At 36.7% G+C, this 144,179-nt stretch overlaps 1 protein-coding gene and 1 pseudogene across 1 annotated transcript; one reads left to right on the plus strand and one right to left on the minus strand.

The window, feature by feature from the left end:
• Nucleotides 1–40,938: 40,938 nt before the first annotated feature.
• Nucleotides 40,939–113,929, minus strand: DTHD1 (death domain containing 1). The gene is made up of 10 exons (XM_012525747.4): nucleotides 113,489–113,929; nucleotides 110,595–111,207; nucleotides 106,373–106,703; nucleotides 102,524–102,703; nucleotides 100,471–100,718; nucleotides 78,626–78,790; nucleotides 76,735–77,024; nucleotides 69,686–69,930; nucleotides 46,074–46,131; nucleotides 40,939–41,777 (listed from the first exon to the last, which is right to left on the minus strand). The coding sequence occupies exons 1-10, from the start codon at nucleotides 113,757–113,759 to the stop codon at nucleotides 41,458–41,460; spliced, it is 2,721 nt and encodes a 906-aa protein (XP_012381201.3). The 5' UTR covers nucleotides 113,760–113,929; the 3' UTR covers nucleotides 40,939–41,457.
• Nucleotides 113,930–137,174: 23,245 nt separating this feature from the next.
• On the plus strand, nucleotides 137,175–139,486 carry LOC131279809 (BTB/POZ domain-containing protein KCTD3 pseudogene; annotated as a pseudogene).
• Nucleotides 139,487–144,179: the final 4,693 nt, after the last annotated feature.

Genomic DNA, 144,179 nt, shown 5'->3' on the forward strand with positions numbered 1-144,179 from the left:
TGGCCCTGCCAAGAAAGAGCCAGTTAGCCCGAATCCTTCACCAGAACTTGGTATACTAAGGAGGGTCAGTCTAAAATTCTTTATGAATAAAGTTTATAGATTTTTTTTTAGCCACATAAAAACTCTAAATCAAGCCAATAGTTTTTCTCATTAAAGTATTTTTTGAGAATGATGATGCCTCAAATAAAAACTGAAAAACTTTTCTTTATACATAATGTTCAATGAAGAATTTAAAACAGGATTTTGATTAGTCTATGCATACCAGATAACCAAAGTAATACATTTGTTGAAAATAAGTTGTCTTTGAATTGAAATTGCTATTTGAGAAAGGAATAGACAATCAATAATAGACTTGGATAACTTTTGATAAAGGAATAATTCCAAAATGGCCACTGTCTGTTCTGGTCTTCTAATTCTAAATGCTTATTGAGATCCTCCATATTCTAATATAAATCATTTGTTAAGCAAACTCCACATTACCTTGAAATGAATTCAGAAGAGAGGAAGAAACATACTGTGTCTGGAGTATAATAAACCCAGGGAGTTGTGCTCCTTAGTGCTGATTCCAGGAACTTTCACTCCTGTGAACAGAAGCTCTCTCCTTTGTTTCTCCTCCTTTGGGCCATTGCTCTGATGTTTTCCTGAGGCTAAGTTGAGGCTTATCACCTCAACCAATGCTTTTTTTCTAATTGCCCATGTGACAGGTAGCTTGACTCTTCCTAAAAAGTCTATTAAATTTAATGTCAAATTAGGGAGAAAGAGAGAGGTCCTCATTTCAGGTTCTTGTGTTCATATCTTCTTACAGTTTTCTCAAGTATGTTTTAAGCAGGTTCAAAACTCAGACTTGAAAATGTTCTTTTATTATCATCTTAAGAAGTTGAACTTAGGTTTGAGAATTGGCACAATAGGGTGATAAAGCTACAGTTCCAAAAAGAGCTGAATAACTTCAGTCAGTGTAGTATAAAAGATAATTTTATAGAATGTGTGATTGCTGAAAACAATTTCAGCTTACCTCAAAATTGAGTCTCTTTCTCCGAGTTAAGTGCCTGGCCAGCTGTCATGAATTACATATTCCCTTAGGTATGTTTTTTCTTCTTCTTAAGGTTGCAAGTTAAAAAGTGAAAATAAGATGTTCTGTCTATCTAAAGACTGCCATGATTAATCTATAAATGCATCTGTCAAATCTGTCAAGTGCTGTATTTGCTCAAAGCTTACTATAGAATGTTCACTTGTTAATAAAATATACTTACGACAGCACTTCAGGAATATAACAGGGAAAATTAATCACATTTTAGTGGGCTCCATCGTCTTTCACTATCCTTAAACTGCTGTGAATTTTCGTCTTGACTTGAAAGGAAGGACAGCGAAATACACTATAAAGAGAAATTTTGTTCTTTTTCCTATTCTATAATTTGTGAGCATGATCATATTTTGCTTCACCTTTACAGTCATGAATGCATTAGCTGGCAGATACAACTGAAAACCAAAAAATAATGCATTGTTTCTTATAATTCATCTTTGTTAATAAATTACAGGAAGCAAAAATAATTAATTAGGGAAAATATTTTATTTGGGTGGTTGCAATAAACAAGGGACTATAATTCTTGTACATAATTTTTGATCTTTGCTAAGTCTCTTTAAGCAGTCTAACATAAGACAAAATTATTTTAAGGTATTTTCTTTGCTATAAGAATTGTTTTAAAGATATTCTCATTATCAGAGTAGTTGTAGAGATATTTCAAAGTATGACATATTTTTTAAAATCTAAGAAGTAATTGTGTGAATTCTATTCTAGAGGGGAAGGAGGTTCTCAAGGGAAGTTGTATGACTTTTATATTTCTGTGCCAAATGTAAGTTGTGAAATTCTGCTGTTTATAGGGGGAACAACAATTGGCCCCCTTGGCCCTAAATAAAAGAACTGATATTTTAGGTCGACTAGTTTATTGTAAATTAATCCATTCTAATTTTTAAAAATTTGTTTGAATCTTTTTCTTGTTAAATTTTGGGTGAATAAAAACTATAAGTTCTTTGCTTACTCATTAAAAAAAAGAAAATTACAAGTGTTGAGAGGATGTGGAGGAACAGGAACACTCATGCTTTGCTGGTGAGAATGTCAAATGGTATAGCCTCTGTGGAAGAGAGTTTGGTGGTTCCTCAGAAAGCTAAGTATAGAACTACCATATTGACCAACAATCCCTCTACCAGGTATATACCCCAAAGAATTGAAAACAGATACTCAAACAGATATTTGTATACCCATGTTAATAGCAGCATTATTTTTTAAAATATATTCTTATTTATTTTTAAAAGATACACAGATCACACATTCTTTATTTACTTTTAAAAGGTACATAGATCACATAAAATGATACATTAAAAAATATATGAGCTGCCATATGCCCCACTCCCTACACCTCCCACTTTTCCCACATCAACAGCTTCTTTCATTAGTGTGATACATTCATTGCATTTGATGAATACATTTTAGAGCACTGCTACACAACACAGATTATAGTTTACATTGTAGTTTACACTCTCTCCCAGTCTACTCAGTGGGTTATGGCAGGATGTATAATGTTCTGCATTTGTCCCTGCAATATTATTTGGGACAATTCCAAGTTCCTAAAATGTCCCCATATCACACCTCCTCTTCCCTCTCCCTGCCTTCAGCAACTCCTGGGGCCACTGTCTCCACATCAATGATATAATTTCTTCCATTGCTAGAGTCATAATAATTCTATAATAGAATACCAGTAAGTCCACTCTAGTCCATATTTTATTCTTCCATCTTGAGGACACTGGGATGGCAATGCCCACTCCACCTCTCAATTGAGTGGGGACTTTGATCTCACATGGCTGGTGGATGGGACTTTCATGCCTGCAGTTTTAGATTCTCTCAGTTCTTTAGTGTGATGGCTATCCATCTTCACCTCCCTGCCAACTGACCTGGGTAAGTCCAACAAACTGTAGAGTAGGTGTTGCAACACCCCTGAGGCTCAGGGACCAGCTGGCACATGGACAGTCCAGAGATTCAAGTCTCCTGAGCAAACACCAACCCCAGCAACAAACAGGTTAAATAAAAGGGACAGAAGAGGTGTATGTAGAGAAGTCACATCTGAGTCCAACTTCATCACACTCAGGAGCACAAATTCCAAAGCAGGGCCCACTGGCATCAAACTCCAGAGCCATCTGCCATGGCTCCATAGTCCTCAGGAGCACCAGTACCTAGGGTTGCATCTACTTTGGCTGTCTCTGAAATCCTGCATGACCCCTTTGATGACCTCCTGACTCATTTTGAAATCTTAGCTATATAAATTCACTTTACCATTTTCCCATTTTATTCAAGGTCATTTCTGGTTGCATCACCATTTGGTGCTTGGTAGTAATCCCTCAGCACCATGGAGGCTTATCCCTGGAGACATGCTGAAGGGAAGGTAATGCATTTATATGCCAGGTTTGGCTTAGAGAGTGGCCAAATTTGAGCAACATGGAGGTTCTCAGAAGGTAATTCTTAGGTACCCTGCAACACTAGGCCAAGTTGAAATTTCAAGTGCAACAGGCTCATAAGCATAGGCATCAGTATCAAGGGTCCATCATTGGACCATCCTTCTTTACTGGTCATTGCCCTTGCACTTGGGGGATTGTTGCTGTTCCATTGGGGAATGTGGCAGAGCTCCCCAGGATGGGAACCCAGGACTCCCTCAGTTGTCATGTGAATCTCTACCCATTGTGTCAATGCTCAATGAATATCCAAACATATCTACATACTCTATATGCATACCCTGGAGAACTTCCTCCTACCCATGCATCCCCCATCAATGATACTGCCATAGTTGAACCCCTCCGTGATCAAAAACTTTTTAAAAAATGATGCCTAATGCTCTCTATACCTTTGGACACCTATTTTGGCTGCCTTCTTCCCTCTTGGATCACTATGCAACATAGTCAAGAACCTGGACAAAATCCAGTAACATATTTGGCAAACCTTACCAGGAGCTTATTGGCTGCCCTTCCTGAGACTCCTCTACAATGGACTCTACATAAACTTCAATGCAGACACCTGATATACTGGAAGAGATATCAACAAAAGACTGCTTTAGGACCTAGACAGGAAGGTTGTTATCAAGTCCTGTTGACCACTTCTATGGCAGTACAGGGAATTGACCCCTAGGCCCAACTGTCACAACTAAAATATGATACAAGCCCTAGAGAGGTTACTCCCATTTTGGATCTCAAGCTAAAATTGACACGAGGAGTCCACAAGCAGATGGCAATTGATGTAGACAGCTTCTGCCCAAGATGTCAGAACAAGTAGATAACATATAAGATCACAAATCAAGACATACCTGAATTTCCTTATCTTATTCTGTCTCTTCCTTTTCATCACTCATCTAAACATTCTCTTACTTATCCTTGAGACAGTTTAAAGTTTTCTGTGGACCATGTTCTTAAAGCAAAGCCCTTCCTGTGGGTGTGGGACCTTTTGGATTGGAATCAGTTGGGGGCCTTTGATTAGATCATTTCGGTGAGGCATGTGCCAGGGTGGGACTTGGTCCTCTTGCTGGAGTCCTTTATAAATGGAGGACTGAAAACAGAGACACAATAACCCCGAGAGGCTGGAAGTGAAGTCCTGGAGGCCAAAGACTAGAATTTGCAGAACAGAGAGGCTCAGAAATAGATCCCCAAGAGGCTCAAAGAGAGGAGGCCTGAAGGAGAGGGGAGAGATGAAGCATATGCCTGATCATCCACAGCTGAGCTTGGGGTGAAAGCCTGGAGGAGAAGGTAGAGACCCACACAAACAGATGTCTCCTTGTGCCTTGTCATGTGGAAGAAGTCCAGGATTGCCAGCAGCCAACCTTTGGGGAGACAGCATCTTGACTGATGCCTTAATTTGGACATTTTCGTGGCCACAGAACTGTAAGAATTTAGCCTAATAAATTCTCACTATAAAGCCAACATTTCTGGTACATTGCTCCCAGCAGCCTTTAGCAAACTAGATGTGGTAGGGAGTGGGGAGTGGGTTATATGGGAACCTCTTATGTGTTTGTATTTTTATGTTTTTTAATGTAACATTCCTTGTGATCTATTAATTAAAAAAAATTTTTTTTATTTTTTTTAAACTAAAACAGAAATTGGTATCAGGAGTTTGGGCTGTTGCTGCTATGCAAATACCAAAAATTTTGGAATGGTTTTATAAATGGGTAAGGGGTAGATTTTGGAGGACTTGTGATATACTTTAGGATAGAAGAGACTGAGATTGCTTTGAAGAGACTGTTAGTAAAAATACAGATGGTAAAATTACTTCTGATGAGGTCTTAGAATTGGTGAAATGTGTCATTGCAAACTGGAAAGAAGACAACTGCTTTAAAGTGGCAGAGAACTTGGTAAAATTGACTACCGGGGTTAGATGGAAGGCAAAGTTGAAAAGTGATGAGCTTGGATTTTTAGCTGAGGAGATTTCAAAACTAGAGGTAGGAAGTGTAGCCTGGCCTCCCCTCGCAGCTTATAGCAAAATGCTAGAAAAGGGATAAGCTGAGAACTGAACTCCTGGGCAAAAAGAAACCAGGAATTGATGGTTTGGGAAATTCCGAGCTTCTGGAAAACAAGTCTACAGAGAATAGAGTCCCATGTGAAGATTTAACTGAAAATGGAATCAGCCAGTTTTCTCCATGTAAGTCAAGATTGGAAATGCAGTTATCCAGGAAGGATTTGTGGAAAGTCTTACAGTCTGATGGCTTCGACCCCTATTTCCTGTATGAGAAACCAACAGGTTTTTTGTGAGATCTGTATGAACAGAACCACTGCCAGCCTGGACTAATGGGGCCAGAAAAGGGAGAGATTGAAGGAACAATGACTTCAAGGGAAGAATTGTGGAAGCTGAGGTCTGGAATTAAGACAACTACTCAGGCCAAGAGAGAGACCCTACCCATATATGCAGAAAGGGTAACTTTGCCTCAGCACTTGGAGAAAGAGGGTCTTCTCAGGAAGAGGGCAGCTGCCCCAGGCTTCAGAGAGGGTGGGGCACATTCCCCAGAGATTGGAGAGAATTTGGCCAACATCCTACTGTGCTAAGGGGGTTGAGCCTGTGCCCCAGAGACTGGGGACAGTGCAGTCATCACCCCAGTGTTCTGGAGGGTAAGGCCTGGAGCTAAGCTGCTTGAAGAAGGTGGAGCTGAAAAGATGGCTACTGGCAAGCCCTTGGAAGGGGTGGAACTCCCACTCCATGAGGCCTCAAGGAGAAGAAACCATGGTTCTGTAGGTTACTTTCAGACTTTGACATCTAATGGTGTGTGCCCTGAAGGTTTTCAGAAATTTTGGGAACTGTGACCTGATTTTCTTCCAGTTTTTCCCTATGACAATGGGAATGTTTATTCTATGACTGTCCCTTCTTGGTATATTGGAAGCAGATAACTTTTTTTGTAAGTTTCAAAGGTCTACAGCTAGAGAGGAATTTTGCCCCAAGACAGACTGCAGGCCTATAACTGATTTTGATGAGATTTTGTGCTTAATATTGTTACTGGAATGATGTAAGGTTTTTAAAATATTGTGCTGGAATGAAGGTATTTTGCATATGGAAAGAGCCTATATTTTGGGGGGCCTAGAAGGTAGAATATGCTGGTTTGAGTGTTTGTGGGCCCCAGAAAATCCTGTTCCTAAAGTGAACCCATTCTTGTGTCTGTAAACATATTGTACATGGGCCTTGTTGGTTAGATTCAGTTAAGGGCCTTTGATTAAATTGTGGGACCGAGGGTGGGTCTTAATCCTCTTCCTGGAATCCTTTTTAAATGGAGGACTAAAGAGCTGCAGACACAGAAAAAGTGCTGAAGAGACAGAGAAATCCCAAGAGCTGAAAGAGAGGCCCCAAGACTGGAATCAGCAGAACACAGGCACAGAAAGAAGCCCCCGAGAGGCTGAGGGAAAAGGCCCACGGAAAGCACGAAGACACAGGGCCTGGAGAGCTGAGTTCAGGGAGAGCGTGAGCCTGGAGGGGAAGGCAGAGACCAGCAGAGCCGCCATTGTGCCTCATCACATGGGAAGAGTGAGACAGCATCTCTGAAGAAGCCTTGATTTGGACATTTTCACAGCCTCAGAACAGTAAGCTTTTAAACTAATAAATTCCCTTTGTAAAAGCCAACCCATTTCTGTTATATGGTTCCCAGCAGCTTTTAGCAAACTAAAATACCATGTTACTTATTGGAGAACACAAGTCTTTGTGGTCTGATTTCCAGACCTGTTTTATCCAAACTTTAAGCAAACTTTTAGTCTGAGCCTCAAATTCTAGTGCTGCTCAAACAAAATGCAGTTTATAAAACTCAGATTGGAGAAGAACTTCTTATTGACCTCCTGACAGCAAGAACTAACAGAGAATACAAAGGGCTCTGCACCTAAGTACCTTTTCACCTAATCCTCTCGCTGCCTCCAGGGACCACTGGTGTTAGGGGAAGGGATTCCGGTTCTCATTTCTTTATATTTTTTTTTAGGATTATTTCTTTGTCTCCCCACACCCCACTCTTGTTGTTTGTGCTTCCTGTGTCTGTTGTATGCTTGTCTTCTTTTTGGAGGCACCAAAACCGAACCCAGGACCTCCCATGTGGGAGGGAGACACCTAATCGCTTGAGTCACCTCTGCTCCCTGCTTTGCTGTGTCCCTCATTGTGTTTTCTTCCTTGTGTCTCTTTGTTGTGTAATCTTGTTGCATCAGCTTGCTGCACCAGCCTGTCACATCAGCTTGCTGTCTTGCTTGTCTTCTTTAAGAATCACTGTGGACCAAACTGGGACATCCCGTGTGGTAGGCAGGAGCTCAATCCCTTGAGCTACATCCACTTCCCCAGTTCCCATTTATGACACTAAAACTGTTCAAATGAAATGTTAGACAAGATATTTTTTTAAAAAATTGAAGCCTAATATACTGTCAAATTCAATTAATAGGAAAATGAAATTAGTAATGATATATTTAAACATTAGAAAGAAAATACATAGTAATTTAGAAAAACTGAAAGTAAAAAAATGGGGTATTAAAAAATGAAAAATTTATTTAAAAAATGTTTTTTGATGTTTTGCCTTTCATCACTGTAATAGGTGTTGTCCTGTATGTACAGTGGTGAGGCAATCTCTTTCATTTCTTCCTCAGTGTCTTACCTCTTTTTTTGTTCATTATGTTTTCAAAGAAGTTTTAGGTCGCAGTAAAATCACATGTAGAATATAGGGGATGGAGACTCCCATATACCAAACATCTTCCCCCTTTCCCCCTTCCCAAATAATGATCTTTTTAAATGTGGATGTTACATCTGCTACAACTGATGTACAAATATTGAAACAAAGCTACTAACCATGTCAGTAGTTTACATTATGATTTACATTTTAGATTGTACACTTTTATAAACTTTTGGTGAGGTTTAACATGGCCCGTATCCATCATTGCATGATCATGCAGAACACTTTCATTGTCCCCCCAATTACCCCCTCTTCCATCTATTCTATTCCTCTTTCCCCTCCCCTCGGGGCCCACATTGACAACCAAGCTTCACTGCTTGAAGGACAAGATTCATAGATACTTGCAACATGATAAGGGCATGACATACTAGTCTGTCCTCCCCCATTGGGAGTCACTCATGCTCTCAAGAGACACCCTCCCCTGTGCTTGAGAACATCGGGCCTCCACAGAATGGGAGTACAACACCTTCCTGCTCATTGTATGGGTCTCCATCCACTGATATAATATACTGTGACATAATGAGTACTCACCCACTCCCTAGAAGCTTGCCCCATGTGCACCATGTGCCAGATGCCCTCCATCCAACACCCGAAACCAGTAACCCTTTCTTACTTTATTATTTAAAGAGTTTTCTCAACATTATAGTTTCAATCACATACCTGCCAATCTCCTGTGTTCACCTGCTCCCTCCTCTACCATCCCCCCAACTCCATGGACCATTTGGCCCATCCTCCCAACCCTAGCCGCCATCAAGTCTGCACAGCCCAACCCAATAGTATCCCTATACCCCTGTCACATTCCTTCAATGCATAACTACTTACCTCCACCTTATCATAGATTTTGCCCATGTGGGTATTGGCTCACAACCTTCCTTTAGCCCCCTATTTCCTATAAGCCTGTCTTCCAGACTCTAGTTCTCTGAGGCAGCTTGGTTTGCTTAATTCATATCAGAGAGGTCATGTAGCATTTATCCTTCAATGCCTGGCTTGCTTCACTCAACATAAGGTCCTCAAGATTCATCCATGTTATTCCATGTGTTAGTACTATATTCCTTCTTAAAAGTGAATAATATTCCATTGTATGTGTATTAGTCAGCCAAAGGGGTGCTGATGCAAAATACCAGAAATAGGTTGGTTTTATAGAGAATTTTTATTTGGGTTGGGGGTTACAGGCACCAGGCCATAAAGCATAAATTACTTCCCTCACAGAATTCTATTTCCACATGTTGGAGCAAGATGACTGCCGACGCTGCGAAGGTTCAGGATTCCCGGGTTCCTCCCTTCCAGGGTCTTGCTTCTCTCTGGGTTTAAGGCTCCTTTCTTCCCAGGACTCAGGGTTCCTCTCTTCCTGGGGCTGGCTTCTTTTCCCTCTGTGAGCTTACTTCCTAGGGCACCAGGTTAAGGCTTCAGCATCAAACTGCAACATCAAAACTCCAAAATCAAAAACTCTCACATCAAAAACTCCAACTCTGTCCTTTGCCATGCCTTTTATCTGTGAGTCCCCACCCCTTGGTAGGGACTAATGACATGGCCCAATCAAAGCCTTAACCGTAATTCAATCATGCTCAGTAATAGACCAGATTACAAACATAATCCAATATCTGTTTTTGGAATTCATAACTATATCAAACTGCTACAGTATGTATATAACATATTTTGTTTTTCCATTCATCTGTTGATGGGCATTTGGGTTGATTCCAACTTTTGGCAATAGTGAATAATGATGCTATGAACATTGGTGTGCATATGTATCAGTTCATGCCCTTGTTTTCCGTTCTTCTGGGTGTATACCCAGCAGTGGAATTGCTGGGTCATATGGCAAATCTATAGCTAGTTTGTTGAGGAACTGCCAAACTGTCCTCCACAATGGCTGGAACATTCTACATTCCACCTTCAGTGGATGAGTGTTCCCATTCCTGCACATCCTCCCCAACAATTATAGTCCTCTGTTTTTTTAATAGCTGTCAGTCTAATGGGTGTAAGATGGTTTATCACTGTAGTCTTGATTTGCATTTCCCTAATAGTTAGTGATGTTGAGCATCTTTTCATGTGCTTTTTAGCCATTTGTATTTCTTCTTTGGAGAAGTGTCTTTTCAAATCTCTTGCCCATTTTTTTAAATGGGTTGTTTCTCTTTTTATTTTCGAGATATAGGATTTCTTTATATATGCTGGATATTAGGCTCTTATCTGATATATGGTTACCAAATATTTTCTCCCATGGGCAGGCTGTCTTTTCACTTTCTTGACAAACTCCATTGAGGTGCAAAAAGGTTTTAATTTTGAGGAGATCCCATTTACCTATTTTTTTCTTTCTCTCATAACAGCATTATTGACAACTGCTGAATGATGGAAGCAACCCAGGTGTACATCAACCAGTGAATGACTAAACAAAATGTGGATTATACATACAATGGAATAGCTGTAAAAAGGAATGAAGTCCTTATACATGTGATAACATGGATGAAACTTGAAGACACTATGCTGAGTGATATAAGCCAGAAACATATTCTCATGGTTATGCACTAATTAGAATAAGCAAGTTCATAGAGCTAGGATCTAGAATATAGATTAACATAGACTCGCCTGGGGGTAGGGAATGGGGAGTTAATGTTTAGTCTGTACAGAATTTCTATTTACTTGTGAATCAATCCAGGTTCAATCAGTGAAGTTTTCCTCAGAATGTTTTGGAATAAGGACTTTATTGTAGAAAGGAGACATTTCAGAATTGTGGGAAAATAATATCCAGTAGAACTGGATCAAAGATAGAGTCACAAACCTGTCAATCAGAGAATTCATGCACTTCCAGTCACAGATGTGGAACCCCAAAAGGGGATTTTGTGGAAAGGCTTATGAGAGGCTATTTCTTCTGAGTAGCTATTGCCTTATGGATCCACAGCTGAGTGTCTGGGGTGGGCCTGAGGTTGCTTGTTGGTCAGCTGGTCCAGGAGTCTAGAGAAATAATTGAATACAGAGCAAGCACCTCTGTGAATGTTTGTCACCATGTATGATAGGGAAAGTCCATCAGAGTATAATGGATGCTTCTTTATTTCTGCCTTCCAAACTCACACAAGTTCCTTAAGTTCCTTTGAACACCTTGTGCTGGAAAATATGTCTCATATCTAATCGAGGTAAGCACCATGTCATAAGTATAGTCTGTCCTTGTAAATATCAGACTAAACATGAGATATGTCTGTTCATGATATCTTAATAAAGCTATGTGGAGGGCTTTATTAGAACACTCCTTCAGCCATTTGAATTGCAGATTATACCATTTATTAGCCATGTAAGCACACCTAGATGATGGTGTTTCAGTGAGGATGCTACAAATTGGGTTTTCACAAAGATGTTGCTTCATAAGTACTTTCATAAAAAATACAAGAAAGAAAATAAGAGGCTTTGATGCTACTGCTATGTTTATGCATATGTCTAGGTGAAAAAAAAATGGACCTAGAATCATCAAATATATTATATCAAGTGACCAAAATCTACTATGGGGTGGAAATACCTACCTAAGGACAGTACCAAGAAGACAAAGCTAATTGTCAACCTGTGTTGAGTGGTAGAAGGGCCAAGGAATATACAGAACACAAAGGAGTAAAGTAGAAAACAGCACAAGTAGTAGTGGAGACTATTATTAGACTGCCAGGGTTGTCAGACAGGCCAGGGTCTGAGATTCTGCTCCCTTGCTTGCTGCTGATGAATGGTTTAATCCCACTAAGCCTCCCTCTTATCACTGTATAATTTCATAATACTGGCTAAAAGTATTACTCAGGGATCTCCAGAAGGACAGAACGACAGGACATGTGTGTGCATGTGCGTGTGTGTGTGTGTGTGTATAGAAATATTATGAGATTTCTTCTAGGAATCAGCTTATGCCACACTGGGGATTGGCAAGTCTGAATTCCATAGGGCAGACCACAAGTTGGAAACTTGATAAAGGTGATGAATTCCCCAGGAGAAACTGGCTGGCTGACTGCTGAAATCTTCAGTTCTGCCTTTAAGGCCTTCAAGTCATTGGATGAGGAGACGTCCCTCATTACTGAAGGCAGTCTCCTCTGTTGATTTTAGAGTTAATCAGCAATAGATGCAATCAACTGACCATGATTTAAATCTATCTATGAAATACCCTCACAATAACAATCAGACCTAGGTGCCATAATTTAGCCAAGTTGACACATATTAACCCAATCATATCCCAAGTGTTGTGATGAGGAATAATAATTTATCTGGCACACAATAAGTACTCTATAAATTAATTCCACAAAGGCAGATATTTTTATCTGTGTTGTTCATTACTCTATCCTCAGCCCCTAGCTTAGCAAGCATTAGAAAATAATTAATTAATTAGCAGCAGCTGCTTTTATTTCTGTACATGTTATTGCTGCTAGTGTAAGTTCCTGAGGTGTACAATCTTTGTGAGAAGAGATATTGTGGCATGTTAATCATTTTATCCTTAACACACCTAAGCATGTACTGCCCTCAAAATTTTGGGGGGACTAAAAGTTAGTTTTAAAATTTCTAATATATTGGGATGTCTACATTCTGAGTCTATCCATAAAAACTAGTCTTTTCTAGCAATCTCATTGCTCAACAATATTTCTTTCCCACAAAACTCTTCACATGAATGCCCTCTAACAGGCTTGTTGGGATTGCTTTTGATTTTTCCTCCTGGGCTCAGGTACTGTATATTTTGCTGAACAAAATGCCCTTGTTTCCCAGCACTCAGAATCTACTTCATAACGCTCAAAATTATGTCATGCTTTCTCTTTTCTCTCTGTTAGCTGCTAGGAGGTAGAAAATGCCATTGTTGTTTCATGTAGCACTTGAAGTGTTTTGCATATGAAGTGGGGATGAAAACACATCATTTTAAAGGCTACAGCCATTTCTAATTATAGATTGAACACCAACATCATCCCTTTATTCTTATAGTGGCCTCTTTGGTGCCTCTTTTAGTCATGCAGATACAGGCTGTGAAGAAAAGAAAAGGCGCATGCTTCAGACCAAACTGCTGAAAATTCTTTTTAATCATTTAATTATATCAAGGCTTTATCTATTTTGGGGTTAATCTTTGCACAGATTATTATGTCGTTAAGGTACTTTGGCTTCTTCTAGCTGAGGGCAGGTAGTGAGGGTGAATGAAGAACTTCCTATTCAAACTTTGCTCCAACACAGGGGCTTCCTTGTTCTGCCTGGAACTAGCTATGTGGATGTGTAGAGGAAGAATGGTCCAGGCATTGGGAAGACAAGTACAAATCCCCTGAAGTAGAAACACAACATGCTGGAATGTTGGGCTTGCTCAGTGAGTTTCTCAGTGGGGCTTACAATAAGATGCCATCAATATAGTGGGTAACATGTACTTCTGGGGGTAACTGGACTTGTTGCAAGTATAGTCCAAACCACTGGTGGCAAATTTAGGGAGTTAAGGTATCTCTGAAGGACCAGAATAAATGAATTTATCCATAATATCGGAGGCTTGACCACATGAATGTAAATTCATCTTGGTCCCTAACCCATAGAGAGATGGAGAAAAAGGTGATGGCCAGGTCATTAACAGCATAGCAGTCCCCTGTGTGGGCTGCCACCACCTCAGTGATATCAAGTACAGCTGAAGGTGGCACCTCAGCATTTAATCTGGGGCAATCTACACGTATTCCTTGGAATTATTGCAGGTTTGGTTCCGGATCACCTCAATGAGTCACAAATTTTTTGGTTATGTTTACACTATAGTGTAGTCAATTAAGTATGCAATAGCATTATATCTAAAAATAATTAACTAAAAAAAACCTTATTGCTAAAAAATGCTAAGCATCACCTGAGCCTTCAGTGAGTTGTAATCTTTTTGCTGGTGGAGGCTCTTGCCTCAATGTTGATCAGGGTGTTGGTTGCTGAAGGTTGGATGACCAGAAATTTCTTAAATTAAGACAAAATGAAGTTGGCCTTATGATTGACTCTTCCTTTCACTTGAATATTTAGAGAACATTGTAGGGTTATCAGATGGCCTAATTTAATATTATTGTGTCTCAGCGAACAGGGAGGCCAAAGGAATGGGTAGGTAAAGCAGGCAGAACACACACAACATACATCAAGTTTGCCGTCTTACATGGGCACAGTGCATGTTGTCCCAAAACAATTAAAATAGAACAGTAAAGATCACTGGTCACCATAACAGTTAAAATAATAATGATAAAGTTTGAAATATTATAAGAATTGTGACACAGAGACACTAAGTGGGCACATGCTGTTGGAAAAATGACACCAATAGATGTGCTCAATGTAGAGTGGCCACAAATCTTCAACTTGTAAAAAACATAGTGTCTGTGAAGCACAATAAAGCAAAGCACAATAGAACAAGTATGCCTGTATTGTCAGTCTCCAGGTTCCTGAGGCCTTTTTTCCAAGCCAGATTGGGCTGTTAAACTGTAACAGGGTGGTTTTTGACACCCTTGCTTGCAGCAAGTCCTAAACCAATGAAGAAATGTTCTTTTCCTTGCTTGCAAGATGGTACTGCTTTTGTTGAGCAACCCAGCAGGGCTCCAGCAACTCAATGGTGGGTGGGAGTGGACATGCCCCACAGTGATGGCTCAAATTTCTCATCATGAGAGGGTTACCCCATCAGGTGATGGTTATGGTCCATGCAGCAGGCAACCAAAATATGAGTTCCTACCATGTGCTCAGCGATGGGAACCACAATCACTGGCTCCTGCCGGGTCCCTAGCTTACTGCCACTTGGGCACCTATATCTAAGAGTGCCATGAAGGTCTGGATCCCTCCCTTTTCCCTTCTGTCCAAATGGGAGTAAGGGCCACTAATTTCTGGAAGGAACCCAAAGACCTTAGCCTCACCCCTAATCAGTTTTTAAAAGGGAGTAACATCGGGTTACAGGCTAGGGGGGGATCATGCTCCTTATTTGACATGTCCACTTACAGTATGAATTATCTTCCTCCCAATCCTGGTAAGGGCACAAGGAGGTCCTACCATTGTTGCTTCCCTTCTCCCAGGTCTGTGTTCAAGGACTCTGAGTGTGGCCATGAGGGATTCTAAAGCTTTCCAGTTCTGTGAGCCCTCTTCCTCCTGTTATTTCAGAGCTCGTATCAGAGCCAATAACCCCTAGTTTATTGGGCCCCATTCTGCCCAATCGTGTCCGGGTTCTTCTGTAGGAATCCCACCAATTTCTGCTCTGTCCCTTGCTTTAGTAACCAAAGCCAGCATTGCCCAACAGGTATGCCCTGCCCACTCTTTAGTTTTCCTCTGGTTGCTTTTTGTGTTCCCAGTAACCTAGACTAAAAGCAGTATGGATTTGTCTATATTTCTATCCTGTTGGTTATCATGTTTATTTTAGACAAAAATGCATTGTAGCAGAAGATCAGTAGCTAATTTTCCAAGCCTGCACCAGGAGGCACTAGGCACCTGAGTCAACAGTGGCCCCCTATTGAAGAGACACACCAATCAAGCTGTCTGACCTTCCTACGGCTTTTTTCCATACCTATCATTTAATTTCCATATTTTGCTTTCAGAAAAAAGACCTCATTTCAACAATTTAGTTTTCAGCAAGGCCATCAGTAGTTCAGCATTGATTGAAAATAGGTCTGACCTGGAGCCAGTAAATAGCCTGGACCAGGTGGAGCTCCCTGCCTTGGGTTACAGAATCTCCTCTCCAGTGGTTTGAGACCCTTATGGTGAGTGGTGGGGCAGCATTTAGGCATCCAGGAGCCCTGGAATGTATTTTCTACTCTTCTCAGACCCCACCTCCTTCATCTCTGCCCTTATCCACTACATCAAAGCACCTCTGTTAATGGGAGACTGTTTATATCCCACTTGTCCTTATGTGGCCATAAAGAAGCCAACACATCAGTCAGCTCATTGCCTTCTGGAGAGCTGGCTTCATCCCAGGATAACTGAAATGAAGGCACCTCTACTATTTCAAGATTTTTTAAAAAATTCAGTTATCCTGCCTATTATGCAAAAGTGCTGGTCAGGAAAGAGATGTCAACTCATTCCAACAGGTGATGGGGTTGTCAACAGAAGCACAATTTACACTCCACTGGATGGAGCAACAGTTTTACTCCCATAGAGAAGTGACACAGTGAAGTTAACTTCATTAGTGGGTGTCAGTTCCCCAGAGGGTCTCAATCCGTGCCTGAAGCAGGGAGATGTTCTATGCCCATCTCCCCTTTCTTGTGTTTGCATGCAATAGTGGAGGTACCCAACTCCCTCCCAGCCAGAGACAGTTACACCATCTGGGCATGAGCTGGGTATCATAAAACATGCCCACCAGAATCAGTCTGTCTCCAGTGAATATTTACATAACTTCAAAACAATAGGGGAAAAAATGCACCAGCAGTCCCCTTATCTACTAAGGGGGCTATTTTATCCCGCCAGGCTACACAACTGGTCCTGAGGACAGGATTCGTTTGTGGGTCCCAGGGAAAGGCATCACACTTGGCTTCTTTTCCCCTCAAATGTATTAAATTTCAAATTAATATTATTGAATTTGATATTTCTTCTCAGTTAAAACAGTGGAGATAGTTCTTGGCGTTATAAAACTATGAGAATTTTTCTTTGGATTTCAAGCACTGTTCTACTTGATAACAAGCAGAGAAACACATGCATAGGACTTTGCATGACATCTGCTGGTTGAATGTGTACACCAACTAAAAGCTTGGATTTTTGTTTCCTTTTATTTGTTTTACTGAAATATTACTTCTCAATGGCAAACCATACAAAGATAATGCCCACAGAGCCAGAAGGCTTCCTTTTCCCCCTAAAGTGTCCCACAGATCAATTCTTTAAGCCACAGAACTTCATTTTACACAAATAAACACACAAAATTTTCAGGATAGGATTAAAACAGTCTGACTGGATAACCCAAATCTCTCATCTCCTGTATCTGATTAATTTCTTGAGTGCTATGATTTTTCTCTGAAACATATTAACTTGGCAAACCAGCAAATTGAACTGGCTTGGAAATTAGTAAATAACTGGAAGCAATAGTGAATTCTAGAAACACAGAGAGGTCTGCGGTAGCATTGGTACCAAGTGAAGATAGGTAGTGATTTGAGGGTCATGAGGAAACCCTCATCAGCCAAAATATTTTTGCCCATTTTCTTAAATTTTCTATTAAGAGCTTATGTTTTTAGTTTAAGATATAGTCTCTTATTAACATGCAAATAATATGTCACCAATTTGCAACTTAATTTGAATTTGAGTGTGTGTGTGTGCTGTTTACACTCCATTTACCTCCTACCTGGACCCATTCTCTGACTTTCTCTGTACCCCGGGTGTTGACTCCAGTAGACCACATCATCCAGGCTTTCTATCTGGCAGATGGCAGGCAGAGTGAGATAATACGCTGAATTCCTCACTCATCCCCTGCTCTGGTGTTGAGCCTTTGGCAGGAGCGTTCTCTCTCCATGAGTATTGCTCCTGTCTAGGAATTCTTCCTTCAGGATTAAGGAACTTTCAATTATTAGTTTCTGAATGTCCACCTCCCCACCCTTTTTGTTCCCATAGCTTTAACCATACCTTTTTGAGTAGTCCTTTCAATAAAGGTTCTTTATTTGAACCATCTATTTATTTACCATGACATTGAATGATTTCTTTCTAAAAGAGACCTAGTGTATATGAAGGGGAAAAAAGAAAAAAAAGCATAGGGATAATATGAGAACGGAGAAGGACAATGAAATCCTAGAACTCTATAAGGCTAGACTCCATTTGATGACACCTAGGTATATGAGATTAATACTCTGTGACTGGGGGCAATTTTTGTGTTTGATCCATTAGATTGTAAGGTCAATGAGAACATGGTAGTTGTTTCCTGGTCTTCCCCTCCCCCACCCACTTTGTCACTTGATAACCAGATCTAGGCCTGCGTATATAGTAGATTCTGAGTATTTACTAAATTTAAGGAGCCCCTGGATAATTGCTTGAAAGCAAAAATTAATGGATGATTACACCATGTCCAAATCCTCAAGAGAGAGGAACAAACAAACATAAGGCTGGAATGTAACTATGAACTGAAGTAGAGGTATTGCTATTCTAATAATAGAAGAGTTTTTAAGACTGATATCAGGACAGTGGTCACCAGAAGTTCTGAGGGGAGGGAGAGGGAAGAATAGGGATAACATGGGACATTTTGAGATATTGGAATCGTTTTACATAATATTGCCATGACAGAAACAAGCCATTATACATTTTGTCAAAACCTATAAAATTGTGTGGTGCAAAGTGTAAAACATCATGTAAACTATAGACCATGGTTAATAACAATGCTTCAATATGTGTTCATCATCATAACAAATGTACCACACTAATGGAAGATGTTGTTAGTGGGGAAAAGTGTGGGAGGGGAAAGGGTGGCACATATGGGGATCCCCAATATTTTCAGTGTAACATTTATGAATTCTAAAACTCCTTTAAAAAATTAATGGATGATTAAATGAGTGGATGATTAACCATTGGCCAATTTTCTACTTGCTGTAAATGGCATACATATCCTTGGATGTTCATAGTATCCTCCTCTGTGTTTCCAGAGACACAGGAATATGCACTAGCTAAGGTGACTTAAAGAAAAATAGAGGAGCCTGAAGAAATGTGATGGAGAAAGATATGTGTGATTATGGGAGGATTTAGCCTAAATAAATTGTACAGTGGCAAAGAAAGAAATTAAACTTCCTGGTTATTGCAAAAATAAAAAAACATATTTATAAGTTGATTACAACAACCATTTTTACAAGGACAATTGAATTTCAATTCTGTTTTTTGGTTAAGTTACTTACTCTCCATGTTTCCATTGCTTCATCTATTCAACATAACGGTTAAGTGCAATGATGTGCTCAGAATGGCTATCCAGGGAAAAACACAATCCAATTTATATTGTTGTATATTTCTGTGGTATAAATACATTGTATTAGTTTTCTATTGTGCCACAAAAAAAAAATTACCCAAATTTAGCAACTTAAACAATACAAACTCATTATTTTAATGTTCTGTAGGTTAAAAGACAGACACTGGATTCGCAAGGTAAAATCAAGGTGTTGACTGAACTGCATTCCCTTCTGGAGGCTATAGAGGAAGATCCATTTCCTTGACCATTTGGGTTGTTAGCAGAACTTACTTCCATGTGGTTGTAGGACTGAGGTCTCCATTTCCATGCTGTTTGTCAGCTGGAGACTGTCCTTAGCACCTACAGGGCTCTCTTCCATCCTTGCACATGTCCCCTCTATATGTCAGAATCAGTGATGTAGCATAGAGCCCTTCTTAGGCTGCCATATCTCTGACATTGTTTCTGTTGTCAGTTCTTTTTCTGACCTCAGGTATGAGAAGTTCTCCACTTTTAAGGGCTCATGTAATTGGAGTGAGCTCACCTGGATATCTCAAAGTCTTTAATCATAATCCTATGTAGAAAGTCTCTTTTGCCATGCAAGGTTACAGTGTAAAATTCACACAGTACAGTATATATTACAATTTACAGCAAAGTCCAAGTTAAAACATCTTGTGTATTACACAAGAGGTTGAAGGAATTACCCTTTATTCCTCTTTGACCGAATAAAGAGTCCCCAAAGATTTTTCTCAACTTTACTATCCAAATAATTTTATATTTTGGGGAGCCACAGCAAAGCTTCCATTTAAGACACATTCATTTATTAAATTCTCCAATGTGTGTTTATTGTAAAGATCCTGAAATTAGTCATTGAAAAAGCCAAATAGAATAAAAGATGTATGAGACCCAGATGGAATTCTTTAAGGGTTTGCTTGTTCCAGTCTGTTCTGAAATGTATGTGATCTAGATCTAGAGAGTAGATCCTGGGCTTACTAAGGTCATGAGATTCTTCTGACTTTGATTCTCTGCCTACCCCATATAAAGGATTTAGAAATATGTGGAAGAGTGGTTCATGATCCCCAAATATTTATGATTTAGGTGGGAAAAATGAGAAAAATGCACATCTAGAAAAGTTAAGTAATAACAAATGAATAATCTAGTAACAATCTAAATATTTAATAATACAAAATATGTCTAACATCATCTAAATAAATAATCTAAAAAATCACAAAGCAGCATATGGTTAAGCAGCCAAAGAGGTGATGGAGACAAGGAGTGCACGAGTTCAGAAGAGATCACTGGGAATTGACCATGAAGGAAAGATAAATGCTAACTCAAATTTCTTTTGTTGTCTTCTCAAATAGAAAAGATATCCAAAATATTTAATCTATCCACTGATTCTATCATTCAAATCTATTCAAAAGAATACATTCCCTATTTGCCAAGTGAGCCTCAGGCTGCAAACTGATGAGTGGATAAGTACTTTCCCTTTGATGCTTGCAAACTGTACATAACAGGTTTGGATCTGCATCTGTTACTGTTGCTCATGATGCAAATGTCACTACAGGTTTACTCCTGACTTTCCAGCTGCCAAGGAAAGTATCTTTGCAGAGTCTGGGGAGAGATGGATGTGTTTTCAATCATCTCTCTAGTGTTCACTTGTCAGATTAGTGAACAAAACAGACACATCATTTTAACTAAGGAATAAAAAGAAAAAGAAAAAGAAGATTGATCTAGTGGATGTCCTTCTCCAAAGTAGAGACCACAATCTGTTGTTCTTACTTACTTGCTTTCAGCATTGATAAAGGTGCTTCCTATCAGATAGAAATCATCATTCAATTGTAGTGCCCTTTATAAAGTCAGCCATGAACTCCCTGTATTTTAACTTTCAATTTACAGGAGAAGCCTATTCCAACGTGACATATTTTTTTTTACAAAAGTGATGCCATTTGGTTTTCTTTGTTGTTATTCTGATTTTTTTCCTTCGAATCCTGGGCAGACACTAATTGCACATCTGACCTATTTATAAAAACTGAAGCCAAGGCAGAGCAATGTTCTTGTTAAATACCTTTAGGAAATTTGAGACCTTATAACTTGTCTAGCATAATACCATGTTGTTCCATGTCTCCATGCACAGAATTATCAGGCCTTCTAGCAGGCAAGCCCTTCCACCTTGTCTGTCTGACAAATTCATTGTGCTTGATTCATGTTAATTCTATGTACATGATCTCCTTGATGAGAAAAGGATCACTCCCCTCATTTCTACCCAACAGTATACCGTTCACACATCTCCATCCTAGTACCTAAGGTTTTGAACATTACATTAAAAATCTCCCATTCTAGAGTGTGATCTTCATGACAAAAGTAGGATTTAATTATCTCCCTATGCCTAATAATATTAGATGCTCATTAAAATGTCTGTTGATTATTGCGATGTATGAATGGGAGACTGAAGAAGAGATGGAGGGGGGGACCTGTGTATACCAAACCAAGTAGCCCTCAAAATGGTGACCTGTATAGAGGAGCAATCTTGCTTTTTTCCCTTAGCCCTGAAGATGCAAAGATAAACAAAAGTACTCTCCAGTTCTCAAGGAGATTACAATCTAGCTAAAATATGTGATGAAGAGACTGCTCATGCAGATTGTTCTTCACAGCAGCACCTCCTCAGCAGCAGCACCCCAGCCAGGAACAAGCAGCGTGGCAGGTGAGGTGAGATGTGTAGGGTAGTTGATGGTCTCTTCTCCCACTGGGTCTCAGTTGAGACAGACCATATTTAAATTGGCAAATATTGTAAGCCAAAGTGATTAAGGCTTTCTCAGAAATTAGGCCTGGGATCATTTCCAGGCTAACTGGGAAGCACTTTTAAAATCTGAGGCATTGTCATTCAGCCTCCCCTCTTCAAGTAAAAAAAACATGTCTTTATCCTAGGCTATCAAATGGAACTTTTTACCCCTTTATCCATTTGAATTTATTATCTTTTCCTCATTAGTAATGACAATGATGGTAATATTTTTCTACTCACATTTTCATTTAAATGCACGCTCACAAGTAGAAAATTTTAAGAACTTTTTTTGTTTTTTTTAAAATTATTATTTATTTATTTCTCCCCCACTCCTTCATTGTTTGCACTAGCTCTGTCTGTTCATTGTGGGCTCATCTTCTTTTGGAGGTTCTGGAACTGAACCCAGGACCTCCCATGTGAGAAGTAAGTGCCTAATCACTTGAGCCACCTCTGCTCCCTGCTTTGTTGTATCTCTCATTGTGGTTTCGTCCTTATATCTCTTTGCTGCATCATCTGTTGCATCAGCTCACTGTGTTAGCCCATTGTGTCATCTTTCTGTCTTGCTTGTCTTCTTTAGGAGGCACTGGAAACTGAACCCGGGACCTCCTATATGATAGGCAAGAGCTCAATTGCTTGAGCCACATTCACATCCCAAGAATCTTTTCTATGGCAAGAATTGAGAGAGGACAGGAAAGTCTAACATCCACCCCACCATCTGCCATCTACTAAAATGTCTGAATTCGAACATAGAAATTTTTGCATTTTACTATTTGTTTTTCAGACTTTCTGAGGAAATCATGAAAGTGATAACAGTTATTACTATCAAATAATTTTAAAATTGAGTTTATCAGATATATGACACATAAGCCATCATCTTTACTCCTATTTACCCTTAAATTGGTCACAGGACTCATTGCCTTAGAATCCTCACTAAAAATTTCTAGGCAGCCATTGCCAAGGTGTTGGAATTGGACTGAAAAATGAAACATATTTGCTCTCCCAGCTCTAGACAGATTTACTGATAGATGGCAAAAATAAAGCCGTCCTTCTATATTTATCTCAATATGAGGCAATTAAAGTGGTCACAGAAAAAATTCCTGTGACAATTTTGTAATTAACAATGATCAAAATGTTTAGAGTAATTCAAAGGAAAAAGATAGCAATAATCTGGACTTCTAAATACTTGAAAGAAATCAGTGGCATAGAATTTAAAGAAACACACAAAGAAGAATTCATTTTCATACTACTAGATTTTGTGAGTAATTACTCCACATATATTCTGAATTTTCTGCTATGCAGAACCCCAAGAAAACTGAAGAAGAGAGTATGCTCTGACCTCACAAAGTTTCCAATCAGAGGGAGCATTATGGAGATATGTTGAGATATAAATTGAATAGATATAGAGACCCAGGAGATTTTAAGAATATTCACCAATAAATTGGCAAGTAGCATGGCATAGTATGGTCACTTAACTGTTTTAATGGAGTGTTCCCCAAACTTACATTTTTCCCATAACACCCCCACAATTATTTTTACCATTTCTGCATATTACCTATACAATTACTTAAATGAGAGTTAAGATAAACTTGTTTTTAAATAAATATTTTTATTTCAGAATAGATTTAAATTTACAGAAAAATTTTAAAAATAGTATGGAGAGTTCCTATATACCTTGCACTCAGTTTCCCCTATTACTAATATCTTACTTTACTACAGTGCATGTTTTGCAACTAATGAAAAATATTGATTAATTATTATTAATTAACAGCTATACGTTATTTAAAATTACTTAATTTTTGCTCAATACCCTTTATCTGTTTCAGGATTTTATCCAGATACCACATTACATTTAATCATTATGTCTCCTTATTTCCTCTTTTATGTGACAATTTATCAGAATTTCCTTGTTTTTGATGACCATAAGAGTTTGGGGAGTACATACCAGATAATTTGTAGAATCTCTCTCAATTGGAATTTGTATGATGTTTTTCTCATGATTAGATTGGGGATAACACAGAGACAAAGTGTTATTCTCATCACATCATATCAAGAGTTGCATACTATCAACTTCACCTCTCTGTTGATATTAACTTGTTTATTTTTCACTTTAGTCTTATTGAATCAGAATTCAGATCACAGCTTTGATGAGCTGTTTTTATTTTTCTAATGCATCTTTCATTCTTCTTTTATTTCTTTGTTTCTGTTTGGCTGATTTCTGTTGACCTGTTTTCAAGTTCCCTGATTCTTTCCTCAGCTGTGTCAAGTCCACAGATGTGACCATGAAAAGCATTCTTCATCTCTGTTACTATAACTTTATTTCTAGAATTTTCACTTAGCTTCTCCATAAAGTTTCAATCTCGAGTAAAATTCTCCATCTGTTGATTCATATTATCCAACTTTTCCACTAGCGCCTATAACATATTAACCAGATACTTAAAATTCCCTGTCTGATAATTCTGAGCACTTGGGCCACATCTAGTACAGTTTTAGGTTCTGTTTTGTCTGTTGATTTTGTTTTATGGTTTGTTTTTTTTTATTGTTTCTTTGTGTGTTTTATAATTTTTGCTGAAAGTTTAACATATTATTTAGGACAGTAGAGACTGAAGTAAATAGTATTTATGTCTAGAATTGGATATATCCCTTCTTCTGCTAGACTTTTAGTGTGTGGGATAAGGAGGAAGACTTGAGTCAAGAGTTTAGCTGGATTTTGTTTTGTCCTTGTAATTGTACATCAGTGCATTACTGACTTACATTTCTTCTACAGTTACCTTGTATTCAAGGTGGGGGCTTGATTGTTGGAGGGGTTTTATTGTTTCTGTTTTACCCTCAAATTTAGTCCTTCCCTGTGCTTATGCTCTTAAGAAAGCATCTCTCTATGAGTTTTCACCTCACCCCAAGCAAAAGACTGATGTTGCTTATTAAGTATTTGCTAACCTATTGGTAGTACTCTGATTCAACCTAAATCTTAGGCAGACACTGTATTGCTGTACCTCTAGTCTTTCTCAGTAATTCTTCCCCTTCCTCAAGGGCAGTGGATCTCATATGGTCTGGACCCAGGAGGTTTCCTGTCTCTGCGAAGATGTAGAAGGTATTTTCCTTTACCATTTTCCAAGCCATAGTGAGTCTTCATCTGTGATCTGGGAGATGGGTATCAGGGTTTGCTGTCTTTCCCTCAGTAACAAAGTTTTATTTTCCCAAAAGGAGAAGCAACCAGGCTGGCTTTCTGCTTTTCCTGCAGTAGTGGCCACTTCTTTCCTCCAGTCCTGGATTATGATGTAGGTTTCTCTGTTTCCCCCAATCATTCTTGTGAATGCCCAGTGGCGAACAAGGGAGAAGAGACTTTGTGTCTTCAGCTCTCATGGGGTCTATCCTCACACTTAGATGCACTTCATTTTTAACATTTTTTCATTAAAAATTTTAGCTGAATTCTTCTTACTCACTTGCATGGAGACCCCCTTTTCTGCCTGTGCATCAGGTGGGTTAGTGCTTGTGGCCTGTGTCTCCTTGAAGGTACTTTTCATTCCTTAGATTTCAGGTTTGTTGGTTTCCCTGTGACCACATCTTTCTGAGTCCTTAAATAAAATTTATATGATTTGTAGCTTTTCCTACTTTTTCAGGTTGACAGGGTGTAAGCAACAATTTCCCCAGCTTTCTACACCCAAAGCAGAAGCTGCAAGTCCCTGTACATTTTTGAATGAATGTATAATTTTTAAAATATTAATCTATATCCATCTGGAATCATCTATTTTACCACCAGCATTATAAGTATCAGACTTTCATAAGTACTACTATACTAGAGGAAGAATGTATTGGATATTGAAATACCTGGGTTACACCCTTCCTTTTAACTAATTAGGTGCATAGACTATGAAAAGTTTACACATTCTGGACTTTAGTCTTCTCACCTGCAAAATGAAACCATCACAATGATCCCTAAAATTCTTTCCAGCTCTAACATCTGTTATATTTCATATTTTTGGTATGCAAATGTATATTTTCACTTATTTTTAATTGTGTGTACATCCTTGACTGAAAAAAAGGATTGGAATTTAGAGCCTAGAGAAACAAATTTCCCCAAACTTCCTGGCAACAAGTTAAATATTTGTGAAATTTCAGTAATGTGCTACTTTAGGAAGTAAAGAGGTTAAATAGCCCACAAAGAGAATCTATGCCTTATAGGCTACATTCATTAATTTCAACAATTATTCAACTTATTGGCAGAAAGTAGATTCTGATACAACTTTGACTCTACAAGTTGAAAAAAAATTCCCTAAATAATTCCCATAGAATTGTGCCCTGTATTTCCAAGAGGAAGTTGAGTTTTTAATAATTCACAGCATATCAAATATGCAGAATCTGAATGTTTTCATTAATCATAAGTTCACTTTATTATTCATGTGTTTACTCTAAAGAGAAAATCTAAATAAATACTGCACTTATGTACATGCACCACAAAGCCCTGTTAATGTCAGTCTTCTCAAGATTTCAATCTGTTTTAAGACAGAAATAAAAATTACTTCTTGAATTTTTAACTCCAGTAGAAAAACACAAGATTTGATGTAACTTGTAATAATGAAAGTTATGTGCTAGCATATTTATGCCTTGATTGTTGTCACACTGGTTATCTACAGAAGCAAGATTGATTTCTTTTTTTGAAGTACCAGGGCCAGGGCCTGAATCCGGAACCACATATGTGAGAAGCCAACAGTTAACCACTGAGCTATACCAGTTCCTTTGAGTTGGTTTTCTCATATGTTTGTTTGTTGTTTGTTTTGTTTTTAACAGGTACTGGGGATCAAACCTTGTATGTGGGAAAGAGGCAGTCAACCACTTAAGCCTATCCCACAAGACTGATTTTTAACCCTACATTTAGTCTCTTCTTATTCTCTAACTTTGATAAATATTTATGTAGATATTGTACAAATGTCAAATGTTACATGTTAGAAATATTTTTAATTATGTATATAAAATGCAGGCTTTAAATTGACCATAACCTTAATCTATCATACCAAACATAACTGTGGAAGGTCAATAGCCTTGATTGATTTACAATGTGTTTCTTAGATAAAATGTTTAGCACATATCCCTCAGTTTCCAACCTTCAGATGACCTCAAACCTCTATCTACTTTTCCTTTGTAGTATAATGTCAAACCCAGGAATTTCTTATGTAATTAATTTTTTGTACTTTAACACATTGCAAGCAAATTTGTTGAGTGCACATTTGCACAAAACTGCAAGTATGATAATATGAGTCTTGTCCAACTATAAGTAAGCATTTTTTGCTTTAAGATGTTTACGTCCTTAGGAAAACAACTAAAGAAAGTACACAACTCTACAAGGATGAGTGTCAATACCAATGATAAAACAAGAAGCATTATAGTTTAAAATATTGTAGCATATATTTTTCAAATGCTTTAGAGCAATGATTCTGAGACCTAGCTAGTTAATTGTTACCTGAAGAATGTACTGAATTGGAAACTCTACTTTTGGGCCTAAGAATCTGAATCTTTAAAAAACTCCCAGTGATTTTGAGCTACATTAGGTAGCCACTGCTTTAGAATGTAAACAAAGAGAAGAATATTTTGTCTACCTGTTTGTTTGTTTTTTCCCCTGGTAAAATAACTATAATTGTTTGGAAAAAAATGCTTTAATTGATTTTTAGTTGTACAAAGGAAGGTAAGCCTCTTAAGCAAGACTGGGACATTGATAGTACCAGAGTTCTAAGGGAGAAGAGAAAATGCTCCGCATTAGCATGGATGGGCATGTTGATTGCTTGGTTCTTTGCCTCTGTTAAATGTCCCAAGTAACCCAGTCCTAAGCCAATAGCACCTGGTGTTCACCTGGCCATAGGAATGTGTTCAGGATAATCCAATTACTGTCAGGTAAATGTTCTTAATCAATGTGGTACAGCAGTGCTCCAAAATGTATTCACCAAATACAATGAATGTGCCGTGATGATGAAAGAGGTTGTTGATATGGGAGGAGTGGGGTGAGGGGTGTGGGGGGTAAATGGGAACCTCTTATATTTTTTGAATGTAACATTTTAAAAAAAGAGAGAGAGAAAAAAAAATGAAATCATGAAGCATATGACAACATGAATGAACCCAGAGGACATTATGTTGAGTGAAGCAAGCCAGACACAAAAAAAACAATACTGTATGATTGCACTATTATGAACTAAATATATTATGCAAATTCATGGACTTAATAATTAGAATATAGGTCACCAGAAAATAGAAGGCAGGTAGAGAATGGTAAGCTGCGGATTAATCTGTGCAGAATTGGTTAAATGGTTGTTTGTAAATCTCTGAAAAGAAATGGAAATGGTGATGCATCATGGTGTTTGTAACTAACAAAACTATCATATGGGTATGAGAGTGGTTGAAAGGGAAAGCCTAAGGACATTTATATGAATAGAAGGAAAGCTAAAACATTTAACATGGGACTGTATAACACAGTAAAGCTTCAAGTAAAATATGAATGTGGGTGATGTTGCAATATATGTATGTTTTTACAAAATAAAAAAGGCAAATAAACTAGAGAGAAGGAAACAGAAAAGCAACTATGTTCCATAGGGGAAGCACAAAGAGATTGAGAGATGATGAGTTTTGTTTGTTTGGTTGGTTGGCTTTTGTTTTTTTAAGTGTTATTATTATAACTGGAAAAAATGAAAATGCTCTAAAAATGACTGAAGTTATAAATGCACAGCTATGTGATCATACTGAATGCCATTGATTGCACACTTTGGATAGACTTATGCTTTATTAACATGCATCAATAAAATTGATTTGTTAAAAAAAAAAGGCCAATGATCATTTAGCCTTTATGCTACATAAATGAGAGCAGAGAAAAATATAAGTGAGGAGAGGTCAATATTATATACACTGTAGGAATTGTGTGTATAGCAATAAAAGATAATAGTAATGAAGGGGTTCTTACTGTTCTCATGAGAAAAGCTTTTGAATAATCTTCAGAGTCTCACATAAAGGAAAGAATTATTAATTCTTGTTCAACTGCTATAGAGAATTGCACAGCCATGACAAGTTTTACAAAACGGAAATGTCTAAATTAAATGACTCTTAGTCCTGAAAAATATTTCACGTTCAAAGTTATATACTTATTGGGTGGAGCACAACTGCCACAAACTTTCACCATATCAGCAAATAAGTCATTAGTGTATTGGAAGAAGTTAATAAAATTTATAGGCTAACTTTGTAAAAGAAAGGACTTGGAAGGTCATAGAATCATAGAAAAAACTAGCATAAGCTCTAGGGCTTAGAAGTAAGCTAAGAAATCCTATAGTATAATGCTCTCTCATCACCTTTTGTTTTTTTTCTCTCTCTTTTTTTTCCTCTTTATTGATTTAACATATTTTTAAACAATAATGTCATACTTTCCCTTACATTCTTAACCAAATAATTCTGAACTTCATTAATAACTTGAAGCTATTAGTCTGAAGAGAATGTATTAGTTTCTATCACTGTGTAACAAATTCCTGAATACATTTTGGCTTAAAACAATACCTATTTATAAACTCGTAGTTCCATGCATCAGGCATCTGGCACATTTTGGCCAGGTCCTTTGCTCAGGAACTTGAAAGGCTGAAATTCAGATGTTGGCCAGCTGTGTCCTCATCTGGAGGCAAAAGTCGGGAACGATTCAACTCAATTGTTGGCAGAATTCAAGTTGTCTTGTCTTTCCTCCCAGCTGTCAGCAGCGACCTCTCTGTTTTTCTGGAGGCTGCTCTCAGATCCTTGTCACTTGGTCTCCTTTGTTTTAGGAACAGAGAATCTCTTACCTGCAAACTCTTTCATACTTGAAATCTCTCTGAAATCTCCTTCAGAGACCAAAGAAAGGGCTCATGTAACAATACAAAAATAGAAAAAGAATAAGGTCTCATGTGATTAGGTCATGACCTACATGAATAATATTTCAATTTAATGTCGATTTTAATGTCTATTAATTTCAGGAATCAAATCCATCACATCCATAGTCTTTGGGATTATAAAGGGCATATATACCAAGGAGGTGGGAAATGTTGGGGGGGTCTCCCATAATTCTGCCTATCACACAATGGAATGGAGAGAACTTATATTTTGGAATCTGAAAGGGAGGGATTTAAAATCCTAGATTCACCAACAGGTATATAATAAGTATTTAATAATATTTGTTGAATGAAATATGAATGAGTGAAGATAAGTAAACAAAAGAACAAGGAAATGGGTAAATGAGTGAATATTTTAAAACTTGTGTCATCATGTATAAAAGATGTATAATACATAAAAACTTCTTGGCACATAATCGGCTCTCAATAATTTGGTATCTATTATTAACCTTTTATTTTTCCCTACAGTGGCATAATATCTGGCTTACCATCCCTGTAATGTCTTTGCTACTAACATCAACTATGATTCTAACTTTGCCTTTTATTGCCCTTCTCATCAACTTTTCTTCTATTTGCCTTGCTTCTAGAGCTCAGTATTCTACTCTTTTATTCTCAGTGTTGAAGTTTGATAGCACCGAAAGCCACTCATTTTGTTTCTTTTCTTATGCTTGGTAAATTAATTGCAGCAATCAGGATTAATAGTGGATTAAAAAAACAAAAATATATTTTTCATTCCTACTGTGATATTATATGTTCCATAGTGGTTTGAAGCTGTAGATACCCCAGAAAAATATGTTCTTAAATCTAATCCATTCCTATGGATGTGAACTCACTGCAAGTATGGCCTTTGAATGAGGTTGTTTCAGGTAACATATGACCCACCTCATTCAGGATGGGTATTAATCTATTACTGGAGTCCTTTATAAATGGAATGACTACAGAGAAAGTGAGAAAGTCACAGAAGCAAGAAGCTGAAAGCATCAAAACCCAGAAAATAAGGGAGAGACCAGCAGACGCCACCATGTGCTTTGCCATGAGACAGAAGAGCCAAGGATTGCCAGGAGCCAGTCTACGGGCAGAAAGTATCACTTTGTTCTGGACATTTTCTCAGTCTTGAAACTGTAGAGTAATACATTCCTACTGTTTCAGCCAACCCACTTCATAGTATTTTCTGGAGCAGCCTAGGAAACTAAACCACTATGTGTCATGCTATGCGTCATAGCATGTGGCTCCAGGGCACAGACTGAGGCATGGGTGGTCTCAGGGAAGAGACCAAGAGACCAAGAGATGGTCAGTTCAAAAGTAGCACTCATATTTCACTGAGTGCTAAATCATATAACCAGGCATGACGTCAGTGGGGCAGGAAAACATAATTCCCATGCCAAAAGAAAGAGCAAATATATTAGAATAACCAAAGACATTTTTAAATAATCTTTATTTATAAAGCAGATTTAAGTTTGCATAAAAGTTGCACAGAAAGTATAGAGAGATCCCATATACTCCCTCCACACACACACAGCTTCCCCTATCACTAACATCAGCATTAGTGTGGTACATTTTTTACAACTGATGAACCTTTATTAGTAACTAAAGTCCAGAGCTTACTTTAGGGTTCGCTCTCTGTGTATTGTTTTAATTTCCTGAGTACTGAATAAGATGTCATGCCTCCTCTATAGGGACACTCCCCTAGAAAATTCGGGGAGGTCACTGCAAAAAACTTTTGGCCCTAGACTCAGAGCAAAACAGCAAATTCCGGTTTCTTTATGCTTAAGAGTTCAGTGTTTACCTTATTCTTTTTCTCTTGCATTTTATTTTAAACTGCAAGGAGAAACCAGGATGGACCTTCCACACATAGCTTGAAATCTGCTAATTATCCAAATTCATCACTACAAGTTCCAATTTCAATCTGACGTCAGAACACAATTTTGCCAGGTTCTCTGCCACTTTATAACAATGATTGCCTTTTTTCCAATTTCCAATAATACATTCATCATTCCTTTCTAAGTCCTCATCAGAAGTACCTTTAACAGTCATATTTCTACCAAGAGTCTATTCAAAGCAATTCAGGCTTTCTCTGTCAAGCACATCACAATTGTTCTGGTCTCTACCTGTTACCCAGTTCCAAAGTGATTTCCACATTTTTGGGCATTTTTTTTGTAGCAGCACCCAACTTTCTGATATCAAAAACTATTTGAGTTTCCTAGCTGCTGAAACAAATATATAAGGGGCTGTCTTAAGAACAGAAATTCATTGGCTCATAGTTTAAGAGGCTAGAAAGCTTGCTTCTTCTCAGGATTAATATCTTCTAGCTAGCTAGCAATCTTTGTGGTTCCTTGGGTTTTCTCTCACGTGGCAATGGTTTCTGTTGACTTCCAGTTTCTGGCCGCTCCCCATGGCTTCTCTCTCCACCTGACTTTTACTTTGCTTATAAAGGACTCCAGTAATTGGATTAAAGCCTAACCTGGTTCAGTTGGGCCACACCTTAACTGACATAAGATCTTATAGAGTTCTTATTTACAATAAGTCCACACCCACCAAAATCTGGTCCAAGACCAAGAGCCTGTCCAAACTGGTGTACACAATTCAATCTGCTGTATGTCCACATGTATACAGTTCTATGGCTTTTGACACATGTGTATTGTATGTATCCACAATTATGGTATCATACAGAGTAGTTTCAGTGTCCTAAAAATTCCCTGTGCACCACCTATCCATCCCTCTCTCCCTCTCCCTGCACTTCTGCAACTACTGATCTTTCCACTGTCTCTATAGTTTTGCCTTTTCCACAATGTCATATAGTTGAAATTATATAGTATGTAGCCTTTACAGTCTGGCTTCTATTAATTAGGATATATTTAAGGTTTTTCCATGTCTTTTTGTGGCTTGGTAGCCATTTTTTTAATTGCTGGATAACATTCCATTGTATGGATGTGCCACACATTTGTTCATACGTTCACTTATAGAAGGACATCTTGGTTGATTCCAATTTTTGGCAATCATGAATAAAGATGCTACAGACATTCATTTGTAGGTTTTTGTATTAGCATAGTTTTCAACTCCTCTGGGTAAATACCTAGGAATGTAATAACTGGATCATAAGGTAAGCCTGTGTTTAGCTTTGTTACAAATTGCTGAACTGTCTTCCAGAGTGACTGTACCAATTTGCATTCCCAGAAACAATGAATGACAGTACATGTTGCTCTTTATCCTCTCTATCAGTTGGTTTTATTGGTGTTTTGGATTCTAGCCATTTTAATAGGTGGGTAGTGGTATTTCACTGTTTTAATTTGCAATTTCCTAATACTGTATGATGTTGGGCCCCTTTTCATATGCTTATTTGCTATCTTTATATCTTCTTTGGTGAAGTGTCTGCTCAGCTCTTTTGTCCATATTTAATTTGGTAGTTTGTTTTCTTGTCATTGAGTTTTAAGAGTTCTTTATATATTTTGGATACAATCCCTTGTCAGATATGTGTTTTGTAAATAATTTCTCCCAATCTGTGACTTATCTTTTCATTTTCCTAACATTGTCCTTCACAGAGCAGACACTTCACCAAAAAACAGAGTATCTACAATGGCAAGAAAACAGTTCCTTCCAAAACTGCCCCATAATATCTAAGCCCCTTGTCAGTCTGAGGCAGAGAGGGCATCACCATTCAAAAAATCCTCAAGTGTGAGGAATGAAAAAATATAAATGGGAATGCAATCATGGACAAAGTAAACTTATTAATATTCTAGTAATGAAAGAACATGTAACATCGTTATAAAGATAGTGGTTACCAGAGGTTCTGAGGGGATGAGGAAGGAATAATAGGTGGAATATAGGGCATTTTTAGAGTATTGGAATTAAGTATAAACCACAATGTAAACCATAGATCTTGGTTAGTAGAAATGTTTCAATATTTATTCATCAGTTATAACAAATGTACCATACAATTGTAAGATGTGGGAAGGGAGGGGGATAGGGCATATAAGGAATTCTTATACTTTTGATGTAACTTTTCTGTAATCTAAAACCTTTTTAATAATAAACTTTATTAAATTAAGATAAAAAGGTAATTCTTTCGAAATTGTCAGTCAATAGCATTTATTGGAAAGTAAAATGAGTCAAACATATGTTTATCCAACAGTACTATTTATAGTTCAAATATTCCTATTTTATTTCTACATTTTCAAAAAATTATACTTTATCATTTTAATTGCCTTGATTAAGGAAAATCTTAGAAGATACAATGTAACATAAAGACCTCTATAAATGAGACAATTTCTAAACACTATATATTTGTTTCTTCATTTCAAAATGAAAGTAGGTAATTCAAAATACTTGAGAAGGTAGCACAAAATGATGTACCATTACATTAACCTATATTACCAAGTGTCAAATTATGCTTTCCACCCAAAAATGACATCATGAAATTTTTTTTTTAAGTATCATGCAAACAGTTCTTTAACCATGTGAAGAAAAGGTCTGTTAGGTCCTGTGTTGATTCCTTAATTTTAGCTGAGACACAGAGGCCCCCTTGTGGTGGAATCTGGGACCTGCAGTGACTATTTCTGAAGAATCTCAGTCTGGCATAGAGCCTTTCCGATGAAGCAAGACCTGGGTCACTTTCAACCTTTGAGGCCCTTAGCATATGTCAAAATGACCAAAAAATATTTCTAAAAAGGGTAAAATATATTACATTGTGTTTAAATGGTTTTATGTCATAAATTAATTTTTAGCACACAAAATTCAGGGCAATGCAATTTTACATTATAAAATGATAGAGAAGATAAAAATATTAATTCATGATTTATGACCAAGTGTGTAGTCTATTAAAGGAAACAGATTTTAAAATACAAAATAAGCAGCTTCAGAGTCAGATAGTTCACCTTTGTGGTTGTGATACGGCCCACTCATTCAGAAAGATTACTAAAACTTGAAGTTTGCGTAATGTGAGATAACGTCCTCTGGAATGAGGCCTGGGTTGTTTTTCCTCCCCTACTGTCCCACTTTCCTCCTTTGGCTCCTCTTCCCCCACTCACTCAGTTTTAAGAACAGATAAATTGTGTCAAAAGATGACTACAGGTTAAGAGAAAAAGTCTTTTTATTCGTCGGAACAGAGTTTACTTCTCCTTTTCTCCTGTGTTACTCTTGGTTCTGTACTGACCACGAAAAAGTAAAATTGATAGAGTGCTTTGGAAAGGCAAGGAATATAGTAGGCAACATCCTCAAACTTTGCTGAGGTTTGCATAAACATTCCTTGAGGTGTTTACTAATGAAACAGGTTCCTTGGGTCTACAGCCAAAGGTGCTGATTTAGAGGACTGAATTGTGGTCCCATGAAACCACCAATTTAACAGCCATTCCAGGTTTTCCATGATAGGAACCCTGATTGCGAATTAGAAGCAACTGGGGAGTTTTTTAAACATTTTGTTCCACAGACCTCAACCCGGACTCGTCCAATCAGAATCCCTGGATGTGGGTCTAGTCATCTGTAAACTAATTCCCCCACTGGTCCTAATGTTCAGTCAATTTGAGAACCACTGGATGGGAGCACAGGGGTCACATAAGACCATCAGGGTCACACCTGTCATTGACAAAGTTTATTGACTCATTGCAATGACAAAGCCTGCACCCTAGAGGAATCAGAGTTATCTCAGGACACAAAGGAAGATGCAGCCGTTTTAGGAATTAAGACTTGGGTGAAGTTTCCTGCCTTGATAGGTTCAAACCAAGGCATAGCTGTGTTTAAAGGGATCAGCATTAGGTCTGCCTGCTAAGGGAACCCAGAGTCCTGTTTCCCTGGAAATATTAATGTTAAGATAGATGTGCAAACCTGTATCTAGAAAACTTTTATCTGAAGCTCTGCACCTGGGTCATAAATCGAGATGGCTTTTCTGTATCAAAGTGACTTAGATCCTCCAGGCAAGAAAGTAATATTTCATTCTTACTGACATGATTCAGAAAGCAAAGTTTCTGATAGTTTATGATTTTAGAGAACAAAGTTTCTCAGAGTGTAAGAAAGCCACAGTCACTCAAAGAAGGGGCTACTTTCCAGCTGTCCTTGGGAGAAATTTTGATTACTGATGAACTCTGCAGCTGGCTTGTCTGTGTCTGTTATGCCAGCCTGATGAATGGCAGGGAAGATTTTTATGGCTCAAAGTAATTTTTACCTTCTCAGGCATGACATCTGTACCCAAAGAGTTGCTTCCAGATGAAAGATAAAACAAGAAAAGAGGTCATTGATAGCATGTCAGCGCATAGATGTTATTCATACACTAATTTAACAGATACTTAGTGAGGGCCTACTCACTATGTGCTGGGCCCTGTGCTGGGTACTGGAAATTCAGTGGTGAACAAACTTAGTCCCTGCCTTCAAGGAACTTGCAAACTGGGGAAAACATGATTAGTAGGTGCTTAAAACAGATCATGGAAGTGCCACAACTGGATTTAAAAATAGGGTTCCATGTACAACTAACTCAATCTTGGATATTCAGGAGCCCCATTAGAAACCCATTTCCTAAGAGTTACGGAAGATGGTGGAAGGTATCAGAGGTGGAAGTGTAAGAACAAGAGTTTTGGAAACAAATGATCCAGGTTCTAACCCAGGCTGTGTCAATGACTGTATGTCATTGTAACAAATGACTGTATGTCATTGCAATTTTCTCATCTGCAAAGTAAAGACAACAAAACAGACTAAGATTTATTGTGTGCCAGGCAGACTTCTAAGTAATAAACAAGCATCAACAGAGCAAAGGGAACAAATATCCTTGCCCTTTTGGAGTATTCACTAAAGTGGAGGTTTACAAAAAATAAATAATAACCTGAATTAAATGTTATCTAGTATGTTAGGTGCGAAGTTCAGAATGAGGAAATGCGGAGGGCCAGTGCAGGAGGCTAGAGCAAGGAGACAAGATGAGGATTAAAGAATGTAATGTCTGTCAACATGTCTGGAGGGGGCACACAGACACTCCAATAAGTTTAGATCACAGAAGAGATTCCTGGATAAACTATGGTGCAGCCCTAACTTCCACATTTGATCTCAGTATTTTCCTCTTCTTCTGACCTACTACTAATTTGACTTCAGAGAGCCTGAATTAGTAGCTTAGATAAACTCAATCTGCAGCACAGCTTTGTATTATAACTCAGAGGGGACACTCACTGAGAATATTTCTGGCAAATCATCAGGCGGCATGGCATCAGTTAGCATTTCTGGCAGACATTGTAGCAGTTGAAGAGTTTAAAGCAAGGCCCTCTTTTGCTTTTAACACCTTAAATTTCCCCTAGTTAATTCTTTCCTCTTATTTTATTCCCTGATTTAAGCCAAAAATTGATTAAAACATGGTTCTCAACACCCTCCTCCATACCTCCCACTCTTCTAACTAGAACTATATGGAAGGGATTTTGCTTGTCACATTCAATAGGGACAAGAGGCACTTTGTGCATTTGATAGGCAGAGGTCAGGGATGACAAATGGCCTCCAACGCATGAGCCAGTTCAGGCTAATAAAATGTGTATATATATATATACACTCAAAATGCCAATAGCACCACATTGGGAAACATCAGGTTAGGAACATAGAAATTTGCTCATAAAATTTAGCTATTTTGGAAATTGGACTATGATGTCTCAAAGTCTAGCTTATTTTTTTTATATATCTATTTTACACTAAAAATAGTTCAAAATATACAGTGTGTTACTCTATTTGTGTGGATTTAATCTACATTCTAGGTATAGATAATTGCTCTAGTTATGAATTCTGACTCCAGTTATAGTCAGTATTTAATCAAGATCATAGGTTTTGATCATTCAAATAAGAAATGTAAGAATGTTTTAATTTGTGAAATTTGAGCCTTAAATAATTAGCAAAATGATGTTAGGAATGTGTCTTCATTGGCGAAAATGGTATTATTAAGATATGTAGATTGGCTCTAAAATGATAAGAGCATTCCTTCTCCTTTATGGTATAAAATGGTTATGTCAGTAATGATTCCCAAGGCTCACTTAACTGGATGTTCTTATGTTGCTTCCACAACTTTGAAGGGCTCCTGATTTGCTTTAATAGCTAAGCTGTGTCAAAATAGCATTTGAATTGAATTATGTCACCCAAAAAGATATGTCAAAATCCTTATATCTTGAACCTCAGAATGTTGCCTTTTTTGGAAATAGGATTATTGCAGATGCAATTAGTTAATTTAATATGAAGTTATCCTGGAGTAGGGTTGGCTCTTAATCCAATATGATTTGTGTTCTTATAAGAAGAGGAGAAGAGACACAGAGGAAACATGGGAATGTGAAGACAGAGGCAGAGATTGGAGTTTTGCTGCCACAAGCCAACAAATAGCAAGAATTGCCAGTATCTACCAGAAGCTAGAAAGAAGCAAGGAACAATCTTAGAGTCTTCAGGAGAGTATGGCCCTGCTGCCTCTTGATTTCAGACTTGTAATCTCCTAGACTGTGATAGGAAAAAAAAAATCTGTTGTATTAAACCACCCAGTTTGACATCTTGGAATTTTTCCACATGTCTGCTATACTACTCCTTTGATACTTTTTAAATGACAATATCAATGGAATATATCATTCAATAGTTGAATAACACTGTAAAAGATTTAAGCCAGCATACTTTTTTCTCAGCAGAATAACTGAAGATTCTCCAGGCTTACCTAAGATGTAGAATTTCATCTTAGGTACTCCAAGTTAATTCACTTTTACATGTACTTAAAAATAGTAAGAAACTTAATAACCTGATGATTAGAATATAAAATAGCAATTTGGTAATGTGTATCAAGAGCCTTAAAAATTTTTATAGCAAGTAGTCCCATTTCTAGGAAATTAACCTAATGAAATAATAATAATCTAACAAATAGTCAAATGGTCATTTTGATACTATTTTATGAAAAGAGGAAAGCTATATATATATATACACATATATATATAAGTTAAATTAATTATAGTACCCAGTCTTTCCATTTTTAGGAATATACCCAGCAGAAATGATTACATATGTTCACCAAAGGACATACACAAAGTGTTCATAACAGCACTGTTCATGACTGTCTAAACTGGAATCTACTCTAATGCCCATCTACAGTGGCATAGTTGTATCATGTGTAGTACATGCCCACAATGGAATATTATACATTAAGAAGAATGAACAAACCATTGCTCCAGACAACAACATGGATGAATTTCAACAACATAGAGTTAAGCAAAAGGAAAGTCAGATATGAAAATACATATGCTGCAGCATTCCATTTTGAAAATATAAAAATATATATAACTAAAATTGATTACAGGACAGTCATGAACTGGGATATTACGAAGCAATTAATATATTTAAAGACATTAGAAAATGTGCATAATTTAAATAAAAGCAGGTAAGATTCAAACCTGTTCATATAGTATCGGACATTCTGGAAAACTATTATGTATACATTGTTATGAGCATAGGGATGTGCATGTGTCATGGTCTCAATAAGAACAATATGATATACTCAAACTAGGGTAATTAGAGTAGGCTTGATCCTAAAAATGGTGGGCAGAGAGTAGGGAATCCAAGAGACATAGAGCACTTATTACACACTACGAGCAATGGAGCTGTTTCCACCCCTGGACCTGAAGAGACAAGAAAAGAAGCAGTTACCAAAACCGAGGAGAATGTTCCCTGAAGGAGGCCTCCCTGAGGGGAGCAGCAGCCTTAGTGAGGACACAGCCTGGCCACAGTGAAGTCACAGGGAGGAAGAGAGGGGAAGAGGCTAACTCACTCTTCTCCTTCCCCTCCATTCTCCTGCCAAGACTCCCCATTAGCCAAACCCAACTAGAAGCCAGAGGCATCACCAGTGTGGTCCATATAAGCCCTCCAAAAAGTAAAGGTGCATAAAGCAGAACACGGATGTAAGGGGGTTAGATGGCAAGTTTCCAATGCAAGAGACACAAATCACACATTGGACTGATTCCTTTGTTTTCCTTTGTGAAAGGGGGTGCTGAGGGGCATTCAATTTTTTCTTCATATAACTTTATATTGTTTTACTGTTACAATAATATATGCTTTTTCTTAATTATGAGAAAAAATTTGAGTTACAGTGTGTGTGTCTGTGAGAGTGTGTTCACGGTGTGTAGGTGGATATGAGACTGTGTTTGTATGTGAAAGGAGTGTGTATGCATGTTTGAGGGTGTGTCTGTGAGAGGTGTGTGGAAAGGGGTTTGTGTGCTTTTAAATGTGTGTTTGTATGACTGAGGGTATGTTTTTGAGGGGAGTAAAGAAATGGAGAGTGTACATGAGGAGATGCGTGTGAATGAGTGAGGAGATAAGTGAGGAGAGAATGTGTATGTTAGTGTGTGTGGGTGTGTGAGCATGTGAGTGTTTATATCCACCTATATATAGGGAAATAGAAACATTTCCTTCTAGGAAAAGAAAAAGCGGGAGAAAATGTTCATAGCAGTAATCTCTAGTGACAGAATATGAGGTAGATTTCATATTCTTTACATTTTTGTTCTTTTGAAGTCAGATAAAGCACATTCTAGCCTGCTTTCTCCATTCCAAGAATACATAAAAAATATTGTTTCTTTTTGACAACTTTTTAAAAATCTTAACTAATCTAATATTTCTCAATTGGAATGTGTTTGGAATTTGGAATCCTGGTTTTTTTATATATATAAACAAATGTATACCTAAATTCTTGGTTAACTTGTAGAAGGAAATCTTGTCTTTAAATTGTAGAAACGTCTAAATGTTTAATTTTTCATGTAGTTTCACTAATTCTCAAGTGTTCAATAACTGAAACTAATTGCTACTTATGTTTTCCAGGCAAGGCTCTGATGGTTTTGCATAAATGAATTGGTAAAACTAATGCACTGTCCTATTTATATCAAACTGCTTTAGGGACATAAGTGCTTTAGGTTTTCCAAAGACTCAGAGCATATACATTAAGACATTTATAGGGATTATCAATGGATAGCAAAGTTATAGGTAATTTTTATCTTTTCTTTTAGTTTTTTTTTAGGTCTTTTACAATTTTTTAAAATAATGAGCATATTGGGTTCATACAATAAGATTTCTGGTTAACTGATTTAGATGCAGGTTTTGTTCTTAAGTAAAATAGGCCCCTGGATTCTTTCACTGGCATTTCATTTTCTCTGCACCCCTGCATTTCACTAATAATAATGTGCTATTTTCCCTATCCCAAACTAAATTTGTATAAAATAAAGGTTAGTGGCAGCAAATAGCTGAAATGTTAAATTTTTAATTTTTTCAAACTTTTCTGTTTTCTTAAAGTGACTTGCTATTGTAAACATCAGGTCTCTGCAGTTCAGTTTTTCTAGAATTGTTACCTGTGGGCTCTGCAGTCTCTACATAATATGAATTAGTTGTTGGACTCATGGGTTACTCACTGAATTGTGTTTTGATAATAACCAAAAAAAGTGATTCTGTTCATATATATTTTTTCTTTCCATTTAGTAAGCAATATCAGCTATTAAAATGAAAACAGGGCAAACTCTATTACAAATGCTATTTAGTTTAGCTGAACTCTTAGACAGTCGTACTTACAAAACACCCACCACTGAACCAGGAAGGAGCACTGAAACCCAGGAATGCCTTTTATTCCCGATCAATGCTGCTCCATTTGTCTCCACTGATTTCTTAATAACGCATCTATCAAATAGATTCACTTAAAATAACATTATTTGGATTGCTAGTAAAATGTTGACAGAAAAGTTTTAAAAACCAACCATGAATGACCATATTTCTAGGACAGAAGAAAGGGCAACCCAGTTTCTACTCTTCTGTATCAAACCATTGCTGTGGTTCAGTGAATATTTTATTTTCCCACTTGAATTTGAGCTCTTCTGAAAGATCACCCCTGCCAATCTTACGAAGATGACGAGCCAGAAGGCGAAGTTTATCGGTGCAAGTTGGGAGCGATTTCTTCCAGAAGCAAAGAAGCTCATGTATCTGTTCTGTTAAATTGTCAGGGTTCTTCAGCTTGACGAGCTGAATGGTGCTGTGGCGTAGAGGGAGGGATGAACACAGAGATGTGCTGTTTTCCTCTGAGAGCTCCTCTGCCAGCCAGTAGAGCAAGTTATCCCAAAGGGCTTCTGTCAGACACACGTTGGACACTTAGTGCTGGGACCATTTCTTGGGGGAAAATGTGATTATCTAGCTCACCACACCTGTTTATAGGAATTCTAGGTGGTCTCTGGCTTGGGTGTTGAGCAGTAGAAAGATTTAGGACAACCCAGGGCACAACCTTTGAATCCCCACCATTGTTAGGGTCATCACTTGAGGGTCCCTTAATATTGCAGGGGTTTAGAAATGCTTCTCAAATGTTAGCATGCCTGAGAATGGCTGGAGGGTTCCAAAGAGCCTGCCTGAATAGGACTAGCGTGGGTTCAAAACTCGGCATTTCCCACTGGGTGGACTGGGGGAGAGTGGGGACTACAATGTGGACCACCATCCATGTGGGGCAGCAGTGCTCCAGAATGGATTCGTGAGGTGCAGTGAATGTGCCACGATAATGGAAGAGGTTGTTGATGTGGGAGGGGTGCAGTGGGTGGGGTGGGGGGTACATGGGGACCTCATATTTTTTTTAATGTAACATTTAAAAGAAAATAAAGAAGAAAAAAAGACCAGAAAAAAAAAAAACAAAAACAACTTGGCATTTCTGACAAGCTTCCTGATGATAATTCTGGGGCCCCCAAATACACTTCTGGTAGTATCATTAGAGGCTATTTTTAGGTTCAAAAAGATATTTCACTTAATTACTACTAATTGGATGCATTACTTATACCAGCAGCTAAATCCTCACTCTCCTGCTATACACACACATCCGCCCATCCCTCCCCCCCCCCACATACAGGTTCATACTCAAATTCACCAAGATCTGCCTTCTAAAAAACAGCTCTGTGGAAGGTCCTTCGCACCAACATTTCCCTTGAGTTTCTGGATCATTTAGACCCACAAATAACGTCTCCAAATGCATCCGGTATCTCAGCATTCCCTTCCTTTATCTTCTGCCTCCTCCCTACTTCTTAAACACATAACTCCATCTTCCTGTTGTTTTTGTTGTTAGAGTATTAGTGTTTTTGTTGTGTGAATTAGATACATCACTCTCAGTACAACTCCTCTTATCTGTACCATTCCTCTCTCCCCTTATCAGCCCTATTCCACATCACACTTAGCCCACTTTTATCCTTACTTCTACATTCCACGACCATGATCTGATGTGAGCAAAAAAAGTCTACATTCATCAACTAATACTTTCATCTACTTAGTTCCATAAATTGAACTCTGGTTTTATACCATAAAGTCACCTTTCTAGGGAGCCTATTCAAGTAAATAGCCTAACATATCATATTATACATTGTCACTTTCAAACTAACATTCTGCAACTGCAATATAATTGGCCTTTCTCAATCCATATATATCACTTCTCTCCTATCAGCAAGTAGCATCTTTGGCATACTTGTTCATAATTATTCACACTCCTGATAACATGTTTCATTAATCTTGTCAACTCCAGTGTCTTTCCCTTAATTCCATATTAGAAACTGACTTTGATGGCCAATCCTATTTCATCAACCATAATTTTTCTGTCTATATGGCCTCAAGTTTTCAAAATATTACTGCTAACAAGAACTGCTTAGCATTCCACTGCTTCTGTTCCTTTGCCCCTGCTTAATATGCTCCCTGCCCCTACCATTAATACAGCTTTTCCTTTGATGTGCCCCAGTTATTCAATCTTCCTTACTGGGTTTCACAAACTTCTGTAGTCACACTTCTATCATCAGCTACATGGGAGATGATTTTGCTTCTCCTTAAACTTTGTTGTCATTTTCTTCCATTTCTCCATTTGTCAATTTCTAAATGTGGTTTACTCATAGCGCAGTCAATTTCTGGGCTGCCCAGCACTATGAAATCATGTTGAATGTGATTAACAAACACTATGCTGTTTTACCTCACTGAAGCCCTTAGCATCTTACAAATCCATTAAAATAATTTTTTTTCTGAATTCTATTTAAAACTTTTCCATAGCAATGATCACAAAATTTTCCACCATCCTTGAACTCCTACCCCACTCTCATCCTGTTTCCCTCAGCCAATGTCTGTTTCTCTTACTTTCTCATAACCTAATTTCTATTTCAAAATCATTTTCTTACTTTTCTGTATTTGCTGGATTCCATCTTCAGTGATGGTTTTCAAGCACTTTCCCTTCTTGCCTGCTCCTTAATCTCCTCAACATAGGTTCTTCCTGTGATTCTTACCCTCTCAAGTCTCCTCTTTCTATGCTTCTGCTACTCTTCCAAGCTATTGTTATTTCATTTTTCTTTCACCATAAAACCTCATAATGGTTTAGAAGTAACCCTTGATACCTCAAGTTCCTTACTAGCAACTCACTTCTAAAACCCTTACTTTGGGGCTTCTATGCTCTTTCTAAAACTCTATGGAAACCTTCCTTTCAAAATTTCCTGGATCCCTCCTAATTACTACTTACAGCAACAGTCTACCTCTTCTCTGACACCCTGGAAGCATTTTCCTCCTTTTCTTGGGTTCCGTGGTGCTACCGCACCTGGTTTCCTCTTCCTTCCTTGCCATGCACCTCTTTCTCCTTCACTGTCTCTCTTCCTCCTGGTGCCTCTGAATTACATGTATGCTACTAGGCTTCTTCTATTTCTGACCTCTCTCTTCAATGAGTTAAAAAGTTCTTCCCACCTTATATGACTATATCACTATATGAAATAATCCTAAATCTACTCTATCTTTTTCTTTGGCTTTGGCTTCCCAAATCCTGACACAGCTCTTAAAATATTCATCCGCTACTTATCTTTATCAGTGCATACCACAGCCATTTCTGACTCCATATTTCTAAAGTCAAAATAATCAATTCTGACCTTTCTTTCCCTCCACCCAATCTTTTAGTATATTCACTTTCTTAGTTAATGTGATCACCCAGTTGAGTAAGCTAAAACACACAGTATTATTCAAGATTCCTCAAGGCCTAGTCCCCAGGTCCTAACTCTAAACACCTCTTAGGAATTTCCCCTTCTTTCCAGCCATGCTGATTCAATCTTAACCACATCCAATTTATCACCTACTTATCTCTTTTCTGGAGTTTTGAAGGAAACAGGGCTTTAATTAGCATCCCTGCTATCAATTTTGCCCATTTAGTATACCCTTAACATGACAGATGGAAGTTTTGAAGGCCTAATCTGATCTTGTCAGCCCTTCTTAATAAATCAACTTTAGGGTCCACCTATTGTCAAAACTCCTTAACTTGGCTTTTAAAATGTTTAATAGGTTTATCCTTCTCTAAATGTCTAATTTCACCTACCATCATCCTTCCTACAGCAGGTCTGATGGCCCTGGACATGCAAGAGGATTCCCATGTGGAACAATATCTCTCATCCTTAGTTTCTGAACCCTTTAAATACAATGTAACAGCTAACGATGGTGTGCAAACCATTCTTGCACACATGGGAAGAACCATTACACCATAGTGCTCTCTGATAACTGCTGTCAAAATTACTAATAAAGCTAATTATTTTTGCTTAACACGCTGGGTTTTTTTCTTTTTTTTTGCTATTCTTTTCCTTTCCTATCGTGTCTGCTCTTTTTGAAAATAGTTTTATTGTCCCTATGAAGGGGTATAATATAGACTTTGTTGCCATCCTATACTGATTTCTAATGTATTTCAGTAAAGCCTGTGCTTTTTCTGTGCAAATCTGCAAAAGTAACCCCTGATTGGCATTCTGCACCATCAGTGGGGGACGTGGAACATTAGGGAAAGGAAGAACAGAAAGCACAATTCACTGATGTCTTTTGAGGATCAATTAATTTGCCTATATAAATCATTACTTTTGTAACTACAGACATTACCACAATAAACTATTTCAAGAGGTAAAATAGAATAAAGCTGTCAAATTCTACCGCAAAATCTGCATCATTATTATAATTAAATTATTCATAACAACCAAATAGTAAATGTTTCTTTTGTGGTTTCATATGATATACCTTTATTTAAAATCTATTAGCCTCAAATGTTGGTTTGAAATAACCACAATATCAGATTTATAACATAACATTCAGCATTCCAGAACAAACTGTAGTTGTCTATTAAATTAAGTAAGTACTTAGTTATGCGAGTGAAATAATGCTTAGAAAGGTTCATATTTCTTATAGATTTAACACAGCTATAATTACAGCCTCAATCAAGGATGTTATATATTTTGGTTTATATGTAACTTCCCAAGGAAAATTCATTTATTAGGCTTCACTGAGTCTTAATTGTAAAACCATTTTATCTTTTTTTTATTATAGGGATTTTATCTACATACATAAAATATAAGAGATAAAAAAAGCATAACTGTAATGAGAATGGAACAAATATTCCTTACCTACAGGATCTGTAGAAATTCTTTTGGTACACTGTGGACGTCTGATTAATTTTTCATGCTATTGGGGAAAAGGGATGCAGAATAAGCAGAAGAAATCATTAATCTGTGAACAAGCTACAAATATAAATCCATTTGAACCTCACCCCTGTTATGGATGAAGTATTGAATTGCATAGCTTGCAAAATTGGATTGTGTATTTGTGCATGCCTGCTCAGCAATTGCTTTCCTAAGATAAGGTAAAGTATATTACCTCAAACATTTCAACAAATTAAAATTTAAGAATATGCATTACAATATTATTTTGATACCCACAGCACTCATGTTAACTCTGAACATTTTCCAACTAAAATTTAATATTGTTAAAACTAAGATAGGGTAAGTTAATTCTAAGCTACAAGCATAGTATTTTGTAAAACCCCTTTTGAGACAACCACCTTGCCTCAACACTCAGCACAGTGCTGTAGATGGTTAAACAAACTATGGGTACTCAAAAAAAAGTTTTTGTGAATGAATGTGCATACATCAAGTTAAAAACAATCTGTTGAATAGGTATTATTTTAAAACCAATATTTCATTAAGACATAATCACATATATAATCATCATTTTCTATATTTTCTGTAGAACAGTTTGTTTTTAATATAATGCAGAAACAGTACAGGAGTCAAAGTGAAAAATTCTAGATTTAGATACCTCTTCAGCTGTTAAGTAGCAGTGACTATATGGGCAGTTTACTTACCTCTTCAGTCTAAGATGTGAAAATTGTTTTGTTAAAACCCACTGCACACACAAAAAAATTGTACATAAATATTCATTGTAGCTTTATGTATAATAGCTCAAAACTGGAAGCAACGTGAAATTCCTTCAATATGTAAATGGTTAAAGTACTTACAGTATATCTGTAACATGTAATGTAATACTATTCAGCAATTTAAGAATGAACCATTGACACATGAAGTAACCTGGATGGATCTCAGGGCATTATACTGAGTGAATAAAATCCAGTCTAAAGAGGTCTCATACTGTATAAAGCCATATATATAACATTCTTGAAGGTACAAAATATAAAGATGGAGAACAGATTAATGGTTGACAGGGATGAGGGATGGTAGTAGTGATAGACTTTAAATTAACTGAAAAGGGATAACAAGACAGGTTTCTCTGTGATGGAATAGTTCTGTATCTTGATTGTGGTAGTTAATATAAATCTACACATATGATAAAATGCCATAGAAATTGTATACATACATTGTACCCAATGTCAACTTCCTGTTTTTGACACTAGTTAATTTAGATGTAAGTAAGTTAAGTAAGATGCAAACATTGAAGAAACTGCAGGAAGAGTACAGGATACCTCTCTGAACTATCTTTGTAACTTTCTTTGTACTATAATTACTTTAAAACAAAATGGTTAAGTAACAGTTTTTTACAGCTATGATGGAAGGATGATGCAAAATTGTGTGTGTTAAGGCATAAAACTATCTGGTTCATACTGAAAACTCAATACAAGTTGGTTGAATCTGAATATTGCATTTTGGAGGTGTTGTTGCTAGAGACATTTCATAAACATGAGGGTATATGAAACTTGCTACTTGAGAGTCTATTAAGAATCACAACATAAGTTCAAGTATTTATACTGTAGCACTGAAAAATAAGTTCAAAGAATTTTTGAGACATCAGATACGTTCTTGGACCCCTCAAAAAATGAAAGAAAAATATTAATTTAAATGGTGCAGTAGAGTCTAAAAGGGACATTATGGTCTGAATTTAGCCTGAGACAAGAGGCATGCATTACTTTTTTCCTTTCTTCATATAAATAGTTTTTCCTTCTTCGTCATCTCTTTCCACCAGTGCCTCATAGCATCTTGAGGCACTGAACATACTTCTACTATTTAAATGTATGTATTTTTCCATACATGTGAAAATAGAGTATGGATTAGAGTAGACTTACTGATATTCTATTCATGAACTATTGTGATTAGGGATCGAATAATATGTGGCATTGGTGTGGAGAAAGTGGCCATGGTGGCTGCTGGGGATAGGGAGTGGGAGGAAGAGATGAGATGTGGGGGCATTTTCGGTACTTGGAGTTGTCCTGGGTGGTGCTGCAGGGACAGTCACTGGACATTGTATGTCCTCCCAAGGCCTACTGTGTGGACTGTGGGAAAGTGTGGGCAATGGTGTGGACCATTGACCATGAGGTGCAGCAGTCAGAGATGTGTTCACCAAGTGCAATGAATGTCTCATGATGATGGAGGAGGTTGTTGTTATGGGGGGAGGAGTGGGGGAAGGGGGATGGGGGTATATGGGGACCTCACTTTTTTAATGTAACATTAAAAAAATAAAGACAAAAAAAACTGCTTTAATAAATACAAAAAAAAAAAAAATCTAGCCAAAATACTTTTGTGCACTACCATGGAAGCAGTAGATTATGGCTGCATAGGAGATTTCTGGCTCTGTTGGTTCCCAGTCACTGTGTTGGTTTCCCATATGCCCTCTTCCTAAGGGATTTTCAATTCACATTTTGTCTAGGCAGTATTTTTTGCCTTGCACACTAACTTTTGAACCTCACAAATTACCTTAGTTTGCTGCAGCTGCATAACAAAGTACTACAAACTAGCCGACTTTACAGAAATTTATTATCTCAAAGTTCTAGAGGCTGGAAGTCCAAAATCAAGGTGTTGGTTGAGTCAGGCTTCCTCTGAAGTCTGCAGGGTTCTGGTGGTAATTTGCTGGCAATCCATAATATAACTCAATCTCTGTCTCCATCACGTGGGCATCTCTCTCTGTGGCTCTCTATCGCTCACTCCTTATAAGGACAGCAGTCATATTGAATTAGGGCTCACTCCAATACTATCTGGCCTCATCTTAACTGATGACATCTTCAAAGATCCTATATGCCAGTGAGTTCACACACACAGGACTTGGGGTTGGAACTGTAATATATCTTTTTGGAGGACACAGTTCAACCCATAACAGTGGCATCCAAGGTCAGCCCGAAATTAAAAAGAAAAACTTCCTTTCGTCCTTGTGTAGATTTCCCTCTTTCAGACTCCCAATATCCATCTTGGGGTCACTGGATGCCTTCCTGAGCAGGGCTGGTTCTAATTTCCCATGCTTTCCTCTCCCAATCGGAAGGTCCCTTTCTGTTACATCTTCCCAGGTTCCACTATTATCTAAGCTTAGGTATGTTACCCCTTTGGCAGTTTGAGATTATTTATGAACTCCAAAAAGAGAGATAATGTGTGTTCCTCTGGGCGTGATCCCTTTTGATTGTATTAGATTCAGCTGAGACGTCTTTGGTTAAATTATGTTACGATTAGGGCTTTTATTCGACCAAGTTAGTAGGGTGTAAATCAGGTAAAGTTTAGGTCCCTGCCCCCTTGGTGGACTATATAAATGGTCACTTACTCAAGAAGGCACAGAAAAAGGCACAGGAAGGAAGAGAGCGCCACAGACTCTGAAGAGGAGAGAATTTGGTCATTTCAGTCCTGGTATGTGCCAGAAAGAAAAATGCTCAAACAGCTAAAGTTCTAGGGAGGGATGAGCCATTCACCTGATGGTTTGCATCTGAAGAGACCAGAGCCCTGAACAGCTGAGAAGGCCTGGTAAGTAACAAGCCCTCCAGCCTACAGCTGATATTAGAAGTTGGGCCTGTGGAGCCTTAAGAGGAAGAGGAAGGCTGAACCCTCGCACCGATTGCTTCGACACATGGCAAAGACTTGGGTAAGAAAGTACTTCTTATGGTACCTTAAGTCAGACTCTTTAGGGCCTTGGAACTGTAAACTTCTACCCCTAATAAATACCCTTTTAAAAACCAGTAGATTTCTGGTACTTGGCATCAATACCCCTTTGGCTGATTAATACTACCTCTCTCAGATAATCTGCATTTATGTCAATATTCTATTATCATAATTTGCTGAATAAAGTGTCTTGAGTGTCACTTTCAACAAGTCACTACTCATGAAAATTCTGGGGCAAACCTAAACCTGGCCCTCAAGCTCTCTATAAACTATTTCACTGGCACACATCTACCTTGTACAAGGTGTAGTGGGGACTTTTATGGCAGTCATCACTATAAATCTTTCAAGGGTATTTGCATAAAAGTATAAACAATTCAGGCATATACAGATGTTTCTTATTTATGCTGATAAGCACAACACAGTTCATCTCCTTGAAGTAATTTAAAAAATTAAAACCAATGGCAGCCAGTTACACCTGAAAGAGATATGTGTGTTTGGGATTTTATAGGTCACTCTTGTTAAGGCTCCTATAATTACTAACTATTCTCATGACGCTACCTAAATACAGGCCTTAGATTCTTGAAACTAAGAAAAACATTGTTTTAGTTGAGCTCCTATGGACGACAGCTTGAACCTGTTTGTAGAACCCAAAAAACTGAATTTGAGCACATATCACCCAACATGATTCTTCACAGCTTTCCCAAAAGCTTCCCTCATTTGGCCTGATCACCACTCCAAGAACCAACCATAATCAATCTTGCCTCTACTTGTTAGTCTGTCATCCCTTTGAAGGTCAAGAAGATATTTTGCTTCTATATATATTTTTGCTCATCATGATTGACATTGTGTTGTACACAAAGAAGTATTAAAAATATTTAGTTTATTTTCCCGTGACTTGGATGATCTCCCCTTTGAATCCTACCATAGTTTGAAACACAGGTCAAATTCCATATCTTCTATCAACTATGGTAGCCCTGGTTTCTTATTTGTGAATATATACACAATCATATGATTTACCTCCTAACTTAATACTGTTTTATATTGTTATTAATTCCATTATGTTGCCTATTTTCCTCTCCAAATAGGCTTTCAAAATTCTATTGTATCCTTTCTGTATCTTCTTTTATATCAGTCCTTAGAGTTACCACATAACCACATGAAACACTCAATAAATACTTGATATCCATTGGGACCCTCAGCAGACAATCAAGAAGCTTGTTATTCACCATAAATTTAAAGGTTGCAGTTTCAGCTGGGCCACCTGGGGTATTCAGCAATATTTTTTTATGAATCCCTGAAGATTTCATCCACCAGTCCCTACAGAAGATATTTCAAATCTTTACCACTCTTTGCAAGATGGTTACAGCACCCCTATTCATTTTTTTCAGAAAGTAGTTCTACATTCTACTCACTAAGAAAATGAAGCAGTGGTTACTAAGCCTTACTGTTTCTGAACATAAATCTTAAGAAAAATGCAAAAAAGTAAGTTCACTCCTGTTGTGGGAAAATAGTAGAAACATGGTTTGAAGTTGAAACGTTTCCATAATGCAGACAAAAAAGTGTGGGCTTAGGAACCCTGGACCTTGACTAGACGGAACACCGTCGGGTCAGCATAAAAAAATGTTTGCGTGATGAGGCATTTGAACTTTGTATGACCCATTCCTTATTGTTGTAAATAACAAACAGCTGCTTGTTAGTTCCTAAATAAGTACAATGTGGAAACTAGGGTCAAGGCTCTCAGCTCCAGAAGCTCCTGATCCCACCTTTGTTTCCTCTCTTGTGTCTCTCTTTCTGTCCTTTTATTTCTTTTTTTTTTTTTTTAAAGATTTATTTATTTATTTAATTTCCCCCCCTCCCCTGGTTGTCTGTTCTTGGTGTCTACTTGCTGCGTCTTGTTTCTTTGTCCGCTTCTGTTGTCGTCAGCGGACCTCCCATATGGTAGACGGACGCCCTAACCACTGGGCCAAAGTCCGTTTCCCCCTTTTATTTCTTAAGTAATGCGTCGCCATCCCTTCGAGCCAACCTACTGCTGAGCTGGTTCGCAGCATACTCCTTGATTCAAATGGTCTTAGATAAGGCCAAATATGTAGCAAGCACACTGAGTGATTCTGCTGAGACATGGAAACTGCACTTAGAGAAACATCTATTTGAATGATCTAGTTGTATTCCTACAAATGTATCCCAAAGAATGCATGAAAGAACAAATGAAATATCTGTAAACAAAAATGATGAAAATTTCCAATACAAACTGACAGGACAAAAGTTGAATTTCTCCTTGCTTCTTTGATGGCTAAACAGTAGGGATAACAATAATAATAATAAAAATGTATATCCTAATTAACTCTCGGGTATTATATGGATGACCTAGCTCTAGCACCCACCTCCTTATGTAGAAACTTCAGTTTCTGGCAAAGTTCCTTCTAAATATTTCTGTCAGTTCCCACGAGTTTACTCTTTTCAGATCCACAATGTTGCATCAGATCACTGAGCAGCTCAATGCAGCTCTCAACAATTCTTCTGTGGGCACAACAATTTCCCTTGTTGTGCTACTACTAAGTGGTAAACAATGATGGTTTCTCCCAAGGTTACACTTTTGCTCCTGAGTCATCACGTACACAGAGTTTTTCAACATCAATGTTTACCACAGGTTTGTTCTTCTATTGCCCCTCCACCACTCTGCTGGGTCCTTACCAGTGATGGTACCACCCTGATCTACTCCATCTGGGCCATTATGTCTCCTAGCAAAGCACTTTTCCATTGGTGTCCGTTGGAGGCCACCCTAAGTTTTTCTGATACATGAGCTGTGTGATAAAATATGACAGAATGAAGGGAGTAGCCCCCTACCCCTCATGTTACATGACATTAGAATATTATTAACTATAGCTTTATATGCAACGAAGCCCAGTGGAAAGGGTTTTCCAGTTTTTAAATAAAACCTTTCTCCTACGGGAAGCGGACTTGGCCCAATGGATAGGGTGTTCGCATGCCATATGGGAGGTCCACAGTTCAAACCCTAGGCCTCCTTGACCCATGTGGAATTGGCCCATGTGCAGTGTTGATGCGCACAAGGAGTGCCGTGCCACGCAGGGGTGAACCCTGCGTAGGGGAGCCCCACACGCAAGGAGTGCGCCCCGTAAGGAGAGCCCCCCAGCGCGAAAGAAAGTGCAGCCTGCCCAGGAATGGCACTGCACACATAGAGAGCTGACACAGCAAGATGACGCAACAAAAAGAAACACAGATTCCCAGTGCCACTGATAAGGATAGAAGCGAACACAGAAGAGCACACAGCAAGTGGACACAGAGAGCAGACAACTGGGGGGGGGGGGGGGGGAAGGGAAGAGAAATAGATAAAAAATAAATCTTAAAAAAAACAAAACAACAACAATAAAAAAAAATCTTTCTCCTAGGACATAGTCATGCATCCAAGGCAGTGAACTGGGAAACAGGTTTCACTAGTTACTGCAGAGCTCTATTCCAGATACCTACTGGCCTCTGGTGACTAAAGCTTTAAACATACATTATATATGTTATATATTTAAAACATGTATTTAAAATATAAATATATTTCTTATATAATATATAATAGTATATAAATAATTATATTTATTAATATATAATTATATATTAAATATATATATAGGGCAAACTACCCTCGATAACTCCTCCTACCAATAGATTCCTGTCAAATCATATCTCAGATAGTTATGTTTGAGATCCATCAGTACACACATGTTAATTTATTTCCTCTGGAAGCACCTCAGCTTCCATGCAAATAGCCTTTTAGACTGGTGGTCACTCTGCATTCATTTATTAGGCATATGTGAAACTTCTGGAAGTGAGCTGCTTCAGAGATATTTACAAATTGCTTTTTCTTAGTTATCTCAACTGTTTTTCACAAAACACTGTAAAGACAATGGGGCAGTTATTACTGTTTCTATCTATGATAATTTCATAGATAGATGATAATTTCAAGGCTCAAGAAATGGTTAGTTCTCCTTGGCTGGAGTTTGAACCCAGGTATGATTAATTCCAAATCTGATACTTTCCTATTAACATACCAGCTGAGCATGTGGGCTTTTAAGTAAGGCTGATTGAGTTTAAACTTCACCTTGTCAATTATTTACACTTGAATCAATTCATGCCTTAGTTTTCTGATCTTTAAAATGACTGTCATTATATAATCTAATTCCTAGGATTGTGGTTAAATGAAATAAACTGAAACAGCTTAGTTCAGCTCTGTGCACAAAGTATATCCTCAATAAAAGTCAACTAATTATTTTTATCACACAAGCCTTGATAGAATTAATAATTTCATGCAGACAGGCTTTCTCCACCCCTCAAATTCTAATACATAGATGACTGTTCAAAGGTCAATCTATAATGAAAGGTAATCCTGTAAGTATTGCCTTACATATAGAAAAATATGATCTAAGTGTTGCCATTATATAATAGCACTGAAGATAGTACCCTTCCCGCTTTCCCCACAGACCTGTTAGTCATCTCATCTCTTACAATGTTTTGACTGGGAGAGAGACTCAAAGTTTCAAACCGGACAATGACTCATCCTGTTTGTAACGTTCTTTCAGGGATCTTTTGATAGCGCTGCAGTTAACTAAGCTTAGCTCACTATAGAAATATATGTGTAAAAACAAGAGTGAAAAACAATGCATTGGAAACAACTGCCATTGAAGATGGCATTAGGGTTGATTTATCTGGTGATATCATGTCATCTTTGCATTCTTCCAACCTAAAATAATGAACATGGGTCAAATTAGGGAGTACAGATAAAAGGATTGCATGAAATTCCTCCAAGGTCGACATGCATAACTCATAAAATCTAATATGAAAGTGGGAAGAGGAGAAAGCCAGAAAATTTATAAATTCTCCCCACTCTTTCACAGATATTATTAGCACTAATAGGAAACAACAAAATAAAATGACGTCTTTGAAACTTAGAGAAATACCCTCTTTTATAATGTACTTGATCATGAATCTTAGAGGAATTCACAATATTATTTCCATTTGGCAGGTATAGAAATAGTTTGTCCTCCTAATTTCTACTGTCTACCATTTCTTGGAGTCTCTTCTGCAGAACCAGTTTTGTATAAAGTAACATGCTAAGAACTTTCTGATACTTAACATGCAGTCTAACATGAATGCCAAATGGCATTTATGTCAATAAAACAAATGAAAGAAAATTCCATGCTGGTATTATTTCTTATCATTTACCATAAGGCAATTACTTATGAAGAAATTTTCACAGGTAATCTCTCCACTATCTTTTAGCAGTAACTCCTCTATCACCACTTAATCACCACACCCCTTCTGCTCCCATTCACTAGATTTTTCTGGTAAATAGGTAATTTATTTTGTAATTAAAAGATTTAGAAGGGAGCCAAGGTGATATTTTTCTCTGTATCCTTAGCATGGATTTAGTTACCGTAATTAAATACCATTTTTCACTGCTTACTCTATGTAAGCATAGAGGAGTCTTCAAGTAAGTAAAAGTTGCCATTTGTTTAACTCAAGCTCTTATTGCATCATAATTGTTCTCAAACTTTAAAATGTATGGATCATATAGAATTCTTAATGTTACATTGTAAACAAGTTTAATAGCATAATGATCTAAGAAGCAATCTGGTGTAAAAGATTCATTTTAATATAAGAGCTGTGCAGCAGTTATGCTTCCAAGATAACCATAAATCAAGGAAGGGCTTTTATCAGTGTCCAATGAGGACTTGCACATGTGAGGATCTTTGCTAAACATGTGATATATTATTTCATCCCAAATCCATAACAATGGTTTGAAATAAGTATTATCATTCCCCTTTGACTTAGGTAACTTCTCCAAGGTAACATGACTAATACCTTACAAAACTGGTCTTGAAACCCAGATTTGTCTAAAGCCCTAACTTAAACAATGTTGTGGTTTTTCAGCTATATATCATAGAATAACATGTTCTTAAATTTAATTCGTTCCTGTAGGTATGCATCCTTTGTAATTAGGACCTTTTGATGTGTTGTGACCCAACCTAATCAGGAAGGGTCCTAATCCTGTTACTGGGGTCCTTTATAAGCAGAATGGAACTCAGACAGAGAGAAAGTCATGGGAAGCAAGAAGTTGAAGGTGAACAGAACACAGAAGAGAAGGAAGAGCCCAGGAAGGCTGCCATGTACATTGCCACATGACAAAGGTGGCCAGGACTAGGGATCACTAGTACCCAGCCCCTGAAAACCAATCTTTGAGAAGAAAGCATTGCCTTAATGGCACCTTGATTTGGACTCCTCTTAACCTCAAAACTATGAGCAAATAAATTCCCATTATTTAAGTCAACCCATTGCATGGTATTTGCAAAGAAGAAATTAAATAAATAATATTGCCTCCAAGTAATAACGTTAGCTCATATTTTTACTAATTACCATGTGTCAGATGTTACAATAGAACTTAAAGTAGATTACCTTATTTTATAATCTAAAACTTTGTGAAGTAGTTGTTCTCATGCCTGTTTTACAAATGAGGAAACTGGGGCTTAGAGAAGTAAAGTAATTTGGCTATAAGCATACACACTAAGTAATGGATCTAATGTTGAATATCTGCAAGTTTCCAGATCCTTTATTTATAATCTATAAATTACAACTGAAGTATAACATAAAAGTTGTAAAGTAATTCAGTACTTTCCACCCAGCCTCTCCAATACCTACTTCCCTATACCACCATTTATACATATCAAATTTACTCCTTTGGAGTTGGAGGCAGATAAGGAGTTCACATCCTAATCATACTACATATTAACCTTATTACCTTAAGCAAATTATTCCTTTTGTGCCTTCATTTCCTTGTTCATAAAGAAGGGACAATAATAATAATACCTATTTCATAGTGCCATTGAAAGAAAATATTGAGTTATATCATATAAAATCTTAGAACAGGGCTTCACATGTATTAAGTGCTCAAAATGTTACATTTTACTATGTAATATTTTATCTTTACAATTACTCATTATGTTTTCCTACATAAATACATTTTAAAGAAATTTCTGTATTTCAACCATTAGTAGAAAACAATTTTACTTTTATATATCCAAGGATGCCATACAGATAAATAGAAATTTAAAACACAATGTTATTAAATGCCACTACTGGCTAAAATCCTGAGCCTGAGAGCTTTTCCCTTGCTTGTTCAAAAGGGAGCTTAACAACTGTTTGCAAGGTATAAAAACATAATAACAACACCCTGAGATCTACTCAAAAGCATCACAGAAAGGATTAAAAACAGAATAACTCTCTCTATGTGAATCCATTCTGTTTAAAGTTGGTAGAAAAAGAATCACCTGCAATTCCAAAATTTGAAAAAAGCAGTATAACATAATTTACTGAGAATTATATCATTTACTGTAAACATGTATAGAAAATACATTTGTCTTTCCAAACAATAAAGATAACATTTTGAGGACATCTGAATGATAGGTCATCAGCAAACAAACAGATGTGGATGGAACTCTTGCCCTAAGTCAGAGAAAACTGGAGAATTGTGTTAAAGGGATGGCATCAACTTCTCTGCTCTGAAAATGAGCTAAAAGCTGATGTCACTACATGAACAGGAAAGAGAACTTATTAGGCTGTTCAGAAGTGACTAAGCATTTGAAAACAAGATGATGGAGAAAGTCTTCTAAGTAAAGAGGGAATCCACCCTCCAAGGCTATGTCAGCTCAATTGCAAAGTTTAGTTTGAGCAAAAAGTGCAACCACTCTTCCCACCTGGCTCTTTGCAAGATTCAGACTTGCCAGAGACACAGAAGATGCAAAGGACATGAAAAGCAATATGGTATAGTGGTAAAACGTAGCAGATATAAAATAAGTGTCTTAACTTCCTAGGGCAGTCATAACAAAGTATCATAACAGAAATTCATCTAGCAGTTTTGGATCTAGAATCCTGCAATCACACTGTCAGCAAGACCATGCTCCTTCTGACACATCTAGAGAAGAACCCTTCCTTCCTCTTCCTAACCTCTGGTGGTTTCCCGGCAGTCATTGATGTCCTTAGCTTGCAGCTTCAGAATTTCAATATCTGCCTCCATCATCACATAGTGTTCTTTTGTGTCTGTCTGTACCTAAATTTCCCTCTTCTTATAAGGATACCAGTCTTACTGGATTAGGGCCACACTAATTCGGGTTGGCTTCATTTTAATTAATCATGCCTTCAAAGACCCTAGCTTGAAATAAGGTCACCTTCATGGGACTGGGGATTAGGATTTGAACATATCTTTTTAGGGGACACATTTCAATCCATAACAGTCTGAAAAACTTGCTCAAGGAATAGGAGGAGATGGTAAAGCATAAAAGTTATAAGGAAAGAATTTGAAGTCTGGGTACTGATATTTCCCTGCACTTTTAAAGTCATGCAGTCTTGGGCTGGCTAGCTAAACTCTTTTAGTGGTGCATAACAGTAAAATAGAGATGATGGCTCCTACTTCTGAAGTATGGTATGAGGATAGATTAAGTTAATGTTTAAAAAGATCTGGGTGTCACTGAGGATCCAACAAATGCTGCTAGAGACACACAAACCAAATGAAGTACATGGACCTTGTTTGGATCCTGATTTTTATTTTTATTTATTTTTTAACAAAGAGATTTGAGTATGTTTAATCCAGATCTTTCTTGGTTTTAAATTCATGTATGTTTTTATGTGATCAGTTTTATGTAGTGCTGTTACACTATTTTTCAATTGCTGCTTACTGCTTAAAAACAATTACTGTTTTTAAGGCTTCAGCATGATTATGGCTTTGTCAGAATTAAATATCTCTCACCCTTTGAGAAACTCAGCTAAAAAAGGAGACAACTTTAGACCCCTGGTGGTCAGATGGGTCCAGTTCAAGAAGTCCCAACAAATCTAGTGAGTTGAGACAGATAGAAAGTAGTGGCTGCAGATATAATGTGAGTAAGGATCCAGATAATTCAGGAAATATAGATGGAATATATATTAGTCCATAAAGATAAGTAACAAAAGCCATCTGAAACAGATAGACCTGAATTATTAATTAAAGTCTTGAGTTTCACTCTTTTTAATCTACCAAATGGGCAAAGCAATGGATATACTACATGGAGTTGCAGTGAGGATAAAATGACATAATGTATATAAAATATTTCAATCAAGCCTGCATTTGGCCAGCACTCCATAAATGTTAATCATTATTATTAATATGCTTAAAACTTTACTCTTATCTTCCAAGCAATTCTAGCAAAAGAAGATGCCTTTGATCTATAAATGCAATCATGTAAGAGATATTATTGATTTTAAAAGCAATTCCACAAATCAAAGAAAGCTAAACAACACTGGTAGAATGTGCATAAACTTTAACCTTCTCTCTATTGTTCAGCTTTTATATTATAATACCAATATGTTTATGTCAGTTCAGCAGGTCTGTCAGTGTACCTCTTCTTTCCCATCCATAGTAGTTTCAAATCCAATACTTTTGTGACAAAGTGAAAGGTAGCACCAACCTTCTTCATCAAAGAATGTTTATACTTTAGGAAGCCTCCTATTCAATTCTGAGCATAATTCTTTCTAGGATATTCTAGCATATTTTTTTTTAATTTCCTGATGGGATTTTCTTCAGTTTCTAGAAAGGGGAGGACTTTTCCACTGAAAGAGTGATATTATGGTTGCCAGGAAAGGCCTGGATAGCTATAAACATCTTCCTTCCAGGCCGGACCACAATGTGCGACATCCCCACATGAGTCATTCATTTCAAGGCATGAAAGTCTACTGCTAACGTAACCATTATCTGGGAGGAAAATAAGTAAAACTTTTGTCAACTATTAAAACTCCTCCTTCAATTGCTTAATTAATTTTCCCAGAATGGATACATTTATTCATTAAATAGATCAACATGATTGGGTTGAATGGGACCTCACATATATATTTTTAATGTAATATTATTACAAAATCAATTTAAAAAAATGTAAAAAAAATAAAATAAAATAAAAAAATAAATGTAAGGGGATATTTAAATAAAAAAAAAAAAGAAACATGATTGAAAACATACTAAATAGTGCAACAAAGCATTACTGAATGCACAAGGAGATGGGATCACAAAAATTAATGAGCCATGTTCCCTGTCCTGAGAAACTCAGTCACAGTAGAAGACCACCATGAGAACTGGAAAACTTGGGTTCAAGAAATAGCTCTGCTCTCCTCTAGCTATTTCCCCTTGGGAAATTTATAAAACTTCTCTGAGACTCAGATTCTTCAGTAACCCAGCTTAATAGTAGAGGAATTAACATGCATAAATGCTTTACCATTTATTAGCAGGGAATAACTGAATTTTAGATATTATCATTACTATTATTATTATATAAACAAAAATTATAATAGACAGTACATTAATAAGTATTCAAAAGCTTTGGTTATAGATAGAGTATAATGCATACTCCTGCCTGGGAAATGTAAAAGTTTCTTCTAGAGAAGTAATGATAGAACTAAGTGTGGAGTTGAAACTGTCAGAAGCACAGCTGTGGAAGGAGTTGTGGGCAAGATCTCTGATGCAAGTCAGACTACGACGCATAAGAGAAGTGAGACTTTACATGGAACTGGAGCCAAAAATAGATGTTGGATAAATGTCAAACATGAAGGCTGTGAGGGGTAAGTTGTAGGGTTGGTAAAGGGCCTTATGTGCTGGGACGTGGACTTCAATCGAATGATATCCAGTGACGATTGAGAAATTTTAGGAGGAGACATAATCATATTTCTTTTTCGGAAAAACCACCTTGTCACTTATGTGAAAGTTAGCCTAGTGAAGAAAAGAAGACTGGCCATGAGCCTTCAAGGAGAAAGTTTTAGTTATCCATAGGACAGAGTAATATTGGGAGAAATAGATATGAAATTCAAGTTTAAATGACACTTCTGAATACTATGTTGTATTATAATATAAGACAATAGTTCAAACCAGAGTCCTAGGAGCCACCCAAAGAAGCCTGTCTCTACAACTCCCTCCATCCCTTTAAGCCCTCCTACTTCCCAGCCCTACACACACTTACTCTATCGCCAAGTCCTGTCGCTCCAAGTCTTAAGTCTCTCTTCACCCTTATTGCCATGATTTTCTTTTAGGCCATTACCCTCTCCTATCTGTGGATTATTTCATCAGCCCCTTATTTTACTATTGCTATGCTCACCTTTTGCTAATTTAAACTTATATACCATCATATTGCTCACATTAAATTTGACCATATAATCCTCTTGGTTTAAAATTTCCAATGGCTTGCCATTATTTATAGGAGAAATAAACTTAATTATAAGCTAACTGTATACCTACTTCTCTATTCTCAACTCTGGCCATACTCAGAAATTCTAAGAATCACATATGCTAATCGTGTCTGGCTTTTATTCCCATCTTGCACATGTGCCATGTGTATATTTTCTACATCAAGTGTTGAATCATATTATTTTGACAAATTTTGACAGCCAGTCCTGCATATAACCGTATCACAGGGACATTTGGTTGATCTAAGCAAGACATTCAAAGCCCTCCATAATTACTCCCCAACTTATTTCAATAAGATTTACCTAAGTCTTTCATGCAGGTCACAATGGCCTATTTATTTTCCTTTCTTAAAACACATTCTGTGCTTTGCCACTCCAAACTTCAACTAATGCAATCCCTCTTGTACAGAACTCTGAATATTCTCTACATCTTTGTTGCTCTATTAAGTGTCCCCAGGTCACCTCAGTCCACAGGGATCATTCCCTCCTCTGAACTGTTCTTGGCCATTTGTCAAACAATCGTCAGTTCCTGCCTTGTGATACTGCTGTATTGTTGTGTTCAATATTATTTATCTCTTACATTGTTTTATAACTTTTCTAGTGTTTACACTTTATTTCCTGTAATGGTTTGTAATTTCCTTGAAAGCAAGAACTTTGCCCTGTATTATTATTATTACTCTTGTTGTTATTGTCATCATCATCATTATTATTTTCAGGCCCTACAAAATGACTCATATATAATAGGTACTTAATTAATATTTGTTCATTGACATGACTGATAAATCTACAGTGAAAAAATAAGTAAAAAGCAGTTTGAGTTAATGAACTAGAAATAACTTTAATTATTGAATTGAATTTACTTATTAAATATTAGAATTTTAAGAAAATAAATGCAAAAAAGTAAATATCTTATATTAATTATTAAATTTTCTAAGACAGGCAGGAATATATGTGCCACCTTTGTAAAAGAATTATCAAAAGCTATATGACAATATGGTGCTCAATTCCTGGTTTAGTTATACTGCCCTCAGAGCAGAGAAAGCCTCCCTTTTATGGATGGGGTCAAGGAAAAAGAAAAAGGAAGAAGGATGAAGAAAGAGGAGAAAAAAGAGGGGAGAAGGGAGGGAAAGGAGAAGAAGGGAGTGGAGACTTGGGGGGAAGGAAAGGACAAAGGGGAAAGGAAGAATGAAATGGAAAGGAAAATTCTCTTGTGATGAAATTGGTGGACAAAGTGCTTTCTACAAAGGATTATAGGATTCTGTTTCTAAATCAACCACTTGCTTCATTTTCCTCCTTTAGCATCTTAGGTAGAATATAGTGAAAAGTATATTTTTCAGTAACATGCTCAAAATTGTGTCTTTGAAGATCATTTTGATGACTTAGAGGAAGCTGAGACTGCAGGTGTGGAAAGCATGTTAAAGAAGAGATAAGGACAGTCAAAATCAAAGCACTATAAAGAATGAGAAGGTTTTTAAAATGTGCACAAGGTTAAAAAAAATGACATGATTTCTCCACTTATAATTATGTAGTGACTTTCTTCTATTATTGGTGGGGATTGGGGCACTGGAACTGACTCTAATGTAGAAAGCATTAAGCTACCATGAGTATACCAGACCTACAAAAATTTGATTTCCAAACAAATTTTTTTCTAATTCACTTTCCTAGTGGTTAGTAATAGTGTAGTAAGCTAAATTTTATTTTTAATCCCTAATATAACATTACAATTGGATAAGTAGCCTTAAAGTATTTTTGCATGCAGAAATTTTAAATAGCTCTGAATCTTCTCATTTGTTTCTCAATACTCAAGATTGTTCCTTAGTGTGGTTAGAAAAAAAATTCATATAGAAAAGGTCATTTCTATTGGGACAGGGAGATGATAATGAAAGTCCAAAGTGGCCAAAAAAAAAAAAAAAGTGGTGATTCTGCCAAACTGAAACTAGCACAAGTATCTGCATACTTCCTCCCTTTGACACAGCAAGTTATTTAATGTGGTGAGAAAGTAAGTGTTGAAGCGGTATCGTAATTTACTAGAAACCACATGTCATGAGATCAGTTTTTTAAAAAAAGGAAGTTCAGGCTAAGCAAAACTTGGGTCAACAGATGGCTTACATAAACATTTAGGTTAGGTATTATTGGGAAACTGCAGCTGAAACAGCCATGAGACGTGGCGTCCTTCTTTCCTTCAAAACAAAACTTCCAACCAGGCAGGAGTAGCAAAAGACAGTCATATCCCAAGGTAGCACAAATGCCCTGGGCACAGACAGTCACATAGGTGTTATGATTTCAGAAGCACAGAAAAGACTTTTACCCACTTCCTTCCACCCACAAATCTTGACAGTTTCTTGAAACTTGCCTTGTTGCTGTCAAAGTACAAATATACTAAGTATGATAACTTATTTGCACATTTTGAGAAGAGGAAGGAGTTTGGGCACAACTTAGGAAAGATTAGAGGCAAATCATTGTTCTTTCAGTCACATATTTTTACATATACTGTGAAATAGATGAGACCAAGTTCAAAATATCAAATTGAAATATGAAATATCACTGGGAAAGTACCTATCTGTCAAATCTCATCACCTTTCTCTACATCTCATGCATACACTTAGTCACAACAGGCTTCCTTTGAGTCCTTAATTAGAAGCTCATTGCCACCTCTGATTCTTAGTACTGCTCACTCACTGCAGTGCTCTCCTGGCCAAACAGGAAGTTGAGCTTTTGCTATTAGTTTGTTCTCAGCCCAGAAGGCATTCCCAGAGGGCCTTACCTGACCATCCCATCTCCATAAGTACACACTTCCAAGTCTGTAGATCATCTGATCTTAATTTATTTTCCTGCTTGGAGCATCTCACATTCCTCCTCTCACTATTTATTTGTATTTAAACTGTTAACTCTATTTATGAATTCCTTCCTTCATTCAAAAACCATTTATGGAGCCCTTGAACATGTGCCAGCCACTATTCTAGGTACTGGTGATTCAGCAGTGAACTAATCCAAGGTCTCTGTCCACTTAGAGCATATCTTCTGGTCATTGGGTGTGGGTGTTCCTACAATATATAATAAGCAAACACATATATGTTAGAAGGTAGCAAATTATTAGAGGTACAGAAAAATTAGGTCAAGGTCAGGAGGATCAGAGGTTGTAGTGGTCGTAGTAGCAGATTGCGAGACTAAATAGAATCAGGGCAGTCTTCAGAAAGAAGGTGAAATTTGAGCAAAGAATTGAAGGAGGTGAAGGTATATCCCAGCAGGTGTCTGATGGAAATCATTCCAGGCAGGAGAAATCACTAACACAAAAGGCCTGACACAAAAGGCTGTGTGGCATATTCAGGGAACAGCAAGAAGGTCATCGTGCCTGGAGCTGAATTAGTGAGGAGGAGAGTATGGGAGAGAAGACCCCAGAGGTAAAGAGGAATCATCCAGAGCCTTTTGCTCTGAGTGAAAATGAGAGCTTTGGCAGGATTAGGAGCAGATGCATGAGATGATCCAAATAGCAGTGGTTTAAAAGACCACTCTGCCCCTGAGTTGAGAACTGACTCTAGGGAGACAAAGAAGGAGTCATATCGCATGGTAGAAACCTTGTCCATCTCGTTCACCACTGGACATCATAAGCACAGTGCCTGGTCCCTGGGATTCATGTTTGCTGACTAAATGAATTAATGCATGAATCAATGAAACATGGAGGCAGAAGAATAAGATACACAGAGACCCTCACAAGTAGATGAGTGATATGTTTTCCTGTCACTGGGAATCAGGCATAATATATTAAGGTCACACCTTATAATCATGTGTTTGCTAGTGTATGTGTGCCTACACCTATTATACTTACATATAAATGCTTACCTCCTGTCTTCTACATGTAAAGCACTTTTAATTTTGATAAATGCCTTGGTTTAACTTATGCGATATGTATAAATGTTTGCTAAATACAGTGCTCATTAATGCCAAGCTCCATATAAAAGGGCTCCTTCCATATTCTGGAAAATAGCACATTTCAATACTGCTTAGCTGAGGTGGATTTTCAAAATCCTGAGTTTTGTGGAAGAAGACTGTTCTCACAAATATAAAGGTCATGGTTTCAATTCCCATTTAGGTACGTTCATTTTAAAAGAGGAAAAAAATTTCCACAGCCACAGATGGTCTCAACCCTGACCAACTTACTTGTCAAGATTTTGCTTGAGAACAAGAAGGGCCAAGAGAGTGAAACTGGAAAGCCCTCTGCTGACTCATCAGAGAGAAAAAGAAAGAAAGTACAGATTGTTAATGGGAGCAGATTCATAAATGAAAGACAACAGATGTTTAAAAGTAGTCTTTTTAAACATGCCCATATAACTTAAAGATTATCGATTTCAAGTCTGGAGAGTTTTAAGGTTTGAAAAATGTTATATTCATCTATTCATTCACAAATATTATGGAGCACCAACTATATGCCAGGCACTGGAAATACATAAGCGGGCAGGACAACGAATGTGCCTACACAATTTATTGCGTGCATTTTCTCAACCATGGTGATATCATCCCTAATATCACTTTTTCATGTATAAAGCACATATACACATTCAGATACAGATATACAGTGTAACTGTGGTATTAATATCTTATGGTGAGGGGTAATTAAGCATAAAATGTCTAAAAAGGATTCTAAGGAGGGCAATAACAGCAACAAATGTTGAGAAACTTTGGTCTATTGGGAAGGAAATAAGCAAGCAATTATAATACAATATAGTAACCGCAATGATAAGGAAAGTACAGGGTGCTGTGGCAGTGCATAGCAGGGAATCATATTTGGGTGGAGGCAGAGGTCAAGGGAGGCTTTCTGTTAGAAGCCACACTCATGCGGGGATGTAAGAGATGCCTGGTAGGAAGTACTCAGGCAAGTGGCTGGGAGTGATGTGCTAGAATCAAGGCAGAGTAAAGGGCTTATGCAAAAGTCCTGGGCAATCCCTAACAGGGATTTTTATTGAGGAAAATCCATATGAGCCCCTAAATTATCTAAATTGACTTATTTTGGCTAATTAATTCATGAACTCAGATAGGCCACAGAGGAAAAACTGAAAACTGAAAGCTGAATTTCGGTCATATTTTTAGACTGTTTGAAAGTCTGCCAAGCTTGTCCTCTTACATAAAGGCCTTTCTTTCCATTGTTTGCCACCACCTTAGTAAGGCCCTCATGATCTCCTGCCAGAGAATTCTAACACACCCTTTACAGGTCCCCCTCTGATCATGCCTTAGCAGCAGAACAGCTTAGAGCTCTCAGGAAGTAATACGTGACATTGAGCTGCCTCAAGGGCAGACCCAATTGGATCCTTCCCCTGTTCCAGGATCTTCAATTTGATCCAAATCGACATCTTAGCCTGCTAATTGAAGAGTATTCTGATGGAGTTCTAGTATCCCTTGAAGTCAATAATTCTTAAACTTTTCTAATCTAACAGAAGCTACACCTCCCTCCATTCATCAAGTTCCAGACACTTTGTAACCATGGAAGACATACACATATAGCCATAAGCAGGAGAGACAAAGTCCCTTAACTCATGGAACTTGCTTTCTCAAGGTGCAAAGGCCAACAGCAAATAACACAAACAAATAAATAAACCAAGCAATTTCAATTAATGATAAATGTTTACAAGTAAATTTAAAAACTAGGTTAGAGAGTGACTTTAGATAAGGAGAGAGGGGGATGCCTCTTTGAGGAGGTAATATTTGATCTGAGACCTGAATGATAAAGAACCAGCTATGAAACTATCTGAGGGAAGAGTATCTCTAGCATAAAGGACAGCTAATTCCAGTTCTTAAAATACAGACTTTTCCATGTCAGGGGTTACTTAGATGCTGCCACCCTTACACATACCTTCTAGGAACCCCAAGATCTCTCTGAAACCACAAGAAAAGAGTTACTGTTTCTAGGACCATGCCACTCTGTACCAAGGGTTGGTTTCAATTTGGTCAGGGCCATGTGATACAAGTTGTTAAATATTCTAATATCACCTCTACACCAAAGCATAGTACACATGAAATTTTTATGCAACTTCAAAGACAATTCTTGATGCCCTAAAATCCATCCTTATATCCTTGACAAAGAATCCTTTCTTGTTGAAGATGCAGCAGCTCATGGCTGTTAAACACATGGGCTCTGAAAGCATATTACCTTGATTTGAATCCTATCTCTGCCACTTAGTTAGCTAGGGAACCACTGGAAAGTTGCCTCAGTTTCGTATAAAATGAGAACAATGATAATACCTCATAGGATTTTTATGAGGATGAAATGATACAATGCATGTAAAGCATTTAGCACAGTTAAGGACACATTAACATTAGAAATTATTGTGGCTATTATGTGAATTGTGAATTCCTGATAAACTGGACAAATCTTAAGATGCTCTATGCCTACTATTCCCATTCAAACTCATTCTACTTCCCTATCCAATCTTCTCTTTTATTTTTCTTTTTCAATAGTCAGTTTTCTATCAATTTACAAAGGTCAGATAACATGCCACAATCACCATGAAATTTCTACTGATTTCAGTTCCCAGAAAAACCATTTTCCTCCAGAACAACTATTAGTAATTTGTTTATACTATTAATCTAATCAGCTAACTGTCTTATGAAGTAGGTGTTCTGCATATTCTGCTAAATTGCAAATTTTTTTAGAGCAGAGCTGTCCCATAGAAATATAATCTGAGGTATACATGTAATTTAACATTTTCTAGTAGCCACACAAAACCAATTAAAAAAAAAAAGCAGGTGAAATTAATCTTAATACATTTTATTGAACCCAATATAACCAAAATATCATCATTTCACCTTGCAATCAGTATAAATAAATTTAATAATGAGTTTTTTTCTACTGAGTCTTTGAATTCTGGCATGTACTTTACACTTGCAACACATCTCAATTTGGATTAGTCATATTTCAGCTGCTTAATAGCCACATGTAGATGGAGGCTCCTCTTAGGGAGAACAACGCTTTAGAGCCTGTATTATCTTCTATAGCTCTATATTTACCATAATGCCTAGCATAATGCATTAACTATTTCAGAAGTTAAATAAATGTTTGTTAAAATACTTATTTACTAATTTATTTATAATCTGTACAAAATATAACCCTTTGTGAACTACTTTTCTGCTATTCATCATACAAAATGTCAAAAAAATAGACAAATTATTTTGACTCTCCGAAAATAAGTGATTTGTTCTTCCCCTGGAGTAACAAAATTGACTTTTAAATTATATTTCTCATTAAGAATATAGTTTAGAAGTACTAAGTCTTAACTTACTAAAAGAAATTGCACTTCCAGGCATAAAATTTATTAATTAATTTGCTTGACACCTTTGGAAAAACAATGGTAATCCTGCTTTCTGATAAGATTAATAATTTTGGATAAGAGAAATTAACTCATGAAACAAACATGGAAAGTTTGGCAATGGCTAAATAAAATTCTCACAGAATGTGTTTAATAATGTCATTTTCCTCCTCAGAACATAATATATCTTTAAAGTGATGTGCTCGGAAATGACATTCAATGTTTTCATAAATGATTTCCCAGTTACTCAGAAGAACCTACAAAATGAACAATATGATATCTGTAGTCATTTACAATACACCATCAGGATCAGATCAATTTCAATTGCTCTCATTAGAATAGCTGATATGAGGGGAGCAGATGTGACACAAGCAGTTGAGCACGTGTCTCCCACATGGCAGGGGCTCCAGGGTTCAGTTCCTGGTGCCTCCTGGGGGGGCAGGCAGATGTCAAGTGAGAACAATGAGCAGTCAATGAGCAGAACAACAAGCAGAGCAGGCAATGAGAAAGAAACAAAGGAGCAAGGAGAAGATACAGCTCAAGCAGTTGGTCCCAGGTTTGGCTGCTGGCTCCTCAAAACAGGCAAGGAGCAGAAAATGAGCAAAAAAAAAAAGCAGATAAAAACAACAACAACAACAACAAGCAAACAGACAAAGAAGCCATCTCCAGGTAAAAAAAAACACAACAGCTGATATGAGACAAAATGGAAACCTTAGTGTGTATTCTCACACTCTAATATGCAATGTACCCACCCTTTTTTTAATCAACTTTATCACTATATATATATATTTTTTAAGGTTTATTTATTTATTTATTTCTCTCCCCTTCTCCCACCCCCACCCCAGTTGTCTGTTCTCTGTGTCTATTTGCTGTGTCTTCTTTGTCCGCTTCTGTTGTTGTCAGCAGCACGGGAATCTGTGTTTCCTTTTGTTGCATCATCTTGTTGTATCAGTTCTCCGTGTGTGTGGCGCCATTCCTGGGCAGGTTGAACTTTCTTTCACACTGGGCAGTTCTCCTTACAGGTCACACTCCTTGCGCATGGGGCTCCCCTACACAGGGGACTCCCCTGTGTGGCAGGGCACTCCTTGCACGCATCAGCACTGCGCGTGGGCCAGCTCCACACGGGTCAAGGAGGCCTGGGGTTTGAACCGCGGACCTCCCATGTGGTAGATGGACGCCCTAACCACTGGCCCAAATCTGCTGCCTATCACTATATATTTTAACCTTATGTATCCATATGCCTGCAGTATGATTATGGTAGACAATTATGAAGAAGTAACAAAATATGGTAAGCAGGGAAATAAAATAACTCACCTTTGGCAAGGTCAATGGTAATTTGAAAATCGGTAACTGACAGTAGTTTTCATTAGGTGTAAGAGATTGATCCAAGCTAGGGGCTATCTTTTCTTTAGGTACTTTGTAACCTATAATGGTACCCTTATAATGAGGACAGCTATAGTTTCCAAATTCATCCACCTCTTTGAGTTGGAGTTCCAGCCTGGGTTTTCTTTGTAAGTGAAAAATAAGCTTGTAGTCTCTTGCATAATCCTTCCCATTGCCTAAACAGAAGTAAAATATATTAGTTACCATTAAGAAATACCACTTTCTCTTATTTTTTAAATCTAAATCATTTAATTTTTAAACTATAATTAAAGCTTTGTTGTGTCATTGCTTCTTCTCAAAACATGACCTGACAAGGTAGGAATAGGCTGAGACCATATATTAAAAAATTTCTCTTCTGTAATTGGATTCAGGTAACTTTTGGCTCTCCTAGATCTAATAATCTCTGGTTTTCTTTTTTTATACCATTTTGCTATAATAAGAAACTTGAAAATATTCAGCTCTTTCAGTATTCAGAAAATTATTCTCACTTTTCAAGAACTATCTTTTCCCTTTCCCCTAACTACTCATATCATATCCCACAATCATGACCTCATAATAGACATCCTAGATCTGCATTATCTAATATGGTACCCACTAGCAACATATGGCATTTAAATTTAAATTTTAATTAGTTAAAATCAAGGGAAATTAAAATTTCAATTCTTCAGTCACTAGCCACATTTCCAAAGTTCAATAGCCATGTTTTGTTAGTGGCTACTTTAAAGGACAATGCAGCTATAGAATATTTCCACCCTCATAGACATCAACAAAGCAGTCCAGAACATACCAGGGGAATAGTTACTAGATTCATGTGCTGAAATTTGTATTAAAACTGGTGGATCCCTCCAAAACAATAACATATAGAAGTCTTCTCAGCACCCCACTGAAAATACTGGGGCTTTGGTGAACATAACCTTTTCTTCATGGTGATACTACCATGACAATCAGAATGTTTTATCTTATCATTGGAACAGAAAAATGAGTGCAGTTATGTTTTCTAAGGCATTGTATGTCTCTATTACCCTTGGCAAAATTAAAAGGAAACTATATTTCAGCAGTTTACATATTTTAGTTATAAATATCTATATTCAAATCCAGCCTCTATGGTTTATGTACACTGTAATATCTGCCTAATTCTTTCATATCTCTGAGCTTCTCCAAGACCCAACATCCTTATCTTTAAAACAGGATGAACAAAACTTATCTCCTAGGATTGCTCAGGGAATGAAATTAGATAATATGGATAAAATGTTTGGTACAGGGCATGGCATAGTTATTGTTCAATAAATGATAGCAAGGAAGAATAGGAAAGAAATATACTTCTTCCATTATTTTGAATTTGTATGCCAAAAACAGCCCAGTTAAATTTTTAAAAGAAATGCCAATACAAAGCTCTTGATGAAAGTCAAAACTTCTGCTCCTAGATGTCTTAAAGTTCACTGTCCAAAACTATCTTTGAACTTTGCTCAGTAAGGTAAGAGTTTGATGATAGATGTAGATGTCACAGCCCTTCTCCTTGTTGTGTCTGCTAGAGGGGCATTTGGTGAATTTGTAATGCACAGTTGTATCCAGAAATGAATAACTTCAGGTTGAGGAAAGTATAGGTATCTCCTTTGCATAATTCTAAATTTGTGAGGCATCCTGGCTAATTGAACAAAGCAGATTCCTAGGAGATGAATGACTAGCCAGGGTTTGCCTTCCTTAAAGTTTCATTCTGGAAAAGATTTTAAAAAGACAAATTCTCTTGAGTTATTAAAATGTGATTTAATAAATTAAGTAAGCTTCTAGATCTTTTGAGTACCATCTGACAAACTCCTTCCTCTATACCACTAGAGTACTATCAAGAAAAGTGTAATGGGAAGCAGATGTGGCTCAAGCAATTGGACTCCCATCTACCATATAGAAGGCCCAGGGTTCGACACCCAGAGCCTCCTGGTAAAGGCAAGCTGGCCCATGTGGTGAGCTGATCCACACAGAGTGCTGGTCCATGCAGAGTGCTGGCCTCTATAGAGTACTGCCCCATGCAGGAGTGCTGGCCCATGGGGATAGCTAGTGCAGCAAGATGATCCAACAAAAAGAGACAGAGAGGAGGAAAGATAGTAAGATGTGCAGCAGATCAGAGAGCTGAGGTGGCACAAGAGAATGATCACCTCACTCCCACTCCAGAAGGTCCCAGGATCAGTTCCCAGAGCTGCCTAATGAGAATACAAACAGACACAGAAGAACACACAGTAAATGGACACAGAGAGCAAACAACAGGGGGGTGGAGGGGATAAATAAAAAATAAATCTTTAAAAAAAAAAGTGTAATGTGTAACCACTTTGGACCCAATAGAATACCATTTAGTACATTTCAACTTCAACCCTTTCAAAAACTATACTCCCTTCCAGCTGCACAATTACTCATAAGTAGTAATTTCTACACAAGATGCAATGATTGAGGGTGAAGCATTGTCAAATGGGTTGATTTAGATCTAAAACTTATCTACCACTTATTAACAATTTTTAAAAATAAAAATCTATAATGCACCTCTGAACAACATTTATATATGAAATATATTAAGGGTTTATGAGCAATAAGCAGCATGATCTTAGTGCTATAAATAGAAAGTGATATTTAATATTTTAAATTGCAATTTTATTGTTTCAAGGACTTAACAGTATATTTTGAAGACTCTTGTCTCAGAAAAAGTAAAACCTAAAAAAGAGAAATTGGAAAAAGAAAGTGTACTATTTTTTTTTCATACACTGGCATATTTAAAGGGTAAATAAAAGCAGAAGACAATTTTTTGTATATCTGAAGTATGAAATCAACCAATAATAGACCTCCTAAAATGCTTTTTCTCCTTCTCAGCATATTCCGTATACAGTCTCTAGCAGGATTTACCATAGCAGCTGTTTAATAAATAGATGTCATATCATGGCAGAGTTTATTTCTATTTGGAGTTAGTTACTAGATGTTGCTTATGGCAAATAGTTTCTTCTCAATAATGGGCTGTGTTAGGTTGAATTACATAGTCCAGAAAACCTGGTCTTAATCTTAATCTAGTCCCATGAGTGTGTACCCATTACAAATAGGACCATTTTTAGACATCATTTTAGGTAAGGTGTGACCAGCTGAATCCCTTTAGGTCTTAATCCCATCCCTGGAGTCTTCTGTTTCATTAATTACATAAAAGAACAAAGTACACAAATCAGGATATTTGCTTTTGCTTAGAAAGGCCAGACCAGGAGATTTTTTGTTAGTTTCTTTTTAATGGGGAACCAAAAAAATCTTATTAAAACTACTGGCTCAAGGTATCCCTATATTCTAACCTCTTCTTCACCATCTCTACCTCTAAGCCATCATCATCTCTTACTTTTTTTATTGCAATGGCCCATTAACCAGACCCCTGCTTCTACCCTTGCCCTTGCACAGTGCAGTGGTTTGAAACTGTATGTACTTCCCAAAAATTGTGTTCATAAATCTAATCAATTCCTATGGATGTAGACCTTTTGATGAGGCTACTTCAATTAAGGTATGACCTATCTCATTCAGGATGGGTCTTAATCCTAATACTAGAGTCCTTTATAAATGGAATGAATACAGAAAGAGGGAGAGGGGGAGAGAGAGAGAGAGAAAGAGACAGACAGATGGACAGAGAGAAGCAAGAAGCTTCTGAGTTTCATTAAACCCAGAAAAGAAGGGAGAGCCTAGTATGTGGCAGAGGAGCGAAGGATTCCTGGCAGCCAGTCTTCAGGAAGAAAGCATTACCTTGATTTGGACATGTTCTCAGTCTCAAAAATTTATTAGCCTGTAAGCTAATAAATTCCCATTGTTTAAGCCAACCCATTTCATGGTATTGCTTTGAGTAACCCAGAAAACTAAAACACACAACATCTTCTCAACACAGTTAAATCCTAATTCAGATCTTGTTGCTCTTCCATTGCAAACTCTTCATGTCTCCCCATTTCACTTAGAATAAATGGCAAACTCTTTGTACTGGCCTACAAGGCATGATTAGTGTTCATGTCATTTCCCACAGTGTTCCTCTTATTCCCTTGGACCCAGTAATTCCAACCTCTTTGATGTTTCTCAAATACACCAAACACATTTCTGCCTCCGTTCATTTTATTCACTATTCCCTTAGGCTGGGACAAAGTCTTCTGAGATAGGATTATGGTTTGTACTCTTGCCTTCTTTGAGTCCTTGTTTAAATGTCACCTTATCAAAAAGGTCTTCCCTGGCGACTCTATTTAAAATTGTAACTTCACCACCTGCTTAGAAACTTCCAATATACTTTCCCTGCTTTATTCTTCTATACTATACTTTTCCCCATCTGTGAAATTGAACATTTATTTGTTTGCTTATTCTGTCTCCCCCACTAGGATATAAGTCACATAAGGGAAGGGAATTTTTGTTGAATGAATAAAGGAATGGTCATTTCAGTTTCCTACACATATATCTAGAAAAATCACTACCCTGGACCAAAAGGCATTCAGGGCAACTTTGAGACAAAACCTCAATTGAGTGTACTAGTTGTTGCAGGTGAAGCTAAAGTATCACTGTATAATAATTTTGTAAAAGCACTTTCCAACTCTTTCTAATTTTGTGTGGAGTAGGGGCTTGGATGCCATGAAATAGGAAGCTTAAGTGCTGAACTGAGCTCTAATCTGGAAAGAATATTGTACCTTGTGTCCAGAAAAATGTCAGAGGCCGCTTAAAAAAAAAAAAAAGGTGGTGCACCCATCATTTCAATTGATTTCAAACAATTAAACAAATAGAAAATTGCAGATATGGTAAGGGCAACAAAGGAAAAATACCAGTGGCTATGAAAGATATGATAAGGAAAGACTTAATCAGGGAGGTTAGGGAAGGCTTCCCGAAACATATTTGAGGTGAAAACTGAAGATAACAACAGGAAAATATCTGAGGATGGGGGTAGAAAGAAACTTCTAGGCAAGGCTCTGGCTGCATCTTTTTGAGATTCAGGGATGTGCCCCAGGCCCTGGTGGAAGAATGTATGTGTCAATCCTCTACTGAATGTCTTTCTGCTTTAGGTGGAGAAAAACCCAGTGAATCTCAGATCTGAGAATGGGTCTCTAGGGAAAGCAAAGCAGAAAGGCTCTTGGTGTTGTTCCTGATCTGTGTTCCTTGAATGATGTTGAGTTCTTCACTATCCTTACATGGAAAGATTGCACACTCTTGCTATGTTTGGATACTCTTAAACTAGTATATGCTCTACTGACCCCATTATAGGCACTAGTACACTCAGTGTCAATGTCTATGAGAAGAACAGTAACTCTCCTATTTAGGGCCTGTGATAAACACAGCTGGCTCTCCAAGTAGAACAGGAAAATCATTTGTAACATTAGTTTGGGTGGGACACTTCTGGTGTTTTACTATCTCTCCTTAGAGATATTGTCCGAGGGTGGACACTGTGGTTTCTGCTCAGGAAGCCAAGTGGGGAGGCATCTTTTCCACCCTTCCTTCCTCTCTTCCCTCTCCCTTCCCTTCTCCTTTTGCTGACATTCTTGTCACTCACTATGTCCTGTCACTGGCACAGATGTCTGAGATCCTGCATGTGGGAGTAGAAGAGGCACTTCGAATTGGGGTACTTTGGCCTCACTTATTCCTGAAGTAGCAGAAAAAGGGCAGCCTCAGGTTCAAGCCTTATTTCTTTGGAAGTAACAAAGAGTCAATGGGCCTTGAAATCATTTCCTAAATCATAGTGAAAATAAGCATCATTTAATTCAATGGGATCCACATTAACTTATAAGTGAATAAAGAATATTACCTCAGGTGAAGTGTTTGACAAAGCTTCCTGGACCAGAACTCTCCATAAAACACATATCCAAACAATCCACAAAACCCCATCTTTACACACACAGTTATTAGATTCTACCCAGCTTCAGGGAAAGGAGTTACAAAGGATGGGACTGAATTAATCAAAAAGAAATTTCTGTGTTGGCAACTCTCTCAAAGATATTTTACTCTATTTTTCTACATAACTGTTTTCTCTCCAACATCTTTCTTTTCCTCTTCTCTTTCTTCTTTCTTTTTTGTTTCTTGTCTTAGCTTTCACTCACTTCTCCAGCCTCCCATGCAGTTTCTTATATTCCTATAATGTACTTGCTTCCCTCAGAATTATAATATCTACATTTGCTCATTACGTATTTATTGAGGGACTTTGGTGTACAAAGTTTAGTGCTAAAATCAGTGGATACAACAAGATTGACACAGTTAATGCCCTAATGAAATTTATATTCCAGGTAAGATCATAACATACATATATGAAAAATTGAAGAAAGCAAATACTTAAGTAAAATAAATTCAAATTTATATATATCTAAAAAAAAAACAAAAATAAAACTAGATAAATATGGGGATGAGAAGTACATAGGGGTATGTCGTCTAGATGAAACTTGTAGATTCCTTCTCAGAGTAATACACAAAATATAATGTATAGAATTACAAAGAAAGTCATTATACTGAAATATAGTTCTATTCACACATCTTTGGGCGTCCCCTGACCCCAGCTTGGACTTTTTTGTAGGCCCTGGTGAAGAGTTCAGATATTATTTTAAAATAAGAAGGAATTATAAGGTTTTTAATTAGGAGAATAATATAATTTATGTTTTTAAAAGATCATTCATATGGGTAAGAGTGAAAGCAGAGGGGCATTTAGGAGGTAACTACATTGGTGTAGGAAAAAACAGTCCTAGTTCAGACTAGGACCGTAATCATGAGGAAGGACAGGAATGTGCCTCTTTCTGAAGGAGTGTCACTTAGAATCTTCCCCTAAGGAAGAGGCATCCTCTAGGTAGAGAATGAAGAAACTGTAAAGAAAGAAAAAGTAATATGTCTTTTTCTCCTCCTACTTCCTAAAACCTCCCCTCAAACCTCTAAAGTTTTCCTTCATAGCACAAGTCTAGCCAACTCTTTCAAAAGGTTGTGACTTGTAGCTCCTTATATATACAGGAAGATTTCCTTGTACTTACTTGAAGCAAATATGTTTCCAGAAAACCTTAAAAGAACTTGTTCTCCTTCTCTTAATTGGAAATGGCAAGATGGCTCTGGAGGACCTCTAAATCCTTCTGATCGCAACTTCTTAAGCTCCTGGTTTAAATCTTTATAAGGCATCAGTGAAATAACTGCTCTATGAGGATTGTCTTTCTGGTGATATAGTATTATGCAAGCAGTGGTGCTGAGTATGGCTTCCTCTAAAGACTTCACAAAAGAAATCAAAGGGCCATTATCCACCATGGAGGAGAGATGAAGCACAATAAACCTGCATGTAAGAAAAGAGGTATGACTTAGGGGAAATATACCTTTAAGAACATCACCAATACCTAATAACGCAAAGACAAGAGGCATTATCGTCCAAACTTTCTTTAAAACCAAGCATTCTGATGATGAAATAGCTAAAGTCATAAGGATTTTTAGCAAATTCTTGACAGTTAGGAAACCAACTCAACTAAAACTAAGTTCTTAAATATATGTTCTTAAACACAAAAATCATCTCGTCTCAGCTCAACTCTCTAATGTGGCAGCATATTTTAAATTAGACAATATTGGTTGAAACAATAGAAGGGAAAGGTGATCAAAATAATCTCTTTCCTCCCAATAAGATGCAGAATACATATTGTAAAGGAGAGATTGAAATAGTCAGCTCCTTTTCCTGTTTGGTAAGGATCGTTATGATGGGCCTCTTTCCCTAGGCTAGACTACTCATCCCAAATTCTTTTTCAGAGAATTGGCCTTGGCCAATGGAAGCCCTCTTATCTAGGGCAGCTGTGTGCCCACAGCCAACAACTCAGAGGCCAAGGAGTGTAAAACAGCCTCTTTGGGAGTGCTATTCACTTTTCAGAGCAACTCTGAGGTATAAGGCTGATAAGACATCAGCTGAAACCGTATTTTTTTAAAAATATTTATTTATGTATGTACATATTTATTTATTTATTTATCCCCCCCTCTCTCCAATGTCTGCTCTCTGTGTCCATTTTCTGTGTGTTTTTCTGTGTCTGCTTGTATTCTCATTAGGAGGCTCCGGGAACTGATCCTGGGACCTTCTGCAGTAGGAGAGAGGCAATCATTCTCTTGCACCACCTCAGTTCCCTGGTCTGCTGCATCTCTTATTATCTCTCCTCTGTGTCTCTTTTTGTTGCATCATCTTGCTGCATCAGCTGTCCACATGGGCCAGTACTCCTGAGCAGGGCAGCAGTCCATGTGGGGCAGCACTCTGCATGGGCCAGCTTGCCTTCAATAGGAGGCACTGAGTATTGAACCCTGGACCTCCTATGTGGTAGATAGGAGCCCAATTGCTTGAGCCACATCCTCTTCCCTGAAACCATATTTTTGCCTTACTTCTTCCTTTCACCTATCTGATTTCCTTATTCCCTTATAGGATTGGCCTGAGAATCATTCCCTCAATAAATAATTTGCACAGGCATTCTCATCTCAGACTCTTTTTAGGGAACAGACAATTGCATATGTAAGATTTCTTTTGAAATCAAGGCTATTGTTAGACATATGATTACCCTCTCTTTATGAGTTTTCCTCCTCGAGAACCCTAATTCAATTAATTACTATCTCCTTGGAATTTCAGAACTGAAGTTGCTCTTTTAAAACTATTTCAGAGTTAGGATAAGTCTGGAGGAAGAAATGAATAAGTTATGAGTGGTTTCCAAAAGTACTAATAAAACGATCATGAATGGAATTAAAATTAGCATATTCATGTCAATTCTGATTTGCATTTTACATACCTCCTAAAGGAGTATTCATATACTTACTTGAAAGCAAACCTAATTTCCTGTTTTCATTTCTGTAAACATCAGTTACGGGCCATCAAGATAAAATATCATCAACTTTTATCATTTAGTATTGTATTACCTCTCTAAATGTTCATGTAACTCGAAGGATACCAAGCCACTCTGCATGGTTCTAACCACAATATCATCCAGCCCAAACCAACCACCATCTTGACTTCTGAATCCCAGTAATTTCAATGTTTCACAGGAATTTTTCACAGGTTTTCTTGTGGAAGCACTTCTTGTCCTATGTAATGACAGCAGAGGAGAAATTGATAAAATGTATATAGTACAAATCATATGTTTAATTCATTCATTTTTTTATTAAGTTGATAATCCATGCACAATTTATTAGAGCAAATACAATTTGCCAGTCATTATGCTAGGCACCAGTAATACAAAAATGAGGAATATGTAGCCCTTAGCCTGCAGAGGCTCACAGTATTACAGTATTATCTAATTAAAACACATGGTATACAATAATTAAAGGAATCTATAGGGTAGTTTAGAAGCAGAAAAAAAGTATCCAGGTAAGCTTGCAAAGTACAAATGCTGACATTGGAGATAGAATTTGGAGAATGAGAAGCACTAAACTACTGGCAAAGAGGTCTAAGGGAACACAAAACATGAGTAAATTTGCTGATGTAGCTCCAGATACTTCAGGAGAGCCAAGAGTGGTGATAAGGCCTAAAGGTAAGACCATGAACTTGAAAAAGACTGCCCTGGACCCTGTGTCAATTTCAGACCCTGGTGGCTTTGCCTTTTCTGAACTGTGGAGCCAGATCTAAGACCAGATCTAAGTTATTAGTTCTTTGCATCACAGCATTCTCACCTTATCATATAAGACTAATGATAGGACCAGCATTATAGGATTAAGCAAGCTAATATTTATAAAGGACATATAAATATAGTAAGTGTAAATGATATTCATGTTCTCACCCTAATTCCCACAGTAGATGTGTCGGCCATTTAACTTTCTTGTCTGACTCTCCTTCTTGCTTAATCTGCCCTGTCCAAATGTCCTGAAAGGGCCAGTTGTGTGTATCATGTGATAATTTCCTCCAACCAGAGCTGATTTGACTAAGAGTAGATCGGTTTCCAAAAGCCAACCAATTTGGTTCTTTGTCTTTGGAATTTGAATAAAGAGACCCAGAGACTGTAACTTGTCATTGTCATTTGGCTGTGGTGACCTTGACCCTGAAGATTAATTTGCAGAAAGATTATTAAGAAAAGTAGAACATATGCTAAGAAAGAAAATGAGAAAACGAAAGAATCCTGGAGTTTTACAGGTAGAGAAAGCAGAGACCACCTAGAGTAGCCTTACAGTAAATCCTTGTTTTCTTAAATTAGCTCAGGTGAATATATGTTCCTCACAACTAAAAGCAGACAAGTCTTTGATAATGAAAACCTTGAGGAAAAAAAAATCTAATCTAATAATGCTACCATTCACAAGGGAACAAATTCACTCTAGTCAAGTACAAAGAATGCTGATCCAAAAACGGTTCAAGCCCCGGGCCTCCTTGACCCGTGTGGAGCTGGCCCAAGCGCAGTGCTGATGCGCGCAAGGAGTGCTGATGCGCGCAAGGAGTGCCGTGCCACACAGGGGTGTCCCCCCCGCGTAGGGGAGCCCCACGCGCAAGGAGTGCACCCATAAGGAGAGCCGCCCAGCGCGAAGGAGGGAGCAGCCTGCCGAGGAATGGCGCCGCCCACACTTCCCGTGCCGCTGAAGACAACAGAAGCGGACAAAGAAACAAGACGCAGCAAAAAGACACAGAAAACAGACAACCGGGAGAGGGGAGGGGAATTAAAGAAATAAAAATATAAATCTTAAAAAAAAAAAAAAAAAAAAGTAAATCTCATATATTTTATTGTGAATAGAGCTAAACTTGCTGTTTTAATTCCACTTAGTTTTACAGGGTACCTTTCAGGTTTAGTCATCCTGTCATAAACAGATTAGGACCTGAGCTAGATTTAAAGGATCTACTCTGAAATCTTTTTAAATGGTACCAGTTCCTCTAGGGGATCAACCAGATTAAAATCAGGAGAAAAGAAAAAATGAATATTTAGTTTATGATTTTTGGTTTATAACCATAGATATGGTAAATTACAATAACCGTTAGGAAATAATTTATTTTCGTAAGGAAGATATACTGAATCCAGAACTTTAGTCATTTACTAGAAATTTGCTTAAATATAATATTGACTGTTTTTTCCTGATAGCAATCATTCAGTTTTTTCTGCCAATAGCCTAATTTTCTTGGTGTACTTATGGGTTCCCAACAGTGGTGAGGCTGAGCCTACTCCCATCTCCAGGTAGGTGTAGAACCCCAAGCCAAACAATGCATTTGTTATTCATGAGTGCTATTCACCAAAAAAATTTCATTTTACCTCCTTTTTGGGCAACTGATAAGAATTGCATTTCCTGGTCCCTATGATTGGGTGGAGCAATGTGACTAGTTCTGGTTAATGAATTATGAATGAAAGAACTATGAGTCACTTTGAATCCAAACATTTAATTGCTAATGTGGGTCCATCCAGAGTTCTTTTTCTTTTTGCCACAATAACAGCAATGTTCCAGACAAGGCTTACTCAGTCTGGGAATGAGGGTGACAGAAAGGCAGCCTGCCTGTGATGGCCACACAGTGAGCAAGAGTAAAAACCATTTTTATAAGCCCTTGGGATTTGGGGATTTTGTTATCATGCCATAACCAGCCTAGTCAGACTTTTATAGTACATCATCTTTCTGATCCCGGGTTCTATTCAGTGATGGGTTTGTGACAGATTTGGAGTGAAAATCGGGCCCGAGGCTTTTATGCAGCCTCTTGGGGAAAAGAATCTTCTTTTCCATTATACTTGAAGTTATGTAGATGTAGCCATATTGCCTGCATGAAAGACAAACATGTCGGAGAATGTAACTGGCTCAGTGAAAAGCAGAAACAGCAGAATAGATTCTTTCCCCGTTCAAGTAAAATCTAAAGATAGCTATAGCCCAGATTTTTAATTTACATAAGCCAATAAATTACTTTTTGCTTAAACACTTTGGGTTTGCTTTTCTGTCACTTACAGTCAAAAGAATCATTGATGATATAAAAATCAGACTTACACTTTACTTAATATGATAATAGATACAATCCACATTCAAATGAAATAACTTGTTGGAATCCTTCTTTTTCCTAGCTGTTATTAACAGCTCTGCAACTAAACTGCAAACTTTGACAACTAATATTGTCCAGCAAAGAGGAGCACTTGGTTAGACTCCAAAAAAGACATTTTGATGTACTAACAATTGCATATAATATAACCAATCTTTATTAAATCAATAGTTTATTCAATCAGTGATTAAGACATGTTTTGCATGGGAGTCACCCTTACAGAAATAAACCCTTTGAGGGTACTAATTAAAATGTACTTGCTACTTTATTTAGAAAATAAATAAAATAAGATGCAGGTTTTGACAGGCAATCATATTGTCAAAGTTCTCGTATTTTACTTTCAGAATATTTATTTTGTGATAAGCATAATGCAGTTATTTAAGTATGAATGCCATTAAGTTTTAGGTTTAAGTTTTTCTCATAAAACTAAAATATAATCATTAAAGTACTGATTTTCAATGGTATGCTAACTCTATATTTTTCCATTATAAATTATACATGTTGGTTCTAGAACTTTTTGTAAGATAGAAAAGTAATTGGAAGAAAGTACACACTCATATCCCCTAGAGCCAAAGACTATAATATGTTGATGAATTTGTAAGTTTTTTTCCTGAATAAAGTTATTTGTTCTGCTTCTAAAACACTGAACATATTGCATATAAAATTGTGTATCTTAATTTTTATATTTGTAACCAATGTAATCACCTTTAAATATCAATTTAAATGGCTTGAGTTTTTACCTCATCACAGAGATAAAAATTCTTTTCTGAGACAACTATCTTTTTCAAGCACAAGCACAAGCATACAAATCCATTGCAGCCTTACTCAGTTCAAGCTGTCATTAGATGTCAGTTAAAATCATCTCACAGAGAAAAAGCTGCAACAAAACTAAGTAGCCCCTGCCTACTCCTCATTCTCCTTTTTTTGCTTCTGTGGCTGTCTCATTACTATTGAAAACAGGGATTCTTCAAGATCTGTGCCAGGCTAATCTGTTGATACAGTTGCCCACACATGCCACTATTCAGCCATAGTTTTCCAAGGTGCAAGGAAGAATAAGAACTCTTTACCCATTGTTATGGCCACATAATTCAATTATTTCTTGTGAGCTTGAGCCACCAATGATAATGCACTTCCATGTACCCACTTAGATATCTGGCCCAAACCTCTTGATGACAAACCTCTTGATGATCAAACCTCTTGATGCAAAGGAATGTTTACAGTGCTAGAACTGTTTCATATTTTGCCCAGAACCTGCTTCCCTGATGATCCTGGGTCCCTCTTTCAAATTCTCCTCTCCTGTATGACTTTCCTTTCAACTGATTTCAGAATGGCTCCCTCAACCAACAGAAGTGTTTCAATAATGTTGCATCTCAGAAACTAAAAGGAATGATAATTTCAATCACTTTCCTCTTAGGAGGCTGTTCCTTCTCTGCAGATTTATTAATTCATCCCCAGGGACATTCAGTTCCATATACCAAGGAGAATATGGGCTAGGTGGCTGTATGTATTAGGACTCTTTGAGTTACAAGTAGCAGAAACCCAAATCCATTTCCTTAATTGTTAAATTATTCAATTATAATCCTGGTGTGTTAATGGAAGAAATACACAAACATGGAGGGTTTTGGGGAATAAAAAACTGGATGGATCATGGATTCAAATGTTATCTTTAATTATATCTTCTCTCTACATCTTTTCTTTTTCTCTTTCTTATTATATTGACCATTTTCCTACAAGTGGCAGCAAATGCCCACTGATAACCTTCTAAATTTGAATTACCAAAGAACCTGAACTTATTGTTTTTTGAATTTAAGGTTGTTTCCATTACAAAATTGCAGGCATTAAGGGAATTATAATTGTCCCATTTTTGGAGTCAGGTGTTAAATTATCAGCAGGTGTAGGGACATTGGAAAACATGGAAGCTTGGAAGTTCCTATTGAATCCACGTGGATAGAAAGGGCGATTTCCAAAAATTGTGGTGTAATTCCCAAAAGCTACCATGGCTGGGTAGACAAAGTCGTATGTTTCCACTATTGACTGCCTTTATCAAGTCTAGCTGTGTTGCATTACATCTCTCCAGGATAAATTCTTTTATGCCACACAACAAAAGTACATGGAAAAGATTTTTCCCAAGAGAAAAAAAGATCTTCTCCAAGGTGTCTCAATAAATGTCATATTTGCTCAATAAGCCTTTGCTACAAAGTTTTATTGCAACCATTTCATGCTATTATATGATGAAAATAAAGCACCAGCTGATGAGCACAAAGGAAAACATTATGTGTCTGACTTTACTATCTTTAAAGTTATCATTTCTTCCTTAAGTGGAAGTTCTAAAATACAGTAAATTTAATATTAAAAAAAAAGAGTAGTATAACTAACAAATTTAGAATAAATAATCTGAGGGCCTTCCCTCCCTAATGCAGAGCAACTAGATCCTGATAAACTTGTTTTTTTGATACATATGTTTTGCCTTGCATAAACAGTGAGAATCTTAAAGTAATCTCCCAAACTCTTCTCCAAAAAATGTGTGAAGCCAGGGTTGAAGCTGACAGGAAGGATGGGGTTATTATGAGGACATATTTCTTTTCAGGAAGTGAGAGTGATAACCAAATGACCAGAACATGAAGTTGTGATGCTTGGAAACACAGCTATATGAAGAAGATGAACTTGAGACATTCACTAAAATTCTAGAAGAGGCCAAAGTAGCCCCATGTAAATAGTACTGGTTCTCTGCAGAGTCAGAAACACATGCCATCTGGAGGAAAGAAACTCTATTCAGGCCTGCAGAAATTTCATGTTACATGCTCACATGGAAATCAAAAGACGGAATGAATAAAATAGAGGAGAGTCAATATTTGTTTAGAAAACACATGAGATCTTTTTGAAAAATGTGAAGAGATATAAATCCACTTATTCAGGAAGCACATGTATCACATTCAGAAATGTTTTTAGAAATTCACACCTAGAGGATTGGAAAGATGGCAGAGTATGAAACGCCAATTGAGTCCACCAAAGCAACTATTGAACTGGCAGAAACTGATTCAACTATTTTGAAACTACAGAGTTGAGCAGAACACAAGTCAAGGAAGACTTGGAAGAAGGGGCTAATAAATTGTGGTAACTACTGTTGAGTTTTACTCTCCCTGCAGTGGCCTTTATTCCTTGTTCCCCATCCTCATGGCAGACAGCAGTGAGGTCTGGAGCCCAAGCTCCTGGTCTGGGTTGCTGATGCCAGGGTGGGATATAAAGACCTAGTCCTCCAAGCTACAGCGGTGTGAGGTTTGATCAATGATCACTGCCTTTGATCAGCTACTTCAAATACCTGAGAGCCAACTCCGAGGACTGCCATTGTTTCAAAACCCTCAGGCAAAAGCAGCAGAGGAATCTTAAGGACAATAATCTTCCTTAAATCTACAGAAAACAGTTTGAGGGTTGCAGTAACTGTGCAAGTGCCAAATCAAGAGAATGCAATTTTAAAAGCCATAAGAGAACTCCTGGTGTCCTGGCTGGCCTCTCTCCCTAGCACGGTGTGGAGTCAGCCTGACTCCCATTTGGGTCTCTGGCCCTGTTCTAGAGGAAGCAGAGTAACCTCTATGCACATACTGGGGCACCTGCAGGTTAGTGTCCATCTATCTGGTGAAAGTCTGTAGACTGAAACAGGAAACTCGTCTCAGGCTCACCCTCCCAGATTCTGTCCTGAAGGCAGAGAAGCATTTTACAGACAGCTAAAGCAGTGAAAGGAACAATTAGAAGCTCGAGGTCTGCATTAAGTCATGCAATAAAGCAGACATGAAGGGGTGAAATCTATTTCAAAGGGTGTAGATAGGACTTTCAAACTCTGATAAATTATAAGCAGGGGAATTCCTAAGGCCATCAACAAGCGCAAACCCAGGAAAATCAGCAGGTACTACAGCTTCACACAGGCTCAGATAAGATCATCAAGGATCAATGAGTGGATGAACAAAATGTGATACAGGCATATAATGGAATAATATTCAGCATTAAAAATGAGCAAAATTCTGATCCAGACGACTACCTGGATGAAACTTGAAGACTTCATGTTGAGTGAAATAAGCCAGAAAGAAACAGACAAATAAGATATGATGTCACTATTATGAAATAACTGGAATAAGCAAACTAACAGAGTAGAAAACTAGAATATAGATTATCAGGGCCTGAGGTGGGAAGAAGAAAAGAGGAGTTAATGCTTATATTGTACAGAGTTTCTATTTGTGGTGATGAAAATGTTTTGGTAATGGATGTTGGTGATAGTAGCACAAAATTGTGAATTTAATTAATAGCACTGGATTATATATTTGAATGTGGTAAAATGGGAAAATTTTAGGTTGTATATATGTTACTAGAATAAAATTTTTAAAAAATAACCATAGAAATGTACAACACAGTGAACCCTAATGTAAAGGGACTATAGTTCATAAGTACAATTATAATAATATTCTTACATCAATTGTCATAATGCAATTGTTTCAGGTGTTAATAAAGGGAATATTTGGGAACTCTGTGTTTTCTGCAAACCTAAAACTTCACTAATAAAAAATGAAAGGAAGAATGAGAAACAATTATATCTCCTTTCTCTCTTCTTCCTTCTCATTAAAAATTCATATCCAGATACATCATAGGAAATTGTAGAATAGTGAGTACAACGGAAAGAGCTTTAGAGCACCCAGCAAACTAACATAGATCACCCATAAAATTACGAAAATTGGATTCACTGGGGTCTTCATAACAGGTACAATAAGAGTGGCATAAAATCCCCAAAATGATAAGAAAAAAAAAATAGTTGTCAACCTAACCAAAGATGGCTCTTAGTGAATTATGTCTCTGATATTCATGCCTTTGTGTCATACTCTCCCATCTTCAAACAGAGTCAGCTCTGTGACCCACTTTAACCAATGGAACACTGCAGGAGTGATGTTCTGACAATTCCAGGCTTTAGAATTAAGAAAGCCTGACAACTTCTGCTTTTGAAGTTTTGGAAGTCCTAATCCTCCATGTATGTAATACAGCTACTTTTCCAAAAGGACGAAATGACAGGAAGAGACCATGTGGAGAGGTCAGGTGGAGAGTAAGAGGACTTCATGGAGAGAGAAAGAGACCCAACTACATCTCATACTAGCTAAGCCCAGCTTCCCAGCTATTTCTCTCAAGGCTCCAGATATGTTAATACAACTATCTTGGGTATTATAGCCTCAGGTATAATCTTACTGCAATGCATAAGACATTCCGAGCAAGGGCAATGAAAGAATCTTACAGCTGAGACTCCAATCAATCCACAGAATCATGAGAAATAATAAAATGGTTGCCCTTTGGAGGTAGTTTGATATGTTACAATAGAAAACTTAAAAACTCAGTAAAACTGTATTTCAAGTAAAAGGACAAAATAAAGACATTTTTGTAAAAGTAAAACATAAGTGTAGAAACAATAAGCTTTATAAAGGACTTTCTAAAGAATATTATTCTGTAAAAGAAAAATAACCACAGAAAAATAGTTGGAGAGACAAGAAGGAATAGAAAGTATTAAAATGCCAAAATTGTATATAAATTTAAATGAAAATTGTCCTATAAAATAATTTTTAAAAATCTAGTTTTACTAGATTTTTTTATTAGATATTTTAGGATTGTTTTTAAGTTGGCCAAAGTAAAATGGTGGAAAATACAGACATGCAAATCTTGAGGGGATGGAGAAGAAAGGGTTAACATGCATTAGGATTCTAGTGTGTTTTGCTTTTTTTCTTTTTATAGTTTAAAATACTTTAAGCTTTAGAACCTCTTAAATTAAACATGTATTATAAAATTTCAAGGGTAACCATCAAACTAACAAAAAATAAATTATATTAATTCTAAATAAATGGAAAGAAGGTTGGAAATAAAAATAACCATATAAATGAACTCTGTCCCCAAAAGAGTGCTAAAACAAGAAGTAAAGACAAAAGGGTCTATAGAATAAAAATATATAGAATTTAGAAACAAGTCCAAATATGTCAATAATAAAAAAATAGACTAAACTTGTCAGGTAAAAGTGGCTCAGTAGGATGAGAAAAGGGCCCAGCTATATTTTGTTTAGAGGAAATACATGTAAAACTAAATAAAACAAAAGCTGGAGAGAAAAACAAAGGGGAAAATATACCATGCAAATTTTAAACCATTTTAAAAAATAAGTTATGCTACTTCTATGATACCTATATTAATTTCAGACAAAATAGAATTAAAGACAAAATGACTGAAGTCAGAGTGAATCATTAAATTTAATACACCAGTAAGATTTATCAAATTTTATGTTTATAACAAAATAGGTTCAAATGACAGAAGCAAAATTTGATAGATATGCAGGAGAAATTACCAAAACCTTCAACATAGATACAAACAAAAAATAAAATTTTCTATTTGAAATTTTAAAAATTTTAAAGTACATGTAAAAAATTTAAAATACTGTTGTAAATAATCCGAAGATCAGAGAAAAATTCATATTGGCATGTCGATGTAACTTAGAAATGAACAAAAATAAAATGACACACTTTGGTATTTTTCCAATGCAATGAAAACAGTTCTTCAACAGAAATTTATTTAAGTGATTTTCTTAAGAGCAAATAAAAGTAAAATTAGATATGAATCCATTTAAAGTTATTCTTTACAAAAACGACAAAGAATAGAATAAGACCAAAAGACTCAAAGAAAGAAATAATCATGGTGAGAGCAGAAATCAATTAAATGAAAAGAAAACTTGTTAGAAAATATCAACAAAACTCAAAGGAGGCTTTTTAGAAAGGTAAATAGATAAATTTTAAGACTGATAAAACTAAAAGAAAAAAGACATGAAAAACTAAATCTCAAAAAGAGACGTAACTACAGATCTAGAGGTGATTAAAAATAATGACAATGCAAAGAGAATAATTTCCTAGAAATATATTACTAAACAGATCTGATTCAAGAAGAAATATTCTAAATGGCCTAAAGTTATAAGGCAAATTAATGCAATAGTTAAAAATCTTCCTGTAAAGAAAAACCCGAGGCCTAGCAATTTTATAAGTTGTTTTACCAAACATTCAAATAAGAAGTCATTCTAATTTTAGACAAAATTCTACAGAACAAGAAAGGGGGTCATTTGCATGAATTCATTCTATGAGGCCAAAACTAGACAAGGTCACCACATGAATGGGAAACTATAGCTGATCAAACTCACTAATTTAAAAGCAAAATTCCTAATCAACTATATATTGGCACACCAGCATAGCAGTGTATTGAAAATTATATATCATGATTGAATTAAGTTTATCCAAGGCCTTCAAGGGTGTTTTAGCTTTAGAAAAATCTATAAAAGTAATTTACCACATCAACAACTTCAAGGAAAATAATGAGACATAGCAATAGTTACAGAAAACATATTCTAAAATTCAACACCTATGTTAAAAGCTTTTTAGTTAACTAGGAATAGAAGGAAATTTCCTTAACTTAACAAAAACCTATAGCAAATACCCTTCTTAACGGTGAAATTTAGAAGCATTTTTTTAAAAGCAAGATCAAGACAAGGATGGCCATTATCACCAGTTCCATTAATAACATACTAAAGATCCTAATCAGTGCATAAAGATAAGAAAAAACAAATTGAGAACATATTAACTAGAAAGAAAAACAAAACTCTTACTGCTTGAAGATTATATGCTAATTTACATAGAAAACTTGAATTTTCAGAAAAATATTAGAAAAAATGAGAGAATTTAGAAAGCTAGGTGGCTTAAAGACCATTATATAAAACCCACTACATCAATATATATGCCCAACAAACAGAAAATGAAATTTTAAAATAGCATTTATGATAGCAAGAAAACTATACAGTATCTAGGAAAAAGTCTAGCAAAACATGTATAGTTTTTGTATAGAGATATTTACAGCAGTAAGACATATCAAATTCTTGATATATCTTTGAGTTATATCTTGATTGAGAGACATTAAAGAACTAAATAAATAGAAATACATGTTACAGTAATAGATTAAAAGGCTAATAAGAAAAAAAAAGACTAAATAGGGTAAAGATGTCATTTGTCCGCAAATTGACCTATAAGTTAGAGGCAATTAAAATCAAAATCCCAAGAGATTTTATTCTTGTGGAACTTGACAGAGTGATTGTAATTTTTATATGCAGATTTTTTTCCAAGAAAATAAACAAGTTTTGAGGAAGATTAAGGGAAGAAAACAGAGTAGGGAGCTACGGGAATCAATCCTTCATCACAACAACTATTAAACCGGTAGGAATTGGCTGAATCAACTATTTCGAAACTCTGGAATCCAGTAGAACACTGTACATCCAAGGAAGAGCAAGAAGAAGAGACTGATAAATTGCTCTCTTCGTGGTGGTTACCATCACCCAGTCCTCACAGCAGGCCAAGGTGGGGTTTGGCCCTGGCATATATTGCTGGTATCAGAAAGGGACATAAAAATCCACTTTCCCAAGATCTTGGATGGGCATGGACAGATTGCAAATCACAACTTTTGATTAGCTACTTTAGATGGTTGGGGGCTCAGCTCTGAGGATGGCTGTTGTTCCATCCCACCCAGGGCAATTGGTAGAGGGAACTTAAAGATGTTCCACTTCTTCAGAGCTGCAGAGGCCAGTTGAGGGGCTGCATTTGCTGGGAAGATCAAGAAAGCACAGCTCTAGGAAACATGGAAGAAGTTCCCAGTGCCCTTCCTCATTCATCACCTCTCCAGGACAGTTGGAATCTAGTCAGTGGTCTTTGTGGATCCCTGGCCTTGTTCCTGCTAAGAAAGAATAATGTGAGAAACTCCTCTCCAGTGTGCCCCCCTCTGCCATAATTTTCCCTCCAGGCAAAAGCAGATTGAGACAAGAAAAGTAGTAAAACAATTAATTGAGGCAGATGGCTTGGGACAAAGGGTTACCTGCTTTAAGTTTGGCAGTGGCAGTGGACCATCTGGGAGAGAAAGTTTGTCCCCTAGGAAGTAGAAGGGGCATTCATAGTCCTGTAAAAGGGAGAAATCCTAAACTCACTAGCAAGCATAAGCCCAGGAAAATATACAGGCCCAGAAAAGACAGGGAGAACTTTGCACTTTGCATTCTTCCTGATAGGAGGGCTGACACTCAAGAAAATCTCTTGTCATATCATCAGCTGTTTACAAACTCAAGAAACAAACATCTCAGGGACTAAATCCTAGGGTTTGTGTTTTAAAATATTAAAGTGTACAATATGCAACAAAAGATTGCAAGACAAACAAAGAAACAGGAAATGCTGGCTTATCCAAAGGAAGATGATAAAAATCCAGAAAACATTAACCAAGGAGATCAAACTGTGGACATACCAGAAAAAGACTTTCTAAAAATGACCTTCAATATACTCAGGGTAATGAAGGGAAATACACAGCAAGAACCAAAGGATATCAGGGAAACAATAGATGAACAATATGAGACTCTCAACAAAAGAGATAGAAATTTTTTTTAAAAATCAGAACTACTGGAGTTGAAGACTAAAATAAATGAAATGAAAAATACCCAGGAGGATTTCAACAGCAGATTGGAGCTGGCAGAAGACAACTCTAGGACAAGAACAACTGAAATGACTCAGACTGAGAAACAAACAGAAGAAAGTCTTGCATTATCAGTAACTTAAATGTGAGTGGATTAAACTTCCTAGTCAAAAGACAGAGCTTGGTGAAATGAATTAAAAAGCATGACCCAACTATATGCTGTCTATAAGAGATTCATCTTAAATTAAAAGACACAAGTGGGTTGAAAGTGAAAGGCTGAAAAATGTATATACTATGCAAGTAGAAAGCAGAAGTAAGCTAGTGTAGATACATCAATATCAGATAAAATAGAGTTTAAGTAAAAAACTGTTACAAAGAACAAAGAGGGTCATTATATACTGATAAAGGGACATAATGAGAAGACATAACAATTATAAATATATATATACCTAACAGCAGACCCATAAAATATATGAAGCAAATACTGATAAAGTGAAAGGAGGAAACTGATGGCTCTACATTAATGGTAGGAGATTTTAATACACCACTTTCAATAATGGATAGAACATCTAGACATGAAATCAATAAGGAAATAGAAGACTTGCACAATTCTCTAAATCAGCTATTCATAATAGACATATATGGAGCATTTCATCCAACAGAAACAGATTAGACATTATTCTTGTGTACACATGGACCATTCTCTAGGATAAATCATATCCTAATGGAAAATTCACAAATATATATGGAAATTGAACAACATACTCTTAAACAATCAATGGGTTAAAGAGGAAATCACAAGGGAAATTAGGGAATATCTTGGGGATGAAAATAGAAATACAACTACCAAAATTTATGGGATGCAGCTAAGGCAGTGCTGAAAGGGAAATGTATAGCTCTAAATACTTACATTAAAAATAAAGACGATTTCAAATCAGACACCTAACCTCAAAGATGGAAGAACTAGAATGAAGCAAACTAAACCCAAAGCAAGCAGAAGGAAATAAACAACAAAGATTAGAGTGAGATTAAATGAAATAGAGAATAAAAAAGCAATAGATAGAATCATCAAAAGTTGGTTCTTTGAAAAGATCAACTGACAAACATTTAACTAGATTTACAAAGAAAAAAAGAGAGGATACAAATGAATAATAACAGAAATGAAAAAGGGGCCATCACAACCAACCCCACTGAAATAAAAAGGACTATAAAAGGATATTATGTATGACTGTATGCGGTTAAAGTTGATAAACTAGATATAATGGACAAACTCAAGAAATATACAAAGCACTTATATTGTCTCAACAAAGCATTAACTAATAAAGAGATTGAATCAGTAATCAAAAACCTCCCAACAGAGAAAAGCCCAGGACCAGATGGCATTACAAGGGAATCTTATCAAACTTTCCAAGAAAAATGAACACCAATTCTGTTCAAAATACTTCCAAAAAATTGAGGAGGGAGCGTTTTTAAAAATGGAAGCAACCCAGGAAAGTGACTGCGGCTCAATCAATTGGGCTCCTGTCTACTATATGGGAGGCCCTGGGTTCACGTCCTGGGGCCTCCTTGCAAAGGCAAGCTGGCCTGTGCCCACAGAGAGCTGATGACCTGCATGCATGGAGACCTGGCACAGCAAGATGATGAAACAAAGGGAGACAAGCAGACACAGAAGAATGTGCAGTGAATGGACACAGAGAGCAGGCAGCAAGCAAGCCACAAGGGCCGGGGGGTAATAAATTTTTTTTAATTGCAAAAAATAAATGGAAGCAACTTAAGTGTCTGTTAACCAATGAATGCATATATTATATATAAAATTCCTTTATTAAATGTGTATATACACACAATGGAATATTATTCAGCCATAAAAAAGAAGGAAGTTCTGATGCCTGTGACAATGGAAGAACCTTGAAAACATCATGTCAAGTGAAATAAATCAGAAACAGAAGGACAGATATTATATGGTCTCATTGAATGAAACAATTAGAATAAGAAAATTCATAGACTCAGAATCCAGAATATAGGTTAATAAGGGATGGAGTGGGAGTAGGAAGTAAGGAGTTAGGTTTGGAAGGTATAGATTCTATAAGGAACGATGGAACAGTTTTGGTTATGGATGTTGGGGATGGTAACAACATTGTGAACAAAATTATCAGCACTGAATTATATATTTGAATGTAGTTCTAAGGGGAAATTTTTGGTTGTATATATGTCTCTAGAATAAAAAGATTAAAAAATCCATGGAAGTGCACAACACAGTGAACCCTAAGTTAAACTATGGACTATTGTCAATAGTATAACTATAACAAATAAACCACACCAAGGCAAAATGTAAATAATAGGGTGGTATATAAGAATCTATATTTTAAGCATAATCTTTATATTTAAGATTGTTTTATAAACCCATCACTTTTCTAATTTTTAAAAAATTAGAAAAAAAAAGAGAAAAAAAAAGCTCTCCTGGAGAAGAAAAACATGGGTGATTTGCCGACTAAATACTAATATTTATTATAAAGCTATAATGATTAAGACAGTGTATATTGGTTCAAAAGTAGAGGGAAATGAACAATGAAAAAAAATAGTGCCCAGAATTTGATTATTTGTTTGATGACAGAGGAGGCATTGTGGATTGTTGCAGAAAGAAAGAACCATTTCAATATATGATGCTGGGACAATATGTTATCCATGTGTGAAAAATATTGAGTTACTACCTCACACTGGATGCAAATACAATTTAGATTGAAGCCTTATATAAAAATCAAGTCCCTAAAATTAGAAGATAATAAAAATTATCAATACAGTATATGAAAGTATTTTAGGACCAGTATACAAAGAGCAATAATCATAAAATAAAACTATGACAATTTTGTAAATATATATGAAAATACAGATCACAAAGTAACAAAGGATTGGCATTAAAAATTTAAAAGAAGTCCCACAGCTCAACATTAAAAATATAAAAAAATGTACAAAGAAATTTATAGAAATTTCACATATAAGAAAACAAAACTTACGAAATCATGTCCACATCATAGTAATTAGAAAATTGAAGATTAAAAGCAAAATGAAATCCATTTTACACCAATTAGATATTCAAAATTATAAAATTTTACAATATTCAAAGTTGGAGATGATGAGCAAAAATGGTGATGAGATTGTGAATTAGATCTATCCCATTGTAAAACTTGTAAAATTGTATGTGTGTACCCTATATATTCAATATACCTACTTCTAAGTATATGCCCTGAAGAAGTAATTCTAAAACATAATGAATCAAGAGTAGTCACTATAACGTTATTTGTAACAGCAAAAAAATTGGAAAGAAGCTAAATGTCCATCAATAGAAAAATGGATTAATGGAATTTATAGTCACACAATGGAAATGTATATTGAAGTGAAAATAAGTGTAACATGTCACGAGAAGGAAGAATTTTAGAAACACAATTATAAGTAAAAAGAGCAAGTTCTATAAAATTACACACAGTAGTGTACCATTTTTATAAACCTAAATAATGTAAAATCAAATGGGATATTGTATAAGTATGAAAATAAATACATGTAATAAATCTAAAAGCAAACTAATGATTCAAAATTTCAAAATAGGAAAAATTGTGATAAGGAGGCAGGGAATGTGGTGAGGGAGGGGGAAATATTTATTGATGCTGTTCAATTTCTTAAGTTATGTGGTAGCTTTGCCACTTGTCAATTTTATTATTATGTGATATTACTTAATATATTTTACAAACATTGAGCATGACTTACATATTAAAATTTAATAAGATAATTTAAAATCAATAGGAATTATATAGAAAAGTTTTTCATGAGAAAAAAATATTTTCTCTTCTAGCTCTCTAAAATATTTCTTGCATAACATGGTGTAGCAATTTAATATTATTGATGACTTTCAAAAAGAAATATTAGAATATGTTTGTAGACTGATCTTTTCCTCTGGGTGTATTGGATTATTTCAGATTCACAGGTTTACTTGATTAAGTAATTATGTAAACCTCTTGTAGCCAGTAGGCTGTTGAATCCCCATCCTTTGGTGGGTGGGTACTCACAAATAAAATGCATGGCAAAGGACGGAGTTATGGGTTTTTCATGTTGGAGTTTTGATGTCGGAGTTTGATGCTGAAGCCTTAGGTGGAACCCTGGGAAGAGAGGAACCCAGGAAGCCTGAACCTAGCAGACGTCAGCAGCCATCTTGCTCCAACATGTGAAAATAGACTTTGGTGAGAGAAGGAACTTATGCTTATGGCCTGGTATCTGTAAGCTCCTACCCCAAATAAATATCTTTTATAAAAACCAACAATTTTTGGTATTTTGCATCAGCACCCCTTTGGCTGACTAATACACATGGAATAAGTTTTTATTTAACAAATTCATTTTCCCCTTTCATTACTACCAAGATGTCTTTTCTGGCTTATAATTAAACAACTCTCATCTTTTCCCCAGAAATAATTCAGAAGTGAATGAATATAATGCAATACAAACCTTTTATTCTTAAAATTCAGACTATATTTTGACCCCAAATAGCTCTCATCCTTCCTAACTTATGTTCAACTGGCTTTCATCCTTTTATGAAAGTATTTAAATAGAGATTTGACATGAATTCTAATTTTATTGTTTTATTCTGGAGAAAATATACCATCCATGTCAAAGTATACATGATTATTAGTACAATTTGCATTTCCAAAAATTTACTCATTAATTTATTTAATTCAGCTAGCATTTTTTTGAGCACCTGCTACATTGTAATTGTGCTGAGTGACTATAAATGGAAAAGTGCACATATTATTGTGCATTATGATGTAGGACATATACAAAGGTGGGACTGGCACAAAAGGAAGATCCATCAATGCCTCCTCTAAATCTTAAGTTAACTTAACTGGGAAATGAAAGAGTTGAGCTGCAGTATATGGAATGAGTAAAAGTTCTTCAGCAAAACTGGGTAGAAAAAGTATTTTCTAGTGGAAAGATGAAGGGCACAGCAAAGAAAAAGATTTTTAGCAACTTGACCAATCGAACTAATGACAAATGGTCATCTTCCCACTACATAGGACGGCTGGAAAAAATGTGACTCACACACACACACAAATTAGAAGAACTAAAAAACTGGAGAGAAAACCCAATGATCTGGAAATACAAAAGGATCTCAAAGCCATAATTTTCTTGCCTCTGCTGGCAACTAGAGGAACTGATTCTATGAATACTCCTTTCCCACTCCCTCCCCATACCATTCCATTCTTTCTCCAATCTTCAAACACACACATACACACATACACACACAACCAGGTGCTGGGTGATAGAATTTTTAATCTACCAGTGGACAAGAGATAACACCTGCAGCTGCACAAGCAGGGAGCTGGGACTATCTCATTCCTTATTTTGGGATCCTAAAAGGGCAGCTTGGTCATAAAAGAGGCAGCACTGACCACAAAAGAGGGAAATTATGTTTAGATCTGATTTTTTAAAAATTACAATCAGGGTGCAGATGTGGCTCAAGCTGTTGGGCACCTGCTTCCCACATGGGAGGTCCTGAGTGCCTCCTATAAACAAAATCAGAAAGGACAATAAGCAAACAAATTAAAAGGCCAACTCAAGGGGAAGCCGATGTGGCTCAGGGTTGAGCACCAGCTTCCCACATAAGAAGTCCCAGGTTCAATCCCCAGCCATGGTATCTCAAAAACAAAAAAAAATTTACAATCAATTTGGAAGTGAACTTCTAAGGGTTAGAGTCATGCAATAGAATTGGTAAGAACAAAAATATATTAGATTATAGTAAATAGCATACATCATAGTATACTATCACAGTATAGTAAACATCATGTAGTTAATAGATAGTTGGTAGAATAACTTGAATAAGATTATAAAATGAGTATGTTTAGAATGATAAAAGAAATAAAGTTAGAAATAGAAAAATAATAAAAAGACAGGACAACTTGGAGAAAGATTTTTAAATTTTAACAATAGCCTTTTCAGAAATGAAAATATAATAACCAAAATGCACAGTTTAAACAACTGATGGGAATATTACTAATATGGATTGAATGTGTCCCCCATAATGATATGTTTAAATCTTAACTCTTGGTCCTATAAATGTGATTCTACTTAGAAATGGGATCTTTGAAGATGTTATTCATTAACATCATATTTAATGTATGATTCAATTTATATGAAATTTCCAGAATAGTCAAATTATCCATAGAGACAGAAAGTACATTAATGGCTGGGGGAGGGATATGGGAGTAGGACTGGGGAGTGACTGCAAATGGGTATTGGTTTCCCATTGGAGAGATGAAAATGTTCTTAAATTAGGTTGTGCAGGTTATACAACTCCATGAAAACGCTAAAAAAATAATGAATTGTACAATTTAAATAGAACTTTATGGTATGTGATTTACACCTTGTGACAATTTGAAGCAGGGTGGATACCAGAAAATCATTTCCTTAGGGCTAATCCATTCCTCTGGATGTGGGACCTTTTGATTGGATTGGATTCAGTTGGGAGTCCCTTGATTGGACTGTTTCAGTAAGACATGACCCAAGTGGGTCTTGGAACTTGTGCAGGAGTCCTTTATAAATGGAGGACTGAAAGCAAGATACACGGAGAAAAATTGGCAGGGACAGAAATCCTGAAAGGGAGGAGGCTTGGAGGAGTGGGAAGAGATAAGCCATATGCCTGCTCACCCACAGCGAAGCTCCGGGAGAGAGCTTTACTTGATGCCTTGATTTGGGTAGAGCTGACATTATGCCCTGCCATGTGCCTGATCACCTACAGCTGAGCTTGGAGAGAAAGCATCTTTAGATGGTGCTGCCATGTACCTAATTGCGTGCGCATGGGTCTTGCCAGCAGCCAAGCTTCCATGAGGCAGCATCTCCGATAATGCCTTGATTGGACATTTCCACAGCCTCAGAACTGTAAGCATTTAATCTAATACATTACAATTATAAAAGTCAACCCATTTCTAATATATTGCTCCCAGGAGCTTTTAGCAAATTAAGAAGTACCTCAATAAAGATGTTAAAAATAATTTTTATTTAGGACTTCAAATGCAAAAAACAGGAAAGAAAGGCAGTAATATTCCTACTTGTAATCTCTTAATTTGGAATTTTAATTTTTCTTTATACTCTTTTGGATTTTCCAAGAATATGCAATTGGAATTTTGGGTTAAAAATCAGAGAAGAAAAATAAATATTACAAAGATATAAAACTTCTTCCCCCAGATACACATACCCGAAACAAAAACAAAACCAAGAACATGGATTGAGGGAAAAGTCATTCGTCCTTTGAGTTCAAGATTGTCTACTAAGGATAACTTCATTTAAAACAGAACCAGCAAATGGCAGTAAATTGTAGCTAAAGAAACAAAGAGTATTTATTGGGAAGAGGGCATTAAGACACCTACTTCAGATTTTCACAGGAATTAATATGAGCAATATATTACACGACACAAAATGATTTTTGTCTCCTTGGCCAGAAATATTGAAAAATGTTAGTTAGAAAGTTGCTGGTATGGTTTTGAAGTGGTTAATACCTTGGTCAGGATTTTAAGTCAGCAACAGAGTAAAAGAGTGACTCTTAAAACGTTTCAAAGGCAAAATTATCAAGGAGCAGTACTGGCTTGAATGAAGCCAAAGATGACATAAAGACCATAAAAAGACTCTCTTTTGATGGCAGAGAAGGGAAAATTTGATGGAAAAGTCATCAGTGTTATGATATACAAACTCTACTATCATTTTTTAGAATGAGGATTTCTTGGTTTGAATTCTTATTCTCCAACTTGCTGTCTAATCTTTGTCAAAATATTTAACCTCTTTGAGCTTTAGTTTCTTTATTTTAAAAATTGCAATATCAATACTTAATTCAGAGGGTTGTTTTAAAGATTAAATGAAAAAGTACATAAAAGCGCTTGCATAATGCCTTGCGTATAAGTCTCAAAAATACTTATAAACATATCATATTACTCTTGGAGGAAAGTGGGTCAAGGGTAGACAGGACCTCTCTTTATATTTTTTTGTAAAGTTCTGTAAATCTCAATTATTAAAAGATTAAAGATTAAAAGTTTAAAAATGCATTAACGAAATTTAAATTTTTTTTAATTAAAAAAAAAAGCATTAGCTACCTGGTATATGAATTGTAACATGTCATTGTGTTAATATTTTACTTACCATATGAAGGAATCAAGGACAAGGGACACAAGCAATTTTGTTGCAAAGAACATTGTTTTAAACAGATATAGGTATTTTTGTGGATATTCAAGAGAAGATAAGTCTTGATTTATTAGACTGATACATTTTAAATGGAAAGCTCCAGAAAGGTTATGTCTCAATTTCACTTTCTCATGCCATATAGGAATTTGGACTAGCTGTATTACAGTGAGATAAACATATAATTCTGGTAGCAAAAGCAAATATAACTGGATCATTCTGTATTTCCATGTTCTCTCATACTCATCTGACACTAGAAAAAGCTAGATTTCTTCTCCCAGACATATCCAACGAAGTTGCCAGCTTACTAAACTGCAAGCATTGTAAAAAAAAGCAAACTATCCATTTCTAAATTTCTAGGCTGGTACCCCCAAACCAGAGGGATGATGGCTACATATAGACGTGACCAGAAATAGATATGATTCCAGATCAGTGCCACATACTAGTTAGAGGTGTTTGTACAAATTCTTAATCTCCTTGAGTTTCAGTCTTCTCACTGATAAAATGAAGGCAAGGTGGTGTGGCGTATGAATAAGATAATATGCACAAAGCACCGTCTACATATTAACTTCACAGTTAATAATAATTGTTATTGCAATTTAGTTTTATCTCCCTCTTCTGATTTTTTAAAGGAGTATTTATTTTATTGGTGGAAATGTTGCTTAATTTTAAAGAATGCGGGAAGAAGCAATCTACTTATTTAGGAAATGTAGATTCAAATTCATTGTTTTTCAGCAAGGGTCAGGTTAAACTTTTTAGTAACATTAACAGAGAATTATTAAATATAGAAATTAAAATCATTATACTATATATTTTTAATTAATCATATCACAAATTCTCTGAAAGATATATCTAATTTTTACCTCCCTTCTTTTTCTTACCACTAAAATACTTTGGGATCATCTACGACTAAAATTATCATCTTTTGGCAGTGAACAATACTTTTTTATTTCTGGATAAAAATTTTTCATATTTCAATACTTACATTTAAATACAAGACATTTGACTACATTTTTAACCATTTAAGTTTATTTTCCAGTCATTAACTTAGGTATATAAGGATCTTACTCACCGATTAAGGTATAAAGGTATTACCCTGATTTTCATGACACTGGCTGTTTTTCCTTTATGATCTGTCTCAGGATCCCAATTCATTTTATCAGCATGTGGAGAACAAGGTAGGAAAACAGTGATTGGTTTCTGAAAAGTATGTGTTGATGGGTGCTGAACGTGAATCAGAGGGCTTGTGGATACTACTGAGTAAGCAGTATCTTGCTTTGTTTTTAAATATACCACCAAAGATGGGTCAACTGGTTGAACCTAAATAAAGAAAAAGAAATAGAGATGTAGATATTCTCATTTTTAATAGCAATAAATGCAAAGTATCACACATTTCTAAGCCAATATTCTGAAAATTTTACAGAACATTGTTTTATGTCCAAACTCCTTCTTAAAATTTTATTTCTAATCACCCATACCAAATCATCTAGTGAAATATAAGATTATAAGATTTCAGGTCCTTTGAATTCATTTGACATTTTTCATTTACTTTCTTAGCTATATATGTGCATGCATGTATATATATACATACACACATATGTGTGTGTATGTGTATATGTATATGTGTATTTATATACACTCACACCTATTAGGGTTATTATTGGTATATGTGGGAAAATTTTAATATAGACCACATATCGATAACAGAGTTGTATTTTTGTTTCATGGTAAATTTCTTGAAGGAGATCATTTTATTTTGACTGTCCTGTTTTCTTAACAGAATGTGTTGAAACGTTTGGAGCTTAAAGACTTTTTAAATTTGTCTAAAAGCATCAGATTATGTACAGAGAAAAAAGAGATAAAGCAAATATGTTAAAAAGGGGCAAAAATTGGTTATCATCTTGTATCATTTCTAAAATTTGAAAATTTTTAAAAATAAATTTTTTTGATATTTTATAAATTCAAGATTTTTTTCTAATATACTATTAACTTGTTTTTATTTAATTTACAACTGATGCTTAGTTAAACTGTATAAGGAAATTGGTTGGAATCAGCACTGCATGAATTTATGAAAGAAAGCAGCATTTGGGTCCTCTTTTTTTTTTTTTATGCGAGGGTGCCTGCACGGCGCTGTGCAGGTCTGGGATGCCTTGTTTCTTTTTTTACCTGGAGATCCCGGGGATGGAACCCGGGTCCTCCATACGGTAAATGGGTTCTCAAATGCTTAAGCCACAGCTGCTTCCCTGGGTCCTTTCTGAAAAGCCTTTCTGAAGTCTGGTTTCCCTATCCTATGTTATAAATAGCCGAGAAATACTCTTAATTGTAGGCAAAAAAATGACCTAGAAAAAAATATATTTTATATAATTTCTAATTAGCACTATTTTTAGATTAAATGATCTTTAGAAATTAGAAAAACAAAACTATATTTATTAAAGTGTTTCCTCTCACATAAGAAAGGCAATAATCAAAATAGCTAACATACTTCCAAAATCTAGAAATTTATGGAAATATCTTATGAATGAAGTATATACAAAACGTTTTCTTCCTAAATTTTTCTTCACTTTCCATTTATGGTAACATACTGGGGAAAATAGGAAGAACGTGTGGACTTGAAGCTAGGACAGGAATATTATTTGACAAAATCTAAAATTTACATTGATATATCATGATTTATTTTCAGACAGCATTGTATATATTACATCTTTATTCAAATATTTTATAATTAAATATAGCCAAGTAGTCATCATATTAAAATTTTTAATTGAAAAGTTTCTTTTATAGCAGCCTCTCAGTTGGAAATCTTAGATTATGTGAACTCCCCAAAAGTCTGACATCAGCTCTAACACAGTCAACACATGTTTTTGTAAATAAACATCATAAATGAAACAATGCAAAAAACAGGCTAGCCTTTCAAATAAATCAGAGGTTCATTGTGAATATGAATCTACATGTTCAAAATAATCACTTTAACATGATATCACCACATACTAGGCCATTGCAAGTATAAGAGACTAATTATTTTATTGTTATGTTAAACATTTGCCTACTCTTTGTCTTCTAGTACCATGCATGCTTGATGACACACAAAATCTATGAAAAGCAATTCACCAATTTTTAACATTTACCTTTAATTGTATAAGCACTGGTGAGTTGAAAGTTCCTGGAGGGTAATTTAAGGATATTCGGGAATCCATGCTTGGTTTAACAGTAAGACCTTTCTTTGTAACTGTGAAGGACTCTTTCTTTAAACAAGACACAACAGAAAAGATACCCAACTTGTAAACTTTCACTTCAGCAAAGGTGCCCTGTATGGATTAAAGGACATTAAAACAAGCTACAGGACTCTTTTGGGGAGTTCATGCTATACATGTAAAACGTATATACTATGAAAAATATTGCTGGTATGCGTTAAATTGTGTCCCCCTTAAAGGTATGTTCAAGTCCTAAGTCCCAGTCAGGTGCTTGTGATCTTATTTGGAAATAGGGTCTTTGAAGATGTGATTAGTTAAAGTGAGACCAAACTGGATTAGAGTGGGCACTAATCCAGTATTACTGATATCCTTATAAGAAGAGTGAAATTTGGGCAAAGACAGACACAGAAGGCTATGTGAAAATTAGAGATTGGAATGGTGCATCTATGAGCCAAGGAACACCAAGGATTGCTGACAATCACCAGAAGCTGGGAGAGACAAGGAATATTTCTTGCCTATAGGTTTCAGAAAAGCATAGCCCTAAAGACATCTTGATTGAGGACTTCTTGCCTCCAAAACTGTGAGACAATAAAATTTTGTTGTTTAAGCTCTAAATTTGTGGTACTTTGTTACAGCAACCCTAGGAAACTAAGACTATTGTCTATGTATTCTCCTACCATTTGGAAAGGTTCCATTAATCCAGAATGGATGATACTTTCAGGAGATAAAGGTAGAAGTAGACTATTAGGAATTTCTAAGGTTTGGACTAGACAATAGAAGAATGATATATATATGATAGAAACCACATTCAGTGTTTTCAAAAATACTAATTGCTTCTGGAATCCTAGCCAGAATGAACTCTAAATAGTAACCTTTTCCCAGGACTTTCAATACTGTTAAGGGAATTGTAAGGACTGAAATTTCAACCTTTGGGTAGTTTACTCAAATCCTATAGCACCTGTACTGTCAGCAAATTCTTCCTTCCGACAACTCAAAATTTCTTTAGGTACCAAAGTTTAATGATTTTCTCTATTTCTCTCCTCAGTACAGTGGGAAATGATTACTGCAAAGAGACTTATTTGTGTTTCTTTTATATAGTGACATTTAAATTTGTAATGCATACATGCAGGCACCTATTCAAGCTTTATATCACACAAAAAGGAACTGAGTATATAAATGAAAACAAAATGATCTACTCATATAATCATCAAAGCTTAAAATGAGGAGGAAGATTTGGAAGTAGTTTGGTCTATTCATGCTTTCATGCTTCTCCAAACAAGAGCCAGCTCCACCCCAGCATGAGTAGATAATCATGTATACACACACATACAAACATCTCAGGGACAATCACAATGGAAAATATTATATCATTTGAAAGCTGACTAAGGAAGAGATTTCACAACATCACTGCGTGAATCCATCACTGGGAAAATTCAGGGCATGATGAATGTTCTGTTTTGGCCAGAGGGAAAATGGTGAAAGGTAAGAAAGGACAGTCTTCTGGGAAATAATTTTGATTGTTATGCTAAAGCACTGAGCACATTTGGCAGGTACTGAGGATAAACCTACCACAATGGTTTTTAAACAGGGGAGTGTCTTGAAAAGAACCCAGATGACATTTTTTTTCTGACTCCAGAAGTAGAGTTCTTAAGTATGATATGATCCACATAAAAATTTTTGGAATAGATCCAGAGTTTACATTTTCTTGAGCTAAAAATAGAGGTAACTACCATTAAAAAGTAGAGAGATAAATAAGAGCCTTTTTAAAAATGTAGACAGTGGTTTTCTTATTTTTCTTTTTGCTTTGATTTTTCCATTTATTCGTTTACTAAACATCCACAGTACTCATTTTGTGAAAGGCACATGCACTATGGCAGGTTTTGCACTTTCTACCGCATTCACATGAACTGGCCAAGATTAAAATTCCCAACAGCAGCGCTGTGCTGGTAAGACGATTATGTGTATAGGCTTCATATAATGAAAGTAAAATATATTAGTTGCATGAATTGGACTAAGTAATTAGAGCAGGCTTAGCTTTCATATTCAACTTCTTTATAACTCAGTAAAGAACAAAAATCAGAAAAGAAAGAGATGAATTAAAAAGTTTTCTGCATGCATACAATTTTTTTTACATTTAGTTCCTGCATTTCTCTTCAAATAATGGTTAATTATATAAAGCTGAAAAAAGTACAAATATTGTAATTGTTTTCAAATAAGTTCAGTGGCCCACAGAGTATCTTAAATATTAATTCCCACCAACTGTATGCTGAGTTCAAAATTTGTGTACATTTTCTCTTCCCAACCTATGAATTTAGGACCATAGAGGATCTCAGAGTTATTACAAAGTCTGCCATGACCTTTGTAATAATTTATTAGTGATTAACATTTATTGATTGAATTCTTTTGATCTTTTTAAGAGTATTATATCATTTAATCCTTACAAAATTATCATGTAGACACAATTATTGTGTTTATTTTTCAGATGAAGAAATTAGGTCACGCAAGGTTAAATAACTTAATTCACACTAGGAAGCACGGGAACCAGGTTTCAAATTCAGTCAATCTGCCTCCTCAGGACATATCCTAACTACTAACATACATAGTCTTCAATGAACAAACTAAATACCATTTACAGATTTAATAAATATCTCACAGACAGACACACATGCACACATGTACACAAACACAGAATATTTTCATTTTTTACATATTTTCCCAACACATAAATGTTAAAATATAAAGCTCCTAGAGCTAATAAATGAATTCAGCAAGTTATGGTATATAAGATAAACACCTAAAAGTCAGTAGTGTTTCTATACACAAGCAATTAACAGGTGGAAGAATAAATTTTAAAAATCCTTGCACAACAGTCACTAAAAGAATCAAATATCTTGGAATAAATCTAACCAAGGATGTACAGGACTTGTATACAGAAAACTACAAAACATTGCTAAATCAAAGAAGACCTAAATAAATGGAAGTACATTCCATGTTCATGTATTGGACAACTAAGAAGATGGGATAGGGATAGAGAATGGGAAGTTAAAGTTTAAAATATGCAGTGTTCCTATTTGGAATGATGGAAATGTTTTGGTAATGGATGGTGGTGATCGTAGCACAATGTTGTGTAAGCAAATAACAGCACAGAAACGTATACCTGAATATGATTAAATGGGGAAGTTTTAGACTCCCATATACAGAAAGAGAATAAATATTTTTTTAATCCAGGAAACTATACAAATATTGAATCCTAACTTATACCATGGACTTTAATTATTAGAACAATTATAAAAATGTGCTATCAACTTTAACAAATGTTTCACACCAATGCAAGTATTGGTGGTGGGGTGGTATATGGCAATTCTGTGTTTTCTGCATGATAATTCTATAAACCAACAACTTCTCTAATAATGAAAATTAATAATAAAAACTAAAGTTTTCGCTCTTCTTAAATTTAGGCAGGGGCCATTTCATTTGAAATGCTAGTCTAAAGCTAGCCTAAACCATGGAGTTAACTGGGCCATGATGAAGGTTTTGCTTCCCAGATGAAAAAACTAATATTTACTAGGTCCTTGACCCGATTTTGCTTTCCTAAGTTTGGCCAATAATTCCTGCCCTTTGATTTTTATGGATGGCAAAAAAAAAAGCAAAAATTCATTACCACAAAGCTATCGACTCTTCCATTTATTAACAATAGAGCGATTATATCTACACTAAAATCTGGTTGTCTGAGTAATATTTAAATGAGGAGCTAAACAGCAAAAGTAGATGAAGCCAACCAACCTTATAATTTCCTTTTATTCCTTCCAGTGAATTTGGAGTTAGGTAACTTGGCTGAAGGTTTACATCATATAGTTTCACCATGATGTCTCTATAATTTCCCTTGTAATGTGCAGTAAATGGAATTGCGATGCATATTGGAAATGAGATTCTCTTTTCCTGATCTGAGAACTCGATAGTAATGACATTGCTGACCAACTCTTCATTATCACTCACTATTAAAGAACTCATGTTATTAATTATCCGGCATTCTAAGTGTTGAAGAACATATGATGGTGCTGTAATATAACAAGACAGGTGGGGATTCGTATCGTCACTTAGCACATCAAAATACCTGCAGAAAAAAAAAGGATATCACTTTTCCAATTATTTGGTTTATATATTGTACAATTAAATGTGTAAGAGCACACATCTAGAGCCATTTCCATGGTGTGAATTCCAGTTCTCCCATGTCCTGACTCTTTGATTTGGGTGAGATATTTAATTTCCCAGTGCCTCAGTTCCCACAACTATAAATTGGTGATAGAACAATCCCTATCTCATAGGATTGCTGTGTGAATTAAATTAACTATTATGTTATGTATTTAAAAAGCAGTGCTGGCACATAGTAGGTGTTATACACATTATCTATTATTAATGTTGTTACTTTGTTACTATTATTACTTAAGTGATTGATTCATTCTTTGGTTTTAATCATTCCACAGTATGAATCTTAAGATTGTTGAAGCTTCTTGATAAACCAAGTGATAATACCTGAATAGTTTCTTAAATTAGGGTAGGGGTGGTTGCAGTAATCTATATGTGGCAGTATATTAAATGATGACATTTATTATGTTTTAAAAAAAATCTTTGGAAATGTACAGGAGCATTATCAACATAGAATCAACCATAGTAATTATAAAAAGAATATATACAATCTTCAAAGAATCAATCCATAAACTTTATTTTGGCCATTCATTTTATTCTTATCGTTTACCATTGTAAGAGACAGGGATCAGTTTAGTTGTCACATAAAGGTAAAATAAAGCAAGGAGGAAGAAAATATTAATTAATGTAACCTGGCAGTTTACTGCCTTAGTCTCCCATTTCACGGTTAAGCAAGAACAAAGGAAACCAGTTTAAGCCAATCTTACAGCTGGTAAAAGGATGCACAAGAAAGAGCTAAGTCAATACCAATCCCGCACTAAATTCCATTTGGCAAAAGGAGCAAGTAAAAGCCATAATGATTGGAATGTGATGGGGGAAGCTGTTAATCAAAAACTGGGGGACTTACATGAGAAAGTTAGACCTCTTGGATAGGCTGTAACCTCTGAAGTATCCAATCTATGGAGAAACAGAGGAAGGGCTTGCATTCTAGGCTTAGTGGTATAAATTGTGGCATTTTCCTTTGTTTGGGGTGTCAGCCACATTTCCTGGTTGTGCACCCCTTCTTGCAAGATTAAGAATAAATTCTTCCACACAATTATTTTCTTCCAGAAGATTTCTTTCTTACACCATTACTTTATCATAAATTTTAGAGTCTTATAGATTTGAAATCAATTTGCGATCAATCACTTACTATTTGTTGAAATTTAGACATTAATGATTACTATTAAGATAAATAATATTTTAGTGCTTTCTATTGACCAGGTTTTAAGTTATACATTATTTCATTTAATCTACAAAACTGGGGTGTCAGGCAGGTACTACTATCATCACCATTTTACAGATAGGGAAACTGAGGCTTAGAAAGTTTAAAGATCACATCAATGGTAAGTGATAGAACCTATCATAGAATCCATCTATCTTTAACGCCAAAGCCCAAATTCTCAAATATAATACCATACTTCCTCATCATTTCAGAGCACTAGCTTCGTTATCCCTTACAAATTAAAACTAATACCCAATTCATAATAGCACAAAGATTGTATGATATAAAACATTTCAAACTCTTATATTAATGGACTTTCACAGAAATGGGTGCTCAATAGATGTTAGGTCTCTACATTAAAATTACCAAATTTAGTTTCTCTTTTTCTTGCTACTTCTCATTTAACATCAGTGAAATGACTGAAATATAGACAATGTCAAAGAGAAATAAGATAATTTATATAAAACTCAGCATTTGTAAAAAGTTCTAGAATAATCAGGTATACCTGTTTTTCAATCATTAGCAAATTGAATTTTATAGGGCACTTATACATAAAAATCTAAAAAACTGTGTTGCAAATGCAGAGTATCATTTATCTATATTTATAATTCTGCACTTGTAAAGGTAGAAGGAATAGAAAATTACCTAGCACATCACTCTGCTAGAGTATTCTCTGATGATGGTGATAATGGCAATTCAAAAATGAGAAACATTGCTTAAGTAGAAAGTATACAGTGACCCAGCCTTGTATATCTCCATGAATGACTCTTTGTGGTTACAAAAGACCTGTACCTTGGAAACAATCTCAACCTTCTTCCAGAAGGCATGCTTCCCCATTGACAGAACAAATAAAGTGAGGGGACCTATACATAGTTCCATCCCTCCTGGCCCTAATCAAATAGATCTATTCCAAATGCCTAAAATAAACCATTGGTCTATTCTAGTTTTATTTTCCCCTTGAATCTGTATTCACCAAGACAGCTACCCTTGGAGCAATTGGCTTTTTTCAGAAAGCTATCCAGGAAGGAATCACAACAGATTCTTAACAAGGTATTGTTTATGATGAGCATTTTTCATGTGGCATGATGGCTTCCTAGCCTGAGGGACTGCAATGAGTAGTCATCTTCTTAAATATGCTAGCCAAGCACAATTGATTGGATGCCACAAAGAGGAAATCACTAACCAGGGAACACCTAACCTAAAGGAGGTGTTAGAGGGAGTGGTTCAGGCAATGACTCATTAGCTGATGCTTTGAGTCATTTCTGAATGCGAGGATATGAAGTGTTATTGTTTTTCTCAAGTGAAATGGGCAACCACATATTGACGACTCTAGTGGCTGTTTTGCAGGACCTATAATTCTCTCAAACCATGGATGTCTTTCATGCATTGAAAATATTTTTATAACATTCATAGAATTCACTTGAGTCTCAGAACTTTAGGGACATTGCTCTAAAGTAGTCCAACCCCTTCAATTTATAGATGGAATAGTGAAGGTGAAGGTGGGTAAAATGACTTTCCTGAGATCATAGATTCAGTGATGTTGTCCCGGAAATGGAATTGTACAATCGAAAGAACACCGAAGCAGAAAAGGGAGTAAGTGAAGGATGGTAGTGAGTAGGAAGTGGGGAGATTGAAGGTTGTTGGGGTGAAATAACACACTAACATTTAGCTGAGCATCTGCAAAGTGGTGGAGTGGTAGATTCTTTAATAATTTTCTAATTTGGCCTTATTTACACAATCAAGAAAAGTAGTCTGAGAAATAAAGTAAGTTTCCCAGGATTACAGAACTAGTATGTAATAAAACAAGATAGCAAACTTAAATATGTCTAACTTCAAAGCCAAGCCAATGATTTTCCACCCTCACTATTCCTTGTTGCCTTCTAAGGGTATTATATTTTCCTGGGAAAATGTGGTCTGTGAATATTTTATTTTGTCTGGATAAATAAAGAATAATTAGGAACTTTTAGAGAGGTGATAATGCATAAGAGATCAGTCTTTTTGAAGTCATGTGCTGTTTGAGAATAAATGAAAGTTCTGAACAATCTCCAAGGGTTATAAAAGGGGTATGAACATATACATTGAATTTTAAGGACCTTCCAAAGCTTATCCATGAGGACCCTAGAATTCTATGACGCAGGTGAAGAACTCATGATTATTTGCTTGAGAATATAAATAAAATAAATCTGAAGCAAGAAAATTCTCTCAATTTCTGAACGCTCTGCAGACTCCTAGGATTTTTTTTTGTTGGTTTGTTTGCTTGTGTTTTAAATATAATAGAAAAGTGAACTTGTTCTGGACAATTGTGTATTTAATCATTTTCTTACTACTGAATTTCTTCCCTGTTAGAGAAACATTTAATATGCTTGTTTCCTAAAACTATACAACAAACAATATTAGTAATAGCAGTCACACAAATTTTTACAAGGATAGTTAAAACTGATTATTGATATACTAACTAGTTATTCACAATAACTTTTGGAGTTAGAAAAAAGGAAATGTATAATTTTATTCATGTGCAAATACTGTGCATTCTAAATACAAAAACACACATGAAAGCAGGAATGCATAACCATTTCTCACATTCCATTTACTTACTCCTTTTCCATTATGTTGTTGTTTTGGTTTTGACTCTCTGAATTATGAGGAGGAAGAATATCCACATATTTATTGAAGGTTCCAGGTGGTACTGAGGATGTGGTAATTTCTCTTTGGCTTTCCAGTATCTCATGAATTTCTCTTTCTGTTGTCTGGATTGTGTCATGAATCTGTTCCCTATAGTCATCTATGTCCTCAACAGTCATGTGTTCTATTTGTTTATCATCTTCATTTTCTGCATTATCTGGGAACATTTTGTTCTGTGACTCCTCTTGCCTTATTACATTTCCATTCAGTGGTGTGTTTTTTTCTTTTTCCATTAATTCTGAACTCATATGGGTTTTATTTTTCTTTAACTGGACCTGCTTTTTGTTATGGCTGTCCTCTCCATTTGTCGGGGAAACAGTAGCTGTTTCTATGACATCTAATTCCCCTCTTGCAGCAATGTCTGTTGCTTTGATATCTTGAATGGTGGACATTGTCTGCTGTGGAGTACATTCATCCTGCTTGCAGCATAAATTACACATCTCCTTTGCTTTTTTCTTTAGAAGTGTAGCTGTGCTCCCCAAATATTCATTTATTTTCATGATGCAGTCTATGAAAGTAGTGATTTCTACACACACACATATACACACACACAAAAATAAACCGAAAAGCAAATTGTGTTTCTGCACCGGCCTGTAATGAGTTAGGTAAAGATAAACTTAAAACGATCCTTTCTGGGCATCTAGGCCAACTTCCTTCCTGGTGGAGAAAGTCATTTGTGCAACTGCTACTCTTTTAACACTTTTAGGTATTGGGGACAAACTACTTTTCAAAGTAATAGCATAGAGTAAATATAATCCCTCTTGCTCATGAAAGTGCTTTGCATATTTGAAGACAAATATTGAGTACTCCATAGGATTCCTTACAACTGACGTCTACATCTCCCTCATTTGGTATGATTTTGATAACTTTCCTTCTCCTCTGGATAACCTATAGTTTTATCAATGATCCACTTAAAAATTGGGCCTAAAACTTAGTTGAACACTCCTAATGAGGCCAGACCAGCAGGAATATGATAGTTACAATATTTTCACTGATCTATTTTTATTGGGTAGTTTGCTGCTATGAGAATTGGATTCTGTGCTTTCTGCTGAGCTTTTGATCATTGAGTTTTCAAATTAGTATCCCAAAGAATATCTCTGATCATGCCAATTCTCTCATTGGTAACTATAGTGACTCCTCAAGGATTACTAAAATCAGTTCAAGCTTCCTCACTCTAGTGGAAACCCTCACCACAATATGATATAACCTCTCACTTCCTCCCCATTTCTTACCATTCTCCACCTCTCCCCACAGCTGGGAGACCTAAGAAGCTAACTTCTCCAAGGCTTAGCACCTCTCCAATCTTTAAAATTCCATCCTAAACTAAGGAATATATGATTTAAGGTCACATAGCTCAGTGTTTTTCAACTCATCCCTTCACTAGTCTTTTCTTGTCTTTAGCCTCCAGTTCTGACAACTTGCTTGTTTGTCCTATATTTTGAACTCCAGTTCTGATAACTGAATCTTTACTGTTTTGCCTGCTAAATTCTTGTTACATTGCCTAGGACCACTTCCAATTCTCTCCAAACACTGAAGCCTGGTTCAGAGCTCCAGCTGATGGACTCTGAGACATACTACCTTTGGACAGATTTCCCTGATGCCTACTATCTGCCTTGGAGACTGAATTTCTTAACAATATCCACATTGGATACTGACTGGTGGGATTTGTACACAGACCTTGACACTATGTTACGCAGGATTGGATTTCATGATGTCACTCATTTTCCTTTTTTTTTTTTACTCATTTTCTTATCTGGAGTAACTGTTGTTGTCTGAGATCATATTCATCCGATAACCTGTTCTTTCTGACTACTGTACTTCCTCTCAGAGTTCATAAGAGGCCCATTCCTAAGAATTTTACTCCAACTTAGTCTGTGTGGAAGTTTGAATTTCAAGTCTGAGTCCACCCTAGTCTTCCTGATTTATTTTTTAACTTTATTTCAACTTCAAAAAATAAAATAACAAACAAAAGGCAGCTTAACAAGGTTTGGAAGCATTACTTTAAAAAATTCTGTCTAGGCACATCTATTTTATTTAATCCTAAAAACAAACTTAGTTGTTTTTCCAGTATTCCAGAAGATGATTAAATGAGCACAGATTGGTTAAATGACATGACCAAGTCTCCTTGCTAGTGAAGAAAATGAAAAAAATGCTTGATCATATTCACATCTCATAAAACTAAATCCCATATTCTTTTTTTTTTTTTTTACTTTAAACATTGATATAGTGTCTTCTTTTGCGTTCACTACAAATATATTACAATAGTACTATTAGCTATGGTCTATAAATTACATTAGTTGTATTTTTTCCCAGGATTTTTTTGCAATTAGTGGGTCCATACTTAGATAAGTCTAGAGATAGACTATTAAAATCCATTCTAGAAAAAGTGCTTGCTCTGCCTTAAATAGGCTCTGTGTTTCCCTACCTCTAAGTATGGGAACCTGCTAATAATACCTTTGCCTGGAATTTTCTTTCAGGACACCTAACTTCCAGCTCCATAGATATAATTCATTTTTTAAGCTTCAGTTTAAATACCAAATTTATGCTAGCAGAATTTTCCATCTTCCAGTCTAAAAATGTGATTTTGCCTGCTTCTGAGACCCTCGAGCTCCACTGTATGGCTTTAAGGATACTGGCCTCATAGCCCTTTCCATTATTGTGCCTTTGTCCTATCTCTCCTACTAGATCATAAGCCTCTTGTGGATAGAGACTCTAACTTAGCCTTGTTTGTATGCTCCTTAGCTCCTTTCAGAGTAGCTACTCAGAAACTTTTTCTTAGAGAAATAATAAATAAAAGAACTGCATACCTTGCTTCCATGTGCACTGATTCTCCTTGTCAAGCAGTACCTGCAGCTGCTGGCATGTGGAACGCAGGGTCCCTGCAGTGTGCTCCAGCAGTTGCTGAAGGGCCCCACTGAGCTCTTGACCCAGAAAGACCACTGTAGCTATCCAACTGGCCCCTCCAGCCTCCTCACAAAGGGCTTCACCTAGGAGCATTTGTTTTAGCATCAGGTTCTGTCTCCAAACGTGCTTCAGTATTTGGCCTAGCTTACCTGAGCCCAAGTCTTCTGTATCCATGTTACGCTTTAAAAGTGATATGCTTCTTTCTTGCCTGCAAAACTTAAAGGTTTACCAAACTTGGCAATTGTTATTTCTCCTAAAATATAGGAGACGTTCCAAGACTGCTAGCCAAGCACTTTCCCACAACATAATAGGTTATTCAGCTTGTTGTTGACTAGTGGAAAGTTACTAAGTGACCAAAGGAGGGGCGTTCCTGCACCAAGTGCCATTGTATACAGGATAGATTAATCACTGGACTAGAGCTAGTTTACACAATCCAATTCTCCTTGTAGGTTTCACCAATTCAATATACTGTGGAAGTCCCATATATTTTTCAACTTTTGAGGGAACAAAATCTGAATTTTAAGGTAAGATGAAGTTTATAGATCAAAGTTAAACTCTTTTAACAAGATTTCTAATATGATTCTAATAGGATAAGTATGTAATACTTAAAAATACTCTTCAATGAAATGATGGACTGTCTGGGACTTGCTTCGTGATAATTTGGGAGTGGGAGAAGAGGGGGTATAGATAAACCACGACTGGCTATAAATGAATAATTTTTGAAGCTAGGATCTTTATGATTCTCTTTACTATGGTATATATTTATATATTTCTCGTAATAAAGATTCTTCAACTGGAGCAGATCCCATAACCATTGGTTAGCTGAGTATAATTAGCACCTTCTGATGTGGCAAGTCTGTAGTGAAATTGAGATAAGTACTTGGCCTCTGTACTCTGATAATTTCCCTCTAATTGAATAAAATACCCCTTCACTAAAAGAAAACAAACCTGAAGTGTGGCTTTCTCTGAACAAAGCTATGAGTCCTTACCACTTATAATTAAAATTTAGATACAGTAAATTCTCACCACTGCTTCCCTCTTGGTCAACACATTATATATGGAGTCATTGCGATACAGGACTTGATACTGGGGCCCTGTGGGCGTGGAGAGGAAACCAGAATAGCCTGCTCCTTCCTCTCCATTTCCCTCCTCTAATAAGCAACAACAAATACCAGAGAGAAAGGGCATTCCAGACAGGCTCATATTCTCTCTGAGCTACTGGAATGAAATGAAAGCTTCCAACAGGAGCCAGAATGCTCCCTCCCACAGGCACCACATTATCTCATCTTAAGCACTGGGGCTCTTGAAACCTGGAGAGATGAGGCAAAATTAAAATGAATGCCACAGGCGTGAATACTGCTCAAGCTGCTTCTGTTTCAAAGACTCTGAAGGAAAAAGAAAGGAGCAATATGGGGGAGAGAGGGACTTCCTTCTCTATTAGCAATCTTATTAAGTCTGCAGAGGGATAGGGTAGGTTTTTTGAAATATGAGTCCGTATCACATCATGAATCGCATTGTTTCAATATTTTGTATCCTATTCTCAATACTAAAGATTTTCTGATTTAAGCTACTTTAAAATTTTTTTTTAACTCCTGAAACATATGTGTACTTCTCAATAATTTTAATGAAAAATGTACATGTGGCTTTAGTTCCTTGTCAATTCTGAAAACTTTCCACAACCTTTACCATGGGCCAGGCAGTGTCTAAATGCTGCGATTAGTGCCCTTTAGGACATAAGAGGGAGAGACAGACACATAAACAGATTGTTTACATGCAGTTTAGAGTGTGTTGAGGGTGATAGCAGAGGTATGAACAAAAAGTATCATGATATGTTTAAGGAATAAAAAATTATTTCTGATTAGAAGTCTGGGAGATATTGATGGGAAGTTGATTTGGCTCAATTTTTAGAGCATCTGCCTACCATATGAGAGGTCCAAGGTTCAAACATAGAGCCTCCTGGCCTGTGTGGTGAGCCAGCTAGCCCACACGCAGTGCTGATGTGTGCAAGGAGTGCCATGCCATTCAGGCGTGACTTCCACATAGGGGAGCCCCATGCACAAGGAGTGCACCCTGCAAGGAGAGCTGCCCCGCACAAAAAAAAAAAAAGCACAGCCTGCCCAGGAATGACACCGCACACACAGAGAGATGACGCGGCAAGATGATACAACGAAAAGAGACACAGACTCCCAGTGCTGCTGACAAGAATGCAAGTGGACACAGAAGAACACACAGCAAATGGACACAGCAGACAACTGAGGGGTGATGAGGGGAGAGAAATAAATAAAAAATAAATCTTTAAAAAAAAAGATGAAGGATGAGCAGAATTCGGTCAAGGTCAAAAGAGAAGGAATACTACATCATAGGAAATAATTCACCCCAAGGCATGGAAACATAAAATTACACAGCATGGTAAAAAACTTGAAAGCATGGCTTTAGAGTAGGGTTCACTTAATGATTCAAGGAAAGAGGCAGGAGACAAGTTTGGTAATTGTTAACAGTCAGGAAGAGAAGTGGGATTTTACTTTGCAAAAATAGGGAGAAATTTCCCAAATATTTTTGAACCAAGTAAAAATATGCCCAATTCTGTGCTGCAGGGATACAGAAAGCTTAGATGGTAAATATAGAATAGTTAGGAAATTTGAGGGTATATATTAGAGAAGCAACAATGTAGAGAGAAGCAGGTTCCTTGAGAGAGGTTTTGAAGTAGGGTGGATAGAAATTATCATCAGACGTAGGTCTAGAGGAATAGAAAGCATTGAAAATCCCTTCCTTCATACATTTTAGAAATATTTGTTGGCCACTGGTGCGAAATCTATTCCTGAAAATATCTAAAATTTTCAGGTTAGATTATTGAATAAATGGTAAAACCATTAATTCAGTTAAGGAATTCAGAAAAATCATTAGGCTTGATGGGTAGATAATTTGGTTGATTTTGGACTGAGTTTGAAATTCCTGAAGACAATTCTTTGAAATTTACCAGAAGTTAAGAAAAGTCAGAAAAATATCAGGATATTCAATGTCATCAGTAAATATATGATGAATGAATCCCAGGAAGTAGAAGAGATCAAAGGAAAATTTACACCCTACACATTTACAATATTGATAAAACTTATAATGGAATGCTGAATCAATCTATATTTATTTCCAACTCAATATGTGGGAAAATCCTTTCTGAGAAAGAAAAGAAAAAGCTTGCCCTTATGAACATTTGCTATTCTTAAGTCTAAACTTGCCCTGTCTAGCTTCTTAAGAACATGCAATATTTGCAAAGTGAGACCTACCACAGGCCAAGCTGTATTTACTTGTTCAAACAAGCATCTGCATGTTCCTGCATCTTGTTTTCAATTAATTGATGTCAACACCAACCATGGAAAGAACTGACATTTACAGTCAAGATTTGTGACACCCACAGGAGTTAACTGCAAAAATTCATCTTGATAGTTTTAACATTTGATTAGCATTTCCATTGTTGCTAAGGGTAATTAGAACACCTTTTACTTTCTTCCTGAGAATTCTGTGCTTTCACTGACATTAAAGGAATTAGTATGCATTCTTGAATTCACACCAAACATTACGTGGTCGAAAAAACAACAGTTCTTAACACTGAAAGTATCAAAGTGGATAGAGGTAAGATTCAAGTAAATAGGATTCTCACTTGTTTACTGCCTGAAGAAATAAAACTTTCCAACAGACTGAATAACTTGCTGATTCTAGAGAAGAGGTTAGGAAAATAAATTTTTGAAGTATAATTAAGTCTTCTATTTTCCATGGAATTTATTATGGGTAGTGTGGACAAGCCAGATGTAAACAAAAGAGTTACGTATGCTTCAGGCAAGGTGGGTCACTGTTATTAGTTCTTTTATCTGAATATGTTACTTTATTTGAGTTCCTAGGGTTGCCTACATCAGAGATTTTGGTGTAAGCAGCCCAGAATAATTTTTCCCCAATTATAAACTCTTATTAAATGTATGTTCATCCTCTATTTAATACACCTATTACAACTGGATATTGGTGAAAGGAGAAGGAAAAATAGTTGTTTTATTTTGTTCTCTACCTCCAATAACCTTATAGAACTGGAAGAATACAAACTACCTATCAGAATTGTCAATGTGCTTGTCAGTTTAAAAATGTTTTTGGTTCAACAAAAATGATGTTTTTGTTCAATTTAAAATATTTTTGTTTTAAAACCAAGACTTAAGGTTACACAAGATAGATTAAATATACATTTACTTGCATCCTACTGAAAGCCCAGGAAAAGGATAAAACAATATATAAACTCCAAAGGACAAAGAAAACGGGTGATAAGATGACAGACAAAAGATGTCAAAAAAACTTTGGGAAGATCAAAAGTCAATGAACAGTAGTAAATGAGTTAACCAAGCAAAAAGGGTTGAAACCTAATAACCTTTATGGTTGACAATAGGCCAGTTCTTACAATAGAATTTCAGACAGTCCCAGGAATTTGACATATCTAGTTAGTACCTCTGATAGTGGGTGTGAATTTTGGGGCGGTAAACAGAAGTTTTTATTGAATGTCTGTTTTAAACAAACATAGATTTCTAGATTCCTCTCTGTTCCATATAATTAGGCAACTAACTGTCCATCTCTCATTCCAGAAGAAACTAGAGATTTTCGCTATGAAGAAAGGCAGGAGATCTGTGGCATTCTCCTGTAAATATAAACAATTTCACAGACTATGAAACTCAGACAAGGCCACTCTGTGACAATGATGGATCAAGGCAAAACAAAGACTACTCCATAATCATGTCTACAAATACACACAAAAAAGCATGAACTTTGTCAAAGCCACATTTCAAAACATCCCCCTTTCCCAGTTAATATGAGCTTACCAATTACATCTTTAGCACAGTTCTGGCTGCCCTCTCTGTAGATAATGTTTATTAGATATCTGTCCTGGTTTGCCTTTTGTAGCTCCCAGAAAAATCCCATTTTTAAGCTAAGCCATTCCTATGCATGTAAACCTATTATATATGTAGCCTTCAGATTAGATCACTTTTGATTAGATTGCTTCAGTTAAGGGCCTTTGATTAGATTGCAGGGTCCAGGGAGGGTTCTAATCCTTTTACAGAGAAAGAGAGCTGCCATTTTATCCTGCCATGTGAGAGAGGACTCCAGGATTGCCTATAGCTACAGAAAGACAAAGAAACCCCAAGGGGCTGAGAGAGAGGCCAGAGGCTGGAGTCAGCAGAGCAGCCCAGAGTTGAAGAAGGAAGCCCAAAAGGAAGACCTGATCACCCTCAGCTGCAATTTGGTGTGACAGCATCTCTGACGATGCCTTACTTTGGACATTTTCACAGCCTTACAACTGTGAGCTTTTACTCTAATAGATACCTATTATAAAAGCCAACCCATTTCTGGTATATTGTATTGGCAGCATTTAGCAAACTAAAACAATATTCTGTCATAAAACAGTCCCCACTTTTGTACAGCATCTCAATCCAGAGCAAGGACTACCTCAAAATCCCCACCAAAGTCAACTCCTATAAGTCCCCTTTATAACCTTTTATTGAGGTTCCCCATGATGTGAGTTCTCCCTGACTTCAACAAGTAATAGGTCTTACTTGTTCAACTATACTTGTATTCCTGGTGGTCTTTAACTGGAGGGCATTGATAGGTGCTTGGGTGGGAAGATGAAGAGGATTAGTGACTTTTTTCAAGGTTTTTGTCATACTATCTAAATTCGTTTAAACTATAAACTCGCATATTATAAAAGAACTAAAGCTAAAGGCAACATTCATGACAGGTTCTTTGGTGATAATATTAAATTGAAAAAATATATCATATCAAGGGGATTACATCAGAACAGCTAACATTTACTCTATGGACTTCATAAAGAGATTTTTTTAAAGAGAAAAGAAAAAAGGGCCCAATATAATATTTTTCCAAATTCACCTGTAAGGTCTCCTTCTTTACCTCTGGACACTCATGAAGAAATCTACCTATAGTATTTGTAATATTCTATCTTTCACCTCCATAAAATCTCCCTTCTACCTATTCTCTATGATGTCTCTTTAGAGACCATATTCTTAGACGTATCATATAAGGACTCTTATGTTCAGAAACATTATTGCTCATGCTGCAACAAGCAAATTTTCCAACATGAACTACACTGTCAACACCATGTAAACTATTTCTTTAACTATTTCTGGAAAAGATTAAATACCTTAGAACAACAACTTCCACCCTTTTAGAACCTTGTTATCTTGAATCAATCTTATAATACCAATCACTGTGTTAAATTATATCCACTACAGTTATTAACCATATCCAATATCAGAGAAAAAAAGACTGTCACTATCTCTTTTTATTTCTCTCATCACCAGATTCAGGGCCATTTTCTAAGTAATGGGTTTGGGAGGAACGATCATGGCCCTAGGCAAGCATTTTAATTATGAAATTATCACTGGCACTGCCTTTTTGGCCTTTTTCCCTCCCACCTCACCCTTTCAGCCTATCTTCCATGCCATTCTTTCCCTCTTGCTGCCTTTAATCATCTGCCAAAAATCATTTGGACACACCAATTTGCACTAGAGTTTTTTGGCAGGTCTGTGAGTTTCCTCATCATCATGATTTGAATTTTTTAAGGATGAATTTGTAATGGTAAAGTCTGAAGCTTCTATGGAAGTCTTTCAGATACTTCTAAGCCTATGTGCTGGGTCTGCACAATGAAGTGATATCATCAGCAATACTTTTTGTTGTTGTAGTTGTTATTTTGATCACTGTCAGAAATCCATGCAATTTATTGGCTCATTACTTATTTCAGAATTAAGTATAAAATAACCAAAGGCCCTGCATTTGCATAAAAATCCTTTTTAACTCCTTGTGATAAAAATGAGACCAAGAATGAGTTAATTTCTGTATTCACGAGGACTCAGTCTTTGTAGGACACAGACAATCCACGATTGTGACTCCTTTTAAAGATGCCATTCCAGCTCCTGTACACCAAGGTGACAGCTCCAATGTAATCCCAGGTTCCCATATTGAATTAAGTTTGATTTGTTTTTTTTAGGTCAAATACTTCAGAAATACCATCTCTGTGCCGTTTCTCTGTAAATAGTGGGTGTGCTTTAGTTTTCTCTATAATATACATTTATTTTTGGAGCTCATTAAACAGGTTAGGCAATTTAAATAGATCTAACAAGTAGACAGAAGCTAAAGCTAAGGTAAGAAATATTCTCTGTTCTATTATCTAAAGACACATGATGAAAGTCATTTTTAACTCTTGACTGCCACCAACATAGAAACAAAGACAGCCATTTGAAACTTAGGTCTCAAATCAAGTATATACTTTATATTTAAAAACTTTTCTTCAATTTTTATGTGGTTATTAAGTATATTAATTTTGTTTTAAAAGCAAAAGCATTCCTTGTGATCTATTAACTTTAATAATAAAAAAAAAGCAAAAACAGTAATATATGGTGAATTTCTATAAGAACCATTTATCCAGATGGAGGGAGAAATAAGGAAATTCTAGTTTCACTAAGAGTCCAGTTTGTCTTCCCTACCTAACCTCTCATACTCTCTGTGGCAGTTTGATATTATTTATGAATTCCAAAATGAGATATAAGTTATGTTTATAAAATGGTCTGTTCCTCTGGGCATGATACCCTTTGATTGTATTAGATCAGCTGAGAAGTCTTTAATTTAATTATGTTAAGATTATGACTTTGATCCCACCACATCATTAGGGTGACTCCATTTGAGTACCAGCCCCATTTATGGTTTTTATAAATGGACACTCAGTCAAGGAGACACACAGAAGCAGATACCTAAGAAAAGAGAGAGAGCTCCATAGACACAGAAGAGGACTTTGATCCTGTGTCCCAGGGAGAGATGAGCCATTTACCTGATAGTTTGCAGCTGAAGAGGCAAGAGCCCAGAGCAGCTGAGCAGTCCTGGAAAGAAATGAGCTCTCCAGCCTACAGTAGAGATCAGAAGAAGCAGGGCCCACCTTAAAAGGAAAGAGGAAGGCTGAACCCTCACAGTTGTTGCCCACCATCTTGCTTCAACACGTGGCAGCAAATGTTGATGAGGAACTAACCTTGAGTTGAATTCTTTAGGGCCTTGTAACTGTAAGCTTTTACCTCAAATAAATGCCCTTTATAAAAGCCAACAGACTTCTGGTACTTTGTATCAGCTCCCCTTTTGGCCTACCAATACACCCTCTTTCGTTGCAAATAAATGGTTGTAGTCCCTTCCTAACTTTAAATTGGTCTGTATTCTCCTAAAATCTAAGCTCACTCCTGGAAAATAAATAACATGCTTAGGGACTAATTTAATTTCATCTTTGTAATAATGCTATAGGAATTGATTTGATTACAAAGCACAGTACACGAAGCCAAGACTTCTGTTTAGGAAATAGCTTCTTTTGTGTCTTTTTTTTTTTTTTTTTTTTTTTTGAGTACTGGGGCAGGAATTGAACCTGGGATCTATATGCAAAAGCCGATACTTAATCACTGAGGAAGCCGGTATTTAATCACTGAGCCACTTAGGCTTCCCTGAGTTGGGTTTTCCATTTGTTTGATTTTGCTTTTAGGAGGCACTGGGGACAAAGCCCAGGTCCTCCCCTTTGGGAAGTAGGCTCTCAACCACTGGAACCACTTCTGCTCCCTTCTTTGTGTGAAGGAGTTAATCCTTCAGTGCCTCATGTATGCCCTAAGAGGGACTGATGGTACAAGGAACTATATGCCTGAATGTTCAATAGTAGAAGAGTTTTCTTACTTCAAATGTAACAATAAGAATAATGATAATGTATTCACCCATGGGAAGAACTGATTCCTCTCTTTGAATACTTGTAAAGTCCACTATTTTATTCATTAAACCATTAGAATTTTGATGATAACAAAGAAAAGGAAAAAAAGAGCAATTTTTTTCTTCCTCTCCCTGCCCGCTCCTCCTCCCGGCTGGTTTTTTTTGCCATCTGTGTCCATTTGCTGGGTGACCTTCTGTATCTATTTCTCTTTTTTTGTCTTCTCATCTTTCTCCTCTAGGATTCATGAGGATTTGATCCTGGGGACCTCTGATGTGGAGAGAATTTTCCTGTCAATTGCGCCACCTCAGTTCCTGGTTTCTGCTGTGCTTTACCTTGACTCTCCTCTTCGTCTCTCTTTTGTTGCGTCATTATCTTGCTGAGTGACTTACTTGTGCAGGCACTGGCTCACCATGCATGCAGGCACTGGCTTGCTGCATGGGCACTCAGCTCACCATGCAGGCACTGGCTTGCCACGTAGGCACTTGGCTTTCCACATGGGTACTCGTGTGGGAACTTGGCTCACCACATGAGCACTTGGCTTGCCACACAGGCACCCACATGGGCACTTGGCTAGCCACACAGGCACTCAGCACACCACATGTGCACTCGGCTCACCACACAGGCACTTGTCTCACCATGCAGGCAGTGGCTTGCTGCACAGGCATGCTTTCTCTTCTCCTTTTTCACCACGAGGCCTCAGGGATCAAACCCAGGTCCTCCCATATGGTAGGTGGAGGCCTTATCAATTAAGTCATATCTGCTTCCTAAAAAAAGAGCAATTTTTAAAGAATTGACAATTAATAATTCAATAACTGGGGAGTGGGTGTAGCTCAATGGTTGAATGCCAGTCTCCCATGTACGAGGCCCTGGGTTTCATTCCTGGTACCTCCTAAAAAGAAAAAAAAAAAATTCAACAACTGCAAGTATAAGCATCTTTCCTATTTTACCTTGTGGGCACTGCCATGAGATTTCAAAATATGCATGTTTAACATATTCAAAATAGTCTCATTAAAAATGTACAGATTTTTTTTTATGTTCCAGACTTTTAAATATTTTATTGCAGTTCACTTGCTTTCAAAGCAACAAGTTCTAAACTTAAGACCTAGAAGATAATCTTACATTCTTTCTTTCTTTATTTTTAATCTTACATCCAAAAGGGTCCAGAAAGTAGAACACTTCAAGGATAGATAGCAGAAGACATGCTAGGAATGGGGGAAAAAAACAAGAAAATAAGAAAGTATCTTCAGTATACTTTTTGAGAGGAAGCAGTGATCCATAGGTGGATGATATATAAGCAAATAGTCGTGTTCTAGAACTTTTATGGGAATTGTAATCCTTATCCTTGTCCAAAGGAGCTATAGTAGTATGTTTGCATGACCTTGAAGACTGACACTGTGAGCCATTACTTGATCCAGCAGTTGCAGCAATGTCCTTCTGTGTGATACACCAAGTAGCAGAATGTAAAAAGACAAATGAACTACTGGGAAAGTTTACAGATGTCCATGTGGCTTTGTGGATATAGCTTGAGCTTCCATACAGTGTTAACTATTTTAGTGTGATTGTGAGTCACAATCTTGGATTGTCTGTGTCCTACCAACTGTAAGATGGTATCCAACTACAGTTTAGCTGTAAGATTTGGACCATTAATAGATATTACAAACCTTTTGGGGACAAGTTTAATCCATATCACCTGTGAGCCATGAATAGCACTTACAGCAAGACAAGACCATCAATAATATCTCACTGGAGCAAAGGCAGATGTTTATCATCAAAGTTCTGTTGGCTAAAAATTAGGACAGCTGACCTGTACACCTATATATTTCAGAGAACATAGCTTGATCAACCAGTTAATATACCAGTTAATATACATGGTGGATTTCTGTGTGCTAAACATCATCCTACTCCTTAGGTGGTCTAAACTAAATGGTTCTTCTCCCTGGGGATATTAAAAACCTACCTTGAGTGACCAAACATTGCATTTGATAAAGACCAAAGAAAGACAGAATTTATATTCAAAAAGAACAAATTAGCCATGTTTTAATAAAGGTTTTAAGAATGAAAGTTATAGTTTAGACAAGGAAAGCACAGGGAAGAAATGGCAAATAGCACAGAAGGCAAGTGAGAATATACCTCAGTATAGTCTCAAATGCAACTACAAAATAATTGCAATGTTTCTGACTTGTGGAAAGAGCCATGGAACCACAGATAAACCAAGAATGTAGAAGTCAGAAGTTCACAGTGAAACCATCTCCAGGGATACAGCTACAGAAAGGTGAGTCTGCTGTTTCACTTGGATTCTAATTATACCAAGCACATACTGTTTCTGTGGGGATGAGAATTGTGAAGCAGCCAAAATCTTGAACTTAAAAAAAGAGGTCCCCCAGTTATATGCCAACTTATTATTAAGGGTGACATTCTTCTGCTCAATATCTAAATCTCTCAGATTGGTATTTATAATTCAGTTTGGTTGGCTCAGGGTAAACTTGGTGGATGTGAGTTTGAATGAAAATTTAAGCATTTTTTTCCCGACTTATACTATGTAAGGTGCTAAAAAATAGTTTCATGCATACATGTCTGTATTAGTCAGGGTTCTCTAAAGAAACAGAATCAACAAGAAATATCTGTCAATAGCTGTGATTCTATAAGAATCTCTCAGGCAGCCATGGGGATGCACAAGTCCAGCTTCCTCAGGCAGGCTGCAACCAGGGGCTGCAATGAATGAAAGTCCAATGAAGGTTCTTGATGAGTTCTGGGAGATGTTGACTGTCCAAAGACAAGTTGGGAAATCTCTTGCAATGCTGGAATCACTTCCCCTTTTAAGAGATTCAGATGATTGGGTTAAGTGTCACTCAATGTTGATGGCAATCTCTCTGATTGATGTAATTATAACCAGCTATCTATAATTTATCACTGCAGTAAAGTCAATGGTGACTAAAGTCCATAAATGTCCTTGTATTACAGTTAACCCAGTGCTTGCTTGACCAAAAAACTGGGTACAATTACCTGTCCAAGTTGACACAAAACAGCCTAACCATCACAATGACCATAGGCTATCCTGAGATTCCTTCTACTACCCCATGCTATTCACCAATGGCTTTTGCCTCTCAAATGATCTTCTGGGGTGCAAAATTGGAACCCTAATGGAAGTATATATTATTAGATAATTACTTTCTGCCCCATTCTGCTGAATCTTAAGATTTGTGCATTTGGTCTTTGGTAAGTCTTCAGAACAGTGTTGCTTTTGTGTTGCAGCTGATTGCGTAGCTAAGTAGTTTCCTTTGAAGTTTTGAAAGATATGTGTATTATAGAGCTGGACATAATTTCTTAGGTCTTTTTAGTTAAACCCCTTTAATTAACAAGGATACCGAAGGACAAACTAGCTGCCTTATATGCTGTGGAATCTGTAGTCAATGAGTTTTGTGTTCCAGTTTCAGTAACCTGCTCCAAATTATAGGGAATGATTCATTCTGTCAAACAAAAAAATTAAGATATGTAAACTTTACATACTCACTTGAAAATAGAACCCTTAAATTATTCACAGATCTTTTAGATATTATTTCTTTCTAAAACATCATCAGTGATTTGTAATCATAGTTTGAGCAGAGTATAACATGGATTTATATTATATATCAAATATATATATATATATATATACAGTTTACATAAAATTTGAGACATCTTGCATATACCCCCTCCAAAAAAACAAATATTTAAGGGTACATAAAATAGACTAATAAACAATATGATCATTACAAATAAAACCAGAAATATCAGAAATCATATAGAGGAGAAGAGAAAAAAATTACTTAAAAAAAGGCAGATTGTTCTTAAGCATTATACTTAACAATGAGCTTCATAGCCACCAAGACAATATCAGGATTAAGTCCTTTTGTCCCATTTTTTAGATGAAAGGATGTATAATCAGTCTTCATGACATAACATGCTTCTTGGGTTGATTTCTAAAAGATTGCAGCATCTCAATCTTTATGTATAGGATGCTAATATATTTAATAAGGCCTCCAAAAGAAAAAAGTATCACATTTTCTTTAGAAACATGGTTCTTATATTAAATCCAGCAAAAGCATTTGAATATTAAATTGTATATTTGAAAAGAATTTTATATATACCAATATAAAGTATTAAGTTAGATATACACGTTTTGATAATATCAATAAAACAAGAATAGATGTTCAAGCAATTGAAGATATGGGGATTAATTTATCCCTTGCGGACTGTTTTAAATATTACACCAACTATGCTTTGGGTTAGAATAGATGTCAGTCCATTTCCATATTGTATTATAGGCAGGGACATAAAGTGGACTTTCATTTACTTGGATTTCCTGGGACATGGAAAGGTAGATACTCATCCCAGGATATTCTCTCATTCATACCTTCACCTCAGACAAAGACCTAGTGGAAGTGCATAAAAAGGTGAAGAGAGATGGCATAGGAGTTGTTTCCATGGGTCTTCATGGATGTTGTTTCAAGATCTCAGGATTGTTCCCTTCTATAGAGCTCCCCAGTCACAGCCTGGCTTCTATAGGGAGGGCAGGCTGTATGACCTATGAGTGTAAACTCTCTATAAAGAAACCCTTAACTTAAAACTCCATGTAGAAAAGATGTTATTAATGGAGGAAAATGTGAGAGGATGAGGGATGGGGTATGTAGAATCCCCTATATTTCTGATGTAATGTCTATGTAATCTAAAACTTCTTTAAAATGGGGGGTACTGGGTTCCTGGCTGGGGGTGCTCTGTCGTGGTCCCTAGAGGAGCAGCAGCAGTCCCCCAGATGCAACAGTAAGAACCAGGAAGGAATGAGGGTCCAACAGTGGGCTCCTGATACTAATGACTATGCTTGTGAGCCTATACGCCTGAAATAAGAACAAGGCCTAGAGCAGCATTGTGCCTGACAGCCTTCATGTTACTCAAATGTGGCCAGTCTCGAAGCCAAACTCAGCATGTAGATGCAGTGCATTCCCCCCAGCGTGGGACATGACACCCGGGGATGAGCCTCCCTGGCACCAAGGGATCACTACCAAATACCAGCTGAAGATGCAACTAGAAAATGACCTTGAATTAAAGGTTCAATGCGGATCAGCAGAATATCCCTGTCTACATATAATAACATGACTTTAAAATGCTGTTTGACCTAATGTAAGGGGGAAATGGAAAGGAGAAATGAGTTTATATGGCTATGAGTCTCTAAAAAAGAGTCTGGAGGTTGTCAGAAGGATTGCCCTTATGCACACCTGAGCAGAGTCTCAGAGACAGATAAAGTAGATACAACCCCAGGTATTGGTTCTTTTGAGGGCTAAAGAGACCCACGGGTTCTATGGTCATGGCAGATGGGGTTCACTGCCATGTCAGTTGGCCCTTCTTTGGAGCTGGTGTTTCTGTATGATGGAACTGGACTCAGATGGGATCTCTTTTCACAAGACTTTCATGCTACTTTACTGGAATTGTAGTTGGTGTTGGGGTTTAAGATATATTTAGGGGATTTGAATCTCTGGAGTGACAATATGATAGCCATGCCCTGAACCTCAAAAGACTTCAACTCCTACACTTTGATTATTGGACTTACCCCACTCAGTTAACATGGAGTTGAAGAATGTCAACCACCACACCATGGAGCCTAGAGTGCCTACAACTGAAAGCAGGAGGATTTCATCCAGTATCCATGTGGAATCTAAGCCCCCTCTTGACATAGATGTGCAATGGACACAACCAATCCAGTGTCCACAGAGAAAATGTGGCATTGGTGTGGGAAGGGTGGTCATGGTGGCTGCTGGGTGCAGGGAATGGGAGGAAGAGATGAGATGTGGAGGCGTTTTCGGGACTTGGAGTTGTCCTGGGTGGTGCTTCACGGACAATTACGGGACATTGTAGATCCCCCGAAGGCCCACTGGATGGAACATGGGAGAGTGTGGGCTATGATGTGGACCATTAACTATGAGGTACAGCGATGCCCAGAGATGTACTTACCAAATGCAATGGATGTGTCATGATGATGGGAGAGAGTGTTGCTGTGGGAGGAGGGGGGGTGGGGGCGGTGGGGTTGAATGGGACTTCATATTTTTTGAATGTAATAATTTTTAAAAAATGAATAAAAATAAAAAATAAAAAATAAATAAAACTTCTTTAAAAATACAGGGAAAAAAAAACTCCATGTAGGAAAAGAAATCTTGAATCAATGCCAGGGCAGCTTTTCTAGGTGGTGTAATCAATTATGAAGTAAGGTTTTCTAAATTAATCATCTCTTTATTAATTTTCTTTTTTTTTTTTTTCACTTTTTGTTGATAGACCTCATTTTCTTTTGTATTGACATTTTACTTTTACAATTGGGTTAGTCAGTGTCCTCCAAGAAGCAAATACCAAGACTGGATTAAATATGCTAGAAATATACTAAGGGGATTTCCAATAAGAAATATGTGGAGAGAGCTGGAGGAATATTAGTCTGAACTTGGATGAAGGAGAGAGAGAGATAGAAGAAAGGAAGGAATGATGGCGGGAATGGAGGAAGGGAGAGTGGGAGTAGTGTCGAAGCCTTCTAGATGGATCTTGATATTCTAAGTAAAGTTCAGTATGGCCATTGGGGAGTTCTCAAGCCTTTAGCCATTGGAGGGGTATGGAGTCTCCCCAAAACAGGCCTGCCTTAGTATCCCTGCCTTGCTCAGTCATTGGCTGGGAGTAGCACAGAGGAAGTTGTGACCTCAGTGCAATTGAGATAATGGATTCCAGAACCAAGTAGCTGGGCTCTTTGTCAGTTACACTCCCCACAGTCAAAGATCCAGGAAGTATGGTCTCATGATCACCACAGCAATGTACATATTCTGTCTTTAATAATGGACCTTGAGCAGAGTTAATCACGTTACTTTCCATTTTTGTTTAATATATAATTTTGTTTATCTATTTACTGTATCATTTAAAAATCACCTTTTGAGTGTTCACCATGTTGAAGACAACATTTAAAGCTTTTCATGAATTATGTCATTTTGTCCTCACAAACACCCTGTTATTATTCCCATTTTACAGAAGATCACTTAGTACAGGTTTTTGCACAGACAGGATACAATGAGATATTACATTATCTTAGTTAAACTAAGAACTGTTTCTCAGAATCCCTTACCTATCTGGTCCCCTTATCTATAGAGCAAAAGGAAAACTTGTATGATATTTGAAAACTGAAAGTAGTGCAGCAGACATTACTTTCTGAAAGTTGCTTTCCAGTCAGGTGAAGAGAAGGACAGATGAAGCCATTGCTTAAGTGACTTTCATCTTGTCTTTGTTTTCCTCTGCTCTTCTTCCAGGCTACTCATCCTGATAACCCTTAATGGTCCCATACCCACTACTGGATGCTTGACTGTGGATGCACAGAGATGGTAGTTAGAGAGGAAACAACTTCCCATAGAGCCTTCCATGGGTTCCCCTTTATGGTTCCAATTTAACAACCAGATACTCTTGGCTTCTCACATTGTCTGGTTGCTAAGTCCTTCTTTAATCCTCTAACTTCCCCTTCCAGACCATCCTCTCCCAGCTTCTCCAACAATTGTGTTTTAACCTGATAATAAACCTCTGATCCCAGAATTTTGTAACTCTGCTCCCTTAACCTGTACCCTGACTGATATTAACAATAGCCTAGGGATTGAAATCTAGGCAGCCTGACTTCAGAGTCCAGTACCTTTTGTTTTGGATTAAAGCAAGCATAATCAATCTATTTTTAAATGCCAATTGTGCAGGAATAAAATTCAACCAGAAGTTATTGAAATTAAAGTACCTAATTTGTAGATTCCCCATATAAGTATCCTCCTACTGATATACAGTGGTGATATGTAGGGCCAACATTTTGGCAAAAAATATTAAATTAGTATTAATACCTACAAATACAACTGATTGAGACCCAAGAGTTTTAAAGACCTAGAAAGAAGGCGATAACATTTTATTTTAGACTAAGGAAAATTTAAGAGCAGGCATTATCACTTACGGCTCTAATATTAAACTAATTTCTAATGTGTCTAAAATTGTCTACAAACATATCTTCAAGATGACAAATGCAGCTATTTTACATTATTGTATAAATATATAAAATCCAGTGTTGAAAAATATCTTTCCAAAATAATGGTTTCACCATAATTTATATCAAACTGTTCTAAGAGTAATTTTATAAGACATTTCTCTATTTTATGCTCATTCAACTGTAAATTTTGAGCAATATAAATCAAAGAAAAAAAAAGAGAAGTCACCAATTATGGTGTCACATCAGCCTTGGTGGAAAAATATAGAGCAATAATAATAGTCACACACAGTTTTCTGTGCTTGCTCTAGTTATCTGTTATGTCTCAATCCCAAATCCATCCTTCTATATACCTCTGCATGGAACACTTTCACCAACTGATATCCTATTACAATCTCCCAATAGGGGGCACTAGGGAGAGTTTAGATGTGGAGATGAGGGCAGAAATTATCTTATTTTTCTTTCTCCTCTCTCTTAGCATTGCCTCAGCCCCAGGGTAACCATTTGTTCCTGTTCCTTTTGGCACTCTAAAACAAGTCATATGGGATCCCTCTAAGCAAAGGTCTGTGCCCCAGTTCCATATGACCCATCCCACTACCAAGCTCCTAGTTTGGGAACCTTTGTCTGCTCCCTTTGGTTTCCATGAGGCAGCACTTGTTTCCTATAGTTATAAGCTCTGGGTGTACTCTGGTGTAGCAGTTTGATATAATTGATGAATTCCAAAAAGAAATATTGGATTATGTTTATAATCTGATCTGTACCTGGACATGACTGAGTTTTGATTAGGGGGTTGAGTCCCTACCCTTTGGGGCTTTTAATGTTAGAGTTTTGATTTTGGAGTTTGATGCTGAAGACTTAAACTGGAGTCCTAGGAAGTCAGCATGAAGAGGAAAGAGAAGCCAGCCCCAGGAAGAAAGGAACCTTGAAACCAGAGTAAAGCAAGCTGCAGGAATGTATGAACCCAGGAAGCATGAACCTTTGCAGACATCAGTAGCCATCTTGCTCCAAATAGACTTTGGTGAGGGAAGTAACTTATGCTTTATGGTCTGGTATCTGTAAGCTCCTACCCCAAATAAATACCCTTTATAAAAACCAACCAATTTATGGTATTTTGCATCAGTACCCCTTTGGCAGACTAATACACCTGGTGTTGCCTTTTTTGCTCTCAGAGCATCCAACTCCTTATATTAAATCTTCTCTGTTGAAACACCCGATGTGAATTTTGTTTTCTTGGCTGGACCCTGTCTGATACACTCACTATTACTTGATTCTGTCATATAAAAGGGCATTTAAACCACCTCCCCTGCCTACTTCTTCCCCTGCTATATATGGATGTTACTAGAATATGTCTCAAATGTTCTCAACAAACATCCTATCAGCTACAATGGGACATCAGCAAGTTTCTTCTTTTTCCCTTTTTCCTTTGATGTCCACTGCCAAGGTCTCCAAAGCCATGAAACTGTTAGGAAGGGCAGTAGTACTTCTTCCTACAACAGATGAAGGCACTGGAAGGACTTAGAGCTGGTAGGCATCAAAGATTTGTCTTCTTTGAAGGCCCAGATATGTAACTGTCGCTCATTCAGCCCCTCAATGGCGCCAGTGCTATGCTCCAAAAATATTCATCATGACATAACCTCCCGGACTGCATTCTTTGAGGTACTTTACAGATTATTTTGAGTTGGGCTTTCAGTATCTTTTAGACATCTAGGGAAAAGGTTTCACTTTTACAGTCTGTTTTATTACAAGTCTCACCCTAAAGCACATGTTTGAGTCACGGGGCTGAGCTATAAGGCAACCTATTTCACTGATAAAGTGAAGTACTTAAAATGTCCCATTCTCCCACAGAGGGGAAGAGGTGTGCAAGTTTGTAAAGCTCCCACCCCTACCCTGCCCTATTTCAACCAGATTATCATCAGTTAGATTAAATTTTATTTATTTTCATTTCCTCTGAAGATTTCATTTGAATAAAGGAGTCTTTTGCACAAGAAGATTTTGAAACCTACAGGCAGAGATCCCCAGATATGCCCAGATAAAACCAAAGACAAAAATATCTAAGATTCAAGCTAAAACCATGACTAAATATGTAAAAAAAAAATCTACATGGCTCCTGATCTTTAGGTTTCAGTATAAAAATGTCTCCCACATTTTAATATTTTAAAAAAATAAACTTTTATTTGTTGAAAAGTGTTACTGTGTGTATATGCTCTCCAAAGAAACTCAAAGCATTTAATCCTTGAAATTGTACTTGTGAGTTCAAAAACTTATTTGAAAAGGTGCAAGAGTCATATTTAGTGCTTCTTGGAGACTCTAGAATACAAGGAGAACCTCTGACCAACAATTAAAAAGATTGAAAATCAGAACCCCTGGATTTCACTAGTTAAACCAGAGAAAATTAAGACATATATTGAGCTTTGGAGATCTCTAATAAAATGTGTACTTTGCATTTATTTTCATTATTTCCGAGGATTAAATGAAAAAATACATATGAAAGGGATTTGGAAGTAATAAAGTACCGATAAAAATGAGATAGATATTTTCAGTTCTGCTTTCCATGAAAAGGATTTACATGGGGAGGTATGTGGAAAGGGAAAATAGAAAAGAAAGGGAAATGAAAATGAAGAAAATGAAAATAAATCACAACTCTATATAGGTAGAAGACATATAAAAATAGAATTCTTTTTAATTGACTTATTTCTGTTAAATAAGTAGATTAACAGTTAAAATAAGAAAAATGTGGGAAATATTAGTTTTAAATTTGGCAGTTACTTGCAATATTATGATATGTACAATAATTTCTGTGTTCTTCCATAGCTCTTTCATATATATATACTTTCCAAAGAAAATGGATTTTATGGAATTTTTTTATTATGGTCTGTCCTTACAGATTTTGGAATCAGTCACTCTTCTGCAGACTTTTTTTTTTAAAAGATTTATTTATTTATTTCTCTCCTCCCCATCCCCCAACCCGGTTGTCTGTTCTCTGTGTCTATTTGCTGTGTCTTTCATCTTTGTCTGCTTCTGTTGTTGTCAGCGGCACGGAAATCTGTGTTTCTTTTTGTTGAATCATCTCGTTGTGTCAGTTCTCCGTGTAGGAGGTGCCATTCTTAGGCAATCTGCACATTCTTTTGCACTGGGCGGCTCTCCTTATGGGGTGCACTCCTTGTGCATGGGGCTCCCCTACGTAGGGGACACCCCTGTGTGGCATGACACTCCTTGCACGCATCAGCACTGCGCATGGGCCAGCTGCACACGGGTCAAGGAGGCCCGGGGTTTGAACCGCGGACCTCCGATGTGGTAGACGGACGCCCTACCCACTGGGCCAAGTCTGTTTCCCTCTTCTTCAGATTTTTCTGTCACACATTGTCCAACTTCATCTTTTAAACAGTTTGTTGATTTTCACCGTGTATTTATTTATGATAAGTATTCTTTGTTACTGTTTATGTGACTGTTTTAAGTTAATTAGTGAATAGTACTATACTCAACGTTAGTTTTCTTCTCTTAAAATCCATTTAATCCAGGGGTTTTTAACCTTTTTTGTTCCACAGATCCCTTTGCCTGTCAGGTAAAAACCATGGACCCCTTACTAAGTCCACACTATACTGTGAATTATTTAATATAAGACACCTGTACCAACATGCCACTACATGAATGTTTTTTTGAATTTCAATTCAAGCTCATAGACACAGGGTTAAAAATACCTGAAATCCTTTAGAAATAAATGTGACTGTTAATAGCTTTAGTGACTTTCCCTTGACTTTTTGTAGACCAGTATTATTCATAGGCTTAGCTGCATCATGAGCTTAATGTAAAACCAAGGATATTGATATCTTAACAAAATCTACATACTGATAGTACCATCGTGAGTATTTGTGATCTCCAGATGGATCAGACAATAATTTCCAATGACTTTATGATATTTTTGTAATAATAAATTTTATTTTTAGAGAAGTTTTAGATCATAGAAAACTTACATCAAACATAGGGTATTCCCATATAACCTCCCCCCCAAACCCACATACATACATGCACATTTCCCCCTATTATTAACACCTTACATTCGTATGGAACATTTGTTATAATTGATGAACCAGTATTGGAGTAAGCTTCGATGCATCTTCCCTCATGATACTAGAAATATCAACATTCTCCTATGCTTATGAGGAAAGAATTTTTTGATTCAGACTTCAATACCTACCAACCAAATGGTACTGCCATTCAATTTCTAACAAAAAGAATTGCCTAATATAAACTCTTCTAAAGCAAATCAAAAGTTTTGATAGTGATCTCTATAATTAGTCTGTAGCTAATGACCCTGTGACAAAGAGTACTAGTTGTCCCCAAATAGATATTCTTCCCTTATTCCTTTAGTAATGGAACCCTGGAATTTCAACTGAGTCTTTGGCTGCACAGAATAAAGACAATTTTCCAGTCTCTCTTGAAGCTAGGTGTAGCCATCTGACTTACATTCTAGCCCAGAGGACATGGGCAAAATTAATGGGCAACTTCCAGTCTGGCCTGTAAATGAGTAAACTGTTCTCTCACTTCTTTCCCTCCCAATAGCTGGGATATAGATGTGATGGATGAGGTCTAGAGCAGCCATCTTTGGTCATGAGATGTATGCCACAAGCTGAGAAAGATGGAAAGTGAGTCTGCATCATCATTGATCCAGTACTGAACTACTTATTTTGGCCTTTCTTAGCACATCCAGACAAGTATTCTAATTCATGCAACCCATATATATAAAATTCCTGTCCTGGGCTGTTGAATAAAGTTGGTTATTCTGGCTTAACAATTTACTATCAGAAAATATTTGATCAAATTACTTAAAAGTCTCTTAGCCTCAGATTACCTTCCCTTCTATAAAATTTGGGTTGTTATGAGGATTAAAATAGTTAATCCATGTAAGAACTTACCTCTGTATCTGACATAGAATAAACCTTCAAAGGTATTAGCTAGCTAGTACTTTTATTAGAGCAGCTAGTCAACCCTTCAATTATATAGACATAGTTTTGGCAAATAACTATCACAAGAGTTACCTGGATGTTATATTTTTCCCGGTTACTTGTTCTAAGGGAGATACTTTAGACTGTATATTGGCATTTGTTTCTATCCACTTATGTATTTTCTAGGATAATTTTTTCAATGATATAGAATTTATGGTCTTTATTGTTCTTTGGCTGTGGACCAGATTTGATTTAGAATTGATTTTTATGTAAAAGTCTTAATTTATCCATTGGTACTTCCTTGTCTAATTTCCATGAAGAGGTTTACTGGCCTTGTATTCAGACCCATATCCTCGAAGCTCTACAAATTTATTTCAGCTCTTCAACCATATCTCCAGCTTAAAGAATATGGACCATAAACAAATCTCATAGAATATCTGCATACCAGTAACATTTTAAAGATTATTTCCTTTAACACATACCTGCCAAAAAAATTCTTCAATAGCTTTGCTGCAAGAACCAACATTTGATAATCTTCTTTGAGGATTAGCCATGGGGTAATTACTTATGATTTCCCTAATTAAATTGGACCAACTTTTCTGAAAGTATGGTTCAGTAAACTAAGGGCGTTACCCCAAAAGATGTCCTGATCAAATACATATAGGAAATGCTACATTAAACAGATTTCTTTTCTACAGGACTCCTAGGAATACTTTAATATGGTAATGCACATCATAAATCCTTAGGAAAGAGTATTGATTAAAACATTTCCCATCACTTGTAACAAATGTACCACACTAATGAAAGATGTTGTTAATATGGAAAAGTGGGGGGGGGGGAAGGGGAGGGAGTGGGGTACATGGGAATCCCCTATATTTTTAATGTAACATATATGTAATCTAATGCTTCTTTAAAAATAATTTTAAAAATAAAAAAAAAGAATTATTTTTAAAAATTCCCAAAATGTTTGTAGCCCTTACTTTCATATAGCTCTAATACAGAACCCTAGTTTGAAAGTGCCGATTTTATGATTAGCTTAAGCAGAGTCATTGGAGAGTTGCATGGATTTTCTGGGAGCATATCCTTCCCATCAGATTAAACTTTTAGTCAAATGATTTCTCGGATCAAGCCCTTGATACTTAACCCTCTTTAGCTTTGCATTAGGAAAACTACCACTTCCAGGGCCTGTCCTCAGCCAGGATTCTGGCTTTCTTCTCTACTGAACCTTGCCCTTGAGGTTGCTGTAGGCCTAAAACCCAAGAACCTTAATTTGTTCTGGCCTTTAGCACATTACCTTGCTCTGAATTCACCATGATAATAAGGTTGTTTATGGATGACCTGCCTGATAACATTATTGACTGAGCTCATTATTTCTCACCAGCTATTATTAGGAAAAAGATTATTTTCGATGCTCAAAGATGTCACAAGGAACCTGTAAAGTGGAATTCTAAATGCATAGCTAGATTCCTGGGAATTATAACTAAATAAATTATAAATTTCATTAACTGTCAGAAGAAATTTGTATCAGAACATTGTTGACTGTCTTATTTAAACAACATGCAACAAACGTAAGGGGTTTTTGGACTGCCTTTAAGACCCTGCTCTTGTCTCACTCAGGGCAAGATTCCTACCAATAACACAGAGATGAAAGCCCCGCCCGCCTGCTGGGAAGGTGGGGACTCCGTGTAACTCTCGCCCTCCCAGGCCGCCGACCGGGTGGCCCTGCAGGGGCTGTTAGCGCCGTGGTCTCGGGCTTCCAACCGCCGCTCCGCACTCCCCGCCGGCCGGCCCCGAGTCTCCGGTGGCGGGGGGAGGGCACTGGGGCCCTTCGCCGCCACTGCGGCCCTGGCCAAGGCGTTACAGTCCAGCTGACGGTGGGAGGAACCAGATTTACTACCTCCAGATAAGCTCTTAAGGGGATCCCAGAGTCTCTCGCTCCCAAGTTTACAGAGTGGAAGAACAACACTTAAGAAATTAAACTAGTGCTATACTTCGTGATAGAGATCCGGCAACATCTGCACCCATTTAAATTTTCTTCGGAGGAAAGAACTAGATTTAAGGGGACTAGTATTAATGTTCTCTGGCACGAAGCAGAGTTTACTCCGTTAGTAAACTCGGTTAGTATGTGAAGAATTGGAGCAGTGTCGTTTCATGGTTTACTTGCCTCCGCCAGGTATTCCTAGTTGTGAAATAAACACCTCAGCTGATTCTAGAGCTGGATTCTACAGAAGGTGAAGCCCAGGGAAATGATACCCAGCCTGTTCTCTCTGGCACTGGTGAAGAAACTGTTAGGCTAGGATTTCCTGTGGATCGGCAAAAGGTGCTAATAGTAGTTGGTCATTTTGCTGTGTACCCATTTTGTTTTGATTTCCAGAATCAAAGAAGCTTCAGGATGGCAACAAGTGTTTACAAGCCCACATTTGGGTTGGACTATTGAAGGAGTGGCTTTAAATGCAAAAGTGGTTGGAGGTCCCTTTGGAGATAAAGATAAAGTGGTTGCTGTTACCTCAGAGAGTAGCACCTGTGGAGTGTTCAAGATGGAGGAAGTGGAAGCGAAATAGGAATATTCAGCCTTGGAGTTCCTGTAGATGCTCTCTTCTTTATTGATAACCAGTTGATGGCCATGAGGCATTAAGGGAAAGTAGGAGTGTGGAATCCTGTCACTCAACACTGGCAAATTCAAGGTATTGTTCCTATATCTATTTATGACCCTGCTGGGTCATTCCTTCTACAGAGATGTAAATTACAATAAATTATATAGATATGCAGAAGTTCCCTTTGTGAATGAAAGACATGATCTTCTTGTGACTGAGCTTTATCATGATCCCCAAATGATGCTATTACTGCCCTGAGTGTTTACCTCACACCCAAAACAAGTGTCAGTGGTAAGTGGATTGAGGTTGCCTAGGGTAAGAGCTCTGGAGCAGTACAAGTAATTGTACAACACCCAGAATAAGTTGGGTCAGGTCCTCCACTTTGCAAGACTTTCGCCAAAGTCCTGTTACAAAATAATGCTATCAGAGAAGCATCTCGTATCAGCCTGTGCAGATAATAATCATGTCCAGGCATGGACAGTAACAGGACTCAGAGGACTGGTCTCTACTCAACCAGGCTCTATTCCTTTAGCATAATTCAGGATACTTTTTCTGGAGAAGACTGAAAGTCATGGTAGCTATTCTTCTGGGAATGACATAGGGTCTTTTGGAGAGTGAGATTTTCAACAAGTGTTTATCCAGAAAGTTGTTCCTATCACTAACGAAATATGAGGCTCTCATCTACTGGGAAAAGAAGATGTGATAACCAAGCTGTTGACTGTACCACAATATCCTCATTTACCATGACAAAATATTAGGGATCCAGTAGAATGGGCTCAAGACCAAGCTACCACTTGCTCACAGGCCATACAAATGGCAGGATTCAAATGTGGGCTCTGACCACTGCTGTGGATATAGGTAACAAAAGTGAAGAGAAGGACATAGGTGGTCAAACTGAAAAAGAGCTACTCAAATTATTGGATCAGTGTGATCTGAGCACATCTTGCTTTGCTACTCCTAACATCAGTCCAGCAACTTCTGTGGTTCAGCATTGCTGTCTACGGGATTCAAAGTCTAGCCTTCAGCTTCAACACCATAAACCCACCACAAAGCAGCTAGTAAGGTTACCCTGAGACCTTACAGAGTGAGTCCTTTGTTAGCAAGGGCAAGGAGGACTGAGAGTTTTCATAGTTATAGGGACTTCCAGACTATTAATTTGAACACAAATGTAGAAAAAGCTGCTCCTGGAAATGCTAACTTGGGTCCAACACAAGCAGAAGTGAAGCAGGCAACAGGGAAATATAATGTACTGAAAGAAAGTCTCCTGGAACAGAAATTTTTAAAAATTGGAGAGAATCAGATAGTAGATTGGAAGCTCATAAATAGTTGAAGGTTTTTCAGAATCCAAGAAAAGGTCTTCAGAAGATGAGAATGAAAATAAAATTTTGTGAAGGGAGGAAGGAGGATTTGAAGGAGGAGGAGTCCTTGGAAGAAAGAAAGTTCCCTAGCTGGCATCATCTCCAAGTACTTCTGATGGAGCAACTCACCTGGTACTGTATCCACACCTCCTACAAAGACCATTCCATTTCCTGGCATAAAAAGAAAAAAATTCTTCAGGTCAAGAGTACAGTTTTTGAAAACTCATCAAAATGAGTAGTTGTTTGTTAAATTTACTGGATTTCAGAATATTGGTTTTTGCACCAAAATTTTACAAGTTAAAATTGGACTTCATTTAGTAATTTTTTAACAGAATTACCTGGAGGAAAGGTGATAAAATAATAACCATCTCTCTTTTGATGTTTTAGAATTTTGATTTGCTTTGTTTTGCAGTACATTTAACAGAATCATTTGAAAAGCAGGAGTCCATTTCAGTGTTTAGGTGCTATTTGTTGGCTTTGGAAGCAAAACATCATGTTCAAGAGGATAATGCCCATATAAATGAGCATCCCTTTAGAGAGGGGGGATTCAGTAGAAGATTAGGTCCCTAATCATAATTATGCCTGCAATGCATAATTAAGTTAATATGGTCTTGCAATGTTATCTCACATGCATCACATAGTTCTTTTTGGAACTTGGTCTTCTAGCCCTTATTATGTGTGCAAAGTGTTTACCAGATATTTGAATGAGGTACTGTGTTTGTAAAAAAATGTCATATGATCAAAAACATGATTGATGTTGAATACCAGATTCCATCATGTAGTAAGTCGTTTAGTATAAAATTTTTTAAACTGTGGGTCATTTTCTGATCTCATTGTTCGAGTCCTCAAATCTTAGCCAGCATCACTATTATTAAGTGCCAAAAGCCCATATATACTTTCTTTTAATTTGGAGCAATTGTATATGATTGAACTGAGAAAATAAAAATAATCAAGGGCAGAGCTTTTAGTGCCCAGAAGGGAAAGCTGTATCAGTTGCTAGTCTGCCTTGTTTTAGGAGTCATCATATTTTTATTACAATGTAACAGTTAAGTTTATGAGACTACAGTTCTAAATTTTTGTTTGAAGGTTTGACTACTATAAAAATGATGAGTTTATTTTGAATTATAAGGTCAAAAGAAGGTACTTTATGTATATTTTTTTCATTAAATTGGAATGCTTTTCAAGTTTCTGCAAATAGAGCAATTATAAAATTAAAGCATTAATCATTTACTGGTGAATAATGTGTACATTCCCATTCAAAGAAACATAACATATTGAGTGAAGTTGAAATAAATTCTTTAAAATTTACTACAAAAACAAAAATAAGCAAACAAATAACACAGATGAAAACCACTATTAAAGGTTATTATCTGGCCAACTTTTGGGTATGGATGCAAGAAGTCATTTTATTAATAATATCCTAGGTTCAGTCACTATTTAAGCTAATAATACTCCGATCCCAAGGAGAAGAAGATGGCTCGATGTAGTCATTACAGTGAATTAGGTCTCTGTGTCTGACAATAGGACTAAGCTTGAGCTCAGCTCTACCGTATACAAGGTATATGACTTTGGAAAAGTTACTTATACTCTTAACCTCTAAGTACCCACATCTGTAAAATAAGAGTAGTAATAAATTCTGATTCATAGAGTGACTGCAAAGGTTAAGAAAGATAGCTTGCTTACTGGTCTTTCATGTGGAGTGTATTTAATAAATATGTAAATAAATAAAAAATAAATAATAAATATGACTTCCTGACACAAGCATATTCATGCAACACACTTCTGTCCTCGCTATATCTTGAATTTTGCTGGAAGGTATGGAGGGTGTAAAGGAGTTTGAGGTAGACTTCAGGGGTATTTCGTCCACTGAAAGAAAGAAACTTAAAGTACCAAGAAGGGGCCCAGAAGGGGTGTCAAAGCTGCTGGCTGAGAGGAGATATTCCAGGAACTACAGGTAGAGTTCAGACTCAAGCAGTGGCTGGGGGTTGGGGTGGGGAGGGAGTGGGGAAAAGAAAGAGTCAGAAAATGTTGCTAAAATACAACTGTACCTACAACCTAAAAGACTGCCCTTTGTCCCAACCTATTTTTCCCTTTAACCTAAGCCTTGAAAGATCTGATGCAATAGCTAGCAACTGAATAAGGGAAGAGGTGAACCAGTGAGAAAAAAAAAATCTACCCCTATCCCCACCCACAAGCACCAATGCAGGATTCAATTTTTGAAGCAGGTCAGTGGGGAAGGGAGTGGTTACTGAATGTGTAAGGTTTATAATGAATGAATTGGACTGCAGTTTTAGCATGCTAGATCAGACTAGACATTTTTATCACCTGAATTAGACTGTTCTTGTCATTGACAGGGATCAGGAAATCTAGGGACACACCCTATATTTCATTCAGGGGAAGAAAAAATCCCTTCAAAGTCACAGTTTGGAAGGGACAATAGAAGAGAGGAAGAAATACTAAAGTTCTTTATATTTGTTTCCTTTCAAACTCAGCTGGTTCAATTAAACATTTACACATCTGATGATTGCATACATGTTTTGCTTTATATTTGGAAGCAATTTATGAGGATAATCCAATGAGTTAAATTGGTGTCTTTTTATTTTATTGTTTAAGTCAAAATTGTCCCAAGGCAGAGCATAAAGCACTGATTCCAGTGCTTTTTTTTTTCTTCCTGTTTTTCTGGATTTGAATGGGGGAAAAAAATACCTCCTTTTTTGTGTCCTAGAAACTATTGAAAAAGCTAAGCATTCATGGCTGAATGAATGCATGACCAGTAGTTCCTTTAAAAGTGAAAGAAAGAAAAGTTCAATCATGCATGACAGCCACAGGCTTCTTAATAAACTTGCAAAATGTAGTAGGCAGACACTGTTTTCTGATTGCTAAACCAGATTGAAGCTGAAGTAGTGTGGGTAGGAGAGTTTCCACAGGAAAAAATACAAAACCATTGCACAGGATGCTACAGAAGCCATGTGGAGTGAAGGAAACCCAAAGATGTTTGTTAGGTCTTTGAAGGTCTCTGCACCTGCTGTTGAGCATAACTGAGGTGATATGTCATATTTCACACACAGAAACTGATCAAATGGCAGATAGGTTTTTAAAAAAATGTGAATCTGAGAACACTGCTTTTTGTGACAGAGAAACAGGATCTATGAATCTTTTTTTTTTTTTTTTAAAGTAAGAACGACAGACACCACTGGCATAGAGGTTTCTACTAACCAATGGTACACACTGTACATGAAATCAATGATGAGTGAAATTTTAAATTGTGTCAATTTCTGGCACTTCTTCATCCACAAAAATAACTTGATCAGCATCTTCACTCTCAAATCTACCAGAAGCTTTCCATGAAGTGTTAAGATGTACTTATCCTCTGTTCCCCTTCCCACCAATCTATTTTTAAATACTTGTTTTGGGAGAAATTATCAAATTCATCTTTATAACAAAAAAGAGGCAACTTGGAATTTAAAAATGTAAACCTTCCCTAACTGATTAGAAGTCTAGTATAGAAACCAAGGATGAATTGACTGTATTTTCCATTTTATTTGCCTAAATATAGAGATACTGAATTACATCCACAAAATTTTTATAAACCTCTCCAAAAGGTTAGTCATATATTTTATTTGCAAATGTACATTTATTATAAAATTTCTACAGATTGGACTGTGAACTTCTTTCGGAAAGGTGAAATAGGAGGGTGGTTCAAATAATTTATTTGTGCCAAGATATGAGACATTTGCAATTTCCCCTCTCTATATCTCCATTTATTTAGCTGAAATCTGGGCCTAATAATAGGATATTCTATCAAGGGTTGTTCTGAAGATTATAAAAAATAAGGAAATAAAATGAATTATATCATCCTCCTCCCTAAATCCATCAGTGACTTGCCATTGCTCTTCTGACAAAATTCCAAATCCTGGACATGACCTATAAGACCCTGCATGATGGAGCTGCCCGTCCCTCTAATTTCATCTTGTTCCACTTTCCCTGTATTCACTATCTAGCTGAAAGGACCTCTTCAGTTCCTCCCAAGTTCCTAATTTCTGCTGCCTCTGAGGTTTTAACCAATGCTGTTCTTTGCCTGGACTATGTCTCTGTCCTCCCACATACATTTACAGCACACATAGCACACGCTCCCCCAACTTTTATGACTTAGCTTAAACACCACTTGTTTAAAGAGGACTTTCATGATCTACCAATCAAAAACGACTTCCTCTTCCTTCTTATTATCTGGCCCAGAATCTTGTTCCTTCCTAATACCACAAATGTTGGACTATCTGGTTTGAAATGAATGGGAGGATAGTAATCAGTCAGGTGAGGAATCAAAATATCACTTTTGTTACATTTAGATAAACACATCAGTCTCTGAACAGATCCAGACCCCTAGGCCTTACATCTTGGAAAAGCAGCAGAGTTCTAGCTGATGACAAAGAGGAGGTAAGGAGCAGGGCTCACAGCATCAGTTCCTCCTTCCAAACACCATATTAGTTATACCCCTATCATGGGGCAGAGAGTGTGGAGTGGGGCAGGGCATGGGCAAAAACATAAGCCAAAGAGCAGGAGTAATGGAAAAGCATTTCCTCCATTCTCAAATAAATTTTTTAAATTTACATCATGTGAAGAGACCATTTTTAAGATTAACTATAGACAAATAGCAAAGTCATATGGTTTATTGTCATGCATATGTTGTGTACATTCATGTAAACATAAAAACAAGTGTCTGCATGCATATACATATAATGTAGTATGTATGTGTATGCATGTATACACTTCACATATGTTCATGCAATACATATACATGTAATATGTATGTATGTGTATATATTTGTATGATATTTAGGCATTATCTGCCTCTGCTTTCATACTGTAAGCTCCAAGAAGACAATGAAATAGGACTAATTTGTTTACCTCTATC

This window comes from Dasypus novemcinctus, chromosome 1 (assembly GCF_030445035.2).
Source record: "Dasypus novemcinctus isolate mDasNov1 chromosome 1, mDasNov1.1.hap2, whole genome shotgun sequence".
Classification (NCBI taxonomy): Eukaryota; Metazoa; Chordata; class Mammalia; order Cingulata; family Dasypodidae; genus Dasypus; species Dasypus novemcinctus.

Bases quoted from the DNA above. Each gene is read 5' to 3' on its own strand.
- DTHD1 (XM_012525747.4), bottom strand. From the start codon at position 113,759: ATGGATACAGAAGACTTGGGCTCAGGTAAGCTAGGCCAAATACTGAAG. The intron at 111,208-113,488 runs GTATGCAGTTCT...GTGTGTGTGTAG, and splicing joins TCAGTGCACATGGAAGCAAG to AAATCACTACTTTCATAGAC. The intron at 77,025-78,625 runs GTAATACAATAC...TCTTACATGCAG, and splicing joins TTACATGAACATTTAGAGAG to GTTTATTGTGCTTCATCTCT.